Source organism: Hypomesus transpacificus, chromosome 12 (genome assembly GCF_021917145.1).
Source record: "Hypomesus transpacificus isolate Combined female chromosome 12, fHypTra1, whole genome shotgun sequence".
In the NCBI taxonomy this organism is placed as follows: Eukaryota; Metazoa; Chordata; class Actinopteri; order Osmeriformes; family Osmeridae; genus Hypomesus; species Hypomesus transpacificus.
The window spans coordinates 138,139-276,237 of NC_061071.1; the positions used below are offsets into that span (position 1 = coordinate 138,139).

The 138,099-nt window shown below is 46.8% G+C and overlaps 13 protein-coding genes across 16 annotated transcripts in view; 8 read left to right on the top strand and 5 right to left on the bottom strand.

Moving 5' to 3' along the window:
• Positions 1–3,639, top strand: part of cenpf (centromere protein F) — a 14,293-nt gene extending 10,654 nt beyond the window's left edge. Inside the window, 6 exon segments of the mRNA XM_047031316.1 lie at positions 1–59; positions 181–324; positions 622–802; positions 1,019–1,654; positions 1,740–1,915; positions 2,827–3,639. The exon segment at positions 1–59 is cut by the window's left edge and continues 85 nt beyond it. Of these exon segments, the coding sequence (XP_046887272.1) occupies positions 1–59; positions 181–324; positions 622–802; positions 1,019–1,654; positions 1,740–1,915; positions 2,827–3,042 (1,412 nt within the window). The 3' untranslated portion in view covers positions 3,043–3,639.
• A 5,636-nt stretch (positions 3,640–9,275) lies between these two features.
• Positions 9,276–20,036, bottom strand: kcnk2a (potassium channel, subfamily K, member 2a). The gene is made up of 8 exons (XM_047031003.1): positions 19,841–20,036; positions 18,297–18,516; positions 17,980–18,070; positions 15,438–15,555; positions 14,360–14,520; positions 13,204–13,390; positions 12,794–12,933; positions 9,276–11,282 (listed from the first exon to the last, which is right to left on the bottom strand). Coding segments are annotated over exons 1-8 (1,242 nt in total). The 5' UTR covers positions 19,842–20,036; the 3' UTR covers positions 9,276–10,958.
• Positions 20,037–26,136: 6,100 nt separating this feature from the next.
• cgref1 (cell growth regulator with EF-hand domain 1) lies at positions 26,137–32,383 on the top strand. Its single transcript, XM_047030411.1, has 6 exons — positions 26,137–26,412; positions 27,577–27,658; positions 28,027–28,089; positions 30,175–30,248; positions 30,685–30,809; positions 31,119–32,383. Exons 1-6 carry the CDS (start codon positions 26,376–26,378, stop codon positions 31,452–31,454), a joined length of 717 nt encoding a protein of 238 aa, XP_046886367.1. The 5' UTR covers positions 26,137–26,375; the 3' UTR covers positions 31,455–32,383.
• Positions 32,384–32,512: 129 nt separating this feature from the next.
• Positions 32,513–37,328, bottom strand: ctsba (cathepsin Ba). The gene is made up of 10 exons (XM_047030410.1): positions 37,244–37,328; positions 35,179–35,310; positions 34,995–35,080; positions 34,666–34,780; positions 34,433–34,548; positions 34,241–34,326; positions 33,962–34,108; positions 33,708–33,824; positions 33,439–33,567; positions 32,513–33,327 (listed from the first exon to the last, which is right to left on the bottom strand). Exons 2-10 carry the CDS (start codon positions 35,299–35,301, stop codon positions 33,254–33,256), a joined length of 993 nt encoding a protein of 330 aa, XP_046886366.1. The 5' UTR covers positions 35,302–35,310; positions 37,244–37,328; the 3' UTR covers positions 32,513–33,253.
• Positions 37,329–37,834: 506 nt separating this feature from the next.
• LOC124474371 (XK-related protein 5-like) lies at positions 37,835–49,385 on the bottom strand. The gene is made up of 11 exons (XM_047030407.1): positions 49,349–49,385; positions 44,335–44,594; positions 43,237–43,432; positions 42,907–43,073; positions 42,348–42,481; positions 42,016–42,094; positions 41,505–41,674; positions 41,038–41,149; positions 40,460–40,923; positions 40,286–40,324; positions 37,835–40,183 (listed from the first exon to the last, which is right to left on the bottom strand). The coding sequence occupies exons 2-11, from the start codon at positions 44,450–44,452 to the stop codon at positions 39,689–39,691; spliced, it is 1,974 nt and encodes a 657-aa protein (XP_046886363.1). The 5' UTR covers positions 44,453–44,594; positions 49,349–49,385; the 3' UTR covers positions 37,835–39,688.
• LOC124474372 (tubulin alpha chain-like) lies at positions 46,215–51,743 on the top strand. Its single transcript, XM_047030408.1, has 4 exons — positions 46,215–46,348; positions 49,404–49,626; positions 49,914–50,062; positions 50,215–51,743. The coding sequence occupies exons 1-4, from the start codon at positions 46,346–46,348 to the stop codon at positions 51,187–51,189; spliced, it is 1,350 nt and encodes a 449-aa protein (XP_046886364.1). The 5' UTR covers positions 46,215–46,345; the 3' UTR covers positions 51,190–51,743.
• A 356-nt stretch (positions 51,744–52,099) lies between these two features.
• stk16 (serine/threonine kinase 16) lies at positions 52,100–55,276 on the top strand. Of its 2 annotated transcripts, XM_047030787.1 has the most exons (8): positions 52,100–52,200; positions 52,619–52,740; positions 52,966–53,185; positions 53,405–53,538; positions 53,932–54,052; positions 54,288–54,383; positions 54,715–54,836; positions 55,044–55,276. In XM_047030787.1, exons 2-8 carry the CDS (start codon positions 52,625–52,627, stop codon positions 55,180–55,182), a joined length of 948 nt encoding a protein of 315 aa, XP_046886743.1. In that variant the 5' UTR covers positions 52,100–52,200; positions 52,619–52,624; the 3' UTR covers positions 55,183–55,276. The 2 variants fall into 2 exon arrangements, with proteins under 2 accessions (XP_046886743.1, XP_046886742.1); XM_047030786.1 differs by having other exon boundaries at positions 52,966–53,538.
• A 15,982-nt stretch (positions 55,277–71,258) lies between these two features.
• mnx2b (motor neuron and pancreas homeobox 2b) lies at positions 71,259–74,920 on the top strand. The gene is made up of 3 exons (XM_047030361.1): positions 71,259–71,725; positions 73,495–73,655; positions 73,975–74,920. Exons 1-3 carry the CDS (start codon positions 71,284–71,286, stop codon positions 74,371–74,373), a joined length of 1,002 nt encoding a protein of 333 aa, XP_046886317.1. The 5' UTR covers positions 71,259–71,283; the 3' UTR covers positions 74,374–74,920.
• A 3,350-nt stretch (positions 74,921–78,270) lies between these two features.
• atic (5-aminoimidazole-4-carboxamide ribonucleotide formyltransferase/IMP cyclohydrolase) lies at positions 78,271–84,820 on the top strand. The gene is made up of 15 exons (XM_047030360.1): positions 78,271–78,393; positions 78,623–78,749; positions 78,886–79,029; positions 79,668–79,756; positions 80,038–80,189; positions 81,344–81,500; positions 81,919–82,044; positions 82,152–82,259; positions 82,392–82,477; positions 82,557–82,646; positions 82,801–82,926; positions 83,065–83,157; positions 83,246–83,428; positions 83,652–83,807; positions 83,899–84,820. Exons 1-15 carry the CDS (start codon positions 78,375–78,377, stop codon positions 84,016–84,018), a joined length of 1,776 nt encoding a protein of 591 aa, XP_046886316.1. The 5' UTR covers positions 78,271–78,374; the 3' UTR covers positions 84,019–84,820.
• On the bottom strand, positions 84,401–109,204 carry LOC124474340 (fibronectin-like). Of its 3 annotated transcripts, none has more exons than XM_047030358.1 (46): positions 108,900–109,204; positions 108,549–108,674; positions 108,207–108,341; positions 107,999–108,130; positions 107,292–107,429; positions 106,887–107,048; positions 106,558–106,749; positions 106,160–106,342; positions 105,696–105,872; positions 104,147–104,302; positions 103,458–103,586; positions 103,013–103,156; positions 101,383–101,504; positions 100,175–100,343; positions 99,823–99,999; positions 99,396–99,521; positions 99,125–99,214; positions 98,768–98,962; positions 97,429–97,707; positions 96,831–97,094; positions 96,599–96,693; positions 96,338–96,506; positions 96,058–96,144; positions 95,656–95,847; positions 94,352–94,630; positions 93,490–93,681; positions 93,129–93,218; positions 92,764–93,030; positions 92,524–92,640; positions 92,135–92,299; positions 91,573–91,728; positions 91,260–91,376; positions 90,852–91,121; positions 90,004–90,191; positions 89,816–89,903; positions 89,396–89,575; positions 88,841–88,930; positions 88,503–88,691; positions 88,220–88,309; positions 87,208–87,335; positions 86,890–87,028; positions 86,539–86,700; positions 86,198–86,323; positions 85,881–85,987; positions 85,681–85,776; positions 84,401–85,420 (listed from the first exon to the last, which is right to left on the bottom strand). In XM_047030358.1, exons 1-46 carry the CDS (start codon positions 109,045–109,047, stop codon positions 85,343–85,345), a joined length of 7,101 nt encoding a protein of 2,366 aa, XP_046886314.1. In that variant the 5' UTR covers positions 109,048–109,204; the 3' UTR covers positions 84,401–85,342. The 3 variants fall into 3 exon arrangements, with proteins under 3 accessions (XP_046886314.1, XP_046886312.1, XP_046886313.1); XM_047030356.1 differs by having other exon boundaries at positions 87,208–87,629; XM_047030357.1 differs by lacking the exon at positions 94,352–94,630 and having other exon boundaries at positions 87,208–87,629; positions 108,900–109,203.
• Positions 109,205–124,439: 15,235 nt separating this feature from the next.
• Positions 124,440–128,011, top strand: cpo (carboxypeptidase O). The gene is made up of 9 exons (XM_047031276.1): positions 124,440–124,662; positions 125,203–125,254; positions 125,408–125,509; positions 125,953–126,057; positions 126,172–126,288; positions 126,544–126,646; positions 127,055–127,254; positions 127,509–127,593; positions 127,739–128,011. The coding sequence occupies exons 1-9, from the start codon at positions 124,595–124,597 to the stop codon at positions 128,002–128,004; spliced, it is 1,098 nt and encodes a 365-aa protein (XP_046887232.1). The 5' UTR covers positions 124,440–124,594; the 3' UTR covers positions 128,005–128,011.
• A 46-nt stretch (positions 128,012–128,057) lies between these two features.
• nudt15 (nudix (nucleoside diphosphate linked moiety X)-type motif 15) lies at positions 128,058–129,235 on the bottom strand. Its single transcript, XM_047031278.1, has 3 exons — positions 128,797–129,235; positions 128,511–128,707; positions 128,058–128,392 (listed from the first exon to the last, which is right to left on the bottom strand). Exons 1-3 carry the CDS (start codon positions 128,940–128,942, stop codon positions 128,253–128,255), a joined length of 483 nt encoding a protein of 160 aa, XP_046887234.1. The 5' UTR covers positions 128,943–129,235; the 3' UTR covers positions 128,058–128,252.
• Positions 129,236–129,320: 85 nt separating this feature from the next.
• LOC124474828 (tetraspanin-7-like) overlaps positions 129,321–138,099 on the top strand; it is a 16,732-nt gene continuing 7,953 nt past the window's right edge. The window contains exon 1 of the mRNA XM_047031277.1: positions 129,321–129,501. Within this exon, the coding sequence (XP_046887233.1) occupies positions 129,421–129,501 (81 nt within the window). The 5' untranslated portion in view covers positions 129,321–129,420. The remainder of the gene's footprint in view (positions 129,502–138,099) is intronic.

Genomic DNA, 138,099 nt, shown 5'->3' on the forward strand with positions numbered 1-138,099 from the left:
TGGAGCAAGACAAAACTGAATTTTCCTCTCAGCTGCAACAACAAGCAGAGAGCTACAAGGTTAGGAAATTAAAACATAATATTATATTTAAAAATTATAATTATGTTGGGGGGGTGTTGTGTTATTTTGTTTGTGGAACTGCTAACCGTGGGCCACTCTGTTTCTCCTCATCCTCTCCAGTTATCTCTGGAGGAAGTGACATCAGAGAAAGAGGAGCTGAGGTGTCAACTGGCTAGCGTGCAGGAGGAGAAGAAGAAGGAGGAAGAGGAGGAGGAGAAGAAGAAGGAGAAGGAGGAGGAGGTGCTGAAACAAACCCAGCAGCAGGTGAGGCTTCCGGAAACGTGGAGATGGACCACGAGATGCTGCTCGAACTCCCACAAAAAAAAAAAAGTTTCCTTGAGGTTTTTAGGTTGGTATTGGTGCAGTTTTATAGACATATGTGAAGCCATCTGTGACATTGTTCGTAAGAAAGGACTATACAAATAAGATTTGAATAGACACAGGCTGTCTGTAGTGATGCTGACAGCTAAGTTCAGCACAGTGGGGTCGATGTTTAGCCGTAGTTAGCGACGAACGTTCAACATTCAGAGTGAAGTAATGCCCCTTGTGGTGGTGCGGCAGGTGTCTGAGCTGAGCTCTCGCGTCGCCCGCCTGTCCAAGGAGAGAGACTCCGCCCTCAGCAAGATGAACCTGTGGATGAAGTCCTGCAAGCAGCTGGAGAAGGAGAAGGAGGCGTTGTTAAATGAGGGCCACCAGCAGGGGGAGCTCATCGCCAACCTTCAGAGCGGCCATACCGGAGAAGGTATCTGATTTTATCACTCTCCTGCACTGTAATTTCCTGTGCCCAACCAGAACATAACGGCAGACATAATGTTCTTAAAAACCTGGCGCTTGAATAGCGTTATCTGGTGTACCGTTGGTATCTGGTGTGTCGTTGAGTAGCTTCTGTCATTTTGAATCCCGTTGTGTATTGAGAGAAGTGCTGGTCATAATGTTGTCTGACTCCCTGATGTTGCAGCAGGTGGAGAAAGCGGTGAGGAGGTTCTGGCTGAGCTGCAGGAGCTGAAGAGAGCTTTGGAAGAACGGAAGAAAGAGGCGGAGGAGAGAAACAGGGAGTTGGAGGAGAGCAGGAAGGAGGTGGAGGAGCTGAGCAAGGCCTTGGAGGAGAGGGGTAGTGAGGCGGACGAGAGCCTGGACAAGTACTGCAGCCTGATGGTGCGAGTCCACAAGCTGGAGGAGACCAACGACTCCCTGAAGACACGGCTAGAGCAGATCAACCAGCAAGCTAGCAGCGCTAACGCTAACCAGGGCAGTAACGCTAACCAGGGCAGCAGCGCTAACGCTAACCAGGGCAGCAGCGCTAACGCTAACCAGGGCAGCAGGACCCCCAGGGGCCAGAGCAGGAAGTCGACCCAGAGGACACAGGAAGCAGTCACGGAGGACACGGAGAACAAGGCCGTGGGTCAGGGGTCAGGAAAGAGGGGGTCAGGGAAGCGGGGCAACGACGGCGACAAACCCTCCAGAGCCCAAGAGACCTTGCACAACCTGGCCAAGAGGATCAAAGCGGGCGCCGTGGCAACCACGCCCAAAAAAGGAAGCCATCAGGAAGAGGAGGAGTTTAGGCCGGAAGGACTTCCTGAGCTAGTGCAGAGAGGTGAGTCTTAATGAGGAACAAAGTGGGAGTTCTGTCAGGAACAAAGCCATCTCTCTGTCTCACTCTCTCATCTCCCGTCTGCCAGGTTTTGCCGACATTCCCCTTGGAGAGGCCAGCCCCTTCATCATAAGGAGAACCACTGTGCAGCAGCGCTGCAGCCCCCGCCTAGCCGCCCAACACACCTCGGCCCCCCCCTCCTCCTCCCAGAAGCAGCTGAGGCACGGTGCGCTCTCCCCTGCAGAGGACAGCAAGCTGTCGAAGGTGAGCCTTACAGGCGCGCACACCGACGTGCTGGCTCACACATGCGCGCACGCTTTTTGAAATACTTCAGGTTGGCAGAGGAGATTAAGCTGGCTCCCTGGAGAGACCACTGCCACCTCGCTAGTCTCACAGAGAGATTGTGAGTGAGGGAGAAAGAAGAGTGAAAGAGCGAGAACAGAGGGTGGGGGGGAGTATCACCTTTCTGTCCACACTACAGAGAGATTGCTTAAACACCATGGCAATGAAAAGGCGTGTACAAGGTGGGAAAGATTGGCTTCTTTTTTCCGGCGGGAGGAAGGTAAAGACGGTGGAGGAGAGGTGTGTGTTTTGTCACGCTAACCTGCCACTGACATGTCATGGGAATCCTCCTTCCGCCGTCTAGATTAAAAATTGGACACACCTCAAACTGACACAGTCACGGTCACATGCACCTGCTTGACAGAGCGTTCAGATGAGATAAAAGAGAAATAAAACAAAGGAATATTAACCTTTCTTGCGTGCATCTGCGGATCAGCCTCTCCTACTAATTACTCTTGGGACATTATGGGATGTTTAGTTGAACTGGGTGGAGGGGAGGGGGGGTTTGACCCTCCATCCTCTACCCTCCCAGGTCGACCCCTCACCCAGCTGAAAACAAGCTTGGGGCCCCGCTCTTAAATAACTATTTAGGGTAGAAGAGCCCATGCCAAGATGGTCCCACAGCGAGTCAGGTCAGCTGGACTGATCCCATCCACAGGAGGACAGCCCAGGGAAAGGCCTTGTAGGGGGGGGATTAGAGAGGGTTAATGAAAGGGACTCAAGTAACCAGGGCCACCTGCCTGACTGGTCGTGTCAATCTGGATGGTGACCTGCTTCCTGCCTGGTCCGTGGCTCTGTCTGACCTTTGACCTCTTATCTCTCTCTCTCTACAGGTGCTGGAGCCACTGGGTCTCCAGAGCACCGTCGGCAAGGAAACCCCCGTGACGGAAAGCCCCGACTGGAAAGGCTTGTGCGTTAGCCCCGCCCCCCACTCTCGGGAGAGTCGAGGACGGAGGTCTCTGAGCACGCGGAAAACTCCGGAACAGCGGGAGAAACGCAGAGAGGCCATGAGCTCCCCGCGAGGGGAGGAGAACTGCCAAGTTCAATAGAGAACTAGCAGAAACAGCACTGAATAGACCATAGTCATGTGTGGTTAGGTGGGAGAGTAGGTGGTGTTAGCGCTTGAATCAGTCATCTTATTCAGGACTACAGGATAACTAGAACAGTGCTTGTCAATGTTAACAGAAAAATCAAGGGTTATCTAAAGACATGTTTTAAAAAAGAAAGAAATGATTTTATCAAGTGTGGTTCCGGTTGCTGGTCCCCACTAACACTAGTTATCTCTTGTACAGCTTTTAACTGCTTAGGTCGAATACTATTGGCTGTAACTCCAGATTCATCTGCTCTAACTGTTCAGTAGATTTGTAGCTTCCTCCTTTACTCTGCTGTATGATAGCTTGTTGTCTCAATAGTGTCAGATATGGCACTGTGTTTCTCTGTGGCAGCTGTAAATGTTTTACATGACAAATGTTTTTTCTACGTTTTCTTTGATCACAGTGCTAGTTTTATTTTCCTCTGCGTACTTTTGGCATTTCACTGTCTAGCTTTTGAGTCCTGTGCCATTTGGGTACTGATTGCTTCTCAGTACATAACAGATGTTGCTTATATTTTACAACCTTTTTCTATTAAACATTGTGTTCACGGTGTGAGCCATCTCTTCCAGTCATTCCCATTGCATCACACAGTGCTGATCCCAGCACTGACATGGTAGTTTTCACGCTGTCCTCTGTTCATGCAGTAGCTGCTGCTGGCGTTAACCGTACATCTCCTATCTGACTCACTCTCACACACAATATAAAAACGATGCCTCTCTAGAACAGCAAGACTATTTTATCGTACACGTTCATATGCCAAGTGTTCTCACACATGCTTGTAGCGGTCAGCTCCTCCCCCCCCCGCTGAGAAGATCAATGCAACGTCCTCTAAGAAGAGTGTAGTGTTTTGAAGCAGGAGTGCGAGAGCTACCCAAGTTACTGTGTTGAATGCTAATACAAGGAAGGATAAGAGGAAAGTGTTTTTTTCCCTCAGTCTTGCAGTCAAGCTAGTGAGGGCAGAGACTGAGGAGTTTAACTACTTCTATAATACACAGCTGAATTGTAATGTCATCCATCTCTGAGAGGTGGGGTCCATGCTGTTAGTGTTCCCCTCACATCAAACAGTTTGGGGACCCCCCCCCCCCCCCCCCCAAGATGGTGTCCAAAGATGCACTACGCCTATGTCTAGATAACTCAACTATCAATGCACTTTTTGTAAAGTTCTTTCTTGGATTAATGTAAATGTGACCACTTCTTCACGGCCCTCCTGTATCAGAGGTTGAGCCTCTGTCAAGTGTTTCAAGGCTGTTTTGGAGAGAGTGTATGGGAAGCTCAGACTGTGTAAGAAGTTTACTGCTGCAGCAGTCCGTTAGCTAGCCTGCTGTGAATAATCAATGAATGAATGAATGACTGATTTGGTATAAGGCTAATTTATGAATGGAGGAATGGAACCTCTGCTTTCTGTCTCCCACTCCTTCTCAGCCCCCCCTTCTCTCTTCATCCCTTCCTCTTCTCAGACCCAGCAGCCAATAATGTAATCAGAAAACTCTTCCTAGCAACAGCTTCTCTGCTTAGAATAACACTCGGGCCCTCAACCCCCCCCCCCCCCCCCCCCCCCCCGCCTCCGCCACAGCCGAGGGCCCACAGAGCAGAGTTTCCTCAGAGTCCACACACACAGAAATCCAAAACATACTGCTACATTCACAAACACACACATTACAAAGTCTACAGACTCGCTGTCAACAATTAAACTCGCCCAACAGACACACGCGCAACAGTTATCAACATACCATTTAAACCTCCACACACTACGGGACAGTACCAACACGTACGCACACATACTTTCCCAGGGCTGACTGACTGTCTGCTGGCCAATTTCTCAGTGTAGATGTCTGTGGAAGTTGGCGTAAGCCTAAGAGCCAGTACCAACCAGTGCTGTGAGAGGACCAGGACATGGGAAGTGATGCCATGGGCCAAGCCAAGCTGTGTTTAGTCTGGCGCTGAAACAAGTGTGTGTCTGCAGTGTGGGTGTGTGTCTGGTGTGAGTTTGTGTGTCTGGGGTGTGACCGTGTGTGTGTGTGTCTGCACCCACGATGTCCCTGTATGCATGACCTGCTCCATTCTCTCCCCGGCAACGCTGTCTAAGCAACTGTCGCCGGGGACAACGCCGGGGGGGCCAAGCCAGTGACAGGAAGTTGAGCGGAGGGGGTGATATAGGGGGGCAGGGAGAGATGGTTAGAAGGAGAACGGGGTAACACAGGGATGAACATATGGTGGGCTGTTATGTTGTCTGGTGAAATTGGTTGGCTGCCAGTCAGGCAGAATAGTGTGAGAAACTAGAAATTGGAAAAGATGCATGAGAGATGGGAAGAAATAGGTGAAGTTAGACGCAGGGCTTGATAACAATGACATGGCGCATTTGGCAGGTGTCACTTTGCACCGTCGTTCGACAGCATCTGGACATTGTTCAGTTTGAAGTCAATGTGACTTTATGTGATTCATGTAGGTCCAAGTTGGGTCACTGGCAAACCTCTCACATGTGCCACATCTTTTGTTAGTAGTAAACAACCAAGTTGAAAATAAATTATGTATTTTGGTCCGTTGAAGAGTATCACCACGGTAACCCACATGAGCAAGGCCAGGCCAAGGGATAGAAGCCCGCGTTATTTCCATTTTTTTTTTTTTTTTTTTACCAACGTGTGTTGGCTTAGCTATCAACTAAGCGAACGCTTGCCGTACGGTCTACACATGGGCGGATATACAGGGGGGCATGGGGGGCAGCTGCCCCCCCACTCTAGAGCCTTGCCCCCCAGCTGCCCCCCTAACTTTGGTGATCCAAAAACTGTACTTGTAAAAATAAACCGCCACTATGTCCCCAAGCTTCTCAAATCATTGAACTGCGCAATACATTCACCGAAAGAGAACAATTACATTTTTTATTTTAAATATAATGCTACGTCCCTGCATCAAACGTGCAGAGCGGCGTTCACAGTCTGGTTCGCACACAGTGAGTCTGCTGAGATGCGGTGGCACTGCATCCCGCTAAAGACTGGAGCAACTGAGCTGCATCTGAAGGTGAAGTCAGTTTCCCCAGGTGAAGTTTAAACACACAAGATTAACTTAAAGTTACATTTGTAATGAATGTAATATATGTTAAAGACGATTCAGCATCAGCAAAAATAGTGAGGGAATCAGGGTAAACGACCCATGCCACCCTGCCAAGACCTCTTGCCTCCCCTTTGCCACTCCATGTAAAATGTTCTAGATCCGCCACTGGGTCTACAGCCCCCGCTAACCTACGAACAACAACCAAGAGCAATCAGGGTTTAGAGAAGGCCAGTGAATAATGCAACATCCAAACTTTAATTCTCACAGATCTGTCTGAATAATGGATAACGGCAGCTGCTGCTCAGCTGAGAGCAGACATAAACCAAATACAGAAAATCCCCTCAGATACTTGGGACATACGCGAACAGAAACGTTGAAATTTGAGTTTTGAACAGGTACAGCAGCTACCCTGCAGCATCTTCAATCGTTTTTAGATTGGATTCATTTATTTACCATGACCATTCATGGTGAGACTACTGAGCCTTAATGTTGAAAATGACGCTGTGTAGGCCTGTCCATGATTGTAACCTCTTTGAGAAGACAAGTCCTACAGTTGACAGCATTTTTTTTAATATTCGACGATACATCCAACTTCAGCCAGTGTAGAACTTCTTTAGTAGATAGTAGCAAGCCGCATGGGTCATGATATCGGGGCTTTCAAGCGCAAACAAATTAAATACTATACTAAACCTCAGTCAAAGCAAATATGTTACCTCTTTACGTGATCACGCATGAGTTGACGTTTTGTCTGTTGATTCTGGCTCGCCAACTGAATCCAGTTTACATAACATATCTTCACGCTCCAAATGCCCTTTTCTGATTGGTCAACGAAGGCGACGAGTTGTGTCCTACTGTCCCAGAGTTGATCTAACGCTCCTCATCTCACCACCGGCATCATTGTAAAAACCGGACTCCATCACGCCGTGGGTAATGACCTACCTCCAGTAGTGGAGTCTACAGTTTAACAGTTTTAACAACGATAAGAAGATAGAGTGAGTGTTGTTGATTGAGACAGGAAGCCAGGTTAAGAATTGAGAATACTGTATTTTTCATGTCATATATAACAAGAATATTGCTAACCAGTTACATGGGAATACACTCATTGTACAGTTATTTGACATGATTCGTTTGATAAAATCTAAATTTACAGCATAAGGACAACTGCTGTAAGGTCCCAAACAATTGTAGAAAACAACAAAATGTAAAACATCATTAATTTAAAAACACCTGGCACTTAAGCATCAATTTGTTAATACAGTTAGATTTTTTTTTTTTACCACAGATGTGTTCATATGAATATGGATCTTATTTAAGGAACAAATCTGCACACAAACACAAAGTAAAAATAAAAAAATAAAAGAATACTGTAAAAGAAACATTTTTAAAAGAGGGATGCAAAGGCTATGATGTGGACACAATCATGTTGCTTCTTTTCTTTCGTCCTCCTTTTCTTCCTCATCAATGCCCATCCCCCTCTCTCTCTTGTATATCCTCACCCCTTTATCTTTCTCATCACAAACAGGCCTAGCCCTAAACCTAACCCTACAATATGAATCACATTTTTCTGACCCATCTATTGGGGGTTTTAGATTAGTCTGGATATGTAGAACATATTAGTATAGTATCACCCTACTGTAAGCACGTTTCAACACCTAGTTAGTAGCCTATAACATGCAGTTATTTTAAAGATTTTAAAGAAATATTTTTCAGTGCTTTGGTGCATGCTTTTCACCTAAATGAGCACACATCACGAAAAGGAATGTTACTCTGTTTTCAGTTCCTAGACCCTTTTGAAATATGAGTGTTCCAGCAGCGGACCAAAGTAGTTCTGTAAGGGGTTTTCAGAGGGAGGATAGTGGAACCTGTTTTGGTTCTGTTTTGGTTCTGTGTGACGTCTATTTGCTTTGTTTTAGGATGCTAATAAGTTCTTTGCATCAACGTTCTTTGCTAACTGCTTAGCAACATCACAGCGTTTTTTAGCTAACTATTTAGCAACATCACAGCCAAATGACTTGATGAAGCCATCACCATACAACGATATGAACACTTGCGATAAATAGCCGTGTTTAAAGGGTAGGTCATGTTCAGAAAAGGCAGTTACAGTACATAAAAGTGCATTTTGAATGGCAGGTGAACCAAGGAGAGAGTGTATGAGTGGGTATTGTGACTGTGTGTGGTGTTTGTAGGCTTATTTTTGGAAAGTATTTAGTTAATTCTACTATAAATATATAGTTTGGTCAAGTTTAAAGTGTACTTTACATGTTGAATGGTGTCGATTAGTAAGATTTCAAGTAACATTCAGTCATCTAGCTTGTGCATCCATCTGCTATGAGCATCAATTCTCAACAACCATCTCCTAAAGAACCTCATTTTTATAGTCTTGTTTAAGAACTATTTTGCCTTCCATAAACATTTTCTTGTAATCTTGAATTTGAACACAAAACAGTGATTCTATGAAAAACAAAATCATTAGTTTTATGCTAGGACAGTCATGCTTATAATTCCACATGTATTTGGCCTTTGGCATAACTGAACATTGCAGTCAGTGTCAGTTTACAAGGCAGCCATTTTGTTTCTTGGTGATAGCATCTATTCGTCCTGCTGGCAATGTAATTTAATGACATTCTTTGACAGGGGCTAATTATTCCCTTACTAGCAACATGCAAATCAATAAGACCCGCAGTATTAGGGTGAGATAGATGAAAGGATTCCCCAGAAATCAAGTCATTGAACGCAACAAGAGGTGCACTTTGGAGCCAACCATTCATACATTACTTCTGCTTCATGTGAAGCATCCCAGTTGGCTTCCCACACAAAAACACACCCTCAGGAATCTCAAGCATTACATTATGACATCACATTCTGTTGTTTCAACTGTCATTCACAATATAATCTTGAAGTGATCACAAAGTCAAACACAACAGACTTTGGTTTAACCGTAACCACTCTCTAAGTGTGCTCTCGTCCAAACCAAACAATGTTCCTGCATATGTGCCTTTTCACTCAAATTCAGGTTGGTAATCTTTAAAAAAATGTAGGCACAGGAATGGTCTCTTCGGTGAATAAAAATGGTTCTTCCAACTGTCAAGAAGATTGGAACCCGTTACGATTTACGATTTTAAAGAAATATTTTTCAGTGCTTTGGTGCATGCTTTTCACCTAAATGAGCACACATCACGAAAAGGAATGTTACTCTGTTTTCAGTTCCTAGACCCTTTTGAAATATGAGTGTTCCAGCAGCGGACCAAAGTAGTTCTGTAAGGGGTTTTCAGAGGGAGGATAGTGGAACCTGTTTTGGTTCTGTTTTGGTTCTGTGTGACGTCTATTTGCTTTGTTTTAGGATGCTAATAAGTTCTTTGCATCAACGTTCTTTGCTAACTGCTTAGCAACATCACAGCGTTTTTTAGCTAACTATTTAGCAACATCACAGCCAAATGACTTGATGAAGCCATCACCATACAACGATATGAACACTTGCGATAAATAGCCGTGTTTAAAGGGTAGGTCATGTTCAGAAAAGGCAGTTACAGTACATAAAAGTGCATTTTGAATGGCAGGTGAACCAAGGAGAGAGTGTATGAGTGGGTATTGTGACTGTGTGTGGTGTTTGTAGGCTTATTTTTGGAAAGTATTTAGTTAATTCTACTATAAATATATAGTTTGGTCAAGTTTAAAGTGTACTTTACATGTTGAATGGTGTCGATTAGTAAGATTTCAAGTAACATTCAGTCATCTAGCTTGTGCATCCATCTGCTATGAGCATCAATTCTCAACAACCATCTCCTAAAGAACCTCATTTTTATAGTCTTGTTTAAGAACTATTTTGCCTTCCATAAACATTTTCTTGTAATCTTGAATTTGAACACAAAACAGTGATTCTATGAAAAACAAAATCATTAGTTTTATGCTAGGACAGTCATGCTTATAATTCCACATGTATTTGGCCTTTGGCATAACTGAACATTGCAGTCAGTGTCAGTTTACAAGGCAGCCATTTTGTTTCTTGGTGATAGCATCTATTCGTCCTGCTGGCAATGTAATTTAATGACATTCTTTGACAGGGGCTAATTATTCCCTTACTAGCAACATGCAAATCAATAAGACCCGCAGTATTAGGGTGAGATAGATGAAAGGATTCCCCAGAAATCAAGTCATTGAACGCAACAAGAGGTGCACTTTGGAGCCAACCATTCATACATTACTTCTGCTTCATGTGAAGCATCCCAGTTGGCTTCCCACACAAAAACACACCCTCAGGAATCTCAAGCATTACATTATGACATCACATTCTGTTGTTTCAACTGTCATTCACAATATAATCTTGAAGTGATCACAAAGTCAAACACAACAGACTTTGGTTTAACCGTAACCACTCTCTAAGTGTGCTCTCGTCCAAACCAAACAATGTTCCTGCATATGTGCCTTTTCACTCAAATTCAGGTTGGTAATCTTTAAAAAAATGTAGGCACAGGAATGGTCTCTTCGGTGAATAAAAATGGTTCTTCCAACTGTCAAGAAGATTGGAACCCGTTACGACCGCCCACAAGACTCACATTCAGGTTAAAGGCAGAAAGGAAATCATCGGTTCCTCTCATGTTAGTTATCCTACTGACACTGTCTCAACCCGGGAAAACAACACACAGTCATTCACATGCGTAGACATCATAGTTCGGTTGTGATGGACGTTAGACTGCCTCATAGCCCACCGGTGTGGGTGTAGATGTTTCATGACGATGCCATCGGTCTGCTATTTGTCTGCCGTGATCGGAGATGCAGCAAGTTACGGTTTGGCTTTCGGAGGCCAAAGGTGGAGGCCGCAAACCTTATTTGAGATGTTCGATGATGACGATGTCACCTCCCTCCGGGTCGCCCCCGAGGCCGTTGAAGAACAGGCCGCCATTTCTGGTCAGGGTCGGCAACCCCGCCTCCTTCTCCCGTTCGTCGTTAAAGTTGACGGACAGGGCCCTTCTGGGCATGGTCAGCTCCGGGGCGAGGTTTAGGCCCAGCTCGGACGACAGCTTGCGCTTGATGGAGGCGGCCCGTTGGAACTTGTCGTAGATCTCCACGCTGACCCGCCTCCTTGTCTCCTTAAACTCTGCGGAGACGTTGGCTGTCCACTCGGCAGCGTGGGCGCGGATTTCCCCAACCTGGGGAGAAAAAACGAAGGGGAGGGCGGTGGAGGGGAGGAAGGAGAGAGCGGGGTGAAGGGATAGAAAGAGAAAGTAGGGAAGGGGTTGGTGAGTCTGCTGTTCTTTGCAGACGGTCTTGCTTTCTGCGTCGTTTCCAGGAAGTCACTTCAATTACATGTGTGTTTCCAACACCTGCCCAGCCTGAGCCGTTCGCTCTTTATGATCCGGCGTGGAAAATGTAGTCATGACACACAGGCATACAAACACACACAGGCCCACACACAATGCTACACCCAAACAAACACACACAAGCACACACCCAAATAAATCCATATACATGGCCTCAGTCCTTGCCAAAGCTACCAAAATGAAATTACATAAATTCAGAGTCAACACCCAGAGATCAGGGACCATAGACCACCTGCCGGGTGGACTGTATACTTCAGTTCCTCAAACAGACTGGAGTGATGTAAAAATAGCTACAGATACTCCTATCTGCTTAGTAAATGAGGGTGTTAGTGTAATAGATGCTGGTCTATGTTACCGGTATCACTTATTGATATACAGGTAATGAAAAGGCAACAGCGAGCGACTGTGTGTTGTAAAAGATTAGAAGTTGACGGAAGGGTTGTTCATTGTTTGCGTGGGTTGTGCTGAGAGTGGACACTGGGGTTGTTTGCATCTGTTAGGAAGCTTCTTTCAGAGGCTTTGTTACATTCAAGCTTTTCACTGGGATCTTTAAGTCATGTGTGCTGGGGTTGGAGGGATAGATAACTGGAACACTCAGACATGACATTCACAGTTATAAACTCCCACAGAAGTCCAGGAGAGAGACAGGCTTGGGGTATCAAACCAACCCCTTATGGAACGCTAACCCTCATAACTCTCACGCACAAAACTATAGCTTCAGAGCCACCAAGTATCAAAGATGTTGGACTGAAACAGGGACATTAGACAGATCACATGAGCGCTGAGGTGCTGTTTCAGCCACAGTGCAAATGAACACGATAGACGATGTATTTGCAACACAAAAGAACAACAGAGAAAAAATCTATTTTAACCAAGAAAAGGATCAGGGCCTTTACCTGTAAATATACCATCGGCTGCTTGATGGGATGCTTGGTTAAAAGCCAATTAAATAGAGGAGGATAAAACTCCATGTGTGTTCACCTTTTAAGAGACAAGGAGAGTCCCTGGAGAAACTCACAGCCTTTTTTTAGGTGGATTTGATCTGATTGGGAAATATTTTAACTTGATTGAAAACGATTTTGGTGTTTTGAATGAGATGAAGTGGACTAAAGGTCAGAGGTCTCTGGCATACACCAACCTGTATGTGGATGTCAGTGATAGACAGTCTCTCTCTCTCTCTCTCTCTCTCTCTCTCTCTCTCTCTTTTCTCTTTCTCTCTCTCTCTCTCTGTCTCTCTCTCTCTCTCTCTCTCTCTCTCTCTCTCTCTCTCTGTCTCTCTCTCTGTCTCTCTCTGTCTCTCTCTCACTCACACACACACACACACACACACACACACGTACCTCCTCTTTGGTCTTCTTGGAAATGACCCTTAGCCAGTCTCCTATCATGCTGAGCACTGCAGCAAAATAGGCCAGACCGACCAGGATCCAGAACCATACGACAGGCTTGTAGTAGTCCAGATACTCAATCTCAGAACCACCTTGAGGAAAACAGCATGCACATGTTTACACATACTATTTTTGTGATTGTAATAAGAACCCCTTCTGAAGCTCTCTTTGTCTAAGCTCAGATCAAGATGGCACCTCCCTCCTCTTGCTGGGACTGTTGAATGTTACGGTAGCTACAAGGATCGGTTATTGTCCATTGCTGTCTATGGAACTGATTAAGCAAAATCTACCTTGTGGCTTTATTGTGACTCAGGATCACGTTGTATCAATTGTATCGTTGGATCAATCTGAAATGTCGTTACCAGCAACAAAGTCCCCAAACCCGATAGTTGTCAGGGTGATTACAACAAAGTATAGCGACTCGAGACCGCTCCAGCCTTCGATGTGCTTAAAGATGGCGGCCGGCAACGCCACGAAAAGCAGACAGCCGAAGAGGATGAAGAGGACAGTGGACGTCACTCGGATCTTCGTCTGACTCACGTCCCACTTCTGACAAAGAGGAAAGAGAGAGGAAGGTTAACGGAAAGAGGGAGAGAGAAAGGGGCATGGATTTACCCTTTGGGGCGAAAAGAAGTTGGTCGTCAACATGTAGGATTATCTTTTTATTTACTAAAATGGAATTGCTGTGTCTGATATTTTTTAGGGTCCAAAATCTATAGTGTCAACAAATCCATGTATTTCAGACACTAATCCTTTTAGAATCTACCGCAGACATGAGGGACAGAGAGATGCAGTAGGGATGACACTATTCCCTAGTGAGATATGGTCATGAATACATTTCTCGCAGCCCTCATTTAGGATGTAGCTAATAGCCAGGACTGCAGTCCCAAGAGCATGGAGAAGTAATTATGTAGAGCTTCACACGCACGCACACACTGAAAACTGGCCTCCCACAAAACACTGGTAATTTGTGTTTGTGTGTGTATGTGTGGGTGTTAGTATGTGTGTGTGTGTGTGTGTGTGCACACACCTTTACACTCCTCCATAGACCTTAACTTCAGTCTGTTATGTGTTTCAAACTGCTGTCTGCCTTCAACCCCCAAAACACAATTACATTCCTAAACACCCCTGTGAATAACAATACACAGGGTCCAAAGTTGGTTAAAATAAGACATATTTTTAAACACAAACACACTCATGCTGAAGGCAAAGATTTCTGTATGCAGCAAATTAATCATTGCAGCAAACAGGCTTTCAGAAAGTGTAAATCCCAGACTGCATATGGATAACAGTTATTTCGTTAATCAGCTCTGTCTAAGCTATTCATATCAATTAAAATACCTCAATTAAACACTTGCTTGCAAATATAGTTTAATTGTTTGGGCGCACTTGATTACCATCACCCAGAATACCACACCAATTCAAAGTATACATCTCGATTCTCTGGGTAAATTAAACACACCAGGTAGCTGTGGTACCGTGAGTGAGAATGTGAGGCCAGATGTTCCCTGGACTCACCACAAATATCTTCTCCACTTTGGCAATGCTCTTGCCAAATATGGTCCCAAGTTGGTCCCCAACACCAGCCAGTAGGAAACCGAAGAGAGGGATTCCCAGGAGGGCGTAGACGATACAGAAGATCCGTCCGCCCTCAGTGTGGGGTGAGATGTTCCCGAAGCCTGGACACACACACACACACACACAGGAACACAAATCAATCTTCTGCTCACTACACCGGATACACTGTAGCTACTCTATGGGGACCCCTCAATATTGAGTCACCAGAACAAGTCAATAAAACACAGGATGAAGAATGAGTAAAGTTTCCATTGCCTGTATCGTCATTGAGGTTAATTTCTGTAGACCTGTTTTTTATTCCCGAACACTAGGTTTGGGCACTTCTTTCTTTTTATGCACGTCATGTGATCTCAGCATATTTCAAGTGAATGTTCACCATTCAGCCACTGTCTCTAAGAAAAGTAAATACATATAAGTGTGAATTATACTAGTACGTAACAAAACTCGGACAGGCCATTAACCAGACACTATGGTCAAGCACTCCATAATGTATTTTATTTTCTGTTTTATTACTCTACACTTGTCTCTACTGTGGAAAATGCCCTAGTTCGTCCCTATCTCTTCCAACCCCTCCTCTTTTGATTTATTTTTCTACCCAGTCCCATAGGTTCCGTTCACCCAGATAAAAGAGAGGCAACGAGAGAGAGGAGATGAAAGAGTTTGGCAGAGGAAAGGAGAATGGCTATGCAGTCTAAACACTTAGTTAGCTCACTTTGTCTTCAACAGATAACCCTCTGTTGTCTGAGAAAACTGTGTCGGAAGAACCTTCTTGTGTCTTTTTTATATTTGTCTTTAACTTTCAGTCAAGATTTCGAAAACAGCTTTTGGTTTGTGATTGAACTTATTCTAAATGTAAACATTTCTTCAACGTAATAACTGACAAACTAACAACATGCTTACACCTCGACCACGTGACCATAACTTGATATCATATTGGTTGGTCAGTTTATAAAATTTGCAAAAATCGAGAGTTAATTTGTATTTGTGTATGTATGTCTGTGCATGGGTAAGACTTTACCGATGGTGGTGATGACAGTTCCAGCAAAGAAGAAGGAGGAGCTAAGGTCCCACAGACTGCCCTGATTGGTCAGTGTTCCAGCTGGATTAACTCCAGAACGAATAGCGGACACCACTTGCTGTTGGAGGTACACACACACACACCCACACACACACAGATAGGCAGCGTATTTCATAAAGAGAGCCTAGAGACTGCACAGTTTAATAAAGATTCCACACATTAGCTATCTATTTGCCTTTGAAGTCTAATTCATGTTGAAAGGAGGTACTAGATCAGAATCTTCTCTTGGAACATTAAAGTCTTGTGAGTCTGTGTGTGTAAAAGCATGCATGCATTCCCATTCATCTGTGGCACTGTGCATGCTAGTTTTAGACAATTATAGCTTTTCTCTCCATCCAACTTACTAAGCAAAGCATCCAAATATTAACGACAAACTATGAAGAGTCATGTGAATGATGTAATGTGGAATCTGCCTCATGATAATCGGATCAAACTAGTGCTGTGCTGTGGTGTGCTGTGGTGTGGTGTGGTGTGCTGTGGTGTGGTGTGCTGTGGTGTGCTGTGTTGTGCTGTGGTGTGGTGTGCTGTGGTGTGGTGTGGTGTGGTGTGCTGTGCTGTGGTGTGGTGTGGTGTGCTGTGGTGTGCTGTGGTGTGGTGTGCTGTGGTGTGCTGTGGTGTGCTGTGCTGTGGTGTGGTGTGGTGTGCTGTGGTGTGGTGTGCTGTGGTGTGCTGTGTTGTGCTGTGGTGTGGTGTGCTGTGGTGTGGTGTGGTGTGCTGTGCTGTGCTGTGCTGTGGTGTGGTGTGCTGTGGTGTGCTGTGGTGTGCTGTGGTGTGGTGTGCTGTGGTGTGGTGTGCTGTGGTGTGCTGTGGTGTGGTGTGGTGTGGTGTGGTGTGCTGTGGTGTGCTGTGGTGTGCTGTGGTGTGGTGTGGTGTGGTGTGGTGTGCTGTGGTGTGGTGTGCTGTGGTGTGCTGTGGTGTGCTGTGGTGTGCTGTGGTGTGGTGTGGTGTGCTGTGCTGTGCTGTGGTGTGGTGTGGTGTGCTGTGCTGTGCTGTGCTGTGCTGTGGTGTGCTGTGCTGTGGTGTGCTGTGCTGTGGTGTGGTGTGCTGTGCTGTGTTGTGGTGTGGTGTGCTGTGGTGTGCTGTGGTGTACTGTGGTGTGCTGTGGTGTGGTGTGCTGTGGTGTGCTGTGGTGTGCTGTGGTGTGCTGTGGTGTGGTGTACTGTGGTGTGCTGTGGTGTGGTGTGCTGTGGTGTGGTGTGGTGTGCTGTGGTGTGCTGTGCTGTGGTGTGGTGTACTGTGGTGTGGTGTGCTGTGGTGTGTTGTGGTGTGGTGTGTTGTGTTGTGGTGTGGTGTGTTCAGACCCAAACAGCTGGCGAACTAAACAAGTCTTGCTCATGAAATATGAATGACCTGCACGTCTGCATAGGCACGTCACACAGACAGACTAGACACAGGACACAGTGTCGAGGGACATAACATGACATAGGGGACATAACATGACATAGGAACATATCATTATGGATAAGTGACATTTTGGGAAACTGTGTGTGTGTGCATGTGTGTGTTTGCAGCGTCGCAAGCGGAGTTGGATTTCTGTTTTGTGTCTGTTACCTGCTGATAATAATGTTGTTAAACCGTTTGGGAATAAACCCTTAACCAACCTGCCATCATCCAACACAACAACTGTGTACCTGTGTGTAGTCAGCAGTTTGTGTACGTGTGTGTGTGTGTGTGTGTGTGTGTGTGTGTGTGTGTGTGTGTGTGTGTATTTGTGTACGTGTGTGTGTGTATGATTTTACCACATGAACAAAATGATCAAAGCATCACAGCATCTCCAATTCAGAAAACCACTCAGGCTCAATGTTTAGCCAACAAAGCTGAAGGAGTCCTGGTAGAGGCACTGAGAGAATGCTCTTCTGTAGTGTAGTAGTGAAGAGAGACGTGTGTGTGCACGTGAGTGTGTGTGTGTGTGCATGTTTGTGTTTGTGTGTGTGTGTGTGTGTGTGTGTGAGGACATTGGGGGGCCTTCAGATAGCTAGAGAGCTTTGCTCCAACGTTCTGCTGTCTGGGCTGACCAGGAGCTGGCCGTGGTGCTGAAGTGACACAGCACACACATAAGCAGGTCGAATGCCTGGGCCTGTCAGTATGCGTGTGTGCGTTCATGCGTGCGTGTGTGTGCGTGCGTGTGTGTGTGTGCGTGCGTGTGTGTGAGTGCGTTTGTGCGAACAGTATGTAAAATGTCACGTGTTGCTAGATTACAAAAAAAAAGTTTTATGAACTTTGAACATTGATGAAGCGCAATGGTTGGATGGTTGGATGGTTGGATGGTTGGATGGTTGGTCGGTTGGATGGTTGGCTGCCTGACACTTTGTCTTTGAAACTGGTAGATTACATCGTCACTCAATGTCACACCTCCGCATAAACTTATATCAAATGTATCATATCACTTTATTTTCCCTGTGTGTGTGTGTGAGTGTGTGTGTTTGTGTGTATGTGTGTTTGTGAGTGAGTGAATGGGAGAGTGTGTGTCCCATAGTCTTACCCTAACCAGTTCCTCCAGCTGGCTGTGGTTGACACAGGAGTGCCTGGACAGGAACTCCAGTTTCTGGGCCAGAATAGCCAACCGCTGGGCACTGAGAGGCACAAGGGGAGAAGCCGTCAGCATGAGGGAGACACAGAGACAGGTGGGCCAACACAGACAGACACAGACAGACAGAGACACAGACACAGACACAGACACAGACACAGACACAGACACAGACACAGACACAGACACAGACACAGACAGACTGTCAGGCAGTCAGTCCTCGGCAGCAGGTCTGTTTGGTAGGTTGACAGGTTAATAAAGGGAAAGCCTGCCTTTCGTGTGGCTGCTCCAGGGTCCTAAACACCGCTGCTCCCATCACCAGGTACAACCCCACCAGCAGGAATATGGCAGACACTGTCTTCCACTCCATGACTGTGGTGATGGTGTCGCAGTCCTCCTCGGGGTTCAGTGTGATTGGCTTGGTGGAGAAGGAGAGGCGGGGCTTGGTGTTGTGAGTTGCGGATTTGGGGTCCAGTAGGTCAGGTGCTGCCACTGCCAAGGGGGTAGGTGGAGGTGGGGTAAGGAAGATGAATTGATTGGTTGATTAGGGATGTTTTACAATTGAATGGTACATTCAATTACCTTTGTTTCTTTGTGTTCTTAGACCGTCCCCAAACTGACTGTAAATCAGGAGATGGGAAGTGCGTCCCATTCGAGACGCAGTGTAACATATTAAAAGTCAATGGAGTAAAGTCAAGCCTTAATGAGATCAAGCGAAAGAAACCCCGATCGATTTATAAACACACGCTTTCCTGTGCAGTTCAACATGCGGACTTTTACTAATTATTACTGGGTAAAACGGCCGTGGGAGAGGGTAAAAGCAGGTGGATTAAGACAGTGAGTGGGGACAAGGGAATGGGGGGAAAACTAGACGAAATGGGTGAATGGAGGTTAAAGAGACGGCAAATCAGAGAGGAGAGAGAAGAAAGAGAGTTATAGTTCAGAGCTGATGATAACCAGCTTTGAGTTAAACCCTACATACTGTACAGTACTGTACTACAATGGCACGTTGCACATATTGTGCAATTTATACACTTATGTAACGGACAAGTGTTCCCACTGTTAAGAATTAAACAAATATTTATTTACAAAATATTCCTGTAGATTAAGTCCCTAAGCATTTTAACTGTCATGTGAGAACACAACCTATTACTGTACAGCTCCTTAGGAAATTGAGCCCTAATCTTTAAAGTGCCATAAATTGTAGGTTAAACCTGAAAAGTATCGCTTAGGTAAAATGCATCAATTATTTAATTAATGTAGGCCTATAACAATCATCAAACAATTGTCACCGAGTTCAGTGTCAGGATAAGGAAAAATAAAATTATTTGCTGCATTCTTTCAACGATAAGGTTTTACGCGTGAGACACCCACTCTCTCGTAAAATTAATTACATTTACATTTACATTTACATGTATTCATTTAGCAGACGCTTTTATCCAAAGCGACTTCCAAGAGAGAGCTTCACAAAGTGCATAGGTCACTGATAATAACAACAAGATAGCCCCACAGCATTGCGGGTAGTCAAAAACAAGAAGTACATATTGTGAACAACCAAAAAATAGTGCTAAAGGGAAGAAACCATAAGAGCATGTAGTTAAACAAGTTAAAAATTACACAACATTAATTACACATAATTAAATAACATTTGAGTGTTTGTCATAAATATGTCTTTATTTTATTTGGCAACATAACAACTTCTGTGAGAATTATATGTTTGTTTCCTCTCAGATCTATTAAAGTGCAGAAACCAACTATCATCTCAATCACCTTATCAAATGAGCTATAACAGCTACTTTTACGCGCATGCACTCACTTCTTCTCTACCCGATGCCCTCTGCTCTCCGCTCCTCATCAGACGTTCTTTCCGTGATTAGGGGAATATTTCCTCTTTGCGCTCCGTCTTCTCTACTTTTCTTGTGTCGCTGAGAACTTACAGGCAGGTGCGCGCGGTCGGACGTTTCCACATGTCACCCGAGCGACTACTCTCCTCTGTCTCTTCTGAACTCGCGGACGCGGCGACCGGCGCGTTTTTACGTCGGAGGTGATGCTGAGCGCGCAGCAGCGGGGCCGGGACAGAGTAAACAGCGGTGGGGAGGGGGAGGGGTAAAAGGGGGTTAGTAGGGGGCAAAATCGGAAATTTCCTCTTGAGTATCTATACCTCCCCTCCCCGCTCCGCTGTCTGACACGTGAGTGAGTGGGGTGGGGTGAGTGAGTCCACTACAAATCATCATGCCAGCTCACATTCACCCTATAGGCCATGCGGTCTCCCCCACTACTCATTATTTCTCTTTCTAAAGCGTGTATTCTAGATTAAAGGCCAAACTTATCGATGTTTTTAAAGTTATCAATACTGCTATGTGTTCCACAAGTTTTTTCGAATGTAAAGCACATTCTGCTGAATCCCCTCTTCCTCCAGTGTCATTGCGTTTAAACCCACTCTGAAAACATCGACAAACTCTAGACAAGTTGGGTGGTTCTGATGCCAAAATACTGCATATCTTACAGAGTATAGCCTGGCCACCATCTGCAGTCCTGTTTGTTTTGATTGTGTCATGTACCTTAATGAACATTTTCCAGACTAATTCAAGACAGTGTCTGCTGTTGGTTCTGAGTGTTGGTCGGGTTCAGGAGGAAACCGGTCGAAAAAGGAGCTTGTATCATGCAGGACTAGTTCTACGAAAGATGATTCCAGATGTGTAGTTCTATCAGGTGCTGTAAACAATGATTGTGTTCGGCCCAAACATCAGTGCCCCTCCCTCCCTCCCTCCCTCCCTCCTTGTAGATACATTTTAATTGGATTTACCTGATTTGCATTGTTCTGGCAAAAGACCAGACACAAGTCCATAGGAAAGAGTCAATATGAGATGCAAGGTTAATCGGTTAAACTCACTCCTCAGCTCAAATACCGAATAGCTGGCTTTTTGGTGGCATGGCTGGCTAACTTGGTCCTTGTATAAGGTTATTAGGTGTGGCCTCTGGTCAGAGGACTCAAGATCGAAGCCAGGAGAGGGCAAAAACGCGGGACTGTGCGATAATGACGAGCGATGCAACGACATGTGACATTTGCACCCTGACCAGCTACCGAGAGGAAATGAATGACAAGATCACTCAGGGCTTTAACTGGCCTGGAGAGAAAGGGCCTCACGAGGGCCAGTCAAACCTACATCTTTACGGTAACTAACGCTAACCCCATAGTGACCCCATACGTCTCCACGGCAACCTGAGGGGCCCTAATGAGGAAGATGGTTGAGGTGGTTTCCAAGTGTTGACTTCAACCTTCCTGCTCCCTCACCTCCTGTCGGAGGAGGTTAGAACCGGGGGTGGACTAATCCTGACTCATGTCTGTTTTTAGGCCCCCAGTCTACTTGTGGTTTAATTAAAGCTAACAAGAGGCGCCCCTTCAGTTGCCTGTGGAGAAATGCCCCAAAATTCTAGATGACAGGCATGTAATTAGACAACCATTGCCACAGAACTACCCGCCTCACGTCCTCCAACACCACACGGGTCCAACCAGAAACCGCCCCCAAAACCCACCAATCTGGAAAACTGGAAAAAATGTTCCCTGGTGTGTGACAGGAACTGTTGACTAGGTGTGTAGAATGTGTGTGACTTCGTGCATGGTTGTGTGTGGGGGAGGGGGGCATGCGGGCAAAGGTGTGTGCTCTCTGCCTTTGCGTGTCAGGCAAGATTAACTTTCCAGGTTTATTTTTGATTATTTAGATTAAAGCTTACATACAATGAATGTTTTTTTTCTTCACTTATATGGAAAACTTTCATTTGCTTCAAATACATTAACATATTGAATGGCTTGGTTTCTAACCACCCCACTATAATCATGGCTAAGCAACAACCTAAACTACCCTTAAAAAACCCACATGCTATTAAATCAGTTCGAATAGATGTTTTGACAACAAAATAAACATTTTCACTTCTAAATGTACCCAAACCAAACATGTGAATGCCGGCGAACCCAGATGAAGTTCAGCATCCCAGTGGTTTATCAGATGAGGGTGTGCCAAACGAGCTAGCTTACAGGTCTTCTCAACCATCTAAACTGCACATTCCCCCAGGGGTCAAAGGTTACCTAGGGCTGATACTGTGCTGCATGGATGTCCATGTCAATGTTGTTTTAGCAAGTCCCAATGCATCTAGGGTCAAACAAAAACTATTATTATCGAGAATAGGGTCAGGGCCTAAAAATAGCTGTGGAGGTGCTCTTACTGTTATTATTATAGGGGTGGGAGGGGTGAATTGGTGGATTTCTAGGGTTACATAACTGGTGAGAACAGTGAGGGGTGTATGGGACGAGGGGTCCTGTGTGTGTGTGTGTGTGTGTTTGTGTGAGTGTGTATGTGTGCGTGTGTGTGTGTGTGTGTGTGGGGGATATATATACGTGAATGCACTTATGCTATGCCTAAAACAAACAGAGATGTTCTGGGAACACCAACATAGCTGGACAGCAAGAGTTCATCCTCTCTCCCTCTCTATTGCTCTCTCACTCTCTATCTTTCTTTCTGTCTTTTGCTCTCTTGCTCTCACTCCCACTCGCTCTCTTTCTGTCACAAAGATTTAAAAAGAAAATATTTAGTGAAAAACAACCAACCTGGGAAACAAAGTCCTAGAATGTGAACTGCAGTTTGTGGGGGAGCAGAAAGACAAACAATGCAATTATGTTAGTCTGTTGTTAATGGGGAATCCTGATCTTTCAGGGTGTTGTTTTTCTCGTTCAGTCTGTGTTTGTTTGTTTACCTGCCACGTCGGGGCCCTTCACATCTCACACCCTTCCCTCCTCACTGCTCGCTGCAGGGAGTGAAGTCAAGCCATTTCTGTCATTGATCTATTTCTGTTGCGCCCTCGAAACATGGTACCGTTCCTCGGTGGAGATGCCCTCCCCCCCTTCCACAGAAAACTCCAGCAGAATTCCCTCTCCCCCTGCCCTCTTCCCACGAGACACCTCCAGTGGCCCCGGGCGGCAGGGCAGAGGGGAGAGGAGGAGCATGACACTAGTTAAGGAGAGAGTAAACACGTCTGTGCCATCTGCACCACCACAAACGAGGGTCAAAATATACGGAGGGAAAAAGAGTAGAAAAAAAAAAGCTGAGCTAAATTTATCGTGGCATTCAGAGAAGGTGGGGTCAACTCTTTCTGCATCTGGAAAACAAACAAAGAGGCTCATGATAAGGGAGTCAGATGGCTGAGCGGTGAGGGAGTCGGGCTAGTAATCAGAAGGTTGCTGGATCGATTCCCCGCCAAGCCAAATGACATTGTGTCCTTGGGCAAGGCACTTCACCCTACTTGCCTCGGGGGAAATGTCCCTGTACTTACTGTAAGTTGCTCTGGATAAGAGCGTCTGCTAAATGACTAAAAATGTTTAAAAAAAAATGTACAATGAAGAGCTGATTTATTCAAGAGAGAGAGGCAATGAAAGAGTCAGAGACAGTGAACGAAAAAGGAGAGAAAAAAATAACGAAAGCAGATAATTTTGAAAGTAAGAATCAGATTCTACCTAGTCTGCCTGAATATTCAGAGCAATAACTGCTGTGCAGGCGTCTCCAGCTCTGTAAAGATAGACCGAAAAGAAGAATTAATTAGCGCTGTGCAGCTCAGGCAAAAAAGAAAAAGAAAATCTGGAACATGCAGATAGGTGTCTGTTGTGGGCACAGTTCATTGCAATCTGTCGGGTCATAAAACTCAGGATCAGAACAAATGACAGTTGGTCTCATAGCTGACTGCGATTGTGTGATTCAAAGCTCCTTCATCGATCCACCTACCACCAGAGTTACTCAGCTCCAGAAAATTGCCCATACACACACACAACAAAGACACACACATGGATGTTAACAATTATAGTCCCTTTCCTGTAAATGAGCTCATGACAACATGGAAGAAGACTGAGTGCTTACCAACGATCTGTGAAATAGAGAGTAATTGAACTTGGTAAAAGCTGAGAGTCACGCAAAGGCTTGAAGAATGTTTGCATGTGTGTGTGCGTACGTGTGTCAGTGGCTGAGAGAAAGAGAGAGCAGGCGACAAACGGATGGAAAGACAGACAGACAGAAAAATGGTAATTACACGGAGTGATACTGGGTATTCGTTGATTGCCATACTGAACTGTAGTCATGCACAGCCACTCCACCACTCTTTCAATCACACGCGCACACGCACGCACACATGACATTTCAGCGGATTTCTTTCCGCTTTAAATTCACTTGAAGTCAACCCAGTTCCATATCTACTATTACTAATGAACTCTATTTAAACCAAATGATAAGTCTTCGCAGAACCTTCATATATCCCAGGAAAGGATTTTCTATATTTATTTCAAGAGACCTTTTGTGGGATATACACCGATTCCTGCCTAACTCCAGGGAAATTAGACAGAGGCTACTACAGCACCAAACTGAGAGAAATTGATAGAAGAAAAACCACATTTAGAGTGGACAGTCTGTTTTCCCTCGTCAGAGTTTCATCAGTGTCCGCACACACATTTAAATGTTCCAAATTAACAGCAGAAGAGACAGGCAGTTGTATGATCTGAATGTTCTGTATGCTAGCTTGGACGGTTGCTCGCTGTTTGTTCATGGCTGGTGCAATTACACCCATGGCTAGCTTTACTGTTCAGTACAATATGGTTCACTGCTGGGGTAGCTTGTCAGTAACTTCGGCAGGCAGATGCACACAGACACGAACACATGCTTTTTTCCCTCTCAAACGTAAACTTTATGTCTCTGAACTCCTGCCAAAGGTTCCTCAAATACTCAAGTAGAAGCCAGACCTGGATTATGTGGGTCTAAATTAATGTCTTTAACAGCTTGTATGCCAGTGCCATACAAGTCTATTTATAGAAGGCAGAGTGATGGTTTGGCTCAGCATCAGAGAGGGAGTGGGTGATGAGAGAGATTGATGAGAATCAAATATCCATGAAGACACGTGAGGGAGAGAGGAGAGGGAAGTGGGGGGTTAAGAGGATGGAAGTAGGCCTAAAGGTTAGAAAGACAGTGTCGTTTTCAAGTTTTGTGTCTGAGTCGCTGCCCCCACAGCAGTTGAATTGAAGGACTACGTTGGCCATCAACCTTATTCGGATTTCTCAAAACACACACACACGCACAGACACAGTTGTACATAATCTTCCTTTTACATTTCCTTTATCGGGTATCCTCTTCTTCGCTGAGCCAGGAGGACTCCTGGACCGCGAGGGCCGGTGAGTAGTGGGAGAGGCCTGCTTCAGGGGGTGCCTGGTGGAGTCATCTGGGAGCCAGGAGATGAGATGACAGGATAACCACTCCCCTAGGGCCCATCTCTCACTGCAGGGCACTCACAGCATGATGTAAGCGAGTGCGTGAGAAAGATTGTGTGTACAGTATATGTGTGTGTGTTGAGGAGGGGGGGGGTGGGGGGGGGGGGGTAATGTCTTATTTAAGAGAGCTGTCCAATGTTATGCTGAGTTACTGTCTGCAACGATTCTGGGTCGGGTTAGCTCAGCTAGGATCCTGCTGAGTGTGTGTGTTTGCGTGTTCATGTATACTGTGTGTGTGTATTGTTTGGATCGGTAGTTGTAATCTATAAATCAAAGCTGTTGAACCACAAACATTTGATCCTTTCAAAGGGAAAAGATGATGTGGTTTCAAAACAGACTAGGCCACGGTGGTAGGCCACGATACTTGATATAAAAGCAGTGTCCGTATTTTGAGGAAAAGTCTCCATCGTGTGGTGGAATACAGGTAGAACAGCGAGGAGAGAGAGAGAGATAGAGAGATAGAGAGACAGAGAGAGACAGTGAGAGACAGAGAGACAGAGAGAGAGAGAGAAAGAGAGAGAGAGAGAGAGAGAGAGAGAGAGAGAGAGAGAGAGAGAGAGAGGTACAAAAGGTAACCTTTCACACCCGTGCTGCCAGCCACGCCCAAGTTTAAAAAATGTCAACAGACTGAATAATTATTGGGTTGGATGTGTCATCTTTAAAATATAGAGGACTTTATTGGAATGTATGGAAACACTAAAACTGATTAACTGCAGAGCACTGTGGCCGCACACAATGTAAAAAAAGCCTCTCTCTCTCGGATAATGCCAAGTCAGCATGCGTATCACGGACGGTTCGTGACGGTGAGGGCGGAGAGAGAGAGAATGGGGGGAAAAGAGAGAGGTATATATCTACCGCAGACCGTCTGGCTACTAGTACATGACACGTCCGCCGTCCGGGGTTCCACGTGGACTCTGTTATTGAACAAAACTGAGCCAGTTGACTTTGCCGCTGCGCAGTGCAGACTGAGACTGAGAGGGCGGTCTAACATTGTATGATCCACCCGCTATGAATTGGAATCTAGAAGTCACAACAGAACAGCGACCGTACAATGCTTCTGTCTGTTTACACATCTGAAATGCCGACGGGTAGGCTAATGGTTTCATTGTTACAGTATATCATGCGATGTATTGCTAGCTCCACCATAATGGAGAAGTTATTGTTTTCAAGAAATAACAATATGGGATGCTCTACAGCAGGGGTGTCAAACATACGGCCCGCGGGCCGGAACCGGCCCCCAAGGAGGTTCGATCAGGCCCGCAGGATAATTTGAAAGTGGAAAAAATGCATAAAAGACATGGAATTAATATTTTTAATTCGCTGCAATTCATGGATTATCCGCTAAGGGGCGCACTCTTTCCATCAGAGTAGAAGACAAGCCGCATCACTGAGACAGACTGAAAACAGCAGACGGTATCAATTAATACCTTGGTCTCTACTAGGGATGGGCGAACGATGCCTTGTGAAGCTTTGATGGTTTCTTCCGGATTGTGCCGGCCCAAAGAGCCGAACTATCGGCGCTTTGAAAATGAACAGCGTCATCTAGCAGCCGTTTAAACTGGCTGAATGAGGCGTAGTGGTTGTCTCCGACGGTAGACTACCCTACGTTATTCAATATTTAATTAAGGCTACATGTGTTCATTTTGATCTGATATTAGTGCTCACACATTAAAATGTTGTGATACATCCGTAGGCCTTTAGAATTATGTCATTTTCTCACAGTAAAAGTTAAAGAATATCGTACGAGATTCACTGGACTGGGGCGCGAACTTGGGATCCCAGATTCGCATTAACAATATGTAATCGTACATCGCTTTAACCAACTACACCACCTAAGAGATCATTACTTGTTACTGCGGTTGGACGCACTTTATACGATATGGTGTTTATATCAATTAAACTAGATAACACAGAAGAAAGACATGATATTTTGGTTATTTATAGCAGAGTATGGTATAATTTTAATGGTCCGGCCCACTTGACATCTCCCTAGGCCGTATGTGGCCCACGATGCGAAATGAGTTTGACACCCCTGCTCTACAGTATGGTAGCCTATTGCTAGCCTTAAGTGTTAGCTAGCTTTTTGTGTAGAGTCTGGTAGAGCGGACAACAGCCAACCAGCCAACTACGCATATGATAATAATAATATCATAGATAATATGTGTCTCTGTAGTTGTTTTTGTCTTACGACTGTAATGCCTGTCGTGGTAATAGACTGATATGGAATGAGAGTGCCCTGCTTGTACTTCCAGGTATGTTGGTTACAGGTGTGCTGTCTCTCATACTGCTGGCGCCCCACAGTTTGTGTGCGCCGCAGGTAACTGGCTCTCAAAGGTAGGAGAGTATTTTCTTTGTCTCTCTCTCACATCGTCCACATGATTTAGGGCGTTATCAGTCAGGTATACTTGAAAATCAGGATCAGAGTTTGGTCTACCGGTTATACTAAATTGTGTTTCCGTCTTTGACATAGGCTAGATAATTGCTCCGTTTGACAGCAATCAGTTTGGATCAGGTTAAGTGTATTGGAGGTGGCCTTAATTATGGTGCTGTGCATCCCCTCTGCAATAAGGAGGATGCAAGGTGGAATAGCAGATAGGCCTTGATTGCGAATGCTCACCTTTGGACTTAACTAATAATTACAGCCATCGTGGCTTTCTGCAGTTTCAATAATTGTTTCCCTCTTTTCCTGGCTTGTTCCACAGGGAGGAGTCCGAAACTCCGCCCCCACTAGCCAATCCTTTTGGGTCTGGGGAGGAGAACCGCGAGTGAGTGACAGCTGCGTTCTGCAGTCATTTGAATAGGAAAATATTTTAGACCACATCCAAACTTAATGTCAGTCAGATAAAGGTATCTGTTGTATGCATGCAGGGCCGTAACTACCATTGAGGACACCGAGGTCGTGTCCTCGGTATTTTTTTTCGTATTTCTGTTTTTTTTTTGCTTAAATCGTGGTATATAAACTCAAAATAAAGTACACGTGAAACTGACTGCAGGACGATGATCTTGGTCTCCCACAAACCGTAACGTGATTTTATACTTGAAGAGCCGAGTAGCTCAAGAGTTTGGACATATGTGCTGCGCGTCATCAACAAAACGTACTGTCGTTATGGTAACCACCAAACACAAGTCGGACGCTGATGTTACCGCCATAGACATACCGCTACTGTTAGTGAATAGCCTATGTTAGTTACAGTCACTGGAAGAGGAGCGCAGCAAACTAAACATGTAGGTTAAGAGAAGTTTAAGTGGCAGATGACTGTGAGAAGAAAGATTCATTTTCATGTGGAAATATTGTATTGCAGCAGCGTACTACTCAGATAAGGAAACATCAAATCAAAGTTTGGTTAACTCCGTCAGTACTGTACCGGTGGTCAATCAATTTCCACCGGTTGAATCAACATTCATTTTGCGATTGATATGATATGTCATTGATGTGATTGATTGAAAATGAAATTCAGTGGCAATTGGGAAATATCAAACTGACTCGCTATCGCTCGGTCGATACGTTCCAGCCTCAGTTTGATATTTCCCGGCATGACCGAACGGTCGAGGTTAGTAAGTAGTTTATTATATGGCAATTTTAGATTCTTTTCATTTTGTAAACGAAAATAAATGGTACCTTTAGGCTAATTGTAGCTAGCTCTTAAGTCTTCTCACGGTGTGTTTCATGTGTTGCCAAGCAACTCATTACTTTTGATAGAAAGCGGACAACATGGTTCTGCTAAAATGGCTTTAATTTCATCACAAAATAACGACACAAGTGATTCAAAGAGTCTGGTCTTCATCCTCACTTTCGATGACAAAGCTTTTCAGCATCATCTGGATAGTAAAACTCAGCAGCTGAATCGTCGATATCGCTCATTTTGAAGCTGACGTCAGAGGGCAATACGGATCCGTATTGACCGGCGAGGAGGGCAACACGCTGGGGTGACTACCCGTTATCCAATCAAAACGCTCGTACCGTCGTTGCCATATAATAATAATTTAAAAAAAATTGTGGTAACTTGCCCTTACTTCATGAGTCCCATAAAGGTCCTTCAAAAAGTCTCAGAATGCCCCATGTTTACCTCAAAATTTCAAAAGCTCCACACCGCCCCATATTGAAATGTCATAATGATGATGTTTTTGCTCCTTAAGACTCAATAAGAGAAAATGGCCATATTTAAATAATGTAATTTAAAAAAAATCCGGGGGAGCATGCCCCCGAACCCGCCTAGAAGTTCTGACTCATGACCTCAGTATTTTTTGGGGCCTGCGTACGGCCCTGTATGCATGTCCTGTGGACTTTGACCGGAATGTTGTGTTGTAGGTTTCAGTCGTTTAGGACAAGGTTAACATGTTCAGACCAAACAGGTTATGATGTTGTTATATTGCCTCTTTTACTATCTTGGTGTGGTGATGTTAAACATGTGTTCACATTCCTGTGAGTAGCTGGAGTGAGGAGTTAATAAATGAACAGTTCTCAGTGCATTCACTTCTCTCTGGAAAGATCTATGGGGTGAGCCTGCGTTCTGGATCTTGGCTCGGACTAGATTAGTGTGTGATTTTACACAGCTGAGCACAAGGTCACACACACACACACACACACACACACAGGTCTGGGTCTTGGACTGTTGTGTTCATAACCAATCCTGACATTTAAGAGAAAGAACTGAAGATTATATATTTCATAGAACTCATCCTTGGTGAGATTCTCTCACACTAGAATGCACAGTAGTACACACTAACCTTTTCACATCCCACTGTCGAGTGCCTCAACACGAACGTTACACAAACCCCACCACAGTCTTGAGTGGCCCCTCTCTGAGCTCTGACCCCTATGATCTAGTGACCTCTGACCCCTGTTCCAGACTGCTGCAGAAATACATCAAGGGCAGTGTGAAGCAGGGCCAGCCAGAGCCTGTTCTCAACACCTGGGATCAAGGTAGGAAGACCAGGAAGGATCCCGCCTCTTGACCCCACTAACAGCGAGGACTGATGCTTTGCTCCTAGGGCAATATCAGGTCTGCAGGACAGTTTAGAGTAGGGCAAACGTAATTAAGGGAGTCAGATGGCTGAGCGGTGAGGGAGTCGGGCTACTAATCAGAAGGTTGCCAGATCGCTACCCCGCCCCGCCAAATGACGTTGTGCCCTTGGGCAAGGCACTTCACCCTACTTGCCTCGGGGGGAATGTCCCTGTACTTACTGTAAGTCGCTCTGGATAAGAGCGTCTGCAAAATTACTAAATGTAAATTGCACTTTTACACTAAGAGAGCGAAATGCAAAATATATGACAACACAGGCAGCCAGGACAGATTAGTGTTGCGGTGTCCTGTTACTGTTATAGGATTGTGTTGTTTCTTCTTTGTTTCTTGCGACAGAGGTGTTCTTCCTGTTTTCTCTCCATGACTACGACCGCAGCGGTCACATGGATGGCTTGGAATTGATGAAGCTCATTTCAGACTACAACATCCACAAGGCACCAGGCACACTGTCAGCTGATACGGTGGGTTATTTTTAAAGGCATTTGAGTTTAACATCATGGCATCTTGACTGATGCCTTACATACCCTGGTATTGTAACAGTGTCTGTCTCTTATTGGAAACTGAATCAGGAAATTATTACCAGTACTGGTGTTGTGTTTCATGATGCATTCTGTACAATGTTACTGCTCAAGGAAGTTGAACTGCTTGGCATATAACGTTACAGCCAAATTGCTGCACCAACCGTTGTTTGGAGAAACTAAATCTGCAATTGACACAACCTAGAGTTTTTGATTACAGGTGATGAATTATAAGGTGTGTTTGTGTTTCAGGTGGTGTCCATGGTAGATTTCCTCCTGCAGACTCGGGATCTAAACCAGGATGGCCTTTTGGCACCCTCCGAGCTTCTCTCCCCTCCCATACCCCAACAGGACTCCAATTCCCACAATGCACCTCTCTTACAGGAACCAGTAGGAGACCAGGAACCACACCAGGAAGAGGTAGAACCGCAGCAGAAACAGGAAGATCAGCCAATGGAGCAGGAAGAACTACAAATCCCAGAGGCTCCTGCAGAACTGGAGCAGGAAGAACTACAAATCCCAGAGGCTCCTGCAGAACTGGAGCAGGGGAACGGTGCCCAAGTGCACCTTGGACAGCCTGAGATGTGAACAGACAGTCTCATGAAGAGCCACAGTTTTACAACACACACACACACACACACGTACTGTACTATAGTAACAAACAAAAGAAATCACTCCAAAAGACTTACCTTGGACTGATAGATTGGTATACACAGTCACACACAGACACACCATACTCTGACCCCTAATAGCAATCAGTCCAGTCTACAGGATTACACAACACTATTTCTCATCCTTTACAGTTGCTTTTAACTTTTTTCCCCTGATTTTTATCAAATGCTTTTCTTTGAATTTCAAGGTACTCTCGTGTAACCTTCTATCACATCTGACGTCTCAGTGGTGTGGTATTGATGCTGCTGTTGACAGCCGCTCCAGGTCTGCACCTTGAGATCTCCTTATGGGGCTGAGAAGTGCAAGACATTCCCAGACGATTATGCAATAACCATTTGCTGAAACCAACTAAAGAAGCCATACATTATCCTTATGGAATATACGATATGCTGATGTCAGAACGCAGCAAAATCAAGTTTCTCCCGATGACCCCCGATTGAAAAAAAAAACGTCTGCCTGATTTTTACATCCAACAGCAAAGGCCTATGGCATTTCACTGACCTGAGTAGAGGCTCAGTCTGCAACACCAGGGTCGTTGGAAAATTTAAAAAAGGTTTTAACCCGTCAAAAGATGACTGAATCTGCCTGGCTCAAACCTTTGCTTATGCAACAGTCCAGTCTGATGATTCTGGCATTGCACATCCACCTGCAGAGTCTTGGAAATACAAGGCTTCCCTACTACGCTAGGAAAATGTAACAAATGTAAATGCCAGACCACATGCAACGTCATGTAATTTCACGTTACCCGTGTTGATTTTTCTAAGAATCTGGAATTCAGTGTTTTTGTTGTACATTTCCTGAGTGAAGGTTTGTATATTTTTAATAAAGCAGCTGCGCCATTGTTATCACCTTTTCTGTACAAACAAATGTAGTGCTTCAACAAAGTGTTAGATAAAGGTTGTGGAAGTTGATGTGTGCAGAGGGTTACCAGTTTAGGCACACAATTGGAACAGTACACAGAAACGCAGGCCATATCAAATCTGTTGGTTTGCTTTTATTAAGTTGGATAGCTTTGATACGATCACATTGAAACTTAACTCTGATCAGGACAGAGCAGAAAAAAGCAGTTAAAAACACAGCATTCAAATGCTATTACATCGGTCAGTAAAAAAAAAACTACCCCAGTCAGTGTCAACCAAAAGAAACACAATTGGTGATCACACACAAGAATTTGTAAAGATAAAAAAGGTTGAATATCCACTTCCACTGGCCAAACTTCACTTAATGAATAAAAACTAAATTCAACCATGAGCCTGGATATAGACTCGCTAGCAGGGAAAGAAAGAGATCTTTAAGCCCAGCTAGTGACCTCTGTACGGCTGGCTCTAATGTGCAAATACATTTTTTTTTAATCAGGATATCAGATAATCGACCGCCAAAGTCACACCAGTGATTAAGGGTCCAAAATGACCTCCGATTTAAAAAACAGGAAAAAACCCAGAGGGGGGGGGGGGGTCTAAAACTGTCATGGAGGACGTCTGCTTTCGTTCAGCAGTTTCAGGGGAGGGGGGGCTAGACCTGAGGGAAAAGATCAAGAGTCATGACCAACTAAAACACAGCAGCAATAATTTGTTCTGTCGTCCATTTAAAAAGTGAATCACAACTTAGTGGCTTGGACCCCCCCAACGCTAGTCATGGCCACTGTAGAGGTCCAGGCAGAGTAAAAAGATGACCACAGCTCCCCCTAGTGGACTGGGAAGGGTGGTGTCTACCGTTTACCGAGGAATACCAGCCACAACCTCAGACTCAATGCCACAATGGTCCTCCCCACGCAGGATCTTAAAGAAACCTGTAGAAGAAAACAAACAGTTAAAATCTTGTCAATAATCTTGTAATCAAACAAAAAAGGTAATGAGTGCTTTGAAAACAAAATGCATAAAACATTTAATAAATAACTGACCATTATCCCCCCAGTCAGTGTTCCAGGAGTTGGCAGCCAGCCAGTAGGGCGTCCCATCCTCCTCTCCCCAGCCCAGGATCTTGATGGCATGGCCCCCCAGAGCAGAGCCCGACACGTGCTGGTACACTCCTGCAAGCACACGTGGATGAGTCAGGAGCAGCGGCAAAACACCAGGCTTCGAAACAGCAAACACACGTGACGGAGACTAGGGTGGAGCCAGGATCAAGGAGCAGGAGGAAGGGAGAGGGAAAGAGAAATAGAGCCCTCACCAGACTTGTAGCTGACAAAGTCTTCGTAGACGGTGAATGCTGCCTCCGCTGGACCGTTCTGGAAGAGCTCTGCCATGATCTCCTGCTCCTCGTTGGGCACGCTGTACGCACGCTTACCTACACAACAACAACCAGCAGATAGGTGAACAAGACTGTATGGAAAGCAAAACATGAGTGTTGTGCGAGTGTATGCAAGCATGCGTCTGGGTTGGCTGGTTTCCTGTGTCTGCATTGTGTGCGTATTCCACCCTCACCAAAGTGCTTGTCCTTCTTGTAGGTGGGTGTGTACCCAGCCTCGCATGCTTTGGAACACTTAGGAGTGTCCCCCTCTTCCCCGGTGCACGGGGGCCTGGTGCCGTTCACATGGTGCTCACAGGGGGCGATCGAGTAAGGCCTGCACCCTGAGAGAAGACCACACACGTCATTAACACTGTACCCTTTTCTAAGTTCAAATGAACAGATTGTCTGACAGATAAATCCCCTCTCCCACCCATCGACTTCCAAGCACAGAAACGTAGCATTATTCAACCTACCCATATGAGAGTCATACAGCCCTCCGGACACCAGCCCCTCTGTGGTCCAGAAATCCCAGGCAGCTGACGGGTATCCGCCATTGCACCTAAAAACACAGTTAGTCAAATCTAGGAAACCTCATACATACTCGAACCCCCCCCCCCCCCCCCCCCCCCCCCCCCCCCACACACACACACACACACACACCATACCCCATGCCACAGTTGTAGCAGCAGCTGAGCAGGTCCTCTGAAGAGATCTCCACACTGACCTTGGCGTTGCTGTGGATACACACCCGGTCTGAGATGGCCTCTGCTGCACCAAACGCCTGGGGGAGGGGGGGGGGGGGGGGGGGGGGGGGGGGGGGGAGGGCAGAGACTCGTCAGATATGCCAGGGAAGGAGGGGGCGAGAAGGAGAGAGAGTGTTTGTGTGTGTGTGTCTTACCCAGCAGGAACCACAGGATCCCTGGTCCCTGACCTCCTTCAGAGTGGGGCAGTTTGGCCACTGCTCTCTGGGGTCAAAACTCTTTGGCACTTTCACACTACCAGAATACTGCACCCTAAACAGAGACGCAGAAGAAGAAAAAAATCCTTCAGCATCAGAGATGGATTGAATCACAGCAGATTGATCTGGAAGATGATATCGCTGACCCCCCCCCTCTCTAAAAGGTCTAAGGTGATGAGTTAAGCACAAAACGGAATGTCAGGCAAGCTGGTTTCGCCCACAACAACCTTTTGGCCTGTGGGCGACAGGAACAGGAAATGAACACTCACATGACAGGCAGTTTGGGGCCTTTCAGCAGAGTTCCACACAGCCTCTTCACATAGCTGTAGTCCACGTTACGGAAGTTATGGCCTGCCTTCACACGCACAAATCAAAACAGTTGACATGATTAGGAAACAGTTATATTGGCATGTTTGACCTCTTGAGATTCATCCAGAACAGCAACACACACACCTTCCAGGTAGTGTTCATCTTGTTGATGTAGTTGACCATGTCGTTTGAGAGGGGAGAGAGATGGGGTCTGGCCCAGCTGACTGACAGACTGGACACCAGGCACAGGAACGCCAAACGCCACATCTTTCCTGTCTGGACAGGAAACAGAATCAGGAATGACAATAGCACGGAGGAAGAATTGCTGCAGTAGAACTGTGGTTCTTGTTACCCAAGAAGAAGAGGAAATGTCTCACAATAAAAACTAAACTGGTTTAACACGTGATTCAACATGACACAGCTTGTTTTTCTCGCACGCACACACAACAGCCCTCCGGCTCAGCCACTCAGAAACTCTCCACTGCGAGAACACAACAGAACCAGGAGAGAGGCCTGCTTCAGTGTGCACTCATGCAGGCTCAACCCTTCAGTCAACTGGTCACAAACTGAGGGCCCTGAGGTATGAGGATCAAGGCATGAGAGCTGCCCGTGGCCATGGATCAGTTTGACAAAATAAACATTCGATTTTATTATAAATAATACCATGTGTGTGAGGTCAAACCTGTCATTTGTTCAGTATTGCAAGGGGAGCCAGTAAAGGTGAACTTAAACACGTTTCTTTTTGAAGTCCTTCTCTCCAACGTAAAGGCCTTATGACTCACCCCTAACAATAATCTGCACGTAACAGACTACACTATGGTGTGGGTGTTCAAGACCACAGAAATAACTTGTCAGACTGACTATTATTCCGTTTTAGCAACCCTTTAAGGCTCATAGCCAGTAACTCAGGACAACCAACACACCAGTAGTGGCTTGCCATGACACGAAACAAGTTGATGAAGAAGGGTTTACAGGCATCTTTGAGAAACGGTGTTTGGAGTCACATGAGGGGACAGTTTGATGACTCAGCACCATTTGCTAATGGGGGGGGGGGGGGGGGAGTGGCTGGGCTGGAAAAAAAACGTACAGAACAGCATACATGATCGTCCTAAACTCAGCCCGTCGTTTGAAGAAGTGAGAACCAAGTCTATCGGAAATTCACTTAGATTAAAGAGGAGGGCTGAGATACTAAATTCTTATTTACTTTTAAGAACAGGAGAAGTTACTTATTTGTTGGTTTTGGTGGTTTGTCAGTGCATGTCTGAGAAAACAAACGTTTAAGGCTTCGGGCAAAGAGCTCAAATTACGTTATCAATGAGCAGTTAGCGAGCTCTGCTAGGGAACGAAACAAAAGACTGCGGTTTAAGTGAAGTTTATTACTGACTAGAAACTGACTTGAGTGGAAGGTTCTAGAATATCAGCTGCTCAAATAGGGAAACGAAAATAACTTGGCCAATATATGGGCACCAAACTATAACCAAGCATAGAGGTAAGGAGGGGAAAAAATATCCCACTTCTTAGAGGCACTCAATCATCTCTGATGAGCTTTCCTCGGTTTATGTTTCATCAGTTAACTATAGAAGACGGGTTAACAAGAATAAACATCGTGTTCAAGCACACAATCATTACATTAAGATCTGGTTGCCATTAGGCCGTGGCGAGTTCAGTTTCGTTTGGAACATTTCAGTTCGAAAAGGCATGTCAAATACACAACACACCATTAGGTTTGTAGTGTGCTATGGGAAGACTTAGCATAAACTTCACGTCAGTGCGTATAGTAGGTTTGAACTTGACTAACGAGTTGTACAACTTGAACTTGGCAACCGAGTTGTCAGCAGCACCACCACTATCATCATGTGCATTTTTTGGGTGAGAAATGGACGACTACAACGTCCAATGAAACAACAATGATAGCGGAATAATCTAAACTTTTCGAATCGAAGTTGGACACAAGGTTACTAGGTTGATTTGTTTTTTGAACATGTTATTGAACAATCAAGCAACAATATATAGTTAGCCTGGTAAATTACACTGTTATAATATGACTACGACTAGCCTCGTCCACTAGCATGCTTGCCAGCACTGGAGTGTGGTTCGTGGTGGACAAAGTGCAGTACTGTAGCTATATGGGAACTGCTAGCTAAATCAAATACATATTATTCGCAATGCAAATCAAAATAGGTTCAAAAATGTGGTCATTAACACTTACCTGTAATTAGCTAGATTGGGAAAGACAAAGTTGTTTCAAACCACTGTCGATGTCCAGACAGGTCAGGTAGCTGTGTCACCTTGTTTTCGGTTCCCCGTTTAAATCAAGATAAACCACGTGACGCCGACATCATGTGCTTTGCTCAGAATCAGTCATTCACGTGACCCTAGGTTTCGCAACGCTGTTGCGAATCAAGTCATTTGCTCAATAGAGCGATCCTTTTGAAATTACGTTTTCTTCTCAAACTGTTAAGATTAGCTACACAAATGTGCTGTGACTTCCGTATAGTTGTACAAATGTGTGACTATGTTACAGGCATCTCCTAGGATCCTGCAATTTGTCGAATTAATTTCTTGTATATTTTCTGTGGCACGTCCCCCCTGTCCAGTAATTACATTATTTTAGATAATGTAATCAAATATTTCTTCAGATGTTTTGTAAACACCAGCAATCACTGTCTTTGAAATGGAATCCCACTGGATCAAGAGGACAAGAACAGTCTTTCTTCCTTAATCATCTGACGAACGTCTTATGTAATCTAATTAGATAAACACTAATAATAGTCACAACACTCCGACCCAATAGCGTTTATACTTGTGTTTATTCTGTCTCAATAATACAATACATACACAGTATCACTTATTTGGGTTTGTGGTGTCATTAGATAAATCAATCCAATGTTAAACATTTGTCTGGGGTCACAGGCAACACATCATTAAGAGGAAACATAATTATTTAGTTGAAGGATTCCAATGCATATATAAACAATCTAAGAATAACTGATTGTGATTCTGCCCACGTTCTTCACATAAACATGGCTGAATAAAATAAAATATAAAAGTTTAAAAAGAAGGGCTTAATGAAACTGAAAGCACTCCAATTCACCAAATAGTGATATTGCCATTCAAAGCAATGTGCTGACAATCATCGCAGCTGATGTTGTCATTAATGTCTACAAGGCAAGCGTTTATGATCATGTGATCAAGTGATTATGAATCCATCATTGTCAAGATCAAGCCAAGGCGTAGCGATAGCATTCTAAAGCTCGTGCAGGTGCACTTACACATTTACAAACACATACATACTCATATTAGCATACTGACATTAGGATGCATAGAGATACATTCTAGCATAGCACCTGTGCTTGATTAATGTGTGTAAGTGCTTGTTTTAAACAGGGTACGCAACAGTACACTGGTTTTATAAAGTCAAATTAATAGAAGAAAGTGCGCAGTGACTATTTCGACTGCCCCTGTCAAAGTAACTTGAACACAAATGCAGTCCTACTTTGGCTACATAAAACGGAGGAATAAAAACAAGAAATAAAACACTATTCTGGTCAATCATAACAGCATATCTTAGTATAGTCCCTTTCAAGCATTGTTCCGTATCTTGTCTCTATCCTTGCCCCTCGAAGCTCACAGTGAATGACAACTTTCAGTAGTGATTGGATTGGAAAGTACGTACTCCTGTAAAATGGAAGACTAGGACCAGACTGGTGGGTCCAGTTCTTCAAACATGCATGCAGTGGACTAGAGAGAGAAATCAAAACACAATCTGGAACTTTGTCAAGACTTTGTAATTTCTCCGTTTTTTTAAACACACATAACTTTGGTGTCACTTTGATTCTTACCATCTAAGCAGCAGTGATTGCTGTCTAGCTTAAGATCTTCCATCTTTAACATGAAAGTAAACAAACTGAATAACTTAGTACTTTTAAACACTATTGATAAAACATATTTTTTAATGTTTAGCACATCACAATAGATTTGTGTTTATTTTTTCTTATATTGCTTTACTACCTTTGATTAAATATTACATTGCTATGCATTATGATGCTATATACATTCCAACCCTATACCAGAGCCTCTCTGTTCACAAGAAACAGGCTACACTTAACTAGTATCTCACATTTGCTCTGAAGTGCAACTGTCTCAAATTATTGCAGCAAAATGCAAAAAGAAAAAAAAAGCCTTATAAATATAAACTCTTCTCTCTAGCAAACCATGAACAACAATTTAATGTGTTCATTCGCTTTAACTCCATTAGACAATCATATTTATTCTAATATAATAATATTATTTGTGTCTCTGTGTGCGTGATCGTTTTAATGAGATTCAGAACCTCCCACTGACGGACTGCTCAAACTGAATGTTATGTTGAGGCCTACTGGGGAGCCATGCTGTTTCTGCTTCAGCCAACACAAGGTACATGAATGTAACATCTTGTCAAAAGCAGACACAGGTTGGTCCCCATCCATAAGTCTTACATAGTCTTAAATATTCGTTTGACTCAAGAGTTGGGGTGAATTCCATTTATTCCAACCAAGACCTGATTATTTGATTTTAGGAAATAAGGAGAATATACATCCTCTCAATATCTGGAACTGAGACTGAATTGCCAAGGAATTAACCCAAACCCTTGTTTTTTCTTTTGTATTCCCCATCAAATCAATTTATCTGTATTTATGTTCACAAACTGGACCATTTGTTTGCGGGCGTGGGAGGTGGAAGGTGGGGCTAGGCCAGGTTCCTCAGGTACCTCAGCCTGGGGCTCCTGTCTGGGGGTGGAGGTGAGACGCGGCTCCCTGATCCGGTAGGGGCTTCTGTAGCTGGACATGGGAGACAGCTCGGAGCCCCAGCCCAGGTAGCTTCCGGTGGACGGCGAGGGGGCGTCAGTGCTGAAGTACATGCCGGTCACGGGCTCGATGGGGTTCAAGTTCCTCTCTGGACTCCCGATGAAGAGAGATGGACGTCTCTCCGGAGTTGAGATGTCTTTGATCTCCAGCGACGCCACAGACAAGGACCCCTCGGGCGTGGTGGCCCCGTTGCTGTCGATGTGGCGGAGGCTAGGTTTGGGCGAGGGGCTGGGGGAGCAGTAGGCGGCGCTCTGGTACTCGTCGTCCTCTCGTTCCTCGGACGGAGGCGGGCTGGGGTCGTCCTGGGGAGGAGGAGGGGGAGGATTGGAATCCTGAACTTTCACTTTGTGAACCCTGAACTCTTGGGGAGGTTGTTGGACTTGTGAGGGAGGATCCTGTCTCACCTCTCTCACCACCTCTCTGGTTGGTACGACAACCGTCACCTACGGAAACACAGCAGTATTCAACATCGAGATGTGGCGCCTTATGATGTACACCCAGGAGGCTCAAGTAAAGACAACTGAAAGCCAAGTTATTGATAAATGTGATGCCATTGGGACCCTTTCATCTTCACTTACCTGGGGGACATCCACCAACTGTTCGACCTCTTCCACCTGGGGAACCTGTGGAACGTGGGGAACCTGTGGAACGTGGGGAACCTCTGCGACATGTGGAAGGCTCGGCTGAGGAACATCTGGAAAATGTTGACGGGCCCTTCGCTCCTCCAGCCCCATCAATCCAGCCAATCCGCCTTCACCATAGCAACTGCTTATCTTGGCAGCGTTTCCTGTTTTTAGGGCTAGGCGAATCAGCAACCAGTGGTGGTGTTTCCAGCCTTCCCATTGGCCTGGTAGGTCCAGCAGAGTCCCGCCCCCAACAAGTGTTGCATGGCGATGGGAGGTGGGTGTGGTTTTCTCTTCCAGTGACAGGGTGGAACCCCTCTCCATACACATCCCTCCTACCCCTCTGTGACGGAGGCTTTGGAAGATCTCAAAGGACTTGGGATGCAAGAAGCGATAGTACAGGACCAGGGCGATGACACCTGGAGAGGAGAGGCAGATCGGGTGTCAAGTTACTCTGAAGTGGGATAAACGCTTAGACGTAGAACAAAGATAGTGAAGTAAAGTGAACTTCGTGACGTCAGGATCTTACTCACCAATCAGGAAGCTGCAGAACACAGCGGCTGGGATGCCCATGCTGTCCCAGGTAGCCACACTGAAGAAATCTGAGCCAGCCAATAGCAGGAGAGCATTCTCTACAAACATGGCCTGCAACCAAGAACACAGCCAGACCACTGACCTTACTGACTCGCGTCAGAGATTTCACTAGGTCGTAATCACTAGCTCCCATATAGCCATCAACTATCGACAAACATTCAGAAAACTTGGGCAGAAACTAGTTGTTGTATTTGGAAACCATGTTGGTGTTTTAGACTAGACAGAAAGATCAGAGGAAATTGTTTTACCTAGAACCATAGGGTTCCCAAATTCTTTTTTAGAGAGGTTTCCAATACAAGATGGCCTTCAGTTCAGGAAACTATAAGTTCATTGTCAGCTCCTTCTGTATAGTGTATAGAATTGATTTGTGTTGTGTTGCATAGCGGTTGTAGACTGAGCTACACACCAGATAGAAGCCGGCTATGCGGTATCTTGAGGGGCCGTCCTTTACGTTGAGGAAGAGGAAGATGTGGATGGCTCCCAGGACCAGGTTGAACAGACGCCATCGCGGCACCGTTCTGATGATGTCGGTCTGCTGAGACACCAGCCAGAATGTAGCGCCCATCCAGTGGAGCCCTGAGAGAGGGAGAAGGAGGGAGAGGGGGGGGGGGGATGGAGGGGGGGGGGGAGAGAGGGGGGAGGGAGGAGTGGGGAGAGAGAGAGGGAGGAGAGAGAGGGACGGGAGGGAGGGATTGAGAGAATGAGGGAGGGAGAGGGAGGAGTGGGGAGAGGGAGGGGGAGGAGAGAGAAGGAAGGGAGGGAGGGATGGATTGAGAGAGAGAGAGGGAGGGAGAGAGTGAAGCAGGGGGAGTTTGAGAGAGACAGAGGATAAATATGAAAAAAAGACAAACCAAACTCATTTAGGTTTAACCGAATAACAAGAACAGCATGGTTCTACAGGTTCACACCCCACTCACCTATGACACCCAAAACCCACGACCGGAACAACCGTGTGAAGAGCATGAGAGTGGCTACACGAGCTCCGATCATACTGACCTGCACACGCAAACACAACGCCCGTTAAACACACTCTCAAACACTTTCTCGCTCACACGCTTCTCTACTCTGTGGTTCTGGAATAAGACTCTAGTCTTCTTGATATCTCATTCCCTATTTGTCCCTTCCTGCTTTGTAAAAAGGGATTTATCTCTGTTTACTCTTCAAATGTCTGTCTTACATATGTTTTCTTTCTCTCTCACACACACACACGTACACACACACTGTGCACACACACATACTGTGCACTGACCCTCCAAAGCAGTCGGCATGACATGGCAGCAGGGGTCATTGGCAGATGGCCGGGTCTGATGAGGTAACAAGCCCTGGCATAAAGCACCAACGCCCAGGACAGAGACAGCAGGCACACCACAAAACACACCGGAACTAGGTGAAGAAAGTGGGTGAGAAAGTGAGGTCAAATAGATGGAAAATAGATAGAAAGAGAGAGAGGGAGAGAGTCAGAGAGAGAGAGAGAGAGAGAGAGAGAGAGAGAGAGAGAGAGAGAAATAAAGAGAGAGAGTCAGAGAGAGAGAGAGAGAAAGAGAGAGAGAGAGAGAGAGAGAGAGAGAGAGAGAGAGAGAGAGAGAAGGGATGAGAGACGAAGGCATAACAAATAGGGGCAAAGCTGCAAAGTTTCACACACAGTGAAAAAGAACAATAGTCTAAATGACTACATGTATATTCCGTTGAGGGTTTACATGCATTTTTATGGACGTATGTGAAACCCTCTGTGACACGACTTGTAATATGACCTATACGCGTCAAGCATTTCATTTGATATATAGTCAAACACACTCGCACACACATACCTGGAGAGAAGAGACCGATATCCGTGCAGATGAGAACGTATGTCTGCAGGACCGTCTGAGGCAGGGTGACCACCAGCGCCTCCAACAGCCGCAGAGCGGAAACATCAGCCTGCTGCATGATGTCTGAGGACAAGTCAAACCCAGGAAGAAACATACACTCCCACAACCTGTCGACACAAAGACGATCGACACACGCACACTTTAAAGTCGATCAACTGCAGAAACTTCAACAGCTTCAAATCATGTAGCCGTCGCACTGAACGAAGACAGCTCAGCAAACGCCATCTCTCTGCTCTGACACCCTGATCACCTGACACCAGGCAGTTATACCTCTTGAAGATGCCCAGATGCAGGATGTGGGTCCAGCGGAGGGACTTCCTGGGTATGCGCCCGTCACATAGGTACCACAGGTAACTAAGCAACTGAGGGCCCCATCCAGGGAGGAGGAGCAAAGCAGTCAGCCCCGCCCACAGGCCGTAGCAGTAGTTATGCCCCACCCACAGGTAGTACACAAAGCAGTATATCACTGGAGATGGAAACAGAAAAACAGGAACATCAATCCATGTTTAAATTATACATTTCTCTCATGGACCAATTGACGTGAAGGAAACTGATAGATAAGGTGTTGTTAATGTTTGCCAATAATCACTATTGACATTATTCAGAATCACACGAAGTCGCAGAGGAGATGTATTTATTATATTTACGTTCCGCAGTAATGGCTGCCCTAACTGCAAAGACATTCTATAGCCTAGACGGATATTGGGTGCGGGCTGTATCTTTTGTCTCGTGCATGTTGGTGTTCTATGAGCGAGTAGGCCTATATTTTAAATTCTGACATGTCGTAGGCCTCTGACGTCGATGCAGACCGTTTTAGGCTCGAGAGCTTTCTCCACATCTCTAGCAGAAAGCACAAGTGATGCGCGCCGCTGCAGCGTCCTCCCCACTGCCCTCACTCACTCTCTCCTCCCCCCTCCCGCATCCCCAGGTCCCCTGTAATATGAACCATCTGTGCGTGCCAAAATTTGGCGGGTGTAGCCTTGGCTACGCCCATTCCACCGTCCATTCATGATACCCCAAAATTCGGCGCTCGAATACGGAATGGAATGAAATGCGCCACATAAAAAAAGCTTTAAAGACAAGGCAAGGCCTGCTATTCTGCGGATCTGCATGGTGTCATAACACTAGGGATACAAATAGAAAATATGCTGTGCGCGCACAAAGACCCACGTTCCCAAATGGGATCAATCATAAAACTGAAGAAAACATGACTTGCAGTGATAGCCTACCAAGATGAGTAGTTAGTCAACAGTGATGGCTATTGCAGTGACAACAGAACTGCTATGTGACGAGCCAAGCAATCCCCTCCCCTTCAAGGTGTGAGCGTGCATGTATGTAGCCTTTTGGATACATCATATTGGAACTTACGCGCTGTCCTCTCTGCCACGATGAGAAAAGCTGTAAATGCATAAATGCAAACTTGGCAACACGCCATGCACGAGCCTCCTTGGCCACCCATCTCTCTTGTTCCACTATAATCTCTCATAACGCTAAATCCTTATCCGTGCCGTTTTCCAGAATCGTTGGAGTTCATTCGCCCGGATCCCGTCAAATTGCTCGTGTTCTCGAGAGCTCAGTTCTTCTCTGGCAAGGTCCACCGACGTCATCATCTAGCTGGGACGTTAAAGCTGTAGGCAAAAGACTTCGTTACAGATAGTTTACAATCATTATACTACAATACAGTTATGGGCCTCAGTCATAATAACTGTAACATAAAGTTGTTTAGCTTAGAAGACATTACATTTTAATGTTTACCAAATTAGGATACAAAAAAACAGGTAATTGGTAGTCCAAAAGGCAATTTAGTGGGCCTAATTTGGCATGTGATGTCAAATGGAAACTACAATATCAATACTGATATTGAAGACTATGAGATATGAGACCCATATGTAGCCTATATGAACATTAAAGGCAGGGTAGGCAATGTTATTGAGAAGCATTTTTGGTCATATTTGGCTAAAGTAATGTGTTGATAGCAACCAATATATCTAAAGGTTTACCTTTAACAACCAATATATCAACAGATTTCCTTGGGGGAACAGATTTTCCTAAAGGCCTGAGGAAAGTGGTTCCCCCCCTGTATATTAAACTAAAGCTATTTATAAAGCAATACATAGATGCTGGTGATGTATGCTACTGTGATCATTATGTATAACAAGTTTCATCTATGCATCAGTCTTTTACACTGAGAACACAGGGGGAACAGATTTTCCTGGAGGCTTGAGGTAAGTGTTTTTTTATTGTTTGCCTCAGACCGGAACTCTCTCCTCACACCCCAGGCTGTGATTGTATGACTGATCTGCATGTACGACTGCCTGCAGCTACACCTGCATGAGAGGGGTCTGAGGAGAGCAGTTGGACCCTTCTCAGAGAAGTGAGATGGTTCGATTGCATTCAGGCTCGAATTTGTTCGTCTCAAATTTCTGTGGTTCGATTTTTTTGGATCTGAATTTCGCCATTCGAATTTGGGCTTCGATTTTTTTATGGAATTTTGGGGATCTGAATTTTACAGCTCAAATTTGAGGAACCTGAATTTCTGAACCTTATTTTTATTACATTGAAATACATTCCTATTTCAATTTAAAGAAGTGATTTCAAAAACAACACATGCCTTCAAATTCAAAACATGATTTGATATCACTGATTTGCTTCCATTTATTTGTGCTTGCCTGGAACAGCCTATAAAACCACGTTTGTCCTGCGGGCACAAGTAAAGGCTGACACCAAGCGGCTATTGACAGGAAGTGGATTTAAAGTGAACAGGCATTTGATACCGACATATTTATTCAGCCTACACAGGGTGCATTTGTGAATTTGCTAAGGCTGTAGAATCCAGTTATATTCTGATGTTTTGTCACATGTTCTGATGATAGGACATTCTTTTTATAAACGCGAATAAGGCACGATGCCACATTATGATACATTATCTCAGGTTTAAATGAAGCCAATACCAGTATCGTTCTATTAATGTGTTGCTGAAAGCTTTTTCAACAGATCACTTTGTAAAGCTCTCTCTTGGAAGTCGCTTTGCATAACAGCGTCTGCTAAATGAATAAATGTAATGTAAATGTAAGTTCACTACAGAGCTCAGCGGCTAATCAGAGAATAGGCGTGCACAAAGTAGTGCTCGAAATGTATTTTCCGTTACTACCGGCGTTTCACGTACAAGGCTCAGCGTAGGCTAGCCTATGTATGTGAGGGGTGTGTCTTGAGAGCTCCACCTCCACCACCCTACGCGTTGAATAAAACCAAATCACCCCATAGCATTGCTGCGACATACTCACAGAAACCTCATTATAGGTGCACTGTGAGCATTTGTACTACGAACATAGCGTTTTTTACCTTATTTTTGGAAGACTAATCAACCAGAGAAGAAAATATGGTGAGTAGGTTAAAGGACATTTCAAGCATTGTCAGGGAATCCACAATCGGAGAAATATCGTAGTTAGGTTAATACTTGGTAGTTCATACTATGTCGTCGACTAAATATGGGCAGGATCGCGTTTTAGGCACGTATCAAGTCCACTTGTAGATAGCCTACCTATTTTATGTTATTGTACGACGTTATACAAGTTTTACACGATGTCAATTGGAAATGATTCGCGCCTATCTGTGGTGCGTCACGATTGAAGTGTCCATTTTGCCTCTACCGCGCTTAACTTTTGCGCGCTGCGGCTCGTCAGTCAGTGCGTCAACGAGTGGCGCAGCTGATTAATACTTGCATGGGGCGAATCAGTGTTCTTTAGTAGACTACTCAAGTTATTCCTCCAATGAACGGTTTATTTTCCGTGGCGCTGTAAGCGTAGCCTATGTTTGATTTCTGACAACACGATGGCAAAAGCCTACACAGATTTGAATGGTTACCAAATTAGAATTTCCCCATTGAGCGGTACCTATAGGCCTTGGGGACCGCGAGGGTTGGGTTGGGCGTGTTTATTGCCTCCGTTGTTGGTTTGAATCGGCGATGTGGCCATTGCTACTGTTCACTCTTTAGTGGTCTCGAGCCACCGTATAAAACACATGAGCCTTAGTTTAGTGATTGAGGGTAGATTGAGGATGTGTCCACAGGTATTTGGGACGCCGTTTTTCATGTTTTGTTCGAGGTTATCAAGTTGGAGGGACCGTTTGTTTCCACGTGGCCATTGTAAAATTATATTTACAATTACTCATTCATAATCCATCCATGCTATACTTTTATTACTTTAAAATATGCGCTGCGCACCATACGTGCACACTTAAACCTTAATTATTATAATCTTGGTGTGTAATCTGGGGTTATGACGAACCCTGAAGGATCAACATTTTTCAGGGAAGCACAAGGCGGGGGGAGGGGGATGCATTCCCATAGGGATATGTCGGCTCCTTTGCTTCCTAATGAGGAGAAAGCTTTATTTTATAATCCTAAAATTCATGTTTAAGCATGTTGTTTAGCCCCCTGATAATATGGGTCTTTAAAGGTTGGCAGTAGTCGGTTGTATAATCGTTCTTCTTAAAATTCGTCAGTATTGCATATCTTGCCCTTTGGTTTTCTTATTCTCGCATGACTAAAGGCCTGGTTTGACATCCGGACTCTAATTTACATTTAGTTTAAATGTGACTGCTGGTACTCAGTTGTGAAAGTGAACACCAAGCCTATAAGATTGTCTGCTTTTCACTGTGCCCTTTTGTGCTTTCTAACCGCCCATTTGGGACTAAACAGGAAGCTTGCCACATAGAAAGGGGGGCTACCTTTGCTAGCCCACTAAACTATGCATTAAAAGTAGGTTCTCGAGTGTTCACCAACCTCACGACAGGCTTTATGGAGCCAAGTGACGTCAGTAGACAAATTAGCACCATGTTAATCTGGAAAGGACTATTTTAATCTGAAAAAGACTATGCTAATCGGAACACTCAGCAGCCAATGACGGGCCACTCTGAAATTTAAAACACAGGAAGTGGCTACTTTCACAGCTGCTGTAAATGTAGAACAGGCGAAGCTGTACAGGCCAACGTCTGGTGAACATTAACAAAGATGGCCTGTTACGTCACAAGCAAAGAGTCGTACAATTAGTGAACTATTATTTTGCAATTACACATGCAGTAGGTGTCAGCACAGAGGAAGGCTTTTGTGATTCACTAATTTGGTGAATGTTCAGGTGTATGGAGTAAACTGTACAGGAATAATGATATGTTTGCTCTGCTGCGTTAAAGCATAATGGAGACCAGGGGTGGAACAGGGCAGTTAAAACGGGTGTACACAGAGAGAGAGGGGGGGTGTGTGTGTGTGTGGGAGGAATTATTGACGCTCCCCTTTAAAATAGCTTGCTGCTTAGCTAGCTGCCTTGCCCAAACTAGGCACCCCTCCACCCCCTGTATCCTTGACGAGTGTCACCTATCCAACCTGCCTCCTCTCCCTGTCTGTTGATCTACAGGGCAGGACGTCTATACAATGTCTTCACCTCAAACATGGGGTCAGACTGAAATAACACTTGTTAGATGAGTCTGTGTGGTTCAAGGCATGTGTGTTTCTGTGTGCTTTTATATTACTGTTGCAGACGGGCACTTCTCAAAATGTTTAAATGAGACCATCAGTACCACCCCACACATCCTGTCCTTTTCCCTTTTAAAACTATTTAAAACTAATCACTCAAAATATTTGGCCTGTAGGCCAAAGCAGTTATTCAGAGTAGTGGACAACACGACAAGCCGCTTCTGACACGTTTTTTGTTTTTAATACAATGGTGTCCTAACTTGTTGTCCTCCTCTCCACTCATCCGTCAACACGTTCCCCCTCGTCGGCAACATGCTAGAAATACTTCTGCAGGGTGCGGACTGGAAATTCACTGGCTTGAAGGCTAAAGTTTTGCTTACCCTTTTGTGAAAGAAAGATTTGTATTGTTGTTATCTCACTACAATATCTGGGCCTTAGTTATTTCTTTATAATATTTGATTATCATAAGGTCAGAATCATTTTAGGCCCTTCAGCTGACTACAACAGCATTGTGTTTTCGCTATTATTGGTATGCATCTACATGCTTAATTTTTTTTTTACTAGCAAGTTGTAATAGGAAAGACTATCCTGTCATGAGTAAGCCACAGTTGCACTACACATGCTCACACAAATTAGGTCACAGTGCAAGGGTATGCAAACTCATGACTCACATTGTCCTCCCTCAGCTTGCGCACCATGACCTGATTTAGTTTCACCCCGCCCATTAAGTTGGAGCTTACCTGTCATTTGTTCCTGACATTTGATTGACTGCCAGCCAGCTGGTGGGGGAGCATGGTACAAGATGTCCAACAAAAGCACAACCTGTGTTTTTGACCTAGATTTTTGTCTAGATCTAGTAGAAGTGGATAGGAAATAGGTATATTGATAAATAAAATAAAAACGTTTACATACTTGCTCATGTTCATAGCTGCAGATGATTAACCCTCCCCTTCCCTCCTTTCTTCAGCGTGAGTGTATCTCAGTCCATGTTGGCCAGGCTGGCGTCCAGATGGGGAACACCTGCTGGGAGCTCTACTGTCTGGAGCACGGCATCCAGCCGGACGGTCAGATGCCCAGCGACAAGCCCGTGGGCGGACACGATGACTCCTTCACCACCTTCTTCAGTAACACCGGCTCCGGGAAGTACGTTCCCCGAGCCATATTTGTGGACCTGGAGCCCACAGTTATTGGTGAGTAGAAAGTTGAGCATAAATAGGTAGATATTATAACCATGTAAATATTTTGTAAGGTCTCATACTTTCCAAACGCTTTCATCCTAAATGAAAGTGCCCGTACGTAGCAGAGGGCATACAGTAGACTTTAACTAAATGCTACACAACAGCAAGCCAGTTTTAGGGATGACAAATCATCGTTGCCCAACGCTGATATGAAATATAACACGTGTTTGCGAGAGCGACTTGGCGATGTTGAGTTGTGAACTGGTTCCTGTCTTAACCGGTTCCTGTCTGTTCTCCAGATGAGGTGCGTACGGGGACGTATCGTCAGCTGTTCCACCCCGAACAGCTCATCTCTGGGAAGGAGGACGCTGCTAACAACTACGCCCGAGGGCACTACACCATCGGCAAGGAGATCATCGACTCTGTGCTGGACAGGATCCGCAAACTGGTACGACCGAGAGACTGTGGAACCACGTGGATGTGACGGCTGTGCGCCTCTTGTCCTGGGAGCGTTTCAGACATGCTGCATATATAGTTTGAAATGATGCGTGTCCCTACGTCACTGATACCCCCTGTGTTTCTCTGTATTTCCTCCCTTAGGCAGATCAGTGTACTGGCCTCCAGGGCTTCCTGGTTTTCCATAGCTTTGGAGGGGGGACTGGTTCTGGGTTCACTTCCCTGCTTATGGAGCGTCTGTCGGTCGACTTCGGCAAGAAGTCCAAGTTGGAGTTTGCCATCTACCCAGCTCCTCAGGTGTCCACTGCTGTGGTGGAGCCCTACAACTCCATCCTGACCACCCACACCACCCTGGAGCACTCTGACTGTGCCTTCATGGTAGATAACGAGGCCATATACGACATTTGCCGTAGAAACCTGGACATTGAACGTCCCTCCTACACCAACCTGAACCGTCTCATCAGCCAGATTGTGTCCTCCATCACCGCCTCCCTGCGCTTCGACGGAGCCCTCAATGTGGACCTGACAGAGTTCCAGACCAACCTGGTGCCCTACCCCCGCATCCACTTCCCCCTGGCCACCTACGCCCCGGTCATCTCTGCCGAGAAAGCCTATCACGAGCAGCTGTCCGTGGCGGAGATCACCAACTCCTGCTTCGAGCCCTCCAACCAGATGGTGAAGTGTGACCCTCGTCACGGTAAATACATGGCCTGCTGCCTGCTGTACCGCGGCGACGTGGTGCCCAAGGATGTCAACGTGGCCATCGGAAACATCAAAACCAAGAGGAGCATCCAGTTCGTGGACTGGTGTCCCACTGGCTTCAAGGTGGGTATCAACTACCAGCCCCCCACCGTGGTTCCTGGAGGAGACCTGGCCAAGGTGCAGAGGGCCGTGTGTATGCTGAGTAACACCACCGCCATCGCTGAGGCCTGGGCCAGGCTTGACCACAAGTTCGACCTGATGTATGCCAAGCGGGCCTTCGTGCACTGGTACGTGGGAGAGGGCATGGAGGAGGGAGAGTTCTCCGAGGCCAGAGAAGACATGGCCGCCCTGGAGAAGGATTACGAAGAGGTGGGCCTCGACTCGTTTGAGGATGAAGAGGAAGGGGAGGAGTATTAGGAGTGGAGGGAGCAACAAAGGAGGGATGGGTCCTCTACTGGCAAACATCACTGAGAGATGGAATTGCCTTTACATGACCATGCAGGGAGGAAGGAAGGAACAGCAGAACCTGCTTCAAGCCAATATATTTTCTCTACCAAAGAAACTTCTCATGTCTGACAATCTTTTCCAAGAAGGTTGACCAAGGAATTGTTCTTTGCCTTAATGAAAAATGCTGTCGCCATGAAAGTTTTCTTCGTTTATGACAGTTACTGTCATCAACACTAAAGTTACTGCCAAGTAAATTCCTTTGGCCAACCTGATTATCTCAACCCCATGGTGTTCGGTCTTAATGGAAGTGATTTCTCCAACTTGGAGAGTTATTTTACATTACTGATAAGCTACACAATATTCTATTTCTTTCCTTTTAACCCAGCATGATTTTAGGACTCTTGATTTCCATGTTGTGTGTCTACTCTGCTGTCAAATTGCAGTTTTTATTTTATGATTGTAACGCATCAGGAAACTGTGGTGACTGGCACCCCTCCTTTGTAAATAAAGTTGTGTGATCTCAATCAACAGACTCTTATTTTGAAGGGAGGGGGAGGGGGGGGGGAGGGAATGTGTAGCTGTGTAAGTTGCAGCAAGCGTCTCATTGAAGTCCGCATTCACAAAAAGGGTTGAGACGATTCCTGTAAGAAGACGAGAAAACAATGCTCTATCACCTGAATGTGTAAACTGATGCAGGCAAATTAGAATAAATTATTTACTATAAAGTAGTAGTTGTCATAAAACAGTTACAGTAAACCTATCAAAGACAGCGTAGAAGTAAAACTTTTGAACCATTCGCACCCGAATTGCCATTTTACTTACTCAAACGACCAAATAAACGTTGTGAACGTTGGTGTTCGCTTTTGAAATTGTCAAATGGGCGTGGTCTACGCAACGTCACCATTACGTTTAACATGTACACGGAAGTGAGGCGACAGGAAAACCCAACGAAGACGCATGAGACGCATATAGATAAACCAGGTAATCTCAGCACACTGTAGTAAAATAACATTTTAACATTTATGATTGGAGTAGATGTGTGTACTTGTATCAATCCAAGATGTACGTGCTTGTCTAATTCGCTGCGACATTCTAATACGTGGCGCTAGCGTTACAGCTCAACATAGTGTGGTGCTAGCTCACAACCTATAGTTACACTAATAATAGCTAGCTAATAGTTACACTAATAACATATATGACGTTATCGAAGAGAGCCAGGGAAAAGCCAACCGGTCCGGTTAGCTGCGACGGGGACAGGTAGTTAGCTAATGTTGATGAATGCGACCAACGACCTTTACCCAATCGCAAGCTCACGCGTTGCACCAAAAACATGAACTCGCTTGGCTTAAAGTGCAGTACACAGAAGTACTTTTTATACTTGATTCCCTTTTCCCTTTAGGTGTGTATGTATATGTTGAGACATGTACCAGAGAGGATGGGTCAGGCCCTGTGTATCTGCTCCCGCGGCTCCCTCACCATCGACAACAAGCGATACTACTTCATCCAGAAGCTAGATGAGGGGTAGGAATGTCTGTATTATGTTAAATACTTGTAAAGCTCTGTCTTGGAAGTTGCTTTGGATAAAAGCGTCTGTCAAATGAATACATGTAAAAATAAATACGATGGACGTGGCAGCCAAGTTCATGAGTGAACTGTCTTCCAATGTCAATGTACTTCCTGTATACTGGTTGACACAACCACTCCCACCCCTTAACTCTCACTTTGTACTCCCCACCTCCACCATAGTGGGTTCAGCTATGTGGACCTGGTGGAGGGGGTGCAAGATGGCCACTTCTACGCCCTGAAGCGGATCCTGTGCCACGACCGCGTAGGGTGCCAGGAGGCTCAGACGGAGGTGGACATGCACCGCCTGTTCAACCACCCCAACATCCTGTCTCTCACGGCACACACCTTTGTGGAGCGAGGCGGGAAGAGCGAGGCCTGGCTACTGCTACCGTACATCAGCGTCAGTCGCTTGGATAACACACACACACAAACACACATGCTCTCTCACACACACATGCCTTCACACAAGCACGCACACACAATCATTTTACACACGCTCTCTCACACACACACACACACACTGTCATACACACACACGCACACTCTCTACGTAAAACGGACACAGAGTGGGAAATACATGCTCCATAGATTCCTCACTGTGTGTGTGTGTGTCATGCAGAAAGGTAGCCTGTGGTCTGTGCTGGAGAAGCTGAGAGACAAGGGCAGTGTGATGGCAGAGAGACGGGTCATTCGCATCCTGCAGGGCATCTGTTCGGGCCTCAAGGCCATGCATGACCGAGGCTACGCACACAGGTATGCAGGCCTCTCTCCCCTCACTTCCACTCCTCCCCCACAGCTCTCACGACCACCACAGATGTTGTGGCACTCAAGTAATGTTGATGTTAGGTGAGGTTAGAGAGGTTTGGTGGAACCTTATCAAAGGCGTAGTCTTTGCCCTTTCACCACACACAGAAACATTTACATTACATTTACATTTAGCAGACGCTCTTATCCAGAGCGACTTAAAGTAAGTACAGGGACATTCTCCCCGAGGCAAGTAGGGTGAAGTGCCTTGCCCAAGGACACAAGTCATGTGCACCGGCCGGGAATCGAACAGCCAACCTTCAGATTACTAGCCCATAGCTCTAACCGCTCAGCCACCTGACTCCCTAACATTTGACAAAGTCTTTGGCCTCTGTATACCAGGGACCTGAAGCCCACCAACGTTCTCCTTGAGGAGGAGGACCTCCCCTTGCTGATGGACCTGGGCTCCATGAACCGATCCAGGATAGAGGTCCGCGGGACCAGAGAAGCCATGACTGTTCAGGTGAGACCAATGCCTCCTCTCACGGCAACGCAGCCAGGACCTCGGCAACAGGCCCACCAAGAGGTTGTAAATTATGTTTTTGTTGAGTATTCAAACTGAATTCTACATTGTCTTTCTATTCCCCCCCCCCCACGCACACACGCATATATACACATCTCTTCTTTCTTTCTTAAAAATATTTTTTCTGTCTCCTCGGTCCTGCCCCTCTCCCACCGCGGGCTTCTTGCTTCTGTAGGACTGGGCGGCCCAGAGGTGCACCATCTCCTACAGGGCTCCGGAGCTCTTCAACGTGGACAGCCACTGCGTCATCGACGAGCGCACCGACATCTGGGTGAGCCAGCCTGAAGCATCACGCCTCAACTACGATATGAGTGTGTGTGTGTGTGTATGCTTTATGTATATATACATAATGTGTGTTTAGTACGTTGGGCACATGTTTGCCTATGGAATAACTGGGTAATTGCCAGCTCGTTCTTTGACGTCTGTGTGCAGTGATAACAAAAATGAGGGTGTGTCAAACTAGAACGTGTCATTAATAAAGCCACCTTTTGAGGGCAGAAAGTTCACTGATTATAAATCTACTGCAATAAGAGTGTGTCTTGGGGTAGAGAACTGACTCTCTCTTTCTTTCTTCTCTCCTCACTCTTCCTCCCCTCTCCCAGTCCCTAGGTTGTGTGCTGTATTGTATGATGATGCTAGAGGGACCCTATGATCTGATCTTCCAGAAGGGGGATAGTGTGGCACTGGCCGTCCAGAATCCCATCCACATCCCTCAGTCTTGCAGGTCAGACGACTGGGCAGCTGCTATTTATAATTTCACCAAATGCTAGTCGTAGCATCCCTTTTTGGGATTTCTGTGATTTTACGAATATTCAAAGTAGCACCAAGTTCTCACCAGAGAGCCACACCAGTAGATATCAGTTCCAGGGAGGTTCCAAACTGCGCTCTTTCGTAACACAGAACTTATTAACAAATGTGTTTTGATTTCCAGTTACTCCGAGGGCCTTCAGATGCTGCTGAGCTCCATCATGGTCTCCAACCCCCAGGAGAGACCCGACATCAACTGGGTGCTGGACCAGGTCCATGACCTCCTGGCCCGCAGCGCCACCACCCAGACCAACATGGTCTGACGCTCCACAAGATGCGGCGCTGATGGAGAAAGTGGGCTTTTGACATGGCGGCTGCTTTGTTGCGAGGAAGAAAAAAAAGGGGGGGGGGGGGGGGGAGAAAAAACGAACAGATTGGATCAAGGGTGAATTACCTCCTGATTGCCGATTGGAGGAATGTTTGCGTATGTCGTAGGTGCCTCACGTTTGCCCACTGCTGCACCCCACTTGACCAAGGACAGGACCCGGACCCCTCTGTCCACCTGGTCTGCTGCTGGTTCTTCTATTTATCATCCAGGTACATCAGTTAAGAACACATCGCTCATTTACAACCTGGTGTTTGTGGGCTCTACCTCTGTGTGTGTACCAGATCTCTAGGATTCTGATGGGTTAAAGCAAAACGGTGATGGAACCACTGGCTTGAGAAGCAGAGTGCAGCGTTCTCTGTCTTTGCTCAAATCTGTTCTGTCTGCTTACGTCCCGGAGGCCCTGGTAGCAGGGGTGCCCAGGGCGATGCTTGGACACCTCTTAACCCCCTCCTAGTTTGGACAGCCCTTAAGTTGGAACTAAGCTCCTCTGGGCTCGTCCCTGCTACCTTCCCTACCAAGACGACTCTGTTTTGGGCAGCTCTGGGGTCCGCCCCTGCCCTCAACCCCCGCCCCCCCCCCCGGCCCTCAACCCCCCCCCCCCCCTGCCCACAACCCAAATGCTGCAGTGTAGAACACAGTGAGGCGCGAGCACCCGTCACCAAGCAACGTGCGACGCGTGCGAGGCTCCACCGCTTGCCTGTCAAACGCACGCCGCGGCCAGCTGCTGCTGTGAAAGGAAGGGGTCGTTGGACACACGTCCAACACGTCTGCTCCGAATCGGCTCGCTGTGGGTCGTCATAGAAACTGGTTGCGCGCAGCATGAACGAAGGGAGCGCTCGGGGCCAGCGGTAAGATGTTTGTTGTTTTTGAACATTTAACATGAAAAGGGAAAAACGTCATAGGATTCCTCGGCCCTGTTTGAGAGCCCAGATACGATGGTTAACTTTTGAAGGAGTTTTGTTAACTGTTATTGGGATTGATTGTTGATCAGATGTGCTGTTTGTTTTTGTCAGTTACATGAACATGCCTTTATTATTTATTTTCCCCTGCCCGGTTCAGATTTTAGTTATATGAAGGTAATCTTGATTTGGTGGTATTTTAACGTGTTCTATTGGAAATGGTTGACTGTTGCAAGACTGCAAATGGCTTGTTGAACCTGTCTTTGGTTTGCACTTAAAAATGCGTGTTTGTTAAATGGATCATTAATAAATGTAACATACCACACACTGATCATGTCAAATAGCCCAGAACAGAATGAATCTTCAGGAAGGAAGCTGTTTTTGGCCATTTGAATGACTTGCTTCTAGCACTATTTACCGACTAGTGGTGATGACTGTAAAGACCAGCTTCCTGTCAACATGAAGCTAACTGCGTCACACCACTATATCATGAAACAATTTATTAATAAATACAACATTCCAAGATTCCTGCCATGTTTGAGAATTATTTGTGAGGTTGTTAATGATTTAGGAGGAAGTGTCATATCGGCTTTGTCCAGAAGGTGGCACCAGCAGCTCGGTCCAGGGATTCTTTACTCCCACTCATCCCATCTGTGTGTGTGTGTGTGTGTGTGTGTGTGTGTGTGTGTGTGTGTGTGTGTGTGTGTGTGTGTGTGTGTGTGTGTGTGTATTGTGTGGTCTAGAATATACAAAACAATTATCAGAAACGGTTTAGGTGGATGTATTTACTGCTGCGGGGGTCTTGAGGTTAACTGATATCATACCTCACTCTTTGTCCTAATCAATCTCAGGTGACCCCCAACCTTACCACACACGCCGTGACAATCATAAACAGAACGTACTATACTTAGAAAGGGCAAATCAAACACACACTGGAATGCTTTGTACACACACACACACACAAACAGTGCCATGACAGCCCACCCTCCACGCACACACACACTACAATATAGGGATTCATTAGGCTTTAATTAACGTTTTCTCCAACTACAACCTCCTTCTTCAGGCCCACCCATGTCCCAGACTCCCCTGAGAGCAAATTCATTATGCAGACACTATGTTTATGGGTTTAGCCCTCACTCTAGTCTCTGTCACACACACACACACACAGAGCCCTGTCGTCTCCCCACCTTTATGTTTATCATGAGGCTGTGAGGGGCTGAAATGATGTCATGCTATACAAGCGCAAGGTCACAGCAATGCAGGCTGCCATTTTAACACCTAATTCCCTTGTTTTCCAATTGTCAGTCAGTAAAGGAGATAGGCTATCAGAAGTGTGTGTGTGTGTTGGTGGGGAATGGGTTGGAAGTCTCGGATTTTGCCGTAGCAGTTAATTGATGTGTGTGTTTGCACTTGCTGTAGGTGTATTTCCTTGTGTATGCCAGCTACCGTAGGTAATAACTCGGCTACTCACTGGCTCACACATCATAAACCATTGGTGCGCTTTATTGATTTGGCGGTGAATCAATTAGTGAATTATTTAATTAGCCGTGCATTATGGGTCAGTTTTGAGCTGCTCCCACCCTGCAGTGCTCCCAGGTCTCTCTAAATCATTACCTGCGCGTGTGTGCGCGCATTCATCAGTTTAGTAAGATAAATGACACGCTTTCATAGCAGAAAGCGTGTCATTTCATTTTTTTTTTACGAACACAAAATGAATTTGGTCATCAATGAAATCAGATGACTCCCCTGTACATACCCATGATTAGTTTTAAGACACACACAGATATGTCTTTCAGACGGTGTCCTTTTAAAACAACATTCAGGATTCTGAACCCTCAGATGCAGTCGGGACCCAGAGGGTCCGCATGCCACAACAGGAGAAAAAAAAACCTCAAACATTACATTCGCCCCGTTGAGTGGTTGAGTTATGATAGCCACTTATCACCGAGGAGTTTATTTTTTTTATTTTTTTTCAAAGAGCTGCTCTTTGCCGGCTCATTAATTCCGGGGGACTGTTTGGGTTAAAATGCATAATGAGTTCATTAAAGGGGATTGGCGTAATCAAGAAAGGTATTGCCTTAATTACTGGCAGAATGCCAACCCTTTCTCCGTGAAACCTGGCAACCTACCCTGTCCGCTACGAACGCTAATTTAATTAAGTATACAAAATGCTACGCGGTAACGTCGCCCTCGGGGGGCAATTACGGTGCTGGAGATTGAAAGATCTCCACCGGGGGTATTTTACTGACTGGCAGGAGATTGCCTATGTCAGTTAGCTGATTGCATTGATTATATTGATTTGTAACAGCTTTTCGGGTAATTTCATCTGCAAAGGTGAGAGCAACACGTTGGCACGCGGACTTTTTTATTTATCTTTTCTTTATTTAGGCTCTTGGCTGGTGTGCAAAGTGATTAGAGGAGAGTGGGGCCCAACAATAAGTCTCTTTTGGGGAGGGGAGGTGGAGGTGGGGGAAGCGGGGGGTTCGTAGGATCGATAGTTTTTTATTTGTCACAGGGTCAGCGCAGGTTGGGTGTTATTGATGCTTTTAAAGGCATCACAACTCTTTTACCGGCGGCACGTAATGTGCTGATCTAGGCAGGAAAGTGGCATAAACAGGCAAAGAGGGCGAACGTCCGCGCGCGAACACACACAAGCACACAGGGAGGGAGTAAAGCAACGTGCATTTTTTTTTGCATGTCTCATCGGAGCTTCCTGATAGACTAGTGCCCTGTCTCTTTCTGTGACACCACACCAATCACGTTTTGTGTGATTTCAGTCACATAACATCCATGCTAAACCTATAGTTAAAGTTCTGTGTACTAGACATTGTCATAGCAGGGAAGAAAATGCTCTGAAGTTTAGGTGTCCCACATTACCCATGTCCCAGATTACCCGAATTCACCCTACGTGGTAGTTTCTGTTTATGATCATTCAGAAGGGTTGTGCAGTTTAGGTCTTTTGGGGGGGGGGGGGGGGGGGGGGGGGGGACCTACAGTTTGTGGCACCTTGGAGCTCAGTTCCCCACTCAAATTTGCTTATGCGAGCAGTTGTGATCAACCTAGCAGAATCTTTAGATCACAGCCGCTTTCTAGGAGTTTCACGTGACGCGTTAAATAACACCATCCTCGGATCACGAGACGATCTAGGTTCTCAAGACGGCAGTACACCACTGTCCCACTCCCAGGGGACAGAGCGCCGTTTTCTAATTGGTGGATGAGCAGACCATTAACGCAGATTAGGAAAACAAGATGACGAGATAATCCAGCATTGCCGCAGTCGTTAGGGGAGACAGAGGAGGGAGAGCCAATTAGCTGATTAAACAGCGGCGCTGGGGGCAGCAGGCAAGGGGCGGGGCCTGGTGATTGATGGACGAAGGGGCGGGAGGGGGAGTGTTTGCGTAGCTTGTCAGGGAGTTGTCGTTGAATGAGTGAAATGTCTTCATCAATTTGGAGCTATTACCATGTCAAAGGGAGAAGATGGTGCTTAGGCAAAGAGGGGAGGGCGGGGCAGAGGAGGGGGTGTCGGAGGGGGGTGGGGGGGGTGTCCATCTGTGCTGCTCAGGCTGTTAGGCAGGTGCTCTGTCTGACACACACTTGTACGCACACACCTGCAAAAAAACAAAAAACAATTACCTGTGCCAAAGCAGAAGGTTTTGGCTACTGTCAAAACAAGCTTTTATAGCGGCTGCAGATGCTTGCAAGTCACTCACGAACAACACCGGTGATGCATGTGCCTATACGCTTCCAACCACATACCTTAACACACACACACACCACACAAACACCACATACACACACCACACACACACACCACACCCTGGCCCCGCCCGAGCAGGCTGGTTTACCGTAAGGCTGTTTAATTTTCCTGAAATAGGGCTGTGACAGCTGTGTCATGCTGATGAGATGGTGCGGGGGGGAAGAGTGGCAGGCTGTCAGCCTAGACTCATCTGTCTCCCCTCCTCATACTGCTGACCAGCTTCTCCTTCTCACAGCCTGTCATCACTTCAGCACAGCTGGCACCGTCCACTCCGGCCCTGGTTAGCACAGGTATGACAGGTACCTGTGTGTGCGTGTGTGTGTGTGTGTGTGTGTGTGAGAGAGTATTACAGAATGTGTTGGTCTGTATTTCCATACTTTTAAAGTTTTATGTCTGAAACATCGCAATTTCCCTATTTGTAAGTGCAAGTGTGTGTGTGTGTATGTGTTTGTTTTACTGGATTATCTCGACAGGATGTGTTTTACATGTGTGCATTCGTATTACAAACATGTAAACTATCCATTTGCGTGTCCTTAACGCGTGTGTGTGTGTGCGCGAGATTGACGCTGCAGAGGACTGAGGTAATAACAGAGAGCTGTTTTTTATTTCACCTCTATTGATTGTTATGGGTCCGCATATCACCTGACCTGGCTCAATTATGCCTATTGGATAGTGCAGTGACACTATAAGGCTGCTGGGACAGTAAAAAGCTAAGGAAAGAGAGTATGGAGGGGACGGGTGGGTAGAGAGACTTGGGGGGGGGGATATCAGAGAGAGCACAGGTGTGTGTTTGAGAGAGAGGGGGTGGGGGGATGAGAAGATGTGGTAGATGAGAGAAAAAATGTTGGAGAAAAACATCACTCTGGACATATTACTTAGAGTGAAGCGGGATGGGCATTGAAATGTTAGTGATGTAATTTCCACCTGTCAATCACATTTCGCTGCGATAAATGTGTAGCCATTACATAAATGAGATGTTGACGTGTGGCTCTCTGCATGCATAAATATATATATAGTGTTCACACACACACATACACTCAAATACACAAAGACAGCATAGTGACATTTAGATATACAGAGAGGAAAACGAGTTCCAAACGTATTATTGGAACATGAGTTATGGAGTACAGTTGAGTTTTTCCCGTAAAAACTGCACAACATCTGTGAGAGGCTGGACTTTTGAGAACAGGTTTGGAGACGCGTCGCCCAGAGGCCTCCTTCCAGAAGCCTCCTTCCTCTGCGCTGTCACTCAGATGGATCGTCCATGGACTCCAGGCTGTTAAAGCCGCCTTTGAACCCGGAGATCCCCCCCGACTATCCCGACACTGTGGCACGGCACCAAGGCAAACACTCTCAGAAGGCACCGTCGACTGGAACAAGGCCTGCATTCATGACGGGCGTTAGCCGGTGGAGGGGAGGAAACGTACGCCACAGTCAAAGTCAGCTTTGAGATACTCCATCACTCACAGGGAAAAACCTGGGCCAGGAGAGGTTAACTTCTTGGCAAATACTCTGAAGTTCTTGGAGAGGGTAAAGAACACCATCACATTTCAATTAGGCCGGACGCTTGGCCCAAAGTCAATAAGATTAGTTTATGTTTGCTTTTTGAACATGAATCGCTGTCAGGTGAGTGTGGTTAGTTGGGTTGAGCTTTTCCGAGGTCAGAAGGATTCCTTTTCTTCTAGATTAATTTGAGGTGTTACTGTTCTGTTGGTCAAAGTATACATGTAGATGAAGTACTCTTCACTGTTCATTTTTATCATGTTTTGAACTTTAGATTGTGTGATTGTGAAATTTCTATCACTAATAAATGACAATGGGAAACATAAAAGACATCATGTCGAATTCAAATCTGTCTTTCTTTTTCTCTTTCTTTTTCTCTTTCTTTTTCTCTTTCTTTCTTTCTTTCTCTTTTCTTCCCTCCTCCCTCCGAGATGTAAACAGACCCCTAAGGAGAAGGTAATGGCTCTGAGATCCATCGCACCCCTCAGCCTCCCTCTCACCTTGTCGTATGGGCCGACAGAGCAGAAGTGGGGGATCCAGGAGAGGGGGGACTCTCGGCCTCCCGGGCCCAGGGAGGGGCTGCATCTGTGGGGGGGGGTTTAATTAGAGCAAGTGGCTGCCTCTCAGCCTGGTCCCCTGCTTCACATTACAACCTGCTGCCAGGGGTTAACTGGCCTGATAAATGGGATCTACCGGGGGAAAAAACACACACACAAATGCACCGCCTGTTTGCTGCCTCCCTGCTTTCTTCACTGCCCCCCCCACCACACACACACACACACACACACATGAATACAAATAACATGCCTGTCCACTTAAGAATCACAAAAGCAGTCACACACACGTTTCAAAACGTTAACACTAACAGAGCCATCTTCATTTTAGTCACATATTCACTCATGCGGGGAATCCTACTATGTAGCTGTGTGGTCAACACAGGACCACACATGCAAACACACACACTTCACAATTTACCTGGTCCACTAGGGTCATCCTGTAACACTGTAATTGAAAGAGATCCTAACGAGTGCTCGTTAAGTCTCTGATTGGTCAGAGGTGTTAACGAGCTAGGCCCAGTGCTGTGACATCTGGTGACTGAATGTAAAATTGAAACTAGCATCTCCATTAGCTTGGAGTGGCTACATCTGCCAGCAGCCCCCCCTCTCTCTTTCTCTCTCTCTCTCTCTCTCTCTCTCTCTCTCTCTCTCTCTCTCTCTCTCTCTCTCTCTCTCTCTCACACACACACACACACACACACGCAGACTTTTGCCTCCAGACATGTAGAGGTGTCCATTATGGAGTCTCTGGCTTTGATGTTGTATTGCTATAGTATAAGGGCTGAGAGGTTAAGGTCTTTGTTTTGGCCATGATGAGTTAATATTATGTGTGTGTGTGAGAGTGACAGAGAGAGAGAGGGGGGGGGGGGGGTAGATAGAAAGAAAAAGAGACTGTTTTTCAAAGGCCGAATGATGATGCAAAACATCTCCTGCTCTAGTGACCTTCACCAAGATGACTCCTGTGTGTGTGTGTGTGTGTCTTTATGAGTGTCTTTATGTGTGTGTTTGTGTGCAGACGGGTGACATGCCACTTGTGCCTTAGTTTCTTCATAAATCTTCGGTCCTAATCAAAGCGGAGGACCGGACCATTAATAACCCTCTGTGGTCGCCCTGAAGACAGAGTACAATGCGCCTAATGGAACAATTTATTTCCATAATGCTGCATTGTCACCGCAGCCACGCAGCCGGTCACACTGCAAGGGTGGAAGAGGGTGGGGGAAGAGGGTGGGGGAGGGGAATAGAGAACGAAAACTGTGTGAGATGCTACATTTAGAAAGAATGCGAAGAAGAGAGTAAGACAAGTAAAGTGACGGAAGGAATGAAAGGACACGTAAGAGTAAGGGAGAAAGGGAGAGAGGGCGAGAAAACCGTTAGCGGGGGCGGAGGGAGTAGTAGAGTTCTAATTAACGAATGAAGTTTGGTGTCGGGGGGCGTTGTGAACCAAGACGACGCGATGAATCAGCCTCCGACAGCAGCAGCCTTTCAGCTTGTCACCACCTCTGACAGAACGTCCAATTATCGGACTGCTAATTCTTCGGTTAGCTCACTCCCGGTCAGTCCTGCCCTGGCACCGCTGGACCAACAAAATATTCCCCGTGTCAGATTTGTAACAGAACACCCGGTCGCTGTCTATAAAGGAGGTGACAAATATAGTTGCACATAACTTTGAAACTCATTGGATTGTCCTGATAGGTCAAGGTATATGGGAAGAACGTCACCTGATGCGTTTTACCTCGACACCTTCCACACACTCAAACACACACAGAACACACATAGCCCACTGACTATGTGCGGCTACTTGTCTTGTTGCACTTTAGGGGAAAACTCTGATTAGACAGGCCATGACAGGGGCGGGATGAAGGATCCAAGCCAATTAGGCAACAGGACTGAGAATGATGAGCTCACTGACCTTTCACCTTCCGAACAGGTTCTCCTGGCGCGGGGAGGGAGAGGACGATGTAGGATGAACAGAGGGGGGGGGTGTCAGGATCTCCAGGGGGCGAAGTATCCCAAGTGACCTTGTGTCAGCATGTCAACACGTCTATATGGTGACACTTTAATCAATCCAAGACCACCAGGAAAATCGCCAAGCCCCTGATATACTTCTCACAGTTTCATAGATCAGCAAAACGTAATGGTGCTCAATTCGTTTATTGACAAACCAATGGATTATTCTTTAGATTTTTCCCTGCTATTACTTTTATTTTGGATATCCAATGAGATCAAGGAAGTTTGGTCATAATAGCCTATCAGTTTGATAAACAGACTGGTCACTCTGAAGTGAAAAACGGACTGGTAAAGAAGATGTATGGTTAAGTCCCATTGAGACAAGGGTCCTCTTGACCCTAAATTCTCTGGAACAATGAATTCTCTATTCATTGTTTGTCTATAATCAGGAATGTAGGATGTTGTACTGGGCAATACATTTAAATTACTCAGTGACTTCAAAAGTAATCCAAACTACAGCAAACACTTTGTTTGCCAGCTTTTCTAGATTAAGGCTGACTGAACAGATGCCCATGACTGGCCCTCTCAACTCCTTAGACAAGGCTGTGTGGGTGGGTGTGTCTGTGTCTGTGTGTCTGTGTGTGTGTCGTGCTTCTGTTTCGGGTTTCAGGACATTAAAACCAAGGTCCAGCCCACACACGCTTCACCAGTTGCTTTTGTTGTGTCGTGGGGTCTCAGCCGTCACCCCTGGTGTCGTTCGAGGGTCACGTCCACGCCCTCTTCCTTGTATTTGGCTGTCCTCCCGCCCTCATCTTTAGACTGCAACAATGGAAGAAAGAAGCCACTCAGCGGCGTATTCATTGTCCCCTGGGAGGGTTCGTTCTGTCAGATTGTTGCTCGTACTTGTGTGTTTGTGTGTGTATGTGTGTGTGTGGCTGTTTAACCTCAAGACAACCAGCTGTCTTAGGGTCCCTCAGTAGTGATCGTTGTAGACATATACGTTACTAGTAGTATCTGTCTTTTTGCTCACAATCTCAGTCTCTCTCTCTCTCTCTCTCTCTCTCTCTCTCTCTCTCTCTCTCTCTCTCTGTCTCTGTCTCATTACTCCCTAGGTAACCTTTGGTTACTGTTAAGAGGTAAATTGGGCAATAAGAGCGTTAACTATGTGTTAATGACCACAAGCGATTTCCTCAGCGGTCATACATGAATGGCTGCCATGACAGCTCCACTATCATAGGCAATAACCTCCACCTCGAGAGCGGCAATTAGCGGCAATATGAAATGTCACACGAGAGATTAAGATACGGCAGGACTCGAGGATGGAGAGAAAAACAGACCGATGAGAGGGACAGAGAGACAGGCGTGGAAGTGCATGTGGGTGTGTGTATGTGTTTGCTTGTGTGTGTTGTACACCTATGTGTGTGTGTGTGTGTGTTTGAAAAAGAACACAGCCACACCTGCATGCACACTTTCTGTGAGAGCGAAAAAGAGAGAGGGATGGGAACAAGCGGAGATCTTCAAAGAGCTTGATGGCCCTCTGTCTCCTGGTTAAGTGGTTAGATAATGCAGCCAGTAGAGAGCTGGGGAGATAGCAAGGTGAAAGTAATGATGCCTTGTTGTGTCTGATAAGCCTTGATAAGCCTCGATTATGACTGTGCTGGCTGCCTGGGCAGGGCACAATGGGGCCCTTGTACCAGGGACAGTAAAACAGTGGGCTGTTAGCTGGAACGGACCCATTAAAAGGCTCTGAAAGAAACAAACTTCAAACACCGTCGCTGCCTGTGTTGTAAGGGAGCCTTTGTCACACATGCCAGGGGGAGACCAGGGGAGACAAAGGTGTTGCGTGGGAGGCGCAGGTAGGAGGGGTGGGAGGGGTACGGGGGGGGGGGGGGGGGGGGGGAGAAGGAACGGCACACAAGAGGTTTGGAATTCCTCTCTATCTATATAGAGATTAGACGACGATTGAACTATATGACCAGCTAGGTGTTATTTTGTGTCTTTTGGTGGATAATGGGTGGCAGGTGTTATGTTGCAGGGTGCCTGCAGGCTAGACAGTGTGCAGGCACACTCGGCACACGGCCCCACAAACGTGTTCTCGGAAACCGTACGTTTCTCCTGTCTCCGTCATGTGATTGCCAAGCCTTCGTTTGCAGCCTGGTTTTGTTTAGTTGCTGTGACGACCGAACAGTTTATTTCTAGAATACTTACTAAACACCATCCAGTCATATTGGCTGTCCTGCTCACAGTTGAAAAGGATTCTCTCAAAATAGAGTCAGAAAAAGAGAGTTTCAATACCCTGGAGGCTATGTGGCACACTACAAGGCTCAATATTAGTTAATAACTGACAGGGGAAAGAGAGAGAGAAAGAGAAGGAAAGAGAAAGAGAGAAACTCTAATAAATTACCTTTATCTCCTTAATGAGACAACATTAATTAGGGTCTCAAGGTCCGTTGTAGATCAGGGTGATTTATCTAGCGACTCTAACAGTGTGGGAATTAGACTAATTACCTGATAGACGGAGAGCTGATTCTCACTTCATAAAAAGGCCATTGTGCACCCAAACCATTTATCAACGCTTCGATGGCAAGGAGATGCCAGGCTGAGGGGTGGCGAGGACAGAGGGAACTTGTCTAGAAATATCTCTCTCATTTGCACACGCACACACACACACACACACACACACACACACACACACACACATACACACACACACACACATACACACACACACATACACACACACACACATACACACACACACACACACAAACTACCAGGGTGTTGATGGGACTACACTGCACTGGTGTATAACTTTTATTGAAGGTTTCAGGTAAAGAACCTGTTGAAGTATTTGAGGAAGTGCTCCAGTTCCAGGATTCTCAGATTTGTGTCAAGTGTGGTTTGGTTTCTATGGAGCTATTGAACCAGTGCCAGCCTTTACAAACACTGTACGATTGATCGCTTTACCTAAGGTGTTAAGGCCTTTGCCACACAAACACTCACACACTCATACACACAAAAATTCACAAACACACATACTCACTCACACAAACACTCTCACACACACAACTACAACCCAGCTAAACCCTCTGTAGGTGAGGTAACTTGTACCATGTCTGAAATGTTATCATAGAGTCTCAAATTCAGGACATCGAAAAAAACATAACAAACATGAACATTTGCATACACAAAATTAATGTGAGTTTGTTGTTTTTAAATTTACATCTGCATTTACATTTATTCATTTAACAGACACTTTTGTCCAAAGTGACTGCCAAGAGAGAGCTTTACAAAAGTGCATAGGTCAATGATCATAAACGACGAGATAGCCCCAAAAACATTGCAGGCAGCTGAAACATGAAGCATACATTGTGAAAAGCAAAGAATTGCCAACGGGAAGAAACATTTCCGTTATATCTCGTCAATTCAAATCTTCAGATGAATTAGAACAAAAAAAGAAGAAAAAAATGGATTTTAGCAGTTTTCTGTCGTGAATGCTCCTGAATGTTTCTGCAGGGCAGACGTCTTATCAGCAGGTTGAACAAACCTTTGGAGGAGCAGTGACCTAGTGGGAGTCTATAAAGTTGTTGACAGCCCCAGTGCTTAACATCGGGAGAATGCGTGGCTTGTGAACTCACCCAGACTTATATGGCAGGCCTCATCAGTCCAGAGCTGTGGTAATGATTGAAAAATATGCCCATAATGACTGATAAGTTCTTTAATGTTCTGTAAACTCCCGCCTGCTGATAAAGTTTACTGGGGGAGAATTAATTGATAAACTTTGACTTTGTAGTTGCAAATGCAGGGGTGCAATGAGCCATGTCTAGTCAAACTATCAAAGAGGTAGATGTGTGTAAGACCGTATGTGTCGTGTGCGATGTGTGCAAAAACACCTGCTTGTGTGAGAGAACTGTGTGAGTGTGTGAAAGAGAGGTAGAGCGAGACCAGACAGAAAGTGAGCGGGAGGGAGTGAAAGCAAAGGATCGAAAACAGTTCAGTATAGGGGAGAAACCTTTGGTGGACAACTGAAGTCTGGTTCTGGTGGTCTGATCCCTGATCAGCTACGTTTACATAAAAGTAAAGGCTGTGCCAAACACAAAGGGCAAAGGTAATCTGGTATCAGGTTCCTCACACATACACATGTATTTACTCACTCACACACACACACACACACACATACTGCAAACACACACGGACACACTCTGTCTTTTTGATTAACATCCTCCAAGCACCCACTATCCAATCCTGCTCCCGTGGAATTCTGTTAACCAATTCCACACCTGTCAATAACCCTCAAGGTCACACCTACCAGTCAACCTGCAACACGCACACACACACACACACACACGCACACACACACACACACACATACAGATATATCTGTTACTGAGAATGGGTTTAAGGCCATCTCTTCAGTGATTGAGAGTCCTATGAAAAGGAAACAAAACTCAAACATGAGATGAACGAAATCTGATCTATGGAATCAGTCACGTGTTCAAAACCGATGTGTTTACTATTCATTTTCTGGTCACGAACATGCATGCAATCAAATTACGTTGGCGGGCCTAGTGCAATATCGTTAGATTTGACAATATCACAGTAAAAAAAAGGAATTAGGCCACACATTGTAATTTGATCCCAAATTAAAATTTCTCTGGGGAGTGGTACATTCACATTCAAAGCATACAAAACTTAAACTGCGGCAGAGGCCTGGAAATCAGTATAAGGCCCCTCGTGTTTATGGATGAGAGTATGGCGCGCGCCGCACACCTATACCTTTTCTATAAGTGCTTAAACCAGGGGACCTGACACCGGGGGCAGCAGCACCATTTCGAGCATTGATTCAATTTAATTTGTGCACCTCTGTCACTGGGTGTGGATGACGGATTTACCCGCGGCCGCGGCTATTTAAATTACTTTTAAATCATAAAAGCAAGGAAACGACGCGCGAGGGGAAGAGGTTGGGAGGAATAGGCAAAAAGCACTCGGCATTGCGAGCTGATTTCCCTGGAGCAAATTAGCTCTATATCAGAACGGGCGACAGGCGGTAATCTGCGTGATAGGGAGCGGGGTGAGGGGAGGGAAAAGAGGGCCGGGCACCGTGCGTGTCATCGTTCCAATCTTCTCGGGGTCAGACCCAACAACAATAACCACACACAGTCTGCCGCGAGCCGCGTCGTGAAAGCATCCTCAATTTAAGCGCTGTATTCATCTCCTCGGACGTAATTTCACTTCTTGAGATAATTTAGAGCTCTTTGGATTAGGCTGTTTATCTCTCGACTTTCATAGGCCAACATTTGCAATACAACATTCGAGTCACATTGTGTAAGGCTACAGATTTGTTCGGCTTAATATGAACATTACTTTTGTTAATATAGACCAACCTATTATATTCTCAAATATGCACAACGATTTAGTTAGGCCTGCACATCACGCCACATTTGTCTATTTAAAATGAAAAGTCATTGTTTTTATTTTTAACTAAAATACTGGCAAATTCTGAACATCATAATGAAGCAACATCATACCAGAACAACTGGAAGTTGCAGTTTCTGTTATTTAATGTCGTCATATTGGCAAGGACTTTGATAATTAAATAAATTCAATGTAGACTAAATGTTGTTATTTATGTGTTTTATAGTTATTTCGCTTGCTGTTTCTTTTATTCAACACGTAAGGTATGCTACATAATCGTACTGCTACAGACGCAAGAGGGTTTTCTTATCCCCAAGACGCATGTCGTATTTGTTCGTTTATCTCTTTGGGGACCACCTGGGCATTTGTTAGTACAATCACCTGCACTTGTTCCCCTCCAAGTATTTGCGGAGACAATGCTAGCTAGCTGTATTGCAGTTGTTAAATTTGTGACACACAATAGGTGGATCACGAGAACGTGCCCCCTCTTCACCCAGGTGAACTGCAACACAACAATGCAGGTGTCACGTAAAGTTCAGGAGGAGTCTGTAACTAGCAAAATACTGTACAATACATAGGCAGGTGTTGCCCATCAAAAATGCTTTGTTGTCCAATTTACTATGCTTTGAGTTCTGTAAAATAGACTAGGCTATTATAGGCTACTATAAGGGGTAGACCTAAATCAATTTCAAAATAGGCCTATACCCCAATAGTTCTGCTTTCAAACCTAGCAGGAAAATCGAAAATGTTTTCCTTCAATGTTAATTTCATCAGACATTTTCTTTTAAAACAAAAGAAAATAGTTTTTTGTCTATGCGATGCTAAGTCACTTAATCACTTTTACGGTTTATGTGTTATACTTGCTCGTAAAATTTAATTACATTACTATAGCCTTGGACTGACAATAAGTAAGTTGTTAATATTCTACTAACTAAAATATAAATCTCATGTCATTAGGGTAATCCTTTCATGGATGGATTCGATACGATCACCTAGGCCTACTATATTTCAAATTCAAACTGATACTAATAGCATACCTCAGGCCAACACATTAGATAGCCTTAGCCTATAGTCAAATTTGAGATACGTTTATTCGTTTGCAAATCTAACTCAATCGTGTTTATTATAATTTGTGAAAAGTAGAAAATTATAACCGTACGTTACATATTTTATAATGTAAAAGTAAAAATGACAAACAAGTTGTAACTGCATTGATTCTTTGGATTTTAATTCAAACAATAGGGTACATATTAAACCTTTCTGCCGCCACGTTTATAAAAGCCAGCGTTTGAATGACAGGAGCTGGACAGAGGTTAAGATATGCCTTGCGCGTGCTGGTGCGCTGTGAGTGCATGAGGAGCGGAGAACGAGCGAGTAATTAGTTAATTAGAAAACTGTAGACTACAGTGAACCATCAGAGCACCTGCGCGAGCCAATCACGTCTCGAACAGAACTATAGGGGTGGGGAATCGACGGGTGAAGGAGTGAAGCATCACTTTAAGCCGCTATTAAACAGGAAAGACTCGAGGACCGTAGGCTATCATCCATATCTATTGACATTACACGAGAACATGTGCGGGTAAGGACAAACGCTAAGCCTTGAAAACCACATAAAACTTTGCTCACTTAAGCATTGAAATTCAATCTTCTACCTGAACATTTTTGTTTTGTCTAAATGTAAAATTGAAATCGCTGTGATCAGACCTGAACTGTTACAAGAGCTGCATGTAATGCCATGTGCGTAAAGAAAATTATGCACAATTGTTTTTCATCATTCGGGTCAGGATAGAGGTATTCTGGCATCCGCATAGTGAGACTATATACAGGACTATACGAGACGGAAACATAGATTGAAGTTGGATGAACTATCTATGCGCACTGAGGAACTGCACAAATACGCGTTGGCAGGTCTGAGTTTTGAGCAGCTGACGGCAATATTCCTCGGGAGAGCCGCAATGGAGAAGTCCAAGAACTTCCGAATCGATGCTCTGCTTGCCGATGAGACTCGCCGAGGGAACCGTGACCACTCCCCGGGTCTCAGTGATAGCCCCACGGGCAGCCCCGTGTCGTGCCGGCGCGCGGACACCCCATCCCCTCGCGGGACGCCAGGGGTCATGCAACTTCAAACCGGAATAATACCTAAACCGGGACTGTTGAATCTCCCGCATCCAGGACTCGCCTCGTTACCTCATGGGGCAATTCCGGGCATGTATCCTGCCCCTATGTACCCAATATCGGCTTTAGGTGGCCAGCATCCGGCCTTTGCATACTCCGGGTTCACCCAACTCACTCAGCCGTATCCAGATCACCTAAAGGCGGCCGCCATGGCGGGGTCTCTCCCCTTGGAACATTGGATTCGCGCCGGGATAATGATGCCACGCCTTCCTGACTACAGTTGTAAGTAGGCAATACCTGCATGCACACCTGTCTTTAGGCTACAGCCTACAACAATCTGTTAAGGCTATAAGCCTTTGAGACGGCATACTTCTGTTTTGGTTAACATATTTGGCAAAAGCAGGCAGACGGGAAACGTAGGCCTATGCTGCAATAGATGTTTTAGAAATAAGTGTGGTAGTATCACCAACGAATTAATTTGTGGACAGAACCTGGTGTTTATTGGCAGGGAAAAGATTGTTTGATGACCGAACAACCACTTCCAAAGCGCCCAACCGCCAAGGTGTTGTAAACTCACTTATTGTTCCTCATTGCATATCCAAAGGTGAGGGAAAGCAAATAAAGCCACACATATACGCACAGACACACACATATACAACTACACTCAAACACACACATATACACGTACACTCAAACACACACTCAAACACACACATATATACATACACTCAAACACACACAGGCATAACCCAGTAGAAGTATATTGTCAGTTCATTTGTCAACGGACAAACCTGACGTTTGTCAACATTATAATAATAAAATTATAATAAAACAAAAATCTGCAAGTAAAATATGTTGAAAATACGGCTGTTATATGATAATTATATGTAGCCTAATTTCCAGAACCCCACCAGAGAAGGTGGAATGCCAGGCCTCAGAAAGCAACAACAAATAAAATATCAAAACCATGAATTATAACAATAATAATCTAATAATTGCGGCACAACAACATTATAATAACAGGTAAAAATAAATTATGATAATAGTAATAACAATAATACCAGCTCTTGTCAATTCCATACTTGCAAGTTGTCTTAGCATATGACACCCATTTACAGTTTGACAGCCTATAAGGCTATAGGACCTATAGCTTGATGATCTGCCAATATGATCTATGCGGCTAATAGATATGGCCTACCATCCATATTTGGGCTAATGTTTGTGTTTAGATATCAGTATTCAAGCATTTTTTTTGCATGCCTAAATTCAAGGTTTTGGAGTTTATTTTATATTTTAATTTAGTAGCCTAAATTACAAATGTTTCAAAAATGATCAGTCAAGTCCCCACTCAGTATTCTTTGAATACATCGCCTTTATGTCTAACTTACAGTCGATTTACTGCTAATATCATCGTTTTTTATTTTGGGCCTGTATTTATTTCACTATAAATGTCAGCTGGATAAAAATTGTCTTTGTGTGTGGAGGAAACTATAAACAGACAGCTAAAACATTCTGTAGTTCATCAATAAAATCCAAAAAGCGTTCATCGAATTTTCATTAAGTTAATGGTGTGCTTGCGCTTTTTATGGCCCTTGCGCCCTGCTTTTGCCTTGTTCCCTAGTCAACAATAAACTGGAGTAAAGCTATTACAGTTAATGATGGCCGGAGAGTGCAGGCATATGTGTGTGTGTTCCATCCCACAAAATTATATTGGGTTTCTTGTGTCCTTGATATTACATAAATAAGGCCGTTGTGATTCTCGAGGAGGACCCAAGTTAGGAGCTTGAATTTACAAGAATACACCCATTTCAATATTGTCTGAGAGACTATTTAATTTTTTACCTTGTTTCCAAATTATGAAAGTGCCTCACTCTCATTTTCCAAGGTTTTGTTGAGGGGAAGTGCATCTATCCTTGCTTCTTAGAAAAGTAACAAGAATTAATTTCAAGTTTTCCTCCTTTTGGAATGGATGACCACAATGATTGATTTCTTTCTCTTACTTTCCCTCCCTCCCTCCCTCCCTCCCTCCCTCCCTCCCTCCCTCCCTCCAGCGATGCCCCAGTCTGGCCTGTTGGGCAAGTGTCGTAGACCCCGTACGGCCTTCACAAGCCAGCAGTTGCTGGAGCTGGAGAACCAGTTCAAACTCAACAAGTACTTGTCCAGACCCAAGCGCTTCGAGGTGGCCACCTCCCTGATGTTGACCGAAACACAGGTGAGAGAGAGTGTGTGTCATTAGTGTGTGTACAAGTATGCCTGTACAAGTATGATTGTACAAACATTCCTGTACAAGTATGCCCATGCTCTTTTTACAGTGTGTTTTAGAGTAGGTGTATTGAGGTTTAAAACGTTTGTGGATACATAAGGGGGGTGTGTGTGTACATAGTTGCGGTGTGGGAATGCATTTAGGATGCGTGTGCGTGCGCATGTGCAATAGTGCGTGTGCGGGTCTACATCTGACAGTGGTGTGTGTGACTGTTTTGTCGTCATACCGACAGTACTGACAGGTGTGTCTTGGGCCCGCCCCTTCACAGGTAAAGATCTGGTTCCAGAACCGGAGGATGAAATGGAAGCGTAGCCGAAAGGCCAAGGAGCAGGCGTCTTCCTCGGGGCAGTCAGACACCGAACTCCTGCGCACGGGAAAAACAGCCGACAAGTCGTCGCTCGGCAACCGGGCTGTCAATCAAGACGACGGAGGGGAGGAGCTGGACCTAGAGGAAGGGGAGGAGGAGGAAGAGGAGGAAGAGGAGGAACTCGGATCCCAACGTGGCTTCCCTGTTGCCGTGGGTAACGGGGTGGGATTGCCGCGTTCAGCCTCGGACTTCCTGCAGCGCACGGCGATGGCTGAGCTCGGTTACAACCCCCACAGCCCCTTCACCGACGACGAGCTGGAAAATGTGGGTGGGGACAGGAAGATAGGGGCGGGGTTATGAACAAACAACCACGCCCACAAGAAGTGCAGGTTGACCCCATCAGGTGTTTTTCGGTGTGTGCTTAAAGACTTTGGGCCAGTAGACAAAGTGTTAAAGTGTGTTTTGTGTACCATGACGCAGTGTCATGTTTTCTGCGTCTCGGAGGTGTGTTTATAAAGTTGGACGATGTTGGAGTGAAATGTGCTCACCTCACTTCAAACGGAGCCGAAACCTAGACACACACACACACACACAAGCTGTGGCTGAATAAAATAAAATAGGTATATTTCTGTGGCATGCCAAATGTTTTTTTTTGTGTTTTTTTTTACATAAACTTGTCAGACCATAGAGGTAGCCAGTCTACCATGCTCTGTTGAAGAGATTACCCTGAGAAATAGGTACTTACAATGTGGCAAAGCACACTGGTTGTCTGTGCCGTTATTTCACCAACGTCCATCTTCTCTTAGCCCCGCCCCCTGGCATGCTGATTGACAGCAGTGCCGCCTCCCCCAAGCTCAGCGGCTGAATGATGGGTGGCGAGTGAGTTATGTTCAGGATCGAAGGACTGTTGCAGACCACTGTGGAATCAATAGCTTTTCACATACTGCTACTTCCCAGGAGAGAAGACATTGATACTGTACGTTAATACAAAGACAATGTTTAAAAAAAAACACTTTGCTACACTGTCATTTTGTCAAGAGTTAAATTGGCAACCAAGAACAGTGGTTTTCATGAAAACTCTCTTACTTGTGCAATTGAACACTGTTGTCGTTTTTTTGTTGATATTGATGTGTACCGGTTCATTGTTGTTAGCTAACCACGTGTAAATGTATCTAATTTATTTGAAATGAGAAGTTGATGAAGAAAGGGAGAAGTTAATCGTATTTATCTGAAACTGGTATCTATGTTCTTGTCAGCGTCAAATAAAGATCAACAATGAAAATTGTAAGGTTTGAGAACAGTGTCTAGGCCACAGTCTGTCTCCACAGCTAATAAATCCACAGTTTAGTGCATTAAGAGTACTCACACAACTCACACAAGTGTGTCACAAACAAAGCTTAATAAAAAGCTGACCATCCCGTTAGAAAGTCAGGTGTGTCCTCCTTCTAGCAAAAGCAGGGTTTGGGAAGGGCACAGGGAGGAGATGGAGATATGAGAGCAGAGAGGTCCAACTGGCCTATAAATCCTTGTCAGATCGACATATCGGCCAAATTTTCACTTTCAATCTCACTTAATGGAAAATTTCCCAAGCACTCTGCGTTACTTTCTACGACTTCCATCCCTTGTAATCTTCCGTGTTACCGCCACCTTGTCGACGTCTGTGATAAAAGTCCGCGGAAAGACAATGGACAGCGCCTTCTAAACCCCAAAGCTTCCTATGATTTATGGTCTGGGGGCTCTCAGATATGAATTACTCAGCCTGGTTTACTGATAGTCAAATAATTAAGTTAATGAAGGGAGGGTAAAGTAATCAGGGTCCAATGCTGATGTCACCAGGGCCCATTTTAATTATTCGCCGGAGGAAGGAGAAGATGAGTGCGTGTGACCGAAACGGGGGTGTTTTATTGGGCATCCATGTTAGGGCGGTGATTAAATACTGGAATCGGAGGACACACACAGTATAACTCCTCGTTGTCCTCTCGGCCCGGCCCACAACACTGCGTTTATACAGTGATTAAATGTATTTTTAACTGGCCGGGCAGACGCTGGCTTGTCTCGTGAAACAACGTAGCCCACTCCACTGGGGCTGAAAGAAGCTTTAAGAACTGATCTAGCGTCAGTTTCAATGCACGCTCTATGGAGGTGTGTGTGTGTGGGGGGGGGGGGGGTCGTAGAAGGTCAAGGAATGCTGATGTCACAGGGGTCATCGCATAGCTGCCAGAACAGATTCCTTCCAAACTTGCCTGTTCGTACAGGATCTTCTGACATCAGAACATGACCACTATGACCACTGCTTAGCTGGAGGAGGTCAACCAATTCAACTCGGACACTGGTCCACCTCCAGTTAAAACACAGATGACCAGTGAGTCAAAGTCTCATGTTATAGGACTGTGTGAACATTTCTTAAGAAATACAGTGCTTCTTGACTGACAGGATATGTCAGTAATATTATAGCTGTAGGCCTACTGTAGGCCTGTATAGGCACATATGTTCACGCAAATGTTTGGTTTGTGTTACAGTATGTTTCTTGTTCAGGTCCAGGACCAGTGAAGACGCCCTCTAGTCTCAGTGAAAGGACCTGACTGCAGATTTTAATTTTTCTGATGAAAAAAATTCATCATTCATAAAGATCTCATTTAGTTGTGTGACGTGTCAGCTGTATGGCAAATGCCTGGACTGTAACCCATCTGACAATGTACAAAAATCATAGCCAATTGATAAGGCGGTGTAACTGGAACGAAATACAGAGCTTATCGATTCATTTTCAATTCTAATTTAATCTGAACACACTGGCTTATTTATTAAAAATATTCTTAACTTACATCTATAAGAGTGATGAGGGTGAGGCTGTCAGATTTGTCAACTGTCAACCAGGCCGGACGTTAATGACGTATATACAGCTGACTTTGTGTTTGTGTGTGCATGTGAATTTTGTCATTCGTGTGTGTGTTCCAGAATGTATATGACTGACTATACATGTGTGTGTGTATGCTTAGCCCGAGGCCGAAAGAGAAGAGAGTAATTCTGTATGTAAAAATGTTGCTCTGTCTATTATTTTGTCTCAATCACTCAAGTCACCACTGAAATGTCAATGCGACCCACACAAGTCCTCCAATACAAAATGGTTACCAGAAAGCCCATTTTCATGGTAAAATAAATAAATTGGTCTCTTTCACTTTGTCAGATTATAAATCAGGGACAATAACTTAAACTGCACGACCTGTAAAATATTTACACCCTGTAGTTTAATCAATCAGCAAAATGTCGGGCTCATTACGGAAATATGAACAGATTGTCCGATCTTTTAAAGTAATCACGCGTATTGGTTTAGGTTTCCCCTGGCCTTGTCGTGTCACTTAAGCTAATGGGAAGGTAGGGAATTGAGTGACGGGCGCCGTAAATTCGCATCTGTCTGACTTTAACCGCTGTTCGAATGCATGAAAAAGGCCAAGTTTTGGCAATAAAGTTTATTGAAAAGGCGTGGCCTTTCCCTGAAAAGTGGGGGTGTATTCATGAGTGCGGTTTATTGTTGCGGGAAATATGTTACAGGTGCTTAAAAAGGCAATGATCACAACATCTCAACAAAGCTTTCTTTGTCATTGGGGCCCAATGTCATTCCACGGTGGAATCAAATTGATTCAATCCTAATTTTGCTGAACGATGAACGAACGGTTTCAAACAAGCATTTTTGGGTTCAGATTGTAAAGATCTGGGGCCTATGTCAAAGCCGTGCAGGTGTGAAATCCCTATAGCCTACTATAATCAGAATCAGAATGGGAATTATTCGCCATGAAACTTTGCACAGACAAGGAATTGACTTTGTCAGGAAGGTGCATACAATAAATATATAGGAACCTAACATTTAAATATGTGGACTATCTATACTAAAGGTACATAAAGGGTACGTTAAGTCTAAAGTAGCCTAGTAGAGGTCTACCTTTATTGTAGGTCTACCTCAAACCTTATTGATGAAAATTGATCATAAGAAATGGGGGACGTTCAAGGGCATTCGCTTTAGCAAATCCTTTGTAAACAATCACACTGTCGAAGGCTCTGCAGAGAAGCAAGGTGAAGGGGCAATCTTATATGAAACGTACCCCAATTAGCCTTGGTCTAGCACGGTTAAAGGTCGCCCTCTGGCGGAGAACTGTGTGACATGCGCTTTTATTACACAGCACGCAATCTTGTCCCACGTGCGTCCAAAGGGGGACAGCCATATCCAAATAGGGGCGGGTTTGAATTCATCGGTGAATATAAAACTTTGAACGTTCTGCTCACATGGGTTGAGTCAATGCCATCTTGGGGAAGTTATCAAACAAAAGTAGAAAGCTAATTCAACCAGAAGTTTCTATCTCAACACAATGGCCTCCGCAGAACTTGGTACGCTTTCTTTACACGTTATTATCTGCACAAAAAGTTAGCCAGCCGAATGCTGCAGAGTTATACAGCTCTTCCATCCATCACTTTAACCGTGATGGTTAGCTAGCTTGCTACAATATTTGAATGATAACGCAGCATTTGGTTAGCAAAGGCTAGTTAGCTGCTACCTAATTATGAAAAAACACTCGTTGGATTTGAACAAATGTTTCATGTTGTATTTTATTCCCAGCACTGTTAAGTGTGTCTGACAAGAATGGACTGCTGGATTTTGCCAAACGTTTGGTGAGTGTTGGACTGTCTCTGGTCGCTTCGGGGGGCACGGCCAAAACCCTGCGTGATGCTGGACTAGCTGTCAGGTAGGATACTTTCTGACCTTGTTTTACATTATATTATCCAGTTAAAGATACAATTCTGGGACATGGTATACAAAGTATGCATTTAGTGTGCTTTTGTAATATTGGTATCACCACCCGTTCCTACTCTGCCACACAGGGATGTATCTGAGCTCACGGGACACCCTGAGATGCTGGGAGGGCGAGTGAAGACCCTCCACCCGGTCGTGCACGGAGGCATCCTGGCCCGCCGTACCCCCTCAGACAAGGCCGACATGGAGAAACTGGGTTACAGTCTGGTCCGGTAAGGCATTTTCCTACACGGACCTTAACAATCTAAGACTTAAGTAACTTGACTGTATTGCCATTGAATGAGTTGAGGTGGCTATGTTCTGAATCATTATGCACGTGATGTGGCTCGAGATTTGCTACATTTGGCACTTAAACATGAGGGCCCATGCGGGAGCATGCTAGCTAATCTGATAAACAGTTAATTCAAATCGTGCAGCATCCACTTCATTACCCTCACATGACTGCTGCTGGTTCAAGGAGGGAAGATGAGTGGCCGTGAGCCGCCACAGAAACAGGATGTAGTATGGAAGCAAATCAGTGACATCATGTTTTGAATTTTAAGGCATGGAAAACCTTTAATATTGACATTTGAAACATCACCCAATTTGTTGGTTTTGAATGTACCTCCTTTTAAAATTGAAATATGATTTTAATTACAATGTAAAAAAAAGGTTTACACATTTATATTTCAATTTAAGAGATGATTTCAAATCCAACACATTCCGTGGTGTTAAAATTGGGCAGCCATTTTAGAGCAATTCCACATACTTCATCTTGGTATCAAGTTCATTTTAAATCCACTGTTCCTGGTTGTCTTCTGAAAGAGTTAACTGGGCCCTGTTGTGTTAAACGCAATGTTTCTGTGGCCAGGGTGGTGGTGTGTAATCTCTACCCGTTCGTCAAGACCATCTCTGTCCCTGACGTGACTGTGGAGGACGCGGTGGAGCAGATAGATATTGGTGAGCCTGGAAGCCTTTTCTCTTGTCACGTATCTCACACTAGCCATGACCGACCAGTTGCAGCGCTATCAGAATCATAAAGGGGTTTTATTAAAATACAAATAGTGAAAAAAAACATGCGTCTGTTGTTGGTTACATTTTGGAGGCTACATTTTGGCCTTCACTGTGATGAGAACAGGTAGGGATGAGGATATGATATTTTAACTTATTGGTTGATTAGCCTGTCTAGAAATGTAGTCATGTGATCATGTAGTCATGTGACCTCTTGACCCCGTGTGCAGGAGGCGTTACCTTGCTCCGCGCGGCAGCCAAGAACCACGCCCGTGTCACCATCGTGTGCGACCCCGCCGACTACCCGCTGGTTGCCGCGGAGATGGAGGGGTCGGAGGGCAAGGACACCTCCTTGGAGACCCGTAAGACATTGGCGCTGAAGGTAACCGTAGTACTATACTGGGAGGGGGTGGGGGGGGGGGGTAACCACAGAAACAGTGAAACAAGCTTCTTTTTGGGGGAGTTTCTTGATCCCACGATGCTGAACACCCTATCAGGAATCAGTGTTTCTAGGACAGTCGCTAGCTACAAATGTACAAAGGAACTTGAAAGGAGTCCATTGTCTGTGCCCGTCAGTCTGACAGTTAGATTCATAAATTCATCCCATTTGACTAATTCAGAGCCAAAAGCAGAGCCCCCCCCCCCCACAAACCAAGGTGACAAACCAGTAACACGAGGCTTGCTCACAAGTAGAGATTTGAGATTGTGTAATCTCTCTCCTTTTGCTAAGCGGCCATCTTGTTCAGACACGTCCTCATCACACATCAACTGCCAACTAAGTTGAGCAAGACAGGAAAGACACTTTTAGCCGAATCCAATAAATAAAAGGTACACAAAACAAACACTTGAGCAGATGCTTCGCATGGCAGATAAGAGACTGCTTGGTGGTTGACGGCCATTTTGTGTCCTGTCCTCTTTGCCCGATATTGACTGTCCTTCTCTGGACAATCTTCTCAGGAGACACCATGTCATTGATCTTACCATTGAGTAGATCAAGATTGATAACAGTCGCTATATCTGTGAGGACAGGGTTCCATGCTGTGTCCTGCTCGCTTCTGGGGTCAGGTTAGAGAGGAAGGCTGGAGGGCCCCTGATTGGTTAGTGTGTTTTTTTTTTGGGGGGGGGGGGGGGGGGGCAGGGGTAGGGTAAGGGTAAGGTCCAAGGTCCAATCAGGGCTGTCAACACTAGATTGTTCTGATAGATGAGAGATGTAATCGCCTCGTCATGCAGGCTTTCTCCACTGCTTGGTGCCTTACCTTCTCACTAACGCGCGTCAATGAAAATCCCAGTTTAGCAATTATTTTAACAGTTAATTATTTTACCATGTCTTTGATCCCCTGGAGGTAATTACACTGTTAGTCAGTGGAAGAGGCAAAAAAAATAACCAAATAGGATTTCCATTATTTTGCAATGTATGGTGGGTGGCAGTAATCCTTGGCATACCCCACTGTGTAATATCGATCTTGATGCAGCAGTAGCGCCATCTGCTGGCGAGGCTGAAGTCTTACAATTGGTGTCCCCCCCCCCCCCTCACAGGCCTTCACCCACACGGCACAGTACGATGAGGCCATCTCCGACTACTTCCGCCGCCAGTACAGTCGTGGTGTATCCCAGCTGCCCCTGCGCTACGGCATGAACCCCCACCAGGCCCCCGCCCAGCTCTACACCCTGCGCCCCACCCTGCCACTCACAGGTACACCTCCGGCCCGCCCACACACACGCACTCAAACACCTTTTTACTGAGTTACAAGATTATTGAATCAGAATTAGAAGGGGTTTTATTTGCCATCAAAGTTTGCACAGACAAGGAATTTACTTTGGCAGGAACGTACATGCATTAAACATATAGGAATCTTGAAACTTAAATATGTGGACTAACTATACAAAATGAGCAAAGTGTAGCTAATACTAAGGGGATTTGAATAAAAAATAAAATATAAAGTAGCCATAATTTACAATCTAACCTAAAAAATTGGGATAGTGCAAAGAAGTACAAGGGATACAATAGTGCAAATTGCAGGGTGTCATTGTGCAGATTGTATGCCAGTGCAGCTCTTTTTCTTCTCCCTCTGGCTCTGTCTCTCTCATTTGCCCTCTCTCTCCCCCCTCAGTGGTGAATGGATCTCCAGGCTTCATCAACCTGTGTGATGCTCTGAACGCCTGGCAGCTGGTCAGGGAGCTGAAGGGAGCTCTGGGCATGCCTGCCGCCACCTCCTTCAAGCACGTCAGCCCTGCTGGTGAGCACACACACACACACACAGGGGGGTGTACTCTGTCCCCACACACACACCTTTCTGGTAACATGAAAATGTTAAATTTAAAATCTATCCGTGTGTTTCTCCAGGGGCTGCTGTGGGCGTTCCCCTGACTGAGGACGAGGCCAAAGTGTGCATGGTGCACGACATGCTGACTGACCTCACCCCACTGGCCACAGCGTACGCCAGGGCCCGAGGTACTGTCTGTCCGCCTGCCTCTCTCTGTCTCTGTCTGTCTGCTTCTCTCTGCTCTGCTTCTCTCTGCTCTGCTTCTCTCTGTCTCTGCCTCTGTGTGTCTGTTTCCTCTCACTCCTCCCTCTGTCCTCCAGGGTCAGACAGGATGTCCTCGTTTGGTGACTTCATCGCCCTGTCTGACGTGTGTGACATCCCCACGGCCAAGATCATATCCAGAGAGGTGAGTGTGTGTGTGTGGCACGTTGAGCGTTCACAGAAGTGTCCTGTTCCTCACCCCCCCCTACTCCTCTCACTCCCAGGTGTCCGATGGCATCATCGCCCCCGGTTACGAGGAGGAGGCTCTCCGGATTCTGTCAAAGAAGAAGAACGGGAACTACTGTGTTCTCCAGGTACGGCCCCAGCGCCTGCTCACACACACACACACACTTTGATCAACTCAGGGTCGATGATTACGCAAGACCATAGAGTGCAGAAAATGGTCTCTTGAGTTACTTGATGGATTAGCGCTCTGTACGTGTGATTTACATTGTGTGTGTGTCTCAGATGGACCCAGCCTACGAGCCGGACGAGGCCGAGGTGCGAGTGTTGTTTGGCCTCCACCTGAAGCAGAAGAGGAACGCTGTGCTCATAGACAAGCAGCTGTTCACCAACGTCGTCTCCAAGGGATCTGTGAGTTCACGTGCATCGCCGGGGCTGCGACTATGGAGAAGGGAATCAGATTCATGAATGTGTGTTTTTAAACTGTAGCTGTGGACAAACTTAACTGCAGTGCCTAAAGTTGACCCTTGCTTGACTCCGCCCCCCCAGTTGTCAGGGAATGCTGTGCGTGACCTCATCGTGGCGAGCATCGCCGTCAAGTACACCCAGTCCAACTCTGTGTGCTACTCCAAGGACGGACAGGTATGGAGGGAGGGGAGGGGGAGTAAGAATTGTCGGAATGAATTAAAGCCCTGTTACAGGGAAGCTAATGTGTGTGTGTGTGTGTCAGGTGATTGGCATTGGGGCGGGACAGCAGTCCCGTATCCACTGCACGCGCCTAGCGGGCGACAAGGCTGACAACTGGTGGATGAGGCACCACCCGCGCGTGCTGGGCATGAGCTTCCGGAGCGGCGTGAAGCGGGCAGAGAGGGCCAACGCCATCGACCAGTACGTCAGCGGCACCATCGGAGAGGTGAGTCCCCTGAAGCCTGTGAGTCCCCTGAAGCCTGTGAGTCCCCCCTGAAGCCTGTGAGTCCCCCCTGAAGCCTGTGAGTCCCCCCCGAAGCCTGTGAGTCCCCCCCGAAGCCTGTGTCCCCCCCGAAGCCTGTGTCCCCCTGAAGCCTGCGCACAGCCATGACTCACTAGCGAAACTGTACTGTGTGTGTGTGTCACTATAACCACGTGTGTCTCCCCAGGGCCCAGACCTGGCGGTGTGGAAGGCCATGTTTGAGGAGGTTCCAGAGCCCCTGTCTGAGACTGAGAGAACCAACTGGAAGAGCTCCCTGCAGGCTGTGGCTCTCAGCTCTGACGCCTTCTTCCCCTTCAGGGACAACGTGGACCGTGCCAAACGGGTCAGTGAACACACACACACACACACCACAGGACCCTCCTTTGCTCTCTTCATTTCCTCCCCTCTAAACGATCTGACCTTCCTCCCTGCAGAGTGGGGTGGAGTACATCGCTGCTCCGTCCGGCTCCACGGCCGACGAGGTCGTGATCAACGCCTGCGACGAGCAGGGCATCACTCTGGTGCACACCAACCTGCGCCTGTTCCACCACTGAACATACACACACGCACACTCAACACTACGATGAATCAACACGCACACAAGCTTTCATAAGATACTTAATTTTGACGTTGATTTAGTGACATACTTGGATCATTCCAGTTACATGCACAGAAGGGTGTTCATGTTGCACTCCACACACTCCTCCCTCATTCCTGGCGAGCGATTGCAGTCGCAGCTACTAAAATTGTTACTCTGATAGGTCAAGGATTGTTGAACTAGACAAATAAACAAAGATGCAAGTTTTGTATCTTGCTGAAAAATTGTCTGATTTTCGATCTAAGCTTTCTTTGCAAGTTTACACAAACCCTGCAAAATGTAATATCAGTTAGTTAAGGGGGCATATTAGCATGCTAACAAAAGACAAACACGATTCATGAGGTTCTCATCAACTTTATTAAAACCAGGGAATTTCAACAGTAGCGATAATCCTGGCACCTCAAGTACAAAAATAGAACCCAGAAGATTCAACATCACAGCCCTGCTCACATTCAGTTGACATGCTGTGATTTTAAGGGATAAATAAAATACAACTAAGCATTTAAGAGTTAGCAAAACATCTCATCAGTAGGTGTAAATCACTACACACAGTGCTAGCCCTGCTAACAACATGGGCTACAGAAATGGAAAAACAAGTTGTTTTTTTATATACGTTCATGGACAAAACAAACCTCTACAACATTCTCCAACAGTGCTTCATTTCAGGCAGACTAGCTCTGATCATTGAACTTTGGGTAAAACAGAATTGTGTTATTGTAACACTGACAAGGTGTTGGAAAACTATTTATTTTAAGCGATACAAGTTTCAGAAGACAAATTAAATCACATGAAATCATGTCTGAAGATTAAAAGGCCATGGTATTTGGCCTACGCACACTCACAGAAGGTTCGTATCTTTTGAAGGCATTTGGGATGCACAGACAAACAAGATTAATGCTGTAAAAGAAACACCACAATCACTAAGAGGGGATAGAACCCACAAGCAGAACGGATTCTAGAAGAGACAAACTCAAGCAACTGTCAGACAGTGAAAGAACAGACGCTAATTAATAATGGTAAAAAATTGTAACTGCTCTTGAAGTCGTTAGTGACTCCCTTGAGCGCTTTGGTGTTCAGGCATCTTTGGTTATGCGGTGCTAAAGGACGGTACGTTGCTAAGCTAATCAGGAAGCCCGGGGGTCAAATGTAAGGTTGCCATTTTGGGCGGGGTGCTCTCAGCAAAGCACTGATGGGCTGATTGTCACAAACAGGAAGACGGGTCTCAGGTAGAGGACAGTCTCCAGATGGGAAAGCCAATCGGAAACAGGGGAGGATGTTGTTTACTCGTGAGGATTCTGGGCGGCGATTGCATCGGCCAAGAGCCCAGGTTGAAGGCACTCGATGGGGCACTGAATGTTCTGGAACACGGAACAGAGAAACACTCGTCAGTTGAGGGTTTTCTAGGTATCTCTTACGACGCTTACATGGTCAAACCCTATTAAGTTCCTCGAACTTAACGGCCAAATCAGATCTGAATCGCGACACACATGAAACACGACGGACATCAAACAACATCATTACCACATCCTGCCTATGGACACGAAAACAGGAAGTCTGCGGTAACTATGGCGATATGTTCGAAGCTTCAAAATGGCGGGGGGGGAGGGGGAGCACTCACCACTTTGCGGAGAGTGTTGTCTCCATATCTGACTGGCTGCAGCAGGCTGGCGTCAACCTCAGCGCCCGGCCTGCGACAGTTCTCACAGCGCCAACCCTGACACACACACAGGTTAGCACACAGACACACTTCAGCGGTATCTGAATCTGCTCACACATTCCATACACTTATCACTCAACACACACAGGTGTGAAATGTACCTGTTGTCCTCCGTAGCAGGTGCAGGTACAGATGGCTCCCAGATACTCCTTCTGCCACTGGTTCCCTACCTGGTACATCTTCCCGTTGTCATAGCAAGTGGACTCATCTACACACACACACACACACAGTATATGAGAGGGGGACTTAGATACACCGTGGCAGGGACATTACAAGGAGCTAAATTCACCAAACATTATGTTCACACATTCCACTATCTCAAACGTCTTAATTAATCAGCACGGCTGATTTGGTTTCACTTTCACGCAAGGTGATGTCAGTCCTGCTGACCAATCACGGTGCTGGGGGCGTGACTTACGTGGCTCGCACTTGAACTCTCCCTTGCCGTTGCCCAGACAGGAGCAGCTCATCATGTGACCGTTATCCGCCTGGCGCTCCCACCTGTCCCCGATACGGTAGTTGTTGCCGCCATCATGACACCACTCTAAAAAAAAACGAGAGAAAATGACGGAAAGCGAGTTTCGCGTGTGGACGCTAGCCATGACATGGCAAGTTTAGCTAACTAGGCGGTTTCCCACAGAGCACGATAGCCTACTGTGAGAGTCACGATAGTTGCTAGAGGATTCATAATACCACGGCGAGTTTACATGGTATTTTCGTACGTTGGACACATCTGATGAATAAAACAGAGGCGCTTACTGGAAGAGTCACATCTGAAATGACCGCTGCCCAGCCCGAGACACCGACACCACAGCTTGAAGCCGGTCTCCGACATGCGCTCCCACTCGGCACCAACGTCTTGGTAAGTGGCGGTAAAGGTGTCGTAACATCTGTCCTGATTGGACGCCTCGCCTTCTTGCACTACAGGAATGAGATAAGACTGCGGTTGGTTGTTTTGAATGGGGGAGCCCAAAATTGTTTTTAAACCAACGTGTAGTTTCTGTTATACATTTTATTCAATGATCAGACGCTTTTATCCAAAGCCATACAGCAGAAGATCAAGGACCAGAAGTGCAAAGTTCAAACAGTAGACGGCAGTTAGTCACTTACGGCTGTTGCCGACGGTGACAACCTCCTCCAGGATCTTGTGCTTGAGCGCCCCCTTGAGGGCTTCCACGATGACGTTGTAGGAGGCTCCAGAGGTGAGACCTATCAGGGTGGCACTGGTGGAGGTGCCTGGTATACGCATCTGATGGAGGAAGAGGGAGAGGGGGGGAGGGAGGGAAACAGAGGAGGGGGAGGGGTGTGTGAAAAGAAGCTTACGTTTTTGATCTATGAATTAGATCGGTAGCCCCTGATGTTAGGCTACAGATAATGTCTGTACACCAGATGTATCCATTTCTCCACCTCCCCCCCGATTGGTCCTACCTGGAACATCTTCTCTTCGGTGTGAGTGAGAGGGTTACAGGACACCAGGTAGGCGCTGCTCTGCTTGTACGGCTTCCAGGAGATGGTGGTCTGAGTCTGGGCCTCTTGGGGAGATCCCGTCTCGTTCTCTGGGAAACCAAAGGCAGAGCCGGGCACGTTCACCCTCACGACAGGCACCCTACGACCCTCAGCGTCGGGCAAGGGCACGTACACCAGGGGCGTTTGAGGCCAGTAGGGCACCTGAGGGTGCCTGTTGTTGTTGTACTCTGTGTACTCCACGTTCTGCCCCTGGCCCGGGATGTCCTGTCCGCTGGGGCCCACCACGCTGTTGTCGGTGTCGCCGGAGGTGACCTCGGGCACGTCCAGGATGCTAGGGCGGCCGGGCCGGTTAGGGAGAGGCAGCCCAAGCTGGGATTCCGGTTCTGGTGCGGCAGAGAAGGGTTAGGAAGCAAGCTCGTTAGCTCTGAGGGGGATTTGGGGGTCACTAGGGGGGGGGGGGAGCCTGAGCCTGGGAATTAGGTAGCTGCAGTCGCACAAATCAGTCAGCATGGGGCTGTCGTGTACCCAGCCGATGGCCAGCGATTCTGACTGCACTGCTTCACAAAAGCCTGCCACTGTCTTGCCGTTGTTCAGCCTTGGTTTACTGCTATCACTAGCTTTTGGACGGAGCATCAGGAGGTACTCAGAGTGAGAGGCAGAGTTTTTATTACGGCACAGTTAGAACTTGTCAATAAAGACTTTGTGTAGACAGCCTCTGCCAGAAACGATGCAGCAGACTCAGCTGAGTAGCAAACACATGCTAAGGCTCGCCAAATGCCTTTTTTTTTTGTACTTGTACCATTCAGACACAAAAAAAAAAGAATTTGTTTTGGGCCCGTTTCGTTTTGGAAGCCTTTGAGAGTGTGCGTGTAGTTGTGGTTCCGTGTGTTTGGGGACATGTATAGTACCCAGTCATAGTGTGTGTGTGTGTGTGTGTGTCGTGTGCTCATGGGCCATGTTGGCTTGTACTCACGAGTTCTGGCAGTGCCCTCCAGTGGGGTGCTGGTCTGAGAGCTCTGGAGGGCGATGATCTTGATGATGTACTCAGTATTCGGCCTCAGACCTGGGGAGGGAGGGGGTCGCAGGAGGTCGTTTTTAAGGGAGGAGGTGGAGACGATGGAGAGAGGTGGAGAGGAGAGTTTGGTTAGTATCTGTTCATCTACACACAAACCCAGATCAGGCCTGTTATACTTTTAGTCTTAACCAACTAGCTAGACTAGACTTTGTGTCATTAAAGGAAGGTGGATTCCACGTACCAGAGATGGTGGCATAGTTCTGTCCGGCGTGCGGGCGTGGGCTGATCTCACGGGGTGCTCCGCCCGCCTGCTCGTACGTGACGTAATATCCTGTGATACGTGTGGCCGGGGGCTCCCAGGTGAAGGAGATGGAGTTGGGGGTCAGTGAGGTGAACTGCAGGTTGGTGGGGGCATGGACAGCTGGCTTAGCTGTACACACACACACACACACACACACACACACACACACACACACACACACACACACACACACACACACACACACACGGGTCAGACACTGTACAAGACTCTTGATATATTTCAGATTTTGTGGGATGTGTGTGTGTGTATGTTCTTACCAGTGCTGACAGTGAGAGAGAAGGGGGCACTTCGGGCGTTGCCGTTGAGAGTGTAGAGGTTGATAGTGTAGGTGGTACCAGGCTCCAGACCTGGAGAAGTTCAAACAAACTGATTACATATAAGGGTTCAAGTGAGGGTGTTGATGGGTAATATAGTTCAGTGTACTATAGAGGATGTAGAACAGAGTGCTGATGGGTAATGTAGTTCAGTGTACCAAGAGGATGTAGAACAGAGTGCTGATGGGTAATGTAGTTCAGTCTACCAGTGAGGATGTAGAACAGAGTGCTGATGGGTAATGTAGTTCAGTGTACTATAGAGGATGTAGAACAGAGTGCTGATGGGTAATGTAGTTCAGTGTACCAAGAGGATGTAGAACAGAGTGCTGATGGGTAATGTAGTTCAGTGTACCAAGAGGATGTAGAACAGAGTGCTGATGGGTAATGTAGTTCAGTCTACCAGTGAGGATGTAGAACAGAGTGCTGATGGGTAATGTAGTTCAGTCTACCAGTGAGGATGTAGAACAGAGTGCTGATGGGTAATGTAGTTCAGTGTACCAGTGAGGATGTAGGTGTTCTGCTCTCCGGTGATTGTCTTCTTGATAGTCGGGCGGTTGACCCCGAGGGGCGTGGCCTCTATGAGGAAGCCGGTGATGGTCTCGACCTTGGAGCGCCAGGTCAGCGTGATGGAGGAGTCCTTCACGTCGCTGATACGCACCCGTCTAGGAGGACTGATGTCTGCAGAGAGGGAACGAGGACGTAGGGAAGGAGGGAGGAGATGTGGATGAGGGGGAGTAGAGCACCGAGGGAGGAGATGTGGAGGAGGGGGAGTAGAGCACCGAATGAGAAAGATAGAAAAAAGGAGAGAGAATAGTCAGTAGAATTTGTCATAAAAGCAAACCAGGTGTGTGTGTTTGTGTGTGTGTGTGTGTGTTTGTGTGTGTGTTTGTGTGTGTGTGTGTGTGGGGAGCTGCTTACTCTCTAGTGTGGAGACCTCTCCCTCCAGGGGTCGGCTGGTGACTGAGTTCTTCAGAGCGTAGACCTGCACCACATAATTAGTGGCCACCTGCACACACACACACACACACACACACACACACAACATATCAAATCATGGTGTATCACACACCATATTCACCCTCAGGGTTAACGTCTCTGTATTTTACCATGAGCCCAGTGACTGTGGCGCGTGTGACGTCCGGGCCGAGGTTCATCTCCTTGGTGGGGCCGTTGTTGTTCTTGGGGTTGACCACCACACGGTACCCTGTCAGCCTGGCGCTGGGAGCCCTCCAGCTGACGGTGAACGTGGCGTCGCCCACCTCAGACAATATGAGGTTGGTGGGGGCTGGGATGGCTGGGCAGGGGGGAGGGGGGGGGGGAGGGGGGAGAGGGGAGAGGCAGAGGTGAGGGCCTAGTAGTTTGTGTGGCCCACCTCCTCCCATCTGTGGCTTGAGAGCGTACCTGTAGTCTGAGTGTGTGTGTGTACCTGTAGCCTGGGTGTGTGTGTGTGTGTGTGTACCTGTAGCCTGTGTGTGTGTACCTGTAGCCTGTGTGTGTGTGTGTGTGTGTACCTGTAGCCTGTGTGTGTACCTGTAGCCTGGGTGTGTGTACCTGTAGCCTGTGTGTGTACCTGTAGCCTGGGTGTGTGTGTGTGTACCTGTAGCCTGGGTGTGTGTACCTGTAGCCTGTGTGTGTGTACCTGTAGCCTGGGTGTGTGTGTGTGTACCTGTAGCCTAGGTGTAGGTGTGTACCTGTAGCCTGGGTGTGTGTGTGTGTACCTGTAGCCTGGGTGTAGGTGTGTGTGTGTGTGTACCTGTGTGTGTGTGTGTACCTGTAGCCTGTGTGTGTGTGTGTGTACCTGTAGCCTGGGTGTGTGTGTACCTGTAGCCTGGGTGTGGGTGTACCTGTAGCCTGGGTGTGGGTGTGTGTACCTGTAGCCTGGGTGTAGGTGTGTGTGTGTGTACCTGTAGCCTGTGTGTGTGTGTGTGTACCTGTAGCCTGTGTGTGTGTGTACCTGTAGCCTGGGTGCCCACCAGCGGCGTGCTGGGGGCTCCACCGTGGAGAGCGATGACCTTGACGGTGTACTCTGTGCCTGGGCGTAGCCCCCGGAGGACCACGCTGTCGTCCTGGCCGCGCGGTGCCGGCCGCAGCTCTCTCTCGCCCTCCTCTGGGCTGGAGTACAGCACGCGGTATGATGTCACAGCGCCGTCAGGGGCGTCCCAGGTGATGCGCACGGAGGTGGAGTCCACATCGGAGAAGGAGAGGTCCTTAGGACGGTCCATGGCTGAGGAGGGAGGGAGGGAGGATAGGGGGGGGAGGGAGGGAGGGACAACAACAATAAATTAGCCTCTTATCAAATCAATTACGAGCTCCATTTCTCTATTAGGGTTGACTTCTCTTTCCCTTTCTCTAGCACACACACCTGTGATGGCGTTCTCCACCACAGGAGCAGAGGGTTCTCCGTCGGTTCCCAGAGCGTACACACTCAGAACGTACTCCACCGTCGGCATTAGACCGGTGAACGACATCTCTGTCTGTTCTGTAAACAACAACAAAAACAACAGTCAGACACACTAAAACAACACAAGACTCCTCACCACGCACACCCACACATGACTCAGGTGTGGCGACTACCGATGCATCTGCTGGGCAGACAGCCTGAAATTGTTTTAATTTGAGTTTGAGACGCTCGGAAGGTTCCGGAAGATCCCGGAAGGTCCTGGTTCTGGTCTTACCAGGGGCCACCACCTCGGAGAAGGAGGGTCCCTGTCCGTTCTTGGGGACGCTGGTGACCCGGTAGCCCTTGATGGGGCCCTGGGACGGAGACCAGCGCACCGTCAGGCCGTTGTCCTTCACATCCATCACCTCCATCTGGGAAGGGGACTCCACCTCTGGAGGAGCAGGGAGGGAGAGGGGGAGGGGAGGGAGGGAGAGAGAAGAAGGTAGAGAGAGGGGGACGGGGAGGGAGGGAGGGAGAGAGAGGGACGGGGAGGGAGGAAGGGAGAAGAAGGTAGAGAGAGGGGGAGGGGGACGAGGAGGGAGGGAGGGAGAGGGGACGGGGAGGGAGGGATGGAGGGAGAGGGGACAGGGAGGGAGGGAGGGAGGGAGGGAGAGAGAGAGAGGGGGACGGGGAGGGAGGAAGGAAGAGGGGGAAGAAGGTAGAGAGAGGGGGAGGAGAGAGAGAGATGTGATCCCACACTACAACCAAAGTGCCATAAACAAAAAAGAATAACAGGATCATAAATTATTTCTACAGTACATCCTGCTCCACACACACACTGTTGCTGCCCAACTCACCGGTCTTGTGTCTGACGTAGATGGGGGTGCTGGAGGCGGGGCTGTCCCCTCTACCAGTAACGGCATAGACGGTGATGGTGTAGTCGGTCCCGGGGTTCAGGTTGGAGATGGTGGCGGTGGACTGAGATCCAGGGATGGTGAACTCCGTAGGAGGGGAATCCCCACCTGGGAGGAGGGGGGGAGGGATGGATGGGGGAGGGAGAGAGGGAGGGATGGGGGAGGGAGAGAGGGGGGCATTTAAAGGTTAATTCAGTGTTTTTTGTCACCACATTGACGTGTCCAGGTCAAAGACTGGGTTTAGAACTGGGGCCTGCTTGTGTTTGAAATGAACCAGCACAGCAGGGGCACCTCAGCTGTTATCAGCTGATCTGTTATCAGCTGGTACTCACCCGTCTCTCCGTGGGTGATCCTGTAGTACCTGACCGTGACAGAGGGGGCGTCCCAGCGGATGGTGATGGTGGTAGGGGAGGAGGACTGCACCTCCAGGTCAGTGGGAGCGTCGGAGGCTGGGGGGGTGAGAGGGGACAGGGTGGGGGAGTGAGAGGGGACAAACACGCTAGAATTACACCCAACTGTCACAGTTGGGCTGTGACAGTTGGGCTGTGACAGTTGGCGGTCGTGGGACTCACTGGTGGCCTGTGTTCCGCTGAGGGGTAGACTCTCCTGGCTGCCGCTCACAGCGAACACGTGGATCAGGTACTCTGTCTCCGGAGCCAGGCCCGTCAGGGTGAATTGGGTCCGGGTCGGGGGCAGCCTCTCATCTTTGGACCTGCCACCGCTGGTCATCTGGTACCGGATCCGGTAGCCGGTGATGACAGACTGTGGCGCCTGCCAGTGGACGGTGAAGGCGTTGGTGAACACGTCAGAGAAGTCCAGGCCGGTGGGAGAATCCAGAGCTGAGGAGGCACAAACACACACACACACGTTCAAGTTTAATCAGAGAAGCTGTAAACAGGTAGGCCTTGTGTACAGGCTCAGTGACAGTGGTACTCACTGGTTCTCTGCGTGCCTGTCAGTGGGCTGCTCTCTCTCTCCTCGTACACACACACCACGCTCACACGGTACTCTGTGTTGGGCATCAGGTCTGCAACACATCAAACAACTGCAGGTTAGAGCCGGAGGAGGAGAAGGACTACAGGGTGATTGGTCAATCTGGAGGATGAGGTAACAAACAGCATGTGTATTTTTACATGATGTCTTTCTTCCCTCTCTCCCTCATTTACTTTGATCTTAAACCACAACAAGAGAGAGAAAAACTGAAAGACAGGTTCCCCCACGCGGACAGTCTGAGAACGTTTAGGGGTCCCACCCCGGACAGGAAGTAGGAGTCAGAGCTATCCAATCAGGAGCCTTACTCTGCAGGAGGAAGGTGTTGGTGGCTCCGCCCACGTTGAGCTCCTTGATGTCGGTGTCGTCGGTGACTGGGTGGTAACGGATGACGAAGCGTGTGATGTCACTGAGGGTGGCGACGCTGGGTGCCGTCCAGGTGACCCTCATGGTGTCTGGGCCGACGCCGCCGAAGTTCAGGTTGGTGGGCGCTGGTACAGCTGGGGGGGGGGGGGGGGGGGGGGGGGGGGGGGGGGGGTTGAGGGGCAGGGGGGGGGGGGCGGGGTTAATACAAGTGGGAGAGACTATTCCGATGGGAGTCTATGTAGAATTCAGAAGTCATTGGCTACATGTGTGATAATAGAATGGAAAACCCCTGATTATAGTGATTTTTGTTCAGTCTGATCGGAGTCCATATAGAATTTCTACGTCATTGGCTACATGTGTGATAATAAAATGGAAAACATTGAATTCAATTGAGGAAGTTTTGGTAAACAGTGTATAAAGTAAAGTGTACATGAGTGTTAAACGTCAAGGTGAAAAGCGACATCCACGATGACAGGAGGCTGGATCCTACATGTCCAGAGACACAGACAGTAATGTTAAAAGTTACAGTTATTATATTCTTTATCACGAGCGTTGACAAGCGCCTCTTTCTCTCTCCTGACCTCTGATATATTTTGTCCTTGCTCTGGGATTAATCTCAACTATATCTACACTTACAGATGCTACTGCCTGTAGAACTTCCAAAGTGAAAAACCTTAAAGCTAGAATTCCTTCAATCGAACAAATGTGAGACGTTCGACATGGAACTTCAAATCATTCATAAAAGTCGTTGTTTTTTTTTATATACCCCCACCCCCATCCCTTGAATGAAAGGGGTCAAATCACCAGGGTATGTCTGCTTTGTAACCGAGAACGGCTCACTCTCGCCTTCCTCCGTCACCGTGACAATAACAATGTCGTAATCGACTCCGGGCTCCAGCCCTCGCACCGTGTAATAACCGCTAGCCGAGTCCACCATGTCCTGGACGATGGGCACACTCTCGCCGGACGCCAGCACCGTTATCCGGTAACCGGTGAGGGTGGTAAAGTTGCGGGGAATCCAACGCAGACCGATGGTGGTGTCGGTAACGTCAACAAACTTGACGTTGTCTAACGTGGGTATGTCTGAAAGGGTTAAGTTGCAGCCGAGGCGCAGGCAGAGACAAACACACATCAGCCAAGATGACGCTAATTACAACAAGCACATCAATTACATTCCCAAAGCACAGACAGTTAGACAGTGTGGCCATGCTGGAACGATTCATAGATTGCTCCAAAAATTACAGTAAAACACAAGATACAGTTCACATTTCTTAATTAAAGGCAAGGCGTTTATAGTTTTTCATAAGAGGAAAACAATACATTTGTGTTTCTTCATTTAAAAGTAAGCCCATACTCATGCAGATCACACAAACTTGCACAAACTTCAGTCACGGTTGAGGTGTCAACCAAACACACAGCCACAGCCATTTAAACATTATGATACAGTTCAGCCAATGGCCAAGTTAGTAGGATAGTGTGTCCAATTAAAGCTTCATAAGAAACGAATGATACACAATGAAGATAGAAGGAGGAATTACGTTTGAATCATTTAAAGCATCCATCACCATAGTGAGTTATTCTGCTTGGCCAGGCTATACTTCAGACAGACCGAAGATTATTACGTTTCTTAAAGTAAAAGATCCAAGAAAATGTCTTTTTTATATCAACGGTACCAGAATGAAATGGGTTGAATCTCAGAGTAGAACATTTTGAAAGATTAGAGTTAGGGTTGTTTAAAACTGATCCACCTTGAAACCTTCCTCATATTTCCTGGCCCGTGAATTGACTGATAGCCAACTCGTTCGACTGAGTCAGGCAGATTCCGGCTAGCAGTTGATCTGCAGACCAGCTGTGTGGATGTCACCTGATCTTTGTCCTGATCCACGATCTGCTCTGCTTCTGACTAACAAAGGGTTGGGATTCAACCCACACACACTCTCCGCAAGGGAACCACAACATTTACCGTTTAACCAAAGCGAATCCACCGTTAAACTCAAACGTTTTTTGTGTTTGTGAACTTTGTGAGGAAAAACTGGGTTTACGGCGGCAGAGGGGCAGGGCTAATGAGGCTCCATCTTGTTCAACTGCCAAACCGTGGCGATTCCTACCTTGGGTGACCGTGCCGGACAGCGGAACGCTCTCCAGATGGTCTTTGACGGTGAACACGCTGACGTTGTACTCAACCCCCGGGCTGAGGTGCTCCAGGGTGCACGAGTTCTGATCCGGCTGGACAAACTCCTCCAGAGAGTTTCCTCGCTGTCCATTGGTTGGCGTGCATGTCACTCTGTAGCCTGTGAAGTCTGGAGAAGGGGGGCGTGGTGTCCGGAGGGGTAAAGACAGAATGTTAAAAGAGTTACAGAGAGAGAGAGAGAGAGAGAGAGGGACAGAGAAACAGACAAACATACACAGAGAGACAGACAAAGAGAGACAGAGAGAGATACAAAGAGAGAGAGCCAGCTTGGCACAGATCCAGAGGAGAGGGGAATGGAAGGAGAAGGGTCAGTATTTACCTGGTGTTTTGGTGCCGGCCCATTGGACGAACAGCTCACCAGTGTTAGTGTTGGGCTGCAGGGAGAGATCGGTGGGGGGAGACAGGGCTGGAGGGGGGGGGGACGAGAGAGGAGGACACACACAGTCACATTAGCCCCAATGCCTCGTCCCTCTGCATCAACAGCTACGTTAAAAAACGCCAAATCCCCGTGCAGACTTTTCTCCCCACGATAAACAACTTCTCTCAGCTGTCTGAAAAGGAAACCACGAACAGCGACGCATTGGGAGAACATTTCTTACGCGTGACAACTTTGCCGGTGATGGGTTTGCCGCGGTTCCGTCCGTTAGCGATGGGCTGGACGCTGTACGAGTAATCCGTCCCCGGGGTCAGGCCAGACACGTAGACGCTTCCTGAGTCGGAGGTCGCGTCTTTCGGAGATTCGCCCCCCTGGCCGGGCCGCACCGACAGCTGGGAGGAAACAGAAACAGAGACGTAGAGGTCAGAGGTCAGACATCAGAGGTCGAAGCGAGGAAGCGGGTGACGACTCGTAGAGGCGGTACCCTGTAGCTGAAACTGGGAACCGGGGTCCAGGTGATGATGATGGAGGTGTCTGTGACGTCAGTGTTGAATGGAGGGTTTTTTCCCATTTGAGGAGCTGGGGGAGGGGAGGGGGGAGAGGCATCAGTTAAACAGTTCTCTAAACACAGTAATGGGTTCTTAAACATTCTCAAATTTTCTACCAAGCAAACATTCCTTGGCCACACAGCTTCCTATTTCCCCTCTCCTACTCACTAGTAGTGAAGTATCCTGTGACAGCTTCGCTGAGCACGTTCTCCTGCTCCGAGTGCAGCGCGACGGTGTAGGCCGTGTCCGGGCGCAGACCCCGAAGAGCGTACTGAGCCACACCCCCCGGGATCTTCTGCTGGGTGGGGGAGGAGCCTTCGATGCTCAGGAAGAGACGGTACCCGGTGACTGTGGCGCGAGGGGCCTCCCAGACGATCAGGGCGCTGTCGGAACCGACGTCGGTGAAGCGGACGCCTGTGGGGGTGTCTGGCTCTGGAAGGGGGATTCAGATGGATGAGCGGTTAGAGAATCGGGCTATTAATCAGAAGGTTGCCGGATCGATTCCCGGCTGTGCCGGGACGTTGTGTCTTTGGGCAAGGCACTTCACCCAACTTCCCTCAGGGGGAATGTCCCTGTACTTACTGTAAGTCGCTCTGGAAAAGAGCGTCTGCCAAATGACTAAATGTAAGGATTGATATTGACAAAACATCACCGTTTGTGTTTCTGTCGGACGGAGGCGTCCTCTACAGTGTTCGACCTGGGGAGGCTGGGTGTTCCTGAACTTATTTTTTTTTTAAGATTTCGTAAAAGCAGGAGAGTTACTCACTGGTGGCTTTCTCTCCCACCAGAGGCTCACTCTCCACCCCTCCGTTGATGGCGTAGATGTGGAAGCGGTAGAGCGTGCCGGGCTGCAGGTGGGTGATCTCAGCATACGCATTGGGCGAAACTGGCAGGGGCAGGGGCTTCTGGGTAGTGTCGCCAGGGACGACCGGGGTAAAGGTGACGCGGTATCCTGAGACTTCGCTGGGCGGCCCGGTCCAGGTGATGGTGATCTTCACGTCCGACACCTCGTAGAACTGCAGGTCGGTCGGTGAGGGCACTACCTCTGTGGACAGGAAATTGGTTCAGTCGTCCAGATGAGAAAAGTCAGGCCGTATTTTGTTTTCCACGCTGGTCTTAAAAGTGACACGAAAGGCATTTGTAACTCCTACCAGCACCGCTAAGATGACAGTTGGCATAACACATTGGAAAAGCCACAGGAAATGGAATTCAGAGAAGCTCTATCTTCGTCTGACTTTTAGGGGAATACCAGGAAGTCAGTCTGAGACTGTTGAATCAGTTGTAAACAACTCTGATCCACATAAAGGCAAGAGGACTGACAGAGAATGTCTACACTCAGGTGTGTGTTGAGTGTGTTTTCCGCACCGTAAGAACATAAATCAAATAGAGACATCAAAAAGCTAATAAAAATACCATGCTCAGTTTTTATAGACTCTGTGTGCGTACCCTTGCTTTTGTGTCTTGGTTCATGACATGAGCGTGTTGACTCATTACAGGCTGTGAGTATCTGTCTGGGTCTTTACGTAAGCGGGTACACAGTACTGTTCCCATTAGTCCGCATAAATCCAACAGGGAACCATGATTATCAGCCAGGAAGCTTTCAGCTTCACTTGGCCAATCCAAGTCTGAGGATCATAAATCAAGACATATATTTGGCTCAGAGGGTTGTCACTCGAGCCAAACAGCCAATGGCCAACCTTGACAGGGTGGAGAGAAAACCAACCCCAGTTCTGCTTTGGCCTTACAAGGCAGAGACCAGGCCAAGCTCACAGGTCGTCCAAACCCGCAGTCATTCAGACTCTGGCACGGGGTCCAACGATCACCAACAAACAAATAGGAGGACAGACAGTGACTTCATTTTCTCCAGAAAGTGAATAAGAAAAGAGAGAGAGGGGGAGAGAGAGAGAGAGGCTGTTTTAACTTCCAAACCAAAATTTGTATAGATTTCCAGTTCAAGTGTTTTGAATAAAGACTATCCGCTGAATCTAATCAGACAACTCAAATGTATCGGATAGGCATCCGTTCGATTTAGTTCAGTCGATTCATCGAAATTTAGATCCAGTCTATTCTACTTGCTCTAGATCTATGGTACATTAGGTGAGTACCTGGCTGGGGCTCTCCTGCAGTGTTGACCTGGACGAACACGGGCACGCTCTCCTGGTTCTCCTCCACGGCATAGATGCTGATGTTGTAGAGCAGGCCGGGGCGGAGGTCGCTCAGGGTCACAGAGGTGGCAGTGTCCGGCAGGGTCAGCTCTGTGCTGCTTCCCTCGATGGACGGAGTGTAGATGACTCTGTAACCTGGGAGGGAGGGAGGGAGACGTCAGGGGTTGATTGTATTAAGAGTTTACAGAGAGCGAAAAACAGAAGACACATTCTGGTTTTTCTTACCTACTGAGCCTCGTTCATGTTTTCGAAGCGACCCAATGAAGGCTCACACACACACAAACAGTGTTCTCTCACCAGTGATGGGGGCCTGGGGTTTGGTCCAGGTGATGTGGATGGAGGTTTCCTCCACCTGGTCGATCTCATGATCCGTTGGGGCATCCGGGGCTAGGGGTGGTGGAGGGACAGAAAAACGTTGGTCACCCTCCTGTGTGTATCCATGAAATGCCACTCTAATCCAGAAGAAAACTATCGTTTTATGTGTCTGTATCTTAAGATTGTTCGTGTGGGTTTTAGAAAGAAAGAGAGGAGGGCAAAAAGGGGTGGGAAAGACGTGTGTGTGTGTTACCTGTGGTCTGGGATGTGGAGAGGATGAGGTTGTCTCCCTCTGGTAAGACTTCGTACACGTTGATGTTGTACCTGCGACCAGGCAGCAGCTCAGCGATGTTCACGGAGGTGGAGGATCGAGGCAAGTCTGGCGGGAGGGGCAGAGAGTTAGATCCACTGTCCGTCTGTCAGTCTGTCTTCCAGTCTGTCGGTTCAATGGGGTCTGTCTGTCTATCTGTTGGTTCGTCTGGGTCAGTCAGACAGTCAGTCTGGGTCTGTCAGTCTGTCTGTCAGTTCGTCTGGCTCTGTCAGTCAGTCTGTCGGTTCGTTTGGGGCTGTCTTTCAGTCTGTCTGTCTGTCTGTCTGTCTGTCTGTCTGGGTCTGTCAGTCAGTCTGTCTGTCTGTCTATCTGTCAGTTCGTCTGGGTCTGTCTCGGCCCCCTCACTCACCCAGAACTTTGGGCCTGTCTCCGTTCTCGCTCAGCTCGTACTCCACCCTGAAGCCGGACACGGTGTCAGAGGCCGACACCCAGGAGATGACGAAGCTGTTGGAGGTGATCTCCGTCACCGACTCAGAAGTGTCCAGCACAGAGGGGAGCTGGTTGGTCTCCCCTTCCGAGGTGGCGACTGGAGGGAGGGAATAAAGATCAGTAGACATTGGGAGAGAAAAGTAAAAAAAAAAACAGGGAAAGAGACCTTGACAAATAAGTTCACAACGTTTGGCACAAGAACACCCAGGGATACAAAGTCCTTGGTGTCAGACGCTCAGGTGAACTTTCACCTGTTCCGTAGAGGCACTTACGGGAGCCGTAGGTGGTGGTGAAGTCGAAGCGGGTGACCTCGCGGGTTCCGAAGCGCAGGATGCTGATGAGCTGGCCCTCGTAGGTGACCCCGGGTCGCAGGCCAGCGATGGTGTAGGAGTTCAGGTTCCCAGGGATGTTGACTTCCTTCCAGGGGGTGCGTGTGTTTTTCTACAGGGAGGGAGGGTGGGAGGGAGGGAACGTCAAGGAGCCATCTGGAAAACATCAGGCTTAAAACGACGAGGTGCCACTGGTGGTTTGGACGGGTCTGAGAAAACTGGTCGGAAAAACGAGGAGCTGTTCCCTGTCTGATCTCAGCTTCCAGCTTCACTTACACTCCCTCTCTCTCTCTCTCTCTCTCTCTCTCTTTCTCATTCTCGCTGTCTCTCTCCCTCTCTCTCTGTCTCTCTCTCTGTCTCTCTCTCTCTGTCTCTCTCTCTGTCTCTCTCTCTGTCTCTCTCTCAGAGCCAAGCCCTGTGCCCTGCGTGGGCAGAGTTGATGCAGGCTTGCAGTCTTGCCAGTCTGTCTTTTGGAAACCTGGGCTTTGGCTTTGAGATGTACTGGAGGCAAATGACAGGCTTTTTTTCACACAGAAAAGACAGAATAAGAAAGAGAGAGAAAAGGAGTGGCTGTATAATGAGGTGAGAGTGGTTTGGCTCTCCCTAAAGAAATACGTACTTAACAGGAAATGTGTTTGAATTAAATTAGGGGGCTGTAAAGATTTCAAACAGTTTGCCAGATCAAGAGCGCTTCAAAGAGAGTTATAGTGTGTGTGTGAAAGAGAAGAAAACTGTTTTTCTAACATTAGATTCGTCACCCCCGATGTTAAAAGTCGTTCACAACTGTCCAGCAGTGTGCGCATGTGTGAGTTTGTTAGAAGTTCAACTACCCCATGCCCTCGTTTTTCCAGTGCTCAAACTTCAATAAACAGAATAAACAGTTTGTTCTCTTTCACAGAAAGTTCCAGAAACTGTTTGAACAAACTTGCCTGATTATTGACAGGGTGGTTAAATAAAGACTAAAACACATTGCCTACACGAAAGTCAGAGTTAGTGTGTGTGTGTGTGTGAGAGAGAGATAGTGTGTGAGAGAGAGAGAGAGAGAGAGAGAGAGAGAGAGAGAGAGAGAGAGAGAGAGAGAGAGAGAGAGAGAGAGAGAGAGAGAGAGAGAAGAGAGCTAGGTCTGGTTGTAAACACAGGGAAGTACTCACCACTCTCCACTTCAGGATGTACTGGGTGATGTGGGCTGTGGAGGGTGGGTTCCACTGGATGGGGTGGGAGTCAGGCTGCTTTCCTGCCTCTGTGATGATCACCTGGACGGGGCGATTACCTCCTGGAGGAGATGAGGAGGAAAGGTCAAAGGTGGAGATGGAGATAGAGAAACAACCGCCGTGTTGAACCACACAAAGACAAAAATAATAAGCTATGATGAGGTGAAAACTGTGGTGCATATTTATCATCTCCAGCAGGGGTCTCAAACCCTGTTCTTGGAGAGCTTTATTTGGCTCCCAGCACAGCTGTTGCTGACCTGATTCAACACACAGTTAATTATTAGAATCATAATCAGGAACCAATTATTGGTTCCCTGGTCACGCCGTACAGAGCAAACGTGTTTCGAGTCCCCACTCCACCCCTGAACACCTGACCATCTGTTGCCTAAGTCTCACAGCTCTGACCTCAAACCACCACCCTAACACACACACACCCACGGCATTGTGGGTAACGTAGTGCCTTCAGTCTCTTTACTGTCTGAAAGTCCCACCGAGGTGTTATGTTCCTCTCCAGCCCACCTCAAACCTCTACACCAACACACAAACAGACACCTCCCTCCTCTCCTTCCCAGGTGACCTTACAGGAGCTGAGACAGGCCTGGGAAGCATTTGGAGTCCTGAGGTCATTAAGGCCGTTTAGCCGACAGGCACTTTATACAAACATACACAGATATCCAACACGTACTTTGTACCAGTGGGCTATGGGCTGAGAGGAACTGGGCCAGATCTATGTACATTGTACACGCATTATTATGTTTCATTCGTGTTCTTGCGAAAAAGATTCAGTACTACTTTACTTGATGTTTCTTTGTGGGTAGAAGGTAGCAAGTATTGAGGATGACTTTCAAAATCCTGTCAAAGTAAAGCCACTCTGCTGCAATCTGGGCTAGAGCACTTCTTACCATTCAGGAGGATAATGCAGACATGCTGCTGATAGGGTGCAGGTGGACAGATGTGATTTGAAGCTTAAATGAAGACTTAGCCTCCCGTGGTAATTACAGACAGGAAGTGTACGCTGGTGATAAACATCCCCCCCTACCTGCTCTGGTCACACCCTTCCCAGCATTCCACTGCAGCACCACTCAGCTGCACAATGGGGGGGAACAACAACAACTCCCACACTACAAAGACTAAGGGAGAGGGGCGGGGGGGGCGAGAATGGGGGATGGATGCGACCTTCCCCATTTGCCGGACATCAAAGAATTAGCGGAGGTGGTGAGTTTGTTACCAAACCACCATCCCCCTCATAGGTTTGATTCCAAAAGGGTTTCAGTAACAGGGGAGGTAATGGGTGGGCCGGAAGGTGAAGGGGAGCAAACATAGACTAGGTAGCAGCAGGCGTCCCAAAGTGTGTCGTAAATCAGAGAGGGTGAGTAGAGGTGGAGTAGGGAGGGGCGGGCGGGGGGAGGTAGTCTACGAGGTGAGAGATCTCCTGCCTCATCCCGTTACATCAGCACAGCCCTGACATTTAGCTGTTCACACATGCCGGACAACCAGGTTCTCAGTGATGAAGTCACACTCACTCGTCCCGCCCCCTCCTGTGCAACTGGCCAATCGGGAGGCCTCTTACCTGGGTAGGTCTGCTGGGGCTCGCAGCTGAGCTCGCCGATGCCGTTGCCGTAGCAATAACAGCGGTAGCGGACGTTGTGGATGACCTTATCCCAAGACTCTCCGATCTGGTGGAAGGCCCTCGTTTCAGGCTCCTGGCACTGGTCTGGGGAGGGAGGGGCGGGGGTTTAATATTGTTGTTTAAGATGTAATGTGAAAATGCCATTAAGCTGAAACGTACAAAGATGTGACCCGACGTGGCTTAGAGGACATACAGTATACACAGAAAGTGTCAACGTGGTAATTTAACGCCCAGAGTGTTTAAACAGGTCCAAGAAAGTCATGAGAGTGGACTTAAGCAAGATGAACTCCTCTGGTGTAAAATGAACTCTTAGCAATTTGCTGGGTAGATCTACAAAACTAGAGCGGAAACTAGTCAGTGGGAGCTGATTGGAGGAGAGACCCACCAATGGCATCACACTTCCAGCGACCCCGCCCCTGGCCGAAGCAGGTACAGTTCATCATGTAGCCTTCGTCGTGACGCTTGGTGAAGGTCTGGGACACCTCGTAGGTCAGGCCCTCTACGATGCACTGGTCTGGAGCGGCAGACAAAGGAACCCAAAGCAGTTTAACAGAAGTTCGTATTTCTTTCTTCTTCTTTTTTTTTTTACTGATGTTCGACTGTAGCCGCTCGCAGGTTTGTGAAGTTAGTGACTGTGGCCGGCTAGTTAGCTACCGTTAGCTTCACTTTTCGCCATTTAAACTTTAGATTATGCCTAAACCTTGCAACGGAACCTTCCAGCCGATACAAGCAACGCTTTCCACGCACATTTTGACTCTGACACTGTCTATGTAGTGTAACAATTCAAGGACTAGTTGTGGTGGAAAAATTATAATAATACATATACAGAGAGAATATCTGCCAAAGATAAGCACACCCAATAAAGGAAGGGGAAAAAAAAGTTTCTGACAAAATGAAATATCGTGCTTTTCTGAAAAGTGAAATAACATACATGTATGTAAAGAAGTCTTGGGTGACTAAAACCTTTACACAGTTCTGTAAATGTATAACCCATTTCTACAAATTTCCAATGACACATTTTGTCATGTATGCGTTTCCCTAAACAGCAAACACAACAAGGTGTCGACCCCTGACCTCTGAGCTGGGAGTAGGCAATGCAGCTCCACTCTCCGCGTCCGTTTCCCTGGCACGTGCACTGCATCATGTGACCCATGACGTCGTGACGTTTGTCCCACTTGTCGCCCACGCGGTGCATGAGGCCGTTGTTGGTGGTGCACACCTCCTCGTGGGCTGGATGGAGGCAGAGGAGGAGAAGGAGTCAGGGAGTGTGTGTGTGTGTGTGTGTCTGTGTGTGTGTCTGTGTCTGTGTGTGTCTTCACGAGGGACTGGGACCTGCGCTTTTGAATTTAAACTTTGCTTGAATAGGTTTTAAATCTCTGCCAGTGTGTGTGACTGTGTGTGTGTGACTGTGACTGTGTGTGTGAGTGTGTGTGTGTGACTAAGATCTGTTTTAAGACAGGACAACCCCCAACACTCAGGCCAGTCAAGCCAAAAAGAGGAATCATTGAAACATCCTTTTAATAACAACCACCGTCCCCTTCCTCACCCAACACCACTCCCCCCTCCCTCCCTCCCCCCCCCCCCCCCCCCCCCTCTCTCCTATGCCTGTCCCTCCCCTCCTCTAATAGCTCTTAATTTGTTCCCGTTGAGGGAGATTAAGGGGGTGACTTGGAGTCCACTAATCATACAGCCATTACCATGAATGAGAACAACATCAGATAAGGATGATTATAGCCCTGCCGCGAAGAGGAATCCTATGAATGTAAAACACACACATCTACCGACTTCCCACACCCTCGATGCTGACCCCAAACCACCTGTGATGGAGGACTCAGGCCCCACACCCTCGATGCTGACCCCCAACCACCTGTGATGGAGGACTCAGGCTCCACACCCTCGATGCTGACCCCAAACCACCTGTGATGGAGGACTCAGGCTCCACACCCTCGATGCTGACCCCCAACCCCTGTGATGGAGGACTCAGGCCCCACACCCTCGATGCTGACCCCAAACCACCTGTGATGGAGGACTCAGGCCCCACACCCTCGATGCTGACCCCAAACCACCTGTGATGGAGGACTCAGGCCCCACACCCTCGATGCTGACCCCAAACCACCTGTGATGGAGGACTCAGGCCCCACACCCTCGATGCTGACCCCCAACCACCTGTGATGGAGGACTCAGGCTCCACACCCTCGATGCTGACCCCAAACCACCTGTGATGGAGGACTCAGGCTCCACACCCTCGATGCTGACCCCCAACCCCTGTGATGGAGGACTCAGGCCCCACACCCTCGATGCTGACCCCAAACCACCTGTGATGGAGGACTCAGGCCCCACACCCTCGATGCTGACCCCCAACCCCTGTGATGGAGGACTCAGGCTCCACACTCCCAAAGACAAATGACAGGACGCAGGGAATAAATAGTGGCTCGTAAACATTAAAAGTCAGTTGAAAGTAGTTCAAATACTTCCAACTGAAAATCGCCACATTTTCCACTGATACATTTGACATAATTACAATATTTACCTTCACGTATAATACGTTTCATGCACATAAATGTTACAACTCTCCAAATACCCTGAAGTCCAAACACCCACACACACCCACACCCAGACTCACCCGCCATGGGGCAGAACCCATAGTGCTGTTCTCCGTCGTAGTTAGTACTGGTGCCACACCACTTCATCCCGTCGCGGCGACCGTCTGCGGTGCAGTCGCTATAGTTACGCCCGTTGTAAAGGAAGGGGAACTGACACAAAGCGCCGTTAGAGTTGCCACCACGGGTTGTCACCAGGGCTGTTGGGACCACACACAGACACACACACACACACAGACAAGGTTAGATGTTTCCATTTTAATGTCATTATCTGTTATCCAGAAGGTAGTTTACTGTTTTTGTACATGTAATATGATAAATACAACATCAATCACTTCATTCTCATCACTCAATCATGTAAGTATCCAATCAACATCCTCCTTTCCATCCATCCAGCCAGCCAGCCAGCCACAAATCTTATCTATCCATCCGTGTCACCTTAATCCATCCCTCCATTTCTCTCTCTCCTCTATATCCACCCCCTCACCGTTCTTCTCAGTACAGAAGGAGTACTGCTGGTCGGTGTCATAGTCGGAGGAGGTGGAGCACCAGAGCTGCCCGTCGCTCCGGCCCTCCGAGGTGCAGGAGTAGTGGGTCTTCCCCTGGAACACGAAGGGGAAGGCGCAGGGCTGTCCGTCTGAGTTCCCCCCGTACACCCGGGACTGGCCCTCTGGGAGGGAGAGAGGACAAGACAACAAGTGAGATACTGTGATCTTCAGATAATGTTGGTGTGAGGGTCTGCAAGCGTGCGGTGCTTTCAAAAATTACGCTTATCCTGTTCCGACACACACACACACACACACACACACACACACACACACACACACACACACACACACACACACACACACACACACACACACACACACACACACACACACTCACCCCACTCCTCACAGCTGATTCCGTTCCCCAGGCATGTACACAGCATCTGCTTGCTGCCCTGACTTCTGATCCAACGCATGCCATCGTGGTACGAGGCGCCGGAGTCTGTGCGACAGGTGCCCTCGGTGGGGGGCTCTGGCTGAGGGACCACCTGGGTGGTGTGGATGTTGGTCACCATGTGAGTACCTGTACCTGTGGACCAACGACACCGGGCAGGGAACACACCGTCAAACATTCAGGCGACCCGGTCTTTGTCCGACCGAGGTGGTCGGACAGAACGCGTAGGGCCGTGCAGGGCTGGAGTCCGTGTCTGTGCGGGGAGGTCTTACCCAGGCTGGAGGAGGACGAGGAGGAGGTGTGGCGTTCACACTTCCACTCTCCACGGCCGTTCCCCGTGCACAGGCAGTTGAGGCTGTGTCCGCGGGTGTCTTTCTTGGTCCAGGTGTCTCCGATACGGTAGGATCTCTTGGTGTCCTGGTCATTACAGCGGTCTGGGGGGTGGGGCAACAGTGGTCATCAGAGAATGATGTGTGTTAGTGTGTGTGTCAGTGTGTGAGTCAGTGTGTGTGTCAGTGTGTGTGTCAGTGTGTGTGTTAGTGTGTGTGTTAGTGTGTGTCAGTGTGTGTGTCAGTGTGTGTGTTAGTGTGTGTGTCAGTATGTGTGTCAGTGTGTGTGTTAGTATGTGTGTGTGTCAGTGTGTGTGTTAGTGTGTGTTTGTCAGGGCACCCACTCACTTCTGGATGAACAGGTGATGCGTCCATTCCCCTCTCCTAGACAGGTGCAGTCGATCATCATCCAGCCCTGGTATGACTTCTCCCACGTCTCACCCACCACGTATGATGCTCCAGCTGTGTTGTCATAGCAGCGCTCAGCTGCGGGTAGGAGCGGGGAGGAACTGGGTTAACTCTCCCCCCCAAAAATGCTTGATTTTCGGCAAATGGGTCCAACTTCACAAGCAGCGATGAAATCGATAGTGTTTTGCGGGAAGGATGCGCTGTGATGTTTGACTTGTTCAGCAAACTTGCCGTGTTTGAGCGGACATCAAATATTTACACCATTTTCATTTCACAGAAATTTCAGTCAGACTGTAGCCTGTAGGACTTTGAACTGTTTCTTAAATTGTTGTGAGGACTGGAAATCCTACACACAAGGCATAGCTGCTACCTTCATACTGGAGCCACCACTCACTTTCACTGCATAGTTAACTGCTAAAGTAAACCTCCCTCTTAGACATTTCACTCACCAACGGGTTTGCAAGTCCACTAGTTAACTGCTAAAGTAAACCTCCCTCTTACGACATTTCACTCACCAACGGGTTTGCAAGTCCACTAGTTAACTGCTAAAGTAAACCTCCCTCTTACGACATTTCACTCACCAACGGGTTTGCAAGTCCACTAGTTAACTGCTAAAGTAAACCTCCCTCTTACGACATTTCACTCACCAACGGGTTTGCAAGTCCACTCTCCCTTGTTGTTTCCGAGGCACACGCATTCCAGCATGTAGTCACCCGTGTCGTGAGGCCGTCTCCAGGTGTCCCCGATTTTATAAGACTGACCTCCCTCGTGGCAGCGGTCTATAAAAGGCAATAGCTTGTAAATACCAGTTAGTTCAAAAGGCGACAAATGTTGGTAACGGTACAGCGAACTCACTTGCAATGGTACAGCTGATTTTGCCCCGGTTAGAACCGATGCAGGTGCAGTCCCACATCATACCGTCCTTCGGTCTCTCGTAGGTTTCACCGACACTGTATGTCCGATCGTTGAGTTTGTCATAGCATGACTCCACTACGAAAACAGGACACTTTAGTTAACGGTTTCTGATGGAAGACACTCCATGCGTAACGGCCGTGGGGGTCAGCGCGCACTCACAGGCGCACCCACGGTAGAACTAACACCCAATTATAAAAAAATCATAGAGATCTCCAAAGACTACTCAAGAATCACGGATAACAAAACAAACGTGATGAGTTTTTTCTTTTTTTTGCAGCTTACCTTCAGGTTTTGTTTTACATTTGATCCCTGCCACACCGTTGCAAGTGCACAGTAACGTGCTTCCACGGTAGGCTTTCTCCCACTGCTCGTTGAACCTGAATGAACGACCATTCTCATCGCAGCCAACTGTAAAAAGACAGATACCGGTTCACGAGTAGACAACACGCGTTAGTTTTGAATTAACATGAGTTGTAATTATAATTTCAATGGACATTGGTCTATTGAAGTCGCTGAAAAGCTATATGGAGAATGCATTCGTTTTTCTTTGATTAAAAAAAAAAACTCACAATCTAACTAAAACGGTATAATATCTTATTGATAATGCATACGCTTTATTTACTCTATACATACCTTGAGCAATGGAGTCTGCAGATGTTAGTTCGGGATAAACTTGTTGCTGGGTTTGTCTTTTGCTTTTTCCTTGGTTCTTTGGCATACAATGGACCGCGCTGGTTACGCACAGCGCAACTAGCAGCCCAGTAACGGGGCTGCCGGTCATTGTGGAATATCTAAGGGGGAAAAATGTCCAATTGTCTTTCCCAGAGAGTACTAAAGGTCCCAGAGTCTGTCGTTCCGCAGTTGTTGATGTTTTTCCCTAGATGCAGCTGTCCTTTCAGCTGCCCCTCTTTTGCAGCCGCTGCAATAGACCGATTAACTGGCTGTGGGCCGTTTTTATAGTACCTGCTCATCTTTTAAGGGGAGGGACTTTGGAGACCCCGGCTCAACCCACAGGCACCAAACACGCCCGTTCAAAACCACAAGTGAATGCAGTAAAGGTCACGGCATGTTTTTTATTACATTTTTCTAGAAAGTTCCTTACTGGGCCATTGTGTCGATCCCAAAACTTATACTGGTTATTTTATTAATAATTGATTGACATTGTTGCCAATTGTTCATGCCCCTATCACAATGATGAAGTCATATTCCCAAAATATAGTAGATCTAAATGGATACAAAAAACACTGTTTTGTAAAGAAATAAATTACGATTGGTAAATAAATATTCACTGTTTAAGTGGGGCGTCTGGGAGATGGGGGCAAAATGGCTGGGAGAGGGGGGCTGTTAGCTACACAACTCTGGGTTCCATCATTACTCACTCGGTGGGTGGAGTGGAAGTGGATGGGGGGTGAAAGTTCACCCGAGACAAACCCAGACGTCTGATATTTGAGCTAAACATAAAACAGGCCAGATATTTTGCTAAATTCTTCGTTGCGTAACAACCAGTTATTCGTAATGTTATACTTAAAACTGAAGTTGATCTTCGTCCTCCTCTGCATCTGTCCAGCATCTTTCTTTTAGTCAGTCAGCCGTTTTCTTGCGTCTGATTCACTGTGTGTGCGCGTGCGTGCATGTATGCCTCCGTTTAACAGTCTAAAATGTATATAACTTATCTTTTAAAACATTCAATTATTTTTTCAAGCCCATAAACGGGAAACTATGTATGTGTTCACACAGAACAAAACCATGACCAAAGTCATTAGTCATGCGTGGTCGATCTGGGTAGGTTTGAAAAAATTGATTGTTATTTCGGAGGAGTGAAGAAATGTTTAAAGAAGAAGGAAAACTGGAATGAAATGCACTTTTAAATCATATTAAGTCAATGAGGCAAGTTATCGGTAATTGCAGCCTGCGGTGGAGTTGGCCCATGGCGTAGAGTCACATGGAAGGCGGCGATGGAAGCAGTAATTGTCCGCATGTAGGCCTTGCAGTTCTAATCACGAGAGCTGCTGTGCGGTCTATAGCTTAAGTAGCAGTAAAGAGAAAGCGTGTTTGGCTTATAGTAACCAGTAGTAGTAGAACGTGCCGGCCATTAATTGTGAAACAAGTTCTGGAACAGAAGAGAGAACACCAGAACACCTTTTCTTGTTTTAAACATGCCAATAACAACACATAGTTTCCACTGGTGAAGCTACTTAAGGCGGGGAGGGAGTCCGACTAGGAACACACAGAGTCTGCAGTATCGGAGCACAACGAGTACAAAATAAAGGTTTTTGGAAAACGGTCAAAATTCCGTTCGAAACCATCTTAGCCAAGTACTTTCGCAAGTTCCCGGAAACCGTCTTGGTCTACTGGTGCAGTTCTGCGCTTGACAACAGACAAACGTACTGCGCAAGGACATATTCTACATCGTGCAATGACAAATGAACGTTGGGATTCGAAGCCACACATTATGATATACAGCACTTGTGTCGGTCCATGTACAATCCTATATTGTTTCCCCCCGAGTATGACCTCATTTCCTGTGAAGGTTGAGGTTAGAACCCAGTGGACCTATCAGATTTATGGTCTGTCCCTGGCGAAGGCAGCCTGGCTCGTGTCACTGTTCTAATTTCCCGGCAACGTTGAAAGACCCAGGTTATATATCACAGCAAGGCCGTAGCCATGGAGTCAACATTGGGGGGGACGAATTACATTTTTATGATAATTTCGGACAGCGTGTGTGGTTGCCTGTGGTAGCGTAGCACATTAATATTTTTATATCAATATATTGGGGGAACATTTTGACCAGATTTGAATATTGGGGGGAATGTGTCCCCCCCCAATATGTATTATGATTACGGCCTTGTATCAGCCATCTACATAGGCTACACCTCCAATATATCTGTTCTTTATATAAAACTCTCCCGGTATATCCATATGCTGTATATATATTTAACAGAAACACATACATTTGCAGGGTTATGTCCCTGGGCCTTAGTTGGTTGTTGCTGGGAGCTAATCACAGTTTTCCCACCCCCTCCATCCCCCACCCCCTCCAGCACCCCCCACCCCCTCCAGCACCCCCTCCAGCACCCCCCACCCCCTCCATCCCCCACCCCCTCCATCCCCACCCCCTCCAGCACCCCCACCCCCTCCATCCCCCACCCCCTCCAGCACCCCCACCCCCTCCAGCACCCCCACCCCCTCCATCCCCCACCCCCTCCATCCCCCACCCCCTCCAGCACCCCCACCCCCTCCATCCCCCACCCCCTCCATCCCCCACCCCCTCCAGCACCCCCACCCCCTCCATCCCCCACCCCTTGCCAACTGTCCCACCAGTGGGGGTCGGAGAGGTGATGGGTGGAGGTGTGTGTGTTGGGAATGGTGGGGAGGTTGTGAGGGCTAACAACCTTGTGCCAGGTATTGCAGTGGATCCAGCTGGAGCATGTTAATGGGCTCTAATGAGATCAAAGTACTCCAGCGATCCTCCCACAGCGAAGCTCCGCCATTGCTAAGCCACGGCTAAGCTAAGTCAATCTTTTTCTTGCGGCAAGCAGAGCTACTGTAAGTTAGCCTAGCTGCTACTTGAAGGCAGCACGATGATAGCGCAGCTATGAAAGGGTTCCTCTCATCCTCTCCCACTTGTCTTCTTGACTGGCCACAGCGGAATCAGAGAGCTGACAGTTTTTCTGCACAGGATGTGAAGTACGTGCAGCGGTTTGCTGTGACGGAGGCTCCAGAGGTCGCCACAGAGCAGTGCGACCCTGGTGACTCAACCGCTCTGACAGAGCAGTTTTGTTTTTTTTCTTTTTCAAAAAAGATTCCACAACACTGTGCCACAGAGCGGCATTGCCGTGGATACCGGGTGACCTGACTGTGGAGAGGATTGCTGAGTGACTGAGCGTGTTGAGTCACACTGCCCGTCAAAAGGTAAAGACTTTGGTCGATTTATCACTTTCGTATATTTCCACATATTCACCCAACAAGCCTAAAATACACACACACACGCCGTACGGTTACTCACACCCACACACACACATACACACACACTCCAGCCCCACCCTGAGAATGAGGTAACATCCACTCCGCAGACAGAGCCTACAGGGTCAAGCCAAAGCCCTGCATTCTTTTACAAGCTCTCCAGCTCCTGCTGTCTGCCAGCAACCAGCCATTTCTGCACTCAGAGAGGGAAGATTCAATATGAGAAGTCTGTGTGTGTGCGTGTGTGAGTGTTTGAAATCTTAGATCATCTGATGACATGAACACAAACTTTTCAGCAATTACTTTTTACCACTTTCTCCTTGTCTCCCCCATACTTGTCTCCCCCCTGCATCAGTACACTATGTGCCTCCACACCCAACCACAAACAGGACGTATTGGACACCAAGACAGAGATGCACCGTCCTGCTACACCACCAGTGCTGCAAGTCAGCACAGTTCACCCACCCTGCCACCCTCCCTCCCACCCTCCCTCCCTCCCTCCCACCCCTCCCACCCCTCCCACCCTCGTCAACGAAGACAGAGGGACAGCCACGGTCCGCGACAGGATCCAGCCAGCGACCTTCGAGCCCCGTCCAGGGGGTTTGCTCTGGGGCCGTGTTCCAGGTCGCCCTCCACCCCGAGGAGGGAGGGGATTCCTCGGGCCATGGCACGCTGCTCCTCCCTCTGAGTCAGGAGGCAGCCTCACTGTCGCGAGGTGTGACTGTGTGGACCCTCTCTGGGAAACGGCTCTGTGTTTTCTGCTGGAAGGTGTGAATGAGTGTGTGCGTTTGTGTGTAATGGAGTGAGAGACCAGCTGTTTGGCTTTCCCTTTTAGGCCAGTAGATGTTCCAGACGTGATCAAAGGCTGCTTAGTCACTGATGTAACCTTCTTCAGAGTTCAACATTTAGTAAATGTGCTCTCTCTCTCTTTCTCTCTCTTTCTCTTTCTGTCTCTTTCTGTCTCTGTCTCTCTCTGTCTCTCTCTGTCTCTCTCTCTCTCTGTCTCTCGAGGCCTTTTGGTAAATAATGCTTGAAAGAGGCTGTGTTGATGTGTGTTTGTTTACCAAGGGGGAAGGGTGCCACAGGACTGAGGTTTGATTGAATTAAATATACGGCGTCATCGTTACAGTAATTCTTTAAAAAAATAAATATATATACTCTCTTTTTCCCTTTCTCTTTTACAAACACACAGACTCAACAGTCATGGTGCCAAATCAGGAACGCATCTTGTTTACCAGTCCAACAAGACTGCCTTGTTAGCGCTAAGAGAAGCTTCGCGGACATCCACAGTATTTGTGACCCATGTGACAGCGTCTGTGCCGGTTCCGAGTTCTACATCCAGACATGGGGATCATCCTGGAATGTGACGTCTCACCTCCCGTCAGCCTAATGAAGCTCTGATTACAGCAGCAGGAGGGGGGATGTTCACACTGCAGGAGCACTTTTCCAACCTACTTTTTGTGAGCTCACAAGATATGTGTGCGTTTTTGTGTGGTTGAGAGAGTGTGTTTGTGTGTTGGTGAGTGAGAGAGTAAGAGGAAGGGGAAGGGAGAGAAAGAAAGAGTGTGTGTGGTAATGAAGGAAAAAGCAAGAGGTCATGAGAGGAGGGAGAGAGAGAGTGTGTGTGTGTGAGTGTGTTTGTGTGAGATACAGAGAGAGAGAGACAGAGAGAGAGACAGTCACAGAGACAGAGACAGGGTGTACGTGCTTGTGTTTCAATACATTTCATTCCATTTTTGGTTGGAGTTTGAGGCGTGACTAATTATGCCCCCTCACCAAAACCTTCTTCGTCATCTTTCAGTGAACAAGCTACTGTGCTGAGAAGAGAAAGAAATAAAGAGGTGCTTTCAGTTCTGACACTAGCTTGTAGACCCAGGTGTACTCAGTCAACTGAAAAGCATAGTTAGGACACGTTCTACAGAAACCGCATTCAAGCTTACATCGCTAAATCCAGTAACTTTCTCCAGAAATAGGAGGAAACTGTGGATGTGTTTCTTTCTCCTTCTGAATGAGGCTTTCGGCTGTGGACCCACATTTCATATGGTTGGCAGGTTTTGGCCATAATGTCGGTTTACGAGATCTCCTGCAACAAACGATTCCCCCCACGTCTTGGTCATGTCTTCACAATCTTTCTTTTCTCCCTCTTTCTGTTTCTCTCCTTCCACCCTCTCTTCCTCCCCTTTCTCTTGTTCTCCCTTTGTCTCTCTATCCTCCCTCTTCCCTCCCTCTCTCTCTCTCTCTCTCTCTCTCTCTCTGTCTCTCCCTCCCTCCCTCCCCCCTCTCTCAGTTGACATGTACTTTTAAGAGCAAAATGAGTGGAGCTATATTCAAGCCAGACAGAGCTGAAATCTTTCGTTCAGAGTCACAACCTACATCCTTGCCAACCTACACACACACACACACACACAGTAAAGTAAACCATCCACATGCCGTGCATTCTCCAGAACAGACATAAGCAGAGAAGCAGTCCCTCAATGCAATTTGTGATTGAGTATGAATGCTAATTTCTGCAGATCAGGCCATGAAAACATTATTTGCATGACATCACTGCCACCAACTTTACTCACTCCTGTCTAGACACTTCACTCTGCTTGTTCACCTGGAAGTTTTGAACCATCTGGGTGGGAAGAGGCCTACCTGCCTCCTCACTCACCCCAGGCTTGGGGGGTCCCTATGGGGAAGGATTTGGAGACGACAGCCCTGGGTCTGGTTTGTTCCTGGTTCTGTGAACATTGTGTGTTACCACAGGATGGGAGTTGGGGCTGTGATAATAAATCGTGTTATTTGAGACGTCTGTGTTGGGAACAACAGCTCGGCTTCTTGATCCTGACTGCGTAGAAAGTTACACAGTGTTCTGAGCTTGCAGTGTTTCATTCATGAGGGAACAGGATGCACACACATTTACACACACACACACGTGCGCACCAACGCACGCACACACTAACACACACACACAGGTGCGGAAGGGTGCGAACAGGCACAGTCATCGCCCTTCCAAACCATGTTTGCTGAGGTGTCTGTGTGTGTGTGTGTGTGTGTATGTTTGCGGAGGTGTTTGACTGCGTGTGTGTCAAGGAGGCCACGATGAGCAGACCATCTCACCTGAAGAGTAACACACAGACTCAGGATCTGAGCCTGTTGTGTCTCACTCTCACAGGCGAGTGATTATCTGAATTTAGATATAATGTGCTCTCATTCATACACAGTGCTACCCTAGTCTACAGGCTACAACAGAAGTTGGACCACCAAGTAGTTCACAAAGTCATTTTAAATTTATGAAATATTTAAGCATTTCTTTTATAAACTTCTATTTGAAGTTGTGTTTTTTTGCAGTCAGCTTTTGTACCCCACTACTCTCTCTCTCTCTCTCTCTGTCTCTCTGTCTCTCTCTCTTTCTCTCTCTCTCTGTCTCTGTCCTCTGTATCTCTCTGTCTTATGTCTCTCTCTCTCTGTGTCCTCTCTCCCTCTCTCTCTGTCCTCTGTCTCTCTCTGTCTTATGTCTCTCTCTCTCTGTGTCCTCTCTCCCTCTCTCTCTGTCCTCTGTCTCTCTCTGTCTGTCTCTCTCTGTTCTCTCTCTTTGTCCTCTGTCTCTGTTTCTCGCTCCGTGTCCTCTCTCTGTCCTCTCCCTCTCTCTCCCTCCCTCTCCTTCTCTCTGTCTTCTGTCTGTCTCTCTTTCTGTGCAGACAAAGTTGTGGTTAGGCTCTGTCTGGACTCCTCCATTAGCAGACTTCCATGCCAGGCCAGGTCAGGCCAGAGCTGTATGCCCAGGGAGAGTTGACTTAGTGGGGGTGGTCAGGGTGAGCTGACTGGCTGTCTGGCAGGGGGGCGGGGGTATGTATGTGGGAGCAACTGAGTGAGGCCTGTGTCAGTAAGAAGAAATAGAGTCGGTTTACTATGTGCTTGACTGTGTGTCTGATACAGTAAAGTGATACTATAAGAGTATGACATTGCACTTTAACAACCTCAAATAAACACTTGAAGTATCAGGATATTCTTTGAAGAACTACACCAAAAATACTCTCCTTATTCCTCTCTCTCCTCTTTGACCCTCTTCCCTCCACCTCCTTCCCTTGGTCCACTACCTTTTTTGGGCCCAGTCATAATAAAAAGCCCTTTGGCCACATTTGAGGAGAAGTGAGTCTGGCTCACCAATCTTTCAGGCCATTTACCACTTAAAGGGCCAGTACAATTTTCTGGGTCTCATGGTTAGTGAATGGCTGAGGACACCGGCTCCATCAGCAGGCTGATCTCTGGTCGAGTCTGAGGAGCTGTTAGATCTGCTGTGTGACTTCATGGCTCTGACGAAAAACATCAAATCAATAACACACATGCCACACACACACACACACACACTCAAGCTCGAGTGCTTTGTGCACAGCTCAGAGAGAGGTGGTGCAGCACGGCCTGTACTGTGTCTCCAGGCTGAAGACGAGCCTGTATAAGCCATCTCACTCCATAGAGTGACTCACTGTCTGTAGAAGGGAAAACACTGTCACATAGATTTCCCAGCAAACAGTTTTTAACACAGGCTGAAGCACCGAACCCGGCAGTTTGCCCAGACACAGAGCCCCGAGTACACTCACTCAACACAACCACAGCAGACCTCCACGAGGACTAACGGCAACAAGGGTTTGAAACAGCCGCTTTCCCTCGGAAGGTAGAGACGTTTTGTATAAAAAAAAAAAACAGTTCAAATGTTGTTTACGTTTTCCCGGCAGACTCGACCACTAAAAATATTGTAAGACGGTGAACTGCCTGAGATTCCATTGCTTGAAAGTAATTTCACAGAAAAAGATGACCACATCTCTCTGCTAGGGTTTGATTCACAGAAACAGACTAAAGACAGAACAGTCTTTGTGGTAGAAATACTCCTATTAGGGTTCAGGGACGAAGCGTAATTGTGAAACACAGTTTATGTTGTGGTCACGGCTACACCCTCCTGTTTTCCCCAGAACAGATCCAGAATCGGTTCCTCATTCTTATGTTACCTGAACTTGAACAAAACCGTGTGAATCTGACCACGGGTCAGTGGACACCAAGCAGTCTTCATCTACCAACAGTCAGGCTAACCTCTGCCCTGAAACCCCTCCTGACCTCACTCCCTGGCTCCCTGTTTTAATGGTGGTTTGTCATCACGCTCAATTAGGCAGATGATACTCAGTAGTACTTCACTTCTGTCAGACCCCTTTGAAGTGACTAAGTAATGGAGAAGGGCAGGTGAGGGAGAGTGTAGTGTTGGCTGTGAAGGGTTACGGTGTGTGTGCGTGTGTGTGCGTGTGTGTCCATGTTTATCTATATAAACATTATGACAAGAAGCCTATAGTCATACAGTAATTAAAGAGATCATCACCCCTCAGGCAGGAAGCATCTGATGACATCATAAGCATGGGACTGCTACCTTGTAATTTACAGGTAGGCTGTCACGCAAGCAGACAGACAGGCAGGCAGACAGACAGGTGAGATCATGTACTGTCTACCTAGGCCCATTCCTGTCTTGGCCAATGGAAAATATGACACCCAAACATTTGAACCACATAGCAAGCATTGAATAACAATTTTGACACTAAGCTCATCCTTCACACATGACTGAATCACTTGCTGTAAAGTGCGCCAAACATCCTGTATAAAAACAGTGGCATACAAGAAAGATTCAGGGAGAGATAGCTGAATTTTAATCAGTAATTTCTATATTCCAGGATATATTTCTATATTCGCTAGGAGCCAACTGTTTTTTTTCGTCGTCAACCATGTCCGAAATGTCGACTATAAACAAACACAAAGTAGTGTCGTATACCAGAGGACGACCACAGACAGCTAGAAAACTCTTACCCTCAATTTCTTCTAAAACATCAGTGACATCTCGACATTGATAAACTTTCGTGACATAGCGTCATTTTTCTTGAGTTCCCCACAAACAGGTCACATTGATAGATAAAAACAATTGTATGACAGTAGAAGTGTTTGTTGTGGAGATAGCATCGTCAGCGCCTGGATGCTAGGGAACACTGTCTCAGACCCGGGGGGAGGTCTGGGTAGGGAGGAAAGCTGTGGTTGATGAGGTAAGCAACCACATGTGTTGGTTAGTGTGATGGCTAAATGTGATGTCCCAGCCCTGCAAGATCATATGGAAAGTAACCACACTTGTTGTGAAATCAGATGTGTTGTCATTTGTACTGTAAGGAGAAGTGAGGGGAGGGAGGGAGGGAGGGGAGGGAGGGAGGGAGGGGGAGGGAGAGAGAGGTTGAAAAAGTCCCATCACACAGTCCTCTTGTACCTGGTTATTTAAACATGCCATTCTTTAAGTCTCTTCCGGACAACCTACTACACCACTCTCTTCTCCATCCCCCTTCCATCCCTCCATCCCTCCATCCCTCCATCCCCCTTCCATCCCTCCATCCTTGGGGAGAGGAGGAATCTGTTGCGTAACCATTAATGACAGGACTGGAGTGTAAACAGTCTGGTCCGAAGAGGACGTCTGAGGTTTTCTTCAGGACCGGGAGGGAAATGAATATTTTCCTCCATGAGTACGAGCTTGTGTGTGTGTGTATGCGTGTGTATGTATAGGTAAGCTACAGGGTTCGTTTGCTGACTGAAATAACAGTCACCCAGACTGTGTGAGCACTGGAGGGTGGAGAAGTGAAAACAACTCTTCTCTCTTGTGGTTTAGTGCAGCATGGTCTGTTTCCTTGCGCAAACACACACACACACATGCCCACACACACACATGCACACATGCGGGTAACACCTCCAGACACACGAGACCTTCCGCCACAAAGGGAAACACTGCGGGTGACATCATCATTCCGAGACCCCAGATGTGTGCGACCACAGACCGTGTGGCAGTGCTTCCTGGAGTCGTTCATATCGTCACCACAACAACTAAGTGAGAACACGGATTACACACACACACAGACAACCTCAAACTTGTACACACAAACCATCAACATAAAGTGGAATTACCCCCCGACTACAAACCAGCTATGGCACCAAAAACTTTAACAAAATAAACTTAAACTTAAACTTAACTGTACTTAAACCGAGGAGTGAGTTTACCAATTGACATTGGCTACACAGACATCCAGTCTCCCTCTGTGCTAGGGGTAGTCCTTGGAGACAAGTTTGAGTGTCCTGTCTTTCCCAGAAAGGAGAACAACCATGTTCTGTGCTATGTAGAACCGAGTAGGGTTTGTTACGTAACAGGTGAGGAGACAGGATGCTGGGCCTGGACACAAGACCCTTGTAGAGAGAGTTTGTGGGGCACACGAAAAACATCCGGTATCTGCAGCCTTCTTTCTTCCAGCGGAAAGAGTTACGGAAATGAAATGCACTCCGCTCGCCTTCTCTGGCTTCCTTCCATTTCTCTATTGCTTTTTTATCTGTCTGTCTCTTCTAAATCCTATCTCTCTCTCAACTGTCTTTTAATCTCGCTCCCTCTCTTTCACCCTCCACCCCCTGTAGTTAGACTAGATGATGGGCCAGGGTACAAGGAGTTCCCCATCCTCATAACTAAAGTAAATACCCATCCACAGAGCACTCACACACACACAAGCATGCACACACACGCTCACACATACACACAAGCATGCACACACACACACGCTCACACAAGCATGCACACACACACACACACTCTCACACAAGCATGCACATACACACACAATCATGCATACACACGCTCACACACACACACAAGCATGTACATACACACACACAAGCATGAACACACACACAAGCATGCACACACACATAGGCAATCTCTAATGAGGCCTCGGGGGGTGCCTGAGTGTGTGTCAGTGACCCTCTTCTTCTATGGGAGGGTAGCAGAGCAGGGAGAAAGGTGATCGTAAAGAACAGGGTGCATCTGTGAGTCAGTGAGTCATCCTGCTGATGGATGGAGGCAGGTCAAAGTGTTTTTCTCAGACCACTGTAAGGACTTGTCTCTCTGCAAGAACCTGTCTCTCTGCAAGGACCTTTCTCTCTGCAAGGACCTGTCTCTCTGAAAGGACCTGTCTCTCTGCAAGGACCTGTCTCTCTGAAAGGACCTGTCTCTGCAAGGACCTATCTCTCTGCAAGGACATGTCTCTCTGAAAGGACCTGTCTCTCTGCAAGGACCTGTCTCTCTGCAAGGACCTATCTCTCTGCTCCTCCTAATGCAGCTTCTGGCGTGACCTGGGTGAGGGGTGTTAAACGATAAACTCCTTTTTTTTGTAGACCGCGTTAACCTCTGGAAAATCTACACCATGCAGTCATTAAATTAGATGAGAGAGAGAGAGACAGAGAGAGAGAGAGAGAGAGAGAGAGAGAGAGAGAGAGAGAGAGAGAGAGAGAGAAGGAGAAATTGTAAAAACAATGAGGGTCATGTTAATATTCCCTTGGGAATGACAGTATGGGGACAGGAAGTTTATCAGACCATAACAAAACATTCTCAGAGATGTCTACTTCAGTGTTTCCATTCCAGAATCACTATGTTAATCTTGCTAAATTTACCACGCTATCATCGAGAAAACCACTAAATTTACATCCAGTCTCACTCTTTTTTGAAAACCCCAACAGATTGTGTACTCTGCCCAGTGACACCAGTTACACAGCTTGAAGCCAATGAAATGATCCAACAATGGACGTCCCTGCCTCTTATTCGCTCACAGAAGGACCAATAAGGTTATGTTTTCCCAAAAAGTGAACCAAACTTGGCCTGGGATTCAGTCAAAATGGTTCTATCTTTAAGTTACTCACAGCTTTCACAATGAATCACCAGCCATCTCTCTCAACATGTGACCATTGCATCAGCAGCTGTGCGTAATTAAAACTTAGGCAGAGCAACCGGTGGTCAGGACCATTCGTTAGGTCGACAAGATCCCATAAACCTCAGTTTGCTTTCAGAAAAAAATACAAGCCTTATCCCCAGTGTCAGGATACGTGACCCCTCTCTGCACAGATAAGAGCTTTTCACATATACAACCCTCTCTGCCAAGTACAACCATACCCCCTTCTCCCTGTTCTGACAAACTGCAGCCTGGATTGCAGGAGGCTAGGTATGCCGTGTTAGGTACAAGGCTACAAAGGGGGAGGTTGGGTGTTTTATCAGTTTGCTGACTAATGTGTCTCGGGGTAGGCTGTGTGGAGAAGGAGATCGAGAGGGAGAGAGAGAAGGAGATAGAAAGAGAAAGGGGGGGGAGAGAGAGGAGGAGAAGCAGAGAGAGAGGCGGGGGTGACAAACCACAGCTGTCTGGCTGCCTCCATTACTGCGTTTAATGCCCCAGCAGTCTGTGTTAATGCCCCGTGAAGATGTGTAATGGGGGGTGGAGAGGCGAGACGAACACAGGGCTAGAGAGAGAGCGGGATGACCCGAACAACACTCACGGCCGCTGGGCAGGATAGGTTGTGTGACGTTTGGCTCCAGATGTGTTTAAGCACCGCACACACAAACGCACACACACACAAACACAAAAGACGAACACCTGAAAAAACAAAACACACATCACCTATTGTTCTGGTGAGACAACTGGTCCCATATGGATGCCCTTCCCCTGAAAGCCATCCAGGATGGTCCAGGTCATGAATCTGCATTGTCAGGAGAAATTAAACACCCAGTTAAGCTATCCATCTCTCAGAGAGACTAGCTGGACCTCAGTTTTAACTTCCCAGGACTGGTTCTGTGTACCATAGCTGCCAGGGGGGTGAGCACTCACGGGGTTAAGGTTAGTGAGAGATTTCCTGTAAGCCAGCGAGGCTCCAGTGCTGTAGATGCTTTGTACACATTTACATTTAGTCATTTAGCAGACGCTCTTATCCAGAGACAGAATCTGAAATAACTCTCCATATCAAGGTGGAGACTTCACACCCTGGGAGATACACTTTTTAGGAGTATGTCTAAGTATCTTGTGACAGGAAAGGTATGCGTTGAACAGTATGTCCACCAAAACAAAACCTTAAAGAGCTTTTAATGTTCCCCCCTCTCTCTTCAATCACCCCACCTCTTGCGGTAAACCTCCTTCTCCAGTTTCTCCCACAACACTTCCTGTAAAAACACTTTTCCACCCAGAACCCCCACCCCTTTACCCCCAAATCCCCCGTCTGCAAACCTGCAGTATTATGGATATATCCCGTAACAGCTTTTGTGGGGTTCGTTCCTGCATTTCCCAAACCCATTCTGTTCCACAGGCATCATTTTTCACAAGCGTTAACCACACCCACGGAGGGAGCCAGGACTGGTTCCTTATCTGGGGGGAGCCACTACATTTTTGGGTCAGGCACCAAAACGATGATGTAATGGTTTCTAATGGAGCTCCCTGGGGAGCGTGTCTTGGCAGGAGACCCAAGCAGTCATAACACCGCGTCTGGTTTGAGCAGCGCTGTGGAGGGAGACCACATGCTGCGGTGTGTTCCGCTGCAGTCATTGGTCCTTTCCAGTTAATGCTAGAGGGTTTTTACTGGCTGACAAACTGCAAATACGTTAAGTACTGAAGCCTTTCTAAACTTTCGAACTTGGAGAAAAAGCTTAGGAAATGGAGAAGGCACCGCGCACTGGGCCTAGAAGTATCTCTCAACAGATGATGGAGAATCTGATGCCAGATAGACGGGCTAGTCCGGCTAGAGCAGACCATCTACTGTAGTGATACTGTGAGTTATGTGGCTTTCAACCACTTCAGAGTAGTGCTTGATTAGAGACATTTCTTGTGACATTAGATTTCATGACACTATGTCTGCGTTCTCCTGCCTGTGGTGGAATGACAAAATGATGCGATCTTGAACAATAGGTCATATATTCAGCATTTATACAGTGTTTACTATCTATATATACATGCTGACAGGAGTGTTGGCTGTACAGAAAGAACCAAACACATGCAGAATGTGAGCTCTGTACATCTGGATGCATGCTACTGTCTGTGGAAATTGTGTTTTAAGGTTACAAACTCACTTCCTCTTTCATTTTCATATGCCTGGTGTTACTGTAATCTGACCACAGTGATGCCGATGGGGTCAAAGGTGATGTTTGCCTGTCTATGTCTGTGTCTGTACACACACACACACAAACACACACTGTATAGCTTACCCTTAAAAAATATTTTGGAGTATGTAGAATGGATATGACGTGCTCTACTTAGTGCAGTTGTTCACGACACACCTCTCTCATAACATCTGTATCCAACAACCCATGCTGAGCCTGAGAGAGAGAAGAGAGAGAAGAAAGAGAGAGGAGAGAGAAGAAAAAAAGAGTAGAGAGAAGAAATAGAGAGGAGAGAGAAGAAAGAGAGAAGAGAGAGAAGAAAGAGAGAAGAGAGAAGAAAGAGAGAGAAGAGAGAGAAGAAAGAGAGAAGAAAGAGAGAGGAGAGAGAAGAAAGAGAGAGAAGAGAGAGAGGAGAGAGAAGAAAGAGAGAGGAGAGAGAGAAGAGAGAGAAGAAAGAGAGAGGAGAGAGAAGAAAGAGAGAGAAGAGAGAGAAGAAAGAGAGAGGAGAGAGAAGAAAGAGAGAGGAGAGAGAAGAAAGAGAGAGAAGAGAGAGAGGAGAGAGAAGAAAGAGAGAGAAGAAAGAGAGAGAAGAGAGAGAAGAAAGAGAGAGGAGAGAGAAGAAAGAGAGAGGAGAGAGAAGAGAGAGGAGAAACAGAAAAGAGAGGTTCCAGTTCCCTCTTCTGAAACTGTTCCTTCCTGACATCTACTGGTCATCAGTCGTGTTACTCAGGCGACATGCACGACAGGCTGTGTCTTGAAGGTCCTGAAGTGTCCTATTATGTCACGGAAAAAATCTATTGTGATTAGACACGATGTAAAGCCATAAAGGTCAATGAGTTATCAGAACCTTATCACAAACAAGTGTGTCTTGAATTATGCTGCGTGGTGGAAAAATAAACTGTCACTACTGTATAAAAATATTGAATATCATAAACGTTATTGATTTATCAAAGCCTTATCAAGAAGTAGTATCTTGAATCTATTAGACTTAAGAAATTCTTTGCGAAAACGGAACAAGAATTCAAGAATAAACCAGATTGAGTCTGACAACGAATATGATGACTGAGTTGCGCAGAGAATCAAGGCTGCTCTTGGACATACGTTTTCTTCTCGTCAGCATCAGCCAATCAGATCTGCAGGTCCAGTATCTCTGATGTGGTCCTTGATTGGAGTTTATGAAACAAGGCCATTATCATGATAACACTCGACTGTGCACTTTGATTCCTAGTCTCAATGATCTTTTCCCCACACATATTAAACATTAGCCCAGAAGACACGGGTGGGGTGGCGAAGGAGAGTCTGTCTTAGAAGGAGGGCTGTCTTACCGTCTCACACACGTTTAAGTGTTTTTTGTTGGGTTGGTGAGAGAGGCCGAAAGGTTGGTTTGGAGTTAGCAGGTGAACGCTACGAAGCAAACATGATGGCCGGCTCCATTCTGGTGGTTCTGGTTGTGGTTCTACTAGGTGGAAAGGCTTCTAGAGGAAGGTATGTCAGACTGATCATGACTACTTTACTCCTATATGTTGAATGTATGCACCTTCCTGCCAAAGTAAATTCCTTGGCTGTGCAAACTTTCATGGCGATTAAAACCTTTTCTGATTCTACGTATCAGGAAGGACCTGTATACTCACATAAACTATGTTCAGTCCTCATGTCTATTCACTTTGCCTTTAATACACCCCTAAGTGTTAACTTAGCCAATTAGCTTAATTAAGTCCAGAGATTCTTCAGTTCATAATAATAAATTATGAAGAAAATCTTATTCAAAAGTTAAAACAGTGGCGATTTCTTAATGTTATCTGCCCTACAGCCCTGTTTTAAGAAATACCCTGAGAGGATCTGGAAATCATGTAGACTTAAGGGCAGTTAAAACTAATTATGTTTTCATTGTCTTAGAATTTTTTCAAAGACCATTTATTTTTCAAGTACAATTCATTGTTGAAGTGAATTCATTTATCCGAGTTACTTTGGTAACTATCAACAAGTAAATCATGCGTCTTTATCTCTGTGTCATCTGTATGACAGTGTTGTAAAAGCAGAGAGCTATGATTACTACAAATACCACCCTATGGAAGAGGTGAGATCGCTTACACACACACACACACACACACACACACACACACACACACACACACACACACACACAGAGGAGAACACACATGGCAACATGCACACACACATTCAGGAACACACACACCAGCCTGAGCCCTTACATTGCTCCTCTCCTCAGATCAGCGCCTGGATGCAGGACATTGAGATGCAGAACCCTGGGGTTGTGTCCTCCCAGATGTACGGACATACCTACGAGAAACGGAACATCACGCTCATGAAGGTACAAGGCCACGCTCCCATTAGTTGCTGACAGGAAATTATGTTGGATCTTCTCCTGAGATAATGTATTTTGAGATCTGAAGTGTTGAGATCTGATGTGTTGAGATCTGAAGTGTTGAGATCTGATGTGTTGAGATCTTAAGTATTAAGACGCAATTAAATATCAAAAGAAACAAATACACACATTACTTTTGATTTAAATACATTGTCATTGTAATTTTAACACATGCAAGATACAAAGAAGTATAACTATCAATCTACAGTAAATGTCAGACATTTTGAGAATTTACATACTATTTAAGCACAATTTGAATACCTACGCTATAGTGCTGCATGATACATAATTGTTGGCCAACATTTAGAAGTCCACAATCATAGAAAATACAGAAAATGTGTGTGCATGTTTTAGCTGAACGGTTTCTCTCCTTTTTTGTGATGTTTCAGATCGGCCTGAGTTCCACAGAGAGCAAGAAGGCTATCTGGATGGACTGTGGCATACACGCTCGAGAGTGGATATCCCCTGCTTTCTGCCAGTACTTTGTTAAAGAGGTGTGTGTGTGTGTTTGTGGGTCCATTTGTGTGTCTATGAGCCTAAGAAACTGTGAAATGTGTGTGATATTCATCCACCTCCGCATTCAGATAACTTCCACCCCTACTGTGTAGATTCTCCGAACCTACAAGACAGATACCAAGGTGAACGAAATGTTAAAAAATCTAGATTTTTACATCACCCCAGTGCTGAATGTAGATGGCTACATCTACTCTTGGAAAGACCCAACAGTGAGTATCAATTTTGTATACCTCCTAGATTCACGCTCACTCTCTTCCAATTCATTCTATCCCCACTGACTCCATTGGGGTTTGAGTGTGTCGTGTACAAGGATAACAGCGCCCCCTGTTGGTGGACTATAGTCTCCACTGTTTCGAGAAAACCCACAAACCTTGGTGTGCAGCCACATAGCCAAACACACACAGGATTAGGAGGATAAGGAAGGGTATGTCATTTCCCTAAAGTGACCCCTGTTGTCTCTGTAGACCAGGCTATGGAGAAAATCCAGATCCCCAGGACCAGTTGGCTGTAATGACCCTCTCTGCTACGGCACGGACCTCAACCGCAACTTCTACGCTAACTGGGGCAGTGAGTATCACAGTCTAGGACAACAACAGCAGCAGAAGACAGATGCAACTACAGCCATCGTAGTTGATTGTAGCTTCATAAAGTTTGAAGTTACTTGTGTAACCATGATCTGGAAGCAGAGATGATGAGTATTTGATGAGGACTCTACTTTGCTATGCTCTGCTTTAATCTACTCTGTTTTCTATGTGCTTCTTTGTTCTCCTCTCCACTCTTTCAAAGTTTCAAAACAACTACAAACGTTTTTATTGTGTGAGAAGTTTCTGAAAAAAACTTTTGAAAAGTTGACAACATTATTGGACGATCTTGTCTTGTTGTGCTTGAAAATAATTTTTCGAAAAAAAGTTGAGGAGATTTACTTTTTGGGGTGTGTGTCGTGTGTAAACTTTGTGTGGTGTCTTTCTTGTGCAGTGGTCGGGGTGTCTAGGAACTGCTGCTCTGAGGTGTACAACGGGGTCAGAGCGCTTTCGGAGTCAGAGGCCGTGGCGGTCACCGACTTCCTGGGGAGCGGGACTGACTTCCTGTGTTTCCTCACCATTCACTCCTATGGACAGCTGATCCTGGTACCCTACGGCCATCCCAACATCAGCGCACCCAACTACCCTGAGCTGGTACGCCCTGATGCCAGCGAGTATTGGGAAATCAGCCGTGACTCAGACACATGGTTCAGATTAAGTCGCCTTTTTCAAAAAGTGAAACCTACTTGTGGCAGTATCTTTTACTGGGATGGGGACAACTCAGTGGTGGAGCATTTAACTACACACAACAGGCTGAAATCCTCTTTGTACCTTGCATTGGATAAAAGTTCCTGCTAAATAAATCCTTAATAAGCGAGGTGTAAACTGCTGTTATTGTTGTTTTTCAGATGGAGGTGGGTTTAGCAGCTGCTAAGGCCATTAAGGGGGTCCATGGAATGGACTACACAGTGGGGACTTCACCAAATGTGCTCTGTAAGTACAAGGAAGTGGCGATGACAAGACAACGTCCCACAGATCATCCTTACTTTCGCCTTACAAAACTGGATTTCTAACACTGTTGGCTAGTAAAAAAAAACTGTTTCTCTTCCATCCCTCCCCCTCTCTTTCTCTTTGCCAGACCCAAACTCTGGCTCGTCCCGTGATTGGGCGCGATTGATCGGCATCCCCTACTCCTTCACCTTTGAGTTGCGGGACAAGGGCGACCACGGTTTCGAGCTCCCTGCGGACCAAATCCAGCCCACTTGTGAGGAGGCGTACGCTGGCACCCAGTCCATCCTCACTTACGTCCACGACAAGACCTTCCACAACGCCGCCGCCACCGTCACCCTCTCACTGTGGGCAGCTCTAATCGTCGCCTGGGCCTCTACTGCCACCCTACTGTGAGACAAGTACTGCAGGAAAGTTTGAGTAGGCCTACATGGCACTGCAGCAAACTTGGTATTCAAACTTCATATTTTAATATTCACTATGTGCTTTGAGTGAGACAATTTGCATACCATAAACGGGTAATTTGTAGACCTACTTTGAAATAAAACGGCAGAAATATTTATTTGCACTTTACAATTCATTCAAATAAATGAATAAATCAATGCTTTGGACTCGCCAGTGTGGTTGCGTTGTGTTGCCAACTGTCACTGGGAAGTTGCGGTGGAGTTGAGGTCACTCTCACGAGTGTCTCTGAAAGGCTGGTAACCCTGTTGTCTCAAGCAGGCGAGGGGAAGGAAGAGTTCATCTTCTGGGGGAAACTGGTCCCACCTAGTCCAAGTCCAACCTAGAAAAGTGAGTTAGCGTGCGAGAGAAAGGGCAAATACGTAATTTTGGAAGCAGTTCTACCGCAAAACAGGTCGAAAAACGGAAAACAACAGGGAACATCAGGGCTCTTTGCTCACCTTCGTTCTTTTCTGGTTCCAGATTGACTGGCTCTCCTGGACAACTGGGGTCCAGTTCGCCTTGCATGATGATAGTCACATAGTGATAGTGCTCTTGTAGTTTGATAGAGTTCACCACGGAGGCGAAACGTATATTTCTCAAATGCAGTCCTGCCTCCTCCATCACCTCCCGTCGTGCACACTCTTCCCACGTTTCTCTGGGGGAAAATGTTGTCATTTATAATCAAGAATTGTATCAAACTGGAGCCTATAGCCTATAGGCTAACAGTTCAGAGGCACAGCCTACCCAAACTCTAAGTGACCGCCGGGTAACTGATACGTTCCGTTTCCAACTAGACTTTTCCTCTTTCCGACGAGGACGCAGTAAGGTTTTGCTAAATCTGTGACCAACACTCCGACTCCTACACCGGGGCGCTGCTGATCTTGTGTCATGCTGTCGGCGCCGGTGGGAATTAACTTGACCGCTTCCAATACACAAATTTGGATTCTGCTCTGATTGACTCTTCCGGGTGAAGGATTTCATAATAAAAGACCATTGGAAGCCAAACAGTGCAAAATGAATGTCTGGGGTGCTGTGTCTGTCATTAATTTAATTGTTGGGCAACTCTTATTCTGTTTGGAGGCAGAATTGTGTTCAGGGTAATACTGGAATAGGCAAACAACCATAGCTAACTCCACGGTCAACAGTAAAATGCCGTTCATCTTTTATCACTTACATGCGAAATCCGCCAGATGGCGCACTGGCTTGGGTGTACAGTGGAAGAGCAGGGCCGACAGCTAGGCAGCGTTTATTCCTTCGCCAGTGAGACGAGCGACTGCGCTGTGTGACTGCGGAGGCTCACCAGAACTCAACCCAGTGGAGAATCAAAGCAACGCAGTCTGAAAATCCCGTACTTCATTATACTGTAGTATGGCATCTAGGAGGATGGAGACCAAACCATTGATAACCTGCCTTAAAACGCTCCTGGTCGTCTATTCCTTCGTGTTTTGGGTGAGTGTGCGTGAGTAGACGGTTGTAGTTGTTCTATAGGTCTTTTGAGGACTGTAGTATTTTCGGTTTTAGTATAGTGGAAAATGTTCATAGAAAAACGACAGTTGTGTGCGTGGTTGGTGCCATGAACAAGTGCACGTTTGTGGATGGCAGCTGTTTATAGGCCTATTAGACAGTTACATGATTTAAAACATCGTCTCACTGTTGTTTATTTATAGCTCGTAAAATACCCTTTAAAAACGTTCGTATAGGCATGTTGTCTGTTCCCCGGTTTTATTGTTGACGAATCTGCTTTAACTCATAACTTGAGCTACGGCTCTTTTTTCCGCGTCAAATAAACGGACAAATTGTTTTCTCAGCACCTGTGTGCGACTGTTGTTGTTACGAAAAGCATCATTCTACCCATTTGTGGCAGCATGTTTCCCCCGTTATTGAAGCAAGCGCTAACCAAATCCGCAACTGTTGAACGGCACCGCCCCAGTTGAGCGCCCGTTTTCTGAAATGTAAAACGTGCAATATAGCGGGTTATGATGATAGTAGTGTTTTTTGTTTGGATCACTGGCCAAGTGTTCTTTCAGAAGAAAATCCTCTCCGTTGCTGATAATTTTAAAGCCGAATCAAAGACTGCCTGTAAAATGTCAGATTAATTTATCTTCAGATAAAAAAAATATGTTTTATTAGACCTATAACTGTAGAGGACACTTATGGCAAATTGTTAAAAGGGAGGTGCTTATCTTCTTTTGAGAATGTTTAATTTGTCCTGCGCAACTAATAGCCCAGGAATGGGTCTCCCTCAAACCCTCAGCCATCCAAAATGGAGTCAGTATGTGGGGTAACCAGGCCTCAGCCCTGGGCGAAGTAGGCTAATAATCGGTTGGTCCGAAATTCAAAAGTTGGTCCGAGGATTTACATCAACTGTCACCAGGGCATGAAACGCTTTTAGCTTGCCATCTCTTTGTTCGTTGAAACTGTATTTATCTGATTTGTTCTTTGTTTTCTTTGCATTAAGGCCTTCCACATGTAGCCTACACTTTTAAAGCATTTAAACCACCAAATCCTTTACCCTCCTGCCATGCTGTCATAACTGCAGTTATTAACCCTCCATTAGATCAATTGACCTATTCTTGTTACCAACCTAGATAAACAAACAATTTTGGACGAGGACAGGGTTCATGGGATGAAGAGTGCCATATGGTCAGCCTCTTTGTTGTGGCTCTGCTGAAGCCAGTCGCTCCGCCAGGGCCAGAAGGACAGAGATGGACAGCAGAGATAAACAGAAGGGTTAACAGCGTCCCTTGTTTTTCCAAATACAGCGTTTGGGGAGAGAAGGAGGTTGTGTGAAGCCTTGTGTCCTGTCTGTCAGTTCTGCTCCCCTCAGCCTTCCTCCTCCACCTCTTCATACACCCTCCTCCTCCACCTCTTCATACACCCTCCTCCTCCACCTCTTCATACACCATCCTCCACCTCTTCATACTCCCTCCTCCTCCACCTCTTCATACACCCTCCTCCTCCACCTCTTCATACACCCTCCTCCTCCACCTCTTCATACACCCTCCTCCTCCACCTCTTCATACACCCTCCTCCTCCACCTCTTCATACACCATCCTCCACCTCTTCATACACCCTCCTCCTCCACCTCTTCATACACCATCCTCCACCTCTTCATACTCCCTCCTCCTCCACCTCTTCATACACCCTCCTCCTCCACCTCGTCCTCCTCCTCCTCCTCCATCTCCTCCTCCTCCTCCTCCACCTCCTCCTCCTCCTCCACCTCGTCGTCCTCCTCCTCCTCCTCCTCCTCCTTCTCCTCCTCCACCTCGTCCTCCTCCTCCTCCTCCACCTCCTCCTCCTCCTCCTCCTCCACCTCCTCCTCCTCCTCCTCCTCCTCCTCCTCCTCCTCCTCCTCCTCCTCCACCTCCTCCTCCTCCTCCTCCTCCTCCTCCTCCTCCACCTCTTCATACACCCTCCTCCTCTTCTTCCTCCTCCTCCTCCTCCTCCTCCTCCTCCTCCTCCTCCACCTCCTCCTCCTCCTCCTCCTCCTCCTGAAGTCTGAGTCGCTCCGCTCGTTGCTGCACCTCTGCGGTTTGCGCCGCTTGGCTGCTGTGTGGTGGGTGGGTTGCATGGACGCAGTGGAGGCAGCGAAGGCTGCTGTGTGGTGGGTGGGTTGCATGGAGGCAGTGGAGGCAGCGAAGCCTGCTGTGTGGTGGGTCGGTTGCATGGAGGCAGTGGAGGCAGCGAAGGCTGCTGTGTGGTGGGTGGGTTGCATGGAGGTAGTGGAGGCAGCGAAGCCTGCTGTGTGGTGGGTTGCATGGAGGCAGTGGAGGCAGCGAAGCCTGCTGTGCGGTGGGTCGTTTGCATGGAAGTAGTGGAGGCAGTGAAGGCTGCTGTGTGGTGGGTTGGTTGCATGGAGGCAGCGAAGGGCGGTGAGCAACACAAAGAGGAAGTTTGTTGAACATTGCTGTGCAGGAGTTGATCCTAGCTTGGTGGGGGAGACCCATAGTTACAGACCTTAATCTAAGAGTCTGCTTTGCTAAGTGTGCTTGCTCCATGTTTATATTGTCCACAAATGAGGAATCAAGAAAAAAACTTAAAGTAAAAAAACTTAAACAAATAAGCTTAAGAAGTGCAACTTTTGTTTGAACTTATCTCTGAACACAATCAAACATTAAAGTTTAATGTCTCATTCGGAAGCCCAATGATCACGAGAACATCACGAAGTACACCTCTTTAAGATTTCCATTCAGATGTTTGGGGTCATAGGTCACATCGGCAGAGAAAGGTCAGCTGGTGGCTGCAATTAGGCTGCGTTTGAGGAATTCCAAAGCGGCAGGGATTCCTGCCATTGTGTGAGACAGAAGCACATGCTGTGGGCTGGTGTTGAAGCTGTTAGCGTGCTGCTGATAATGAAAGACGGGTTATAATTAACTGCTAGCTAGGGAGGGCATGCCAAATTCTTCACTCTGTGACTGGTTACCTGGTGTGTGGACGAACAAATGGAAGGGGTGGACAAGTAACGGCGTCACTGTCACACCCTGGCTTCATAGGTTCGTGACATTCATGAAGATGTAGTACAGCGTTTAGATATCCTCCTCTTCTTGTTTGGCTATGAAAGCCATGTATCCAAATCTGTTTATGTCTGCAAAGCCGGACTTCCAAATCCTGAAACGGTCTGACCTTAATCTTTTGTTTTCAGTGTTTTCGCTGTTCAACACATCTTTGTCGGGGGGTTATGTCAGTAATCAGTGTCATCTGTGAGTCACTGCAAAGTCCTTTGTGACATTGCTTGTACTGAGAGCTTTACAGATGAAAAAAAGCTTTGCCTGTATGCCACAGAAACCCCAGCTGTCATCCACATGTGCAGTAGTAGTCACCATGAATTACTTTGTTGCTTTTCTTGGTTATTTTCCAACAAAAACCTTGTGTGACTTCCTGTTTCCTGTCATCGCTCAACACCTTCGACACCCTCGTAGCTGATGTGCCTTCACCTAGAAGTCATCAATCATCTATCTCTGGTAGTCATAGCAACCCGCCAACCCACCAGAGGCCTTTCCCTGCTTGGCATGGGGTTACGCAAGAGCACATCTCTCTAAGAAGTACTGTACCAAACAACTGCTTCGCTTAAGCTGCCAAGACAACACCTCATTGGTTTATATCCGTTTTTTGCCAAGTTTTCCAGCAGTCGCGGTCAAACACCAGGCCTTGGACATACAAGGCTATGTACATTTACATTTAGCATACGCTCTTATCCAGACTGTAAGTAAGTACATTCCCGAGGCAAGTAGGGTGAAGTGCCTTGCCCAAGGACACAACGTCATTTGGATCGGCCGGGAATCGAACTGGCGACCTTCAGATTACTAGCCCGATTCCCTAACCGCTCTGCCACCTGACTCCTACAAGAGCACGAGCATGTACAAGAGCACACAGGTGGTCTTCTGTGGACACTGAGGATATGTCACTGTGCCGCTAGGTGAACACACAGCTGTGAGACAGGACACATTATGAGGTACACTAAATGCTCTGATGTTTGCTCGCCTGTTGGAGCGAAAGCTCGATCATGTGTTCAGGCTTTTATGGCAAGGACGTGTGTGTCAAAACCTTTCAGCATTTTCACTCAATATGTTTCCAACAGTCCTTTTTGTTGATGTGAAGGGATTCAAGGTTTAAAACAAAGCAGTGGAAAGAGGGAGAGCGAGAGGGACAGAGAGAGAAAGAAAGGAAGAGGAGGTAAAAAGGCCGTTAGGTAATCAGCCTTGATAATGGAAAATTCATTGGCAGACTGGGGTAGATGCCATGTCTGAAGTATCCAATCTAGTTTACGTTATCTCAACACTCTTAGCATAAACGACCCTGGATAATGTATGTGCAGGTACATCAAGGCGCCTGTGGATATCATCGAAACTATTAAGCTTCCACGATTACTGGTTAGCCACACAGTCAAAGCACTGTACTGGCAGCTTGTCTGGGTCACAAGTTCACATCTGGCAGTTTGAATTTGATTTAGCAGGTGAAGAGCTGGCGGGGTAGAGTAGAGTAGTCACCTGTCGCGTGGCAAATTCACAGGGGCCCATTGGTGATGGAAAAAGAAAATGGCACTCAGTGAAGTGTTAGAAACCCGTACAGCTGTTGGCTAACAGCCAGGTCTTGGTCTGATTGGTTGGTTGTGAGAGCAGGGAGGACGTTAGTCAGGCTGAGGACAGGAGCAAGGCAGCAATGCCGCCTCCGGTGATGACGCCGCTCAGCCGGCTGCTGAGATTGTCATTGTTGTCATGGTGACTCGCTTTCTCTCCGGCTCGTTGGGCCGTGCTGAGTGCGTTGCCTAGCACTCTGTTGCCTAGCGCAGGGTTGCTGGAAGTATGGCATTTTTCCTACTTCTGAGTTTGAGGTTGAAGAGGATCAGTCAATGAAATAATCCTGTACCTTTCTTTTCAAGGTATCCCTTATTCTGAAAAAGCCTTTTTTCTCTATCCCAAATCTATTATCCCTGAACTATCTCTCAATCGTTTTTCTGTCTAATTTCATGAAATCAATTTTTTTGTCAGTGGACAAAAGTGGTCTTATTCCCATAAATATGATAAAACATCATCCCTATGACTGTGTATCACTTATAGTCTTAGAGATGATTCTCTGGCCTTGTTAGATTCCTTCTTCCACAACGCTGATGTACGAATCAAAAAACGTTTATCCAATCACTCCCATTCTCGGTTCCCATCCCTCTGTTGTCTTCAACTTCGTGAGCACACGGTCAGCATACCCAGGTCAGTGGTCAGAACGCCTCCCACTTTCAGAAACATACACAGATGCCAGGCTGGGTTTGTCTGAAATAGCTATTATAAAGGCCTGTTAGTCTGGTTGAACATCATGACGTTTTTACTCTTCCTCCTCCCTACCTCTCCTCCAATGCTTCCAATACCCTCACCCACATAGACACACACCTTTCTGCATTCTTTTTTGTTTTTACAGGAAAACAAAAAAAACTAAAAGGATTGAAATCTGTGTTCGTTTGAAGCCTGTTTCAAAGCCACTGTTGGCGACGCAGCGGGGCCGAGACACCGGTCCTCTTTGAACACCATGTGTCTTGTCATCAGAAATGCTGAGAGGAACAGAGAAAACCCTTTGAAATCAAACATCCTATTTCATGTCTGCCTGGTTCCCCGTGTGTCTTCCCCTGGTGTGGGGAGATGGGTAGAACCAGAGACACACGTAGGGGGGTTGCCTTACTTTTGAAAGGGGCTGGATGAAGGTAGACACACTTTAATGGGTTCTTTTTTTTCCAGGAAGGACAAGCTTCCAGGCAATGACCTCCACACCACACTTGGTACTAACACGACTTCTTGTCAGAGGTTTTTGAGGAATTTTCACACAGAAGAACAGTCAACGGGTTCTAAGTTCTCTGCCTGGGCGCTGCTGAGAGTTCTGGCTGGCTTTCTCCAGGGACCAGTGCTGGGCTGGACTGGGGAGGGTAGAGCGGAGACTAGTGTTAGGCTGGGTAAAGCAGGGACTACATTTAGTCATTTAGCAGACGCTCTTATCCAGAGCGACTTACAGTAAGTACAGGGACAATCCCCCCGAGGCAAGTAGGGTAAAGTGCCTTGGCCAAGGATACAACGTCATTTTGCATGGCCAGGAATCGAACCGGCAACCTTCTGATTAATATCCCGATTCCCTAACCGCTCAGCCATCTGACCTCCCCGGACTAGTGCTGGGCTGGGGAAGGTAGAGGGGAGAGCGGAGACCAGCATGGCCCACAGGCGTCTAACAAAGCCATCCCCTGATGAAGTGGAGCCTGAGAGCTCGCAAAGATTTTCTCATTACAGTAAAGATAAGGTGCCTGTAGGCATGGGTGTGTGTCTTGATGGGCTCTTTAGTGTCTCAATAATCGAAAGGTTCCCCCCTATTTGAATGCAGTATCAATACATTGAGGTGTGTTGAAACCGTTACTGCTGTAGTCAATACAACAATAGCATTCACACCAGAAGGTTATTTAAAGAGGGTGTCAGTAGCAATTACAATGTCAATTAGACTTTTAGACTTTTTTTTTTTGTATTGTTCCGCATGTTAGAGTTTTACAGGGTTTTCACAAAAACTGTTTTCAGCTGAGATGGAGGATGTTTGGAACATTGGTCTTTTCTCTGTTCACTCATCCATTTCTCCATTCCAGCAGATGGCAAGATCAGCCTCACAGGACTGTACCTCATCGACTCACACCTCCTCTTCGCATGAAAACAATCACAGTATGAATCCTGCTTTGCTTTTTAAGGCTCAACAGGCTGTCTTAAAATCTGGTTGGAGATATCGAAATACTAATTGAAGTTTAAATCGATGGTGATGCAGTAAATAAATACAAGTCAAGAATGGTTTCTCCTTAGTTTCACTGGCCTTTTAACCAACAATAGTTGACAGGCCAAGAACAGGAAGTGATGGGATATCCTGATCTAGGAAGCTCCAGTAAAATGTGTTATGTGTTGTGTAGGTTACAAACATCTCAGTTGAGACTCACAGCTGAACTCTCTAACACAAGATGGCCGATTTCTCCACCCGTGCTTCTTTCGTATCACTGTTATCTAAGATTTCAATATTTCTGTTCGCTACATCTTCCCCCTGGCTCTTGGCCCCCAACACACACACACACACACCCCTTCTGACAAGAGTAGGAACCCCAGCTGCTAGAACATGGAAGTGAGGAAAGCCCCTTCTCTCCCTGGGCCCTGCAGACAGCCGGATGAATGCTTCATGCTGCTCCTCTGAATTAAATATGAGGTGCGTCGAGGAGGGAGGGAGGGAGGACGCTGGGATTGGCCGCTTGTTCTCCAGGATACGCTTTCTGCTGTTCCTTTGAGACTCCGGGTAGAGAAGAAGCTGTGTGGATGATGGAGAGAGTCTCGTTAATGTAGAGACTTCCTTACACTTTCTATGTCTCTCTCTCCCCTCTCCCATATTTGCTCTCTCACACGTATTCTGTCTCTCACTCTTTTCCTTTTCTCATTACTCCCACCTTCTCCTCATCTCTCACGCCATCTTTTTCCTGAGCCAGTCTGTCTGTGATTCACTCCATCTGTGACAGTGTGGCTCCCCTCCGAACCCTTCTCTCTCTCACACTCGCTCTGTTTCCCAGATGGGTGGCAGGGAGACATATAGACAGACAGACAGACAGACAGAGGAACAAGTAAGGAAGGCAGACAGGTAGTCAAGAAGACAGGCAGGCAGGTACTGTAGGAAGGTTGTAAGGCAGGGAGGCAGAGCAACAGACAGACCCGTGGACAGGCTTGCAGGCAGACAGCAGGGAAACAGTCTGCTCAGTGTGTCAGCAGTTCTCTGACGCATCACCAGACCTCCGCAGAATCACCAACACCTCTGCTAGATGCCAAAGAAGTCAAGCTTTCAAACTGGTATTTAATCCCAGATTTTCCCTCCGTCAAAGATCACTGTAAATGAAAATGTCTAGACAGGATGCAGGATGCCTTCTCTGTAGTCTCCTGCTATGAATCTAGACATGACCAACCAGTCAACCAGCCAGCCAGCCAACCAGCCAACCAACCAGCCAGTCAGCCAACCAGCCAACCAGCCAACCAACCAACCAACCAACCAACCAGCCAACCAGCCAACCAGCCAGTAAACCAGTCAGTCAGCCAACCAGCCAGTCAACCAGTCAGTCAGCCAACCAGCCAGTCAGCCAACCAGTCAGCCAGCCAGTCAGCCAACCAGCCAGTCAGCCAACCAGCCAACCAACCAACCAGCCAACCAGCCAGCCAGCCAGCTGTATCTGTGTCACACATTCATTAGCATGGCCCTGTAAAAGGCCTGAGTGAGGGAGGCCAGCCTCTCCATCTCCCTAGAGAGGCCAGCCTCTCAGTCTCCCTAGAGAGGCCTCCATCTCCCTAGAGAGGCCAGCCTCTCTGTCTCCCTAGAGAGGCCTCCATCTCCCTAGAGAGGCCTCCATCTCCCTAGAGAGGCCTCCATCTCCCTAGAGAGGCCAGCCTCTCTGTCTCCCTAGAGAGGCCTCCATCTCCCTAGAGAGGCCAGCCTCTCTGTCTCCCTAGAGAGGCCTCCATCTCCCTAGAGAGGCCAGCCTCTCTGTCTCCCTAGAGAGGCCAGCCTCTC

What these genes read in the sequence shown, in the direction of transcription:
- kcnk2a (XM_047031003.1), bottom strand. An exon ending in AGCTGGAGGAACTGGTTAGG is followed by an intron (nt 15,556 to 17,979) that starts GTAAGACTATGG and finishes TACCTCCAACAG; the next exon opens with CAAGTGGTGTCCGCTATTCG. An exon ending in CCAAGAAGACCAAAGAGGAG is followed by an intron (nt 11,283 to 12,793) that starts GTACGTGTGTGT and finishes TTTTCTCCCCAG; the next exon opens with GTTGGGGAAATCCGCGCCCA.
- stk16 (XM_047030786.1), top strand. Translation starts at nt 52,625, where the DNA reads ATGTATATGTTGAGACATGTACCAGAGAGGATGGGTCAGGCCCTGTGT. An exon ending in GAGAAGCCATGACTGTTCAG is followed by an intron (nt 54,053 to 54,287) that starts GTGAGACCAATG and finishes TTGCTTCTGTAG; the next exon opens with GACTGGGCGGCCCAGAGGTG. An exon ending in ACGAGCGCACCGACATCTGG is followed by an intron (nt 54,384 to 54,714) that starts GTGAGCCAGCCT and finishes CCCCTCTCCCAG; the next exon opens with TCCCTAGGTTGTGTGCTGTA.
- cpo (XM_047031276.1), top strand. Translation starts at nt 124,595, where the DNA reads ATGATGGCCGGCTCCATTCTGGTGGTTCTGGTTGTGGTTCTACTAGGT. An exon ending in CTTCTACGCTAACTGGGGCA is followed by an intron (nt 126,647 to 127,054) that starts GTGAGTATCACA and finishes TTTCTTGTGCAG; the next exon opens with TGGTCGGGGTGTCTAGGAAC. An exon ending in CACCCAACTACCCTGAGCTG is followed by an intron (nt 127,255 to 127,508) that starts GTACGCCCTGAT and finishes GTTGTTTTTCAG; the next exon opens with ATGGAGGTGGGTTTAGCAGC.
- LOC124474372 (XM_047030408.1), top strand. An exon ending in CCTGGAGCCCACAGTTATTG is followed by an intron (nt 49,627 to 49,913) that starts GTGAGTAGAAAG and finishes TCTGTTCTCCAG; the next exon opens with ATGAGGTGCGTACGGGGACG. An exon ending in TGGACAGGATCCGCAAACTG is followed by an intron (nt 50,063 to 50,214) that starts GTACGACCGAGA and finishes TTCCTCCCTTAG; the next exon opens with GCAGATCAGTGTACTGGCCT.
- LOC124474371 (XM_047030407.1), bottom strand. Translation starts at nt 44,452, where the DNA reads ATGAGAGATTATAGTGGAACAAGAGAGATGGGTGGCCAAGGAGGCTCG. An exon ending in CGTGGCAGAGAGGACAGCGC is followed by an intron (nt 43,433 to 44,334) that starts GTAAGTTCCAAT and finishes TTCCATCTCCAG; the next exon opens with TGATATACTGCTTTGTGTAC. An exon ending in CATCTGGGCATCTTCAAGAG is followed by an intron (nt 43,074 to 43,236) that starts GTATAACTGCCT and finishes TTGTGTCGACAG; the next exon opens with GTTGTGGGAGTGTATGTTTC.
- LOC124474340 (XM_047030356.1), bottom strand. Translation starts at nt 109,047, where the DNA reads ATGACCGGCAGCCCCGTTACTGGGCTGCTAGTTGCGCTGTGCGTAACC. An exon ending in TGCAGACTCCATTGCTCAAG is followed by an intron (nt 108,675 to 108,899) that starts GTATGTATAGAG and finishes GTCTTTTTACAG; the next exon opens with TTGGCTGCGATGAGAATGGT. An exon ending in GTCCGGCACGGTCACCCAAG is followed by an intron (nt 94,631 to 95,655) that starts GTAGGAATCGCC and finishes TAACCCTTTCAG; the next exon opens with ACATACCCACGTTAGACAAC.
- cgref1 (XM_047030411.1), top strand. Translation starts at nt 26,376, where the DNA reads ATGCTTCTGTCTGTTTACACATCTGAAATGCCGACGG. An exon ending in TCTGGGGAGGAGAACCGCGA is followed by an intron (nt 28,090 to 30,174) that starts GTGAGTGACAGC and finishes CCCCTGTTCCAG; the next exon opens with ACTGCTGCAGAAATACATCA. An exon ending in GCACACTGTCAGCTGATACG is followed by an intron (nt 30,810 to 31,118) that starts GTGGGTTATTTT and finishes TTTGTGTTTCAG; the next exon opens with GTGGTGTCCATGGTAGATTT.
- nudt15 (XM_047031278.1), bottom strand. Translation starts at nt 128,942, where the DNA reads ATGACACAAGATCAGCAGCGCCCCGGTGTAGGAGTCGGAGTGTTGGTC. An exon ending in GGCGGTCACTTAGAGTTTGG is followed by an intron (nt 128,708 to 128,796) that starts GTAGGCTGTGCC and finishes ATTTTCCCCCAG; the next exon opens with AGAAACGTGGGAAGAGTGTG. An exon ending in GGAACCAGAAAAGAACGAAG is followed by an intron (nt 128,393 to 128,510) that starts GTGAGCAAAGAG and finishes TCACTTTTCTAG; the next exon opens with GTTGGACTTGGACTAGGTGG.
- mnx2b (XM_047030361.1), top strand. Translation starts at nt 71,284, where the DNA reads ATGGAGAAGTCCAAGAACTTCCGAATCGATGCTCTGCTTGCCGATGAG. An exon ending in ACGCCTTCCTGACTACAGTT is followed by an intron (nt 71,726 to 73,494) that starts GTAAGTAGGCAA and finishes CCCTCCCTCCAG; the next exon opens with CGATGCCCCAGTCTGGCCTG. An exon ending in TGATGTTGACCGAAACACAG is followed by an intron (nt 73,656 to 73,974) that starts GTGAGAGAGAGT and finishes GCCCCTTCACAG; the next exon opens with GTAAAGATCTGGTTCCAGAA.
- atic (XM_047030360.1), top strand. An exon ending in GGTGGAGCAGATAGATATTG is followed by an intron (nt 79,757 to 80,037) that starts GTGAGCCTGGAA and finishes CCCCGTGTGCAG; the next exon opens with GAGGCGTTACCTTGCTCCGC. An exon ending in CCAAGATCATATCCAGAGAG is followed by an intron (nt 82,478 to 82,556) that starts GTGAGTGTGTGT and finishes TCTCACTCCCAG; the next exon opens with GTGTCCGATGGCATCATCGC.
- ctsba (XM_047030410.1), bottom strand. Translation starts at nt 35,301, where the DNA reads ATGTGGCGTTTGGCGTTCCTGTGCCTGGTGTCCAGTCTGTCAGTCAGC. An exon ending in CAAGAAGGACAAGCACTTTG is followed by an intron (nt 33,825 to 33,961) that starts GTGAGGGTGGAA and finishes GTTGTTGTGTAG; the next exon opens with GTAAGCGTGCGTACAGCGTG. An exon ending in CTTTGTCAGCTACAAGTCTG is followed by an intron (nt 33,568 to 33,707) that starts GTGAGGGCTCTA and finishes GTGTGCTTGCAG; the next exon opens with GAGTGTACCAGCACGTGTCG.